Source organism: Pleuronectes platessa, chromosome 8, assembly GCF_947347685.1.
Source record: "Pleuronectes platessa chromosome 8, fPlePla1.1, whole genome shotgun sequence".
In the NCBI taxonomy this organism is placed as follows: domain Eukaryota; kingdom Metazoa; phylum Chordata; class Actinopteri; order Pleuronectiformes; family Pleuronectidae; genus Pleuronectes; species Pleuronectes platessa.
Window position 1 is genome coordinate 25,799,101 of NC_070633.1, and position 129,123 is coordinate 25,928,223.

The window sequence follows — 129,123 nt, forward strand, 5'->3', positions numbered from 1 at the left end:
AATTGTTTTTCCTGAAGAAAGAACCTCGCGGACTTGGAGGAAGTTGCCTCTGTTGTGGAAGAGGAGCTTTTTGGTCGTGGTTAACAAATTGATGTTACAATGACACAGTTGGAGAAAGTGAAAGAATATGAAATAAGTTGAAATATAATTGAACAGTGACAAAACCATTTATAGAATCTCCACACCGTTTCTTGTCTTCTGGCTCCAGCTCCACCTCATCGCTCGGGTGCTGCACGCTAACGAGTGGGTGGGGTTTATGGCGGGGGTGCTAAGAGTGGGAGGCGTTCTCCAGGTGTTTGGGAGACAACGTGTGAGCGTTGGCAGGTCGGCGAGGTGTTGACAAGGTGACACGGGGCGCCAATTTGACCGAGAGCCCGGCGCCTCCCGGCACTTCTGCTCGCTACCCAGCATGCCCTGCTTTCCCCTGACCGGTGTGTGTTGGCTCACAGGCCACGGCCCTCGTTACTGGTGCCCAGTCGGGGGCTGCCGCATGCTGGGAGGCGAGCGGGGAGCAAAAAGGCGAGGCAAGTTTGTGACACAGTGATCACAGCACAAGAGGATTTAATTCCCCGGGTGGATTTCTTTTCTTTTCCTTGAGACATTCACCAGTGGATGTGTTATCAGCGGTTCGGAGGGTTCTGGGATCTGCTCGGATTCCAGTTCCTCAAATCTCAGACACATTGGAAATGCAATTCTTATATTTCTATGATTATAGATATTAAATTATATCGATGTTAGCATTGCATTGAATTGCCTCTATTACTGAACACGTCAATCCTACTGCAAGGTGTGAAAGAATCCTATCTGTCTTAAGTGGTTTTATTACCAGTGGGACTTCTTGTGTTTATTTTGTGTTGTCTATGCCCTATTTGTCTTCACATAAGTGTTTGTATGGCGACAGATGTATCATGAGATGTGTGATTGCTCTATTTACTCATGCATTGATAACATGAGTCAGATTATTGACTGGATATCTACTCGTCTCAGGTGCTCCTCTAATTTAACCCCACTTGTTTGATTTGTGTGATTGCTTATGGCCGCCCGCGGTTATTGCTGCAGTGTCTGTTTAACGTGTAACCGGGGACTCTGAGGTCCCGGCTCGGTGCTGACAGCGTGTGGAGGCACCAGGCTCACAGGTGTGAGTCTCTTTATTTCCTGGCTCCGAAATACTTGAGGTAAATTATTAAATGAGTTTCTCGGCTGCGAGTTAATTGACAGTTTGACTGATGAGTGAGTTTCGGAGCATGAGACGTATATTAATGCTTGAGACAATAAAAAGAAATCTGTTAACGATTCATATAAACCGTATCAATAAGGACAGTAAGATACTAAGATACGTCTGTGGTCTTTAGTTTATTTTACTTTTTGTTTGACATATACACAATATTGATGTATATCTGCTGTAATAAGCCGATGTTTCAAGCCTGAGGTTCAATGTTTCAGTCGTCAACTGGACACATTTGCTGTAAACACCATATTTATTGCACCCTTCACTTATTTATGTTTGCAATAACCGTAAATAACAATTAATGCTGTGATCTAAATATGTCAGGCTCCTCTCTCTGTCCCTGCAGAGGGCGAGTTGAGTTACTGTGTCTATAAGACATGTCAGCACCTCCTCGCTATATAATTGAAGATATTTAGTCAACTTTGAACCTGTTTAAATGCACCGGAGGGCGGTCGTGAATGCTCATGATAATCGATCTAATGACCTTCGGCTCCCCGGCTGTTAATAGATTGTCATGTTAGAGTACAGTATTGAATAGTGTCTCAGCAGCGGGGCGATGTTATTCTTTCTTGCTCTTTTGAGCCGGAGATCCCCTGAACTCAGCCCCGACGGGTGGAAGATTTATGACCCCGCTCCCGAATCGATGAGGGACTCTCCGTGAGGGGCCGCACCGTTTAATGGACCACTTTTTAATTTGAGGGGTTAGTCCTCCTTTTAGTTTCCCCGGGGGAACACTATTTAGCTAAAGCAAAATATGGCCACAGCTATTCCAGTATTCCATTCGAACCAGTTGGAGGAATAAATGGCTTGGTGTGATGGAACGGACACTGGAAGCTGCCTCAGTCGCATCGGTGGTTAATATATCTCTGCAGCAGTTTGCCACAAAGACAAACTCCTGCACATTTGTTGCAATTAAAGAGATTCTTATTGCTGGTCGGATTCGGGCTGCGGGACAATTAATTCACCAGTTTCAGAGAGGCGGAGAGAACTAAGAGCTATAGCTGAGGCTAAGAGACACAGTCGGTACTATATGGAAAAACAGAATCAATAGAGCAGCGTGGTTTCACTGAAGTGCTCCAGCACCTGGAGAACATCAGGAAACGCTGGTTCACTGGTAAACACAAGTTATTTCACTGCTGCTGCTGGGTGAAACCGCAGAACCACTAAAAACACACATGTTGGAATTATGTGAAGGGTAATTTATTTCTTCATACATGCCAAAGTGTTTTGTCCTTTAATAGGTTTAAGTGGCTCAAGGGGGAAGAACCTCTAATGACCATGATTTCATTCCAAGGAGGAAAAGAAAAAGTAGAACATGGGCTGAAAACCAGGGGGTCCATGAAGATTATTTAACTCAACATATAGGGAATATATATAAAATGTTCCTGTAGGAATATGTAGCTTCATCATGTGGCTTAAATTGACTTTCTTTGGATTATAATCTACCTCTTTGCTTCTACAGTCTTTCAATAAACTCTGAATAATGTCGTTATTATCTTTTTTTTCTTACATAATCCAGTGGGTTTGAGATGGTTTATTTATCTTAAGAAGTGGAGTTTAAACACATAAAGGAGAATTTAATCCTTCTGTCCTGCTCATAAATCCAGAAATCTCCGTCAGTCTCCGTCTGTCCTTCAATTTTTCTCAACAACTGCTCATCTGCTAGTGTGACTGTGCATGTGTGTTTGGGATTAATAAATGTATCTTATCTTATCTCATCCAGTGAACGTCAAACTGGGCAGGGGTGTTACTGGGGACTTGAGAAAGTCTAGTTTCCACTGGGAAGTACTTTGTCGGACCCTAACCTCAAACCATTAATCCCATTTATCACCTGCGGCAGCGAGTTGAAGCTTTCACTCCTTTGAACGCATTTCAATGAAACTTGGTGGGATGAGTTACTAGTTTATCTAAAAAACTTAAAATCACCAAATGTTGAAATACAGATTCTGCACTGCACATCGTTGTGATTCAGATGTCGAGGTGTTACGAGTCTTTCCGTCACTTTCAGTCTGAACTCTGAGGTCAGCTGTCGGACAAACTGCTGCTGGAATTAGAGTAAATAAAAAAAAGATTTTCATTGTCCATTAAACACCAGGGATTATTTCTAAATATTGCTTTAGTCTAATCCACACTTATCAAGCTGAGACAAGCCGAACGTCCGAGCAGGCAACAGATCCCAGATGTGTTGGGATGTAAAACCACTGGATCAGCTCGGAGCTCAGTCACAGTGGAGAGAGGTGTGGACTTTTGTCTACTGGCAGAAAAAGTCAAATTACAATGTACATGTATTGACCTGAAGAATTATTTGATATATGGGAAGGAAAATATATTAAGAAGTTAAAAATAATATAAACATTGCAATATTTTATACTAAATAAGTGAAATGGGCAAATATTTCTGGGGAAGCTGTAGTGAAGCCGTGATGCATATAAGATATAGTTAGAATATAAGTATTAATTATATATAGAGAGGTGTTCTGTAGCTTATAGCCTCCAATGATGGGCGGCCAAAATTAGAGAGACACCTTCCACAATAATAAAACACAATTCAGCTTCACCACAAACTACAACATGGTTTTACATTTCAATCAACACTTCTATTAAAAGGCTGCAGAATAACAGAACATGATAAGATAAGATATTAAGTCCTTTATTAGACCCACAGTTTTACAGCAGTTAAAAAATAATGGTGAAATACACACTCACTAGAGGTATAAATAAGTACAAAATACTATGTACACACAAGGTACTACAAAGAATATAAATATCTACAATGTAAAGAAAATGTAACTTTCTCCTCTTTATAACTTTAAGCTCCCTAAGTTAAAACCAAATATAGACGTCCATGTAAAATAATGAAAGATGAACCAGTGTCTCTCAGAAGTTGCCGCTGTCTGTTTTAAGCCAATTTAACAATACCAGAAATAACTGGTGCCACCTTATTTCATGTGTTTTTTTTTTTTTTTACCGAGGAACCAAACTCTCCCTCCACACGTCCTCATTGTGAGCTCAGTTGAAAAACTCCGGAGACGCTCGGCTGCACAAAGACTGAGAACATTTTACATTTCCAGTCGAGGCAGCAGCTCCAGCCTCTATTTATTCTGCCTCTTTTTTTTTTTTTTTACTCAACGTGTTGGAGTTAACGGTGGAGCACGTGACCAGCAGGGGTGGGGGTGGGAGTGGGAAGGAGTCGGGGGGTGGAGTGGAGTGGGTGGGTTGTGGTTGTGGTTGGAGGGGGGTTGTGTGTGTGTGTGTGGGGGGGGGGGGGTTGCAGTATGGCCGCTAGCCTCTTTCTTGTTGATCCTCAGGAGACCATCTGCGCTGGGGGCATTGATTAGAGTCGGTCTGCTGGGATTACATCTTTGCCGTTGCCATGCCAACTAATCAGCTGATTTCCCCCCCCTCTCTCTCTCTCTCTCTCTCTCTCTCTGCCTGTCTCTCCATTTCTCTCTCTCTCTCTCTCTTTTCTCTCCTCTCGCTCCCTGGTTGTCACAGCAACGAAATACGGGAGAAGCGAAAGGGCCTCGGCGCCGAATTCAGCTAAAGGGGCGAAAAAATGTTTTCTCCTCTCTCTCTCTGTCTCCCTCTCTCTCTCTCTCTCCCTCTCTCTCCCTCTCTCTCTCTTCCTAATTGGCAACTCTCTCTGACCTGAAGTTCTTTTGTCTCTGGCGTAAACACACCCCTTCTCCAGATTACATTTATTTTCTCATTTTTAAAGAAATAGCGGGATGTGTTGAGAGGCCCAAGGACGGACGCTCTGAATGAGGGAAGCGAGCAGAGTAAATATCGGGCTCATAAAAGCTCACTCCCTGCAACAGAGTCCTCGAACAAATTCCAAGACGGACACAAAACGCTTCCAGGGTTTTTGTTTTTTATTGTTTTTTTGTATACTGTTTTATTAAAATCACGCCCTGGCCAATAAACGCTGATCCCCGGTCAGCTGACGGAGTGGCATTAAGAGCCAGTTATAAAGATCACTGGGAGGAAACGACGCTAACGACTTGTGTGTGTGATCTTTGTCCAGGTTTGCACGGAGGGCCGGATGATACTGGAGTTTGCCTTTGACGATCTGATGAGGATCAAGTCGTGGCACTTTACCATCCGGCAGTACCGGGAGCTCATCCCTCGCAGCATCCTGGCCATGCACGTGAGTGTGACATCACCAACACGCGACAAAACAAACACCCGGGTTCGGCCAGGACACGTCCTCTTTTTCTTTTTTCTCCACCTGTAGTTATTCATGAGGATATGAGGTTTTAAACGCCAACAAAGCAGTTTGGAGGGATTTTTGCAAACCAATTTATTTGCAGACATCAAAGGGCACCGAGGATAAAAAACAGGGCCCTTGTCTGAAAAAGGAGAGAGAGAGAGAGAGAGGGAGGGGAAAAAAAACAAGGTCGAATGAATAATCTGCTTAATTCCACTAAGTGTAACACACATTTAGTCGGTGGAGCTGTGGAGTGCAGCCGGGGCAGAAGGGGTTTCTGCTGTCTAATGATTCTGAACTGAGACGGCACCATATAGCTGTTTGGAAGAAAAACACATTAATGAAAGAATTAAAGACGCAACATATACTCACACTGGCCCCCCCCCCCTGCAGACACACACCTCTACAGGTAAATCTACTTAAATGTCCCCTCCACACACAGGTCTGATGTTAATGTGATGAGACATTAAATGTACGTATAGTTCAACAGATTACGATCAGGTTAACACATTCAAGTATCATGTCTTTTTATGCTTAAAGATATAATATGTAAGAATTCTGTGTTAAAATGTCTAAAATGATTTGACAGCTTCATGACACCATCAAACTACAGGTCTTTTGTTTTTGTTTGGATTGAGAGACACACGTTACACATTGTACATTTAAAAAAATAGGAAATTAAAACAACTTATTGCTGTTGGGAGATTGTCCACATGTCAGAAAACTCTGTATATTGTTCATGGTGTTACTTTCTTACTGCTTACTGTGCCCGTAAACAAAAATCTTCCACAAGTAAAGTAGTTAAAACCAACACTCTGCTCCTATTTTATCTAAAAAGCTCAGAAAATAAACACATTTAGATTCAACAAGATTTGCAACTTAACATCTTGTAGATCTCGACCTGTGCACTGGACTCCGATGGACTAATAAATGATGAAATTCATGAGAACATGTATTAGGAGATTAACTAACCAGAGAAGCATCTATTCCTCACTCACACGATGGCCGTTAATTAAAGCTTCAAATATTACAGAAGTCCTTCATCACATGTGCTGAAAACAGCCATAAGGAATCTATATATAATAAAGTTAAATGGTTTCTTTTAACAGAGAAGTCAAAAGGTTTTGGTAAGAATACAAAAATAGCGATGGTAGAATATGCTCTAGTCTAAGATGTGTGAGCGGCTGCTCTGCTCCATCGCCATGTTTTTCCTTTTTTGGCCAAGTCTTCATATGAATTTCACTCACCAATAAATTGGCCCCTGTGGGTATTCACACTAATTCCTAGAGAGTGGGATATTGGGGGGGGGGGGGGGGGGGGGGGGGGGGGTATCGTGGGTCCTGGCCAGATCTTCAGTGATCTCTGTGTGTGTGTGAGTTCACTCTTTTGATCGCTGCCTGGACTAATGAAAGCAGAGACACACTCGGGAGCCAGAGTAGGGAAGTAGAAAAAAATGCAGATATCAGAACACACCTTCTGATTCTGGCTGAACTACGGCTCTTTCTCTATATCTAACATAATTATTTTGGTTTTGAAGAGTTTATAAAGAAGGGACCTGTAGATTTTATTTACCAGCACTGACCCATGACACTACTTCCATGGTTTGGACTGGACAAAAACATCAAAATTAATTAACTGAATAAAAGTACAGGACTTTAAATGTGTAAGTTTCATATTCAACAACAACATGAAATCTGAAAATCTGTTGGACCTACTAGAATCCTAATGGCAAGAAGAATGTAGTAGGTTCCTGTATTCAGGATGTACAAGCAGTTTGCAGCATTTAAAGGTTTATTCCATAATAAATGTTATTTTAATAGACAATATTTATCAGTAAGTAAAGATTCTCCTATTGTTACATATTTCCTTTTACAATATCTGTTACACTCTGTCTTGTCCACAGTAGATGATGATCAATACACAGCTAAACCGCACATTACTGCCTTATTAACCATTTACATATTGTATGTATGTTTTCTATAAAGGCTAAATATGGGAACCGTTTGCTTTATACTCAAGTCAGTGCTGTGAGCTAGATGTCTGCAGTTCTTGTAATGGCCACTAGAGGCTGACTTTATAAATGTATCTGTATTGAAGTCTTTACTTATATTAAGTTATAATCAAATTAATTTCTTCGATAAAACAATCTGGTCTGAGTCGTTTTCAGTCGTCACAAAGTGTTGTGATGATTTTCCACTAAGCAGAAATATGTTTGAGGGCGTGACTGCTTTGATTGACAGGTGTCTCAGGTGTTATTACTCCATGAAGTTTGAAAGTGGTGAAAGTTAAACTTTAATACGTCCCTTCAGAAAACTCCTGATAACTTTGTTTACAGGTACTCCAAGTTAAAGTCCAACCAAAAGTACTACTGGCAAAATGTTATTAAATTATTAAAAATGCTCTCAATATTGAGAATAGCCTCCAGAGTCACTGCTGTGAACAGCATTTTAAAGTTGTAGGATCTTTTTTCACTGTACTTTTCCATCAAATGGGTTTTTATTTTTTATCAACTAATATGCAAATTAGCTAGTACTGTAAAGTAAGTAAAAAAGTTGAAGAACCTATTTCCCTCTGTAACGAGGAGTAGGAGTACAAAGTAGATTTGAAAAAAAATATAAGAAATGCACAAACACAAACACCCTGCAGGAGCTGCACATCATTTCAAGTGACACTACGTCTCCCTCCCTAACATCTGCTTCACCCCCTCCCCTCCTCCCTTCCACCCACACACACACACACAGACACACAAATACAAATCCCCTGTACAAACACGGCGTGTCGAGCAGTTGTGTGCAACTCAAACCCTGATGTAGATATACATTAACATTTATGGCAGCAAAACACAAAACAAACAAATAATGCATCACGGTACCGATGTAGCAGCTGTTACAGTAAACACAGTGATATTAGCTTAACAGACGCATATACACTGTGATACATCATATTAGTGTTTATATAATGAATCCATAGGGGGGTAAGAAATAATAATCTCTTTACTTTAGGTAGTTTAACTTGTAAAGTCTCATCTCATCACAGAAAGTAAAGTATAACCCTGATTGAATAAGTTGTATTTAAAGTTCTTCTTGACTCCTCTTACATTAGGCCGTTGTGCATCTTGAATTTCTCCGAGTGTGTTTCCCTGCAGCTCTCACTCTGTTGTTTGTCTCCCTCCGGCCCCTTGAACCGAGCGTCTCTGTTGTCCCCGCGCCATATGTGCCAGTGTTTACTCGCACACACTCTACAAATTGTTGACACGTCTCTTGCACCGGCGCTGCCAAGACAAATTTCTGTACAGTGCGTTTAGCCTAATTCCACTTGATGAGCAAAGTGACTCAGATTCCGATCGGCCCGGGCTGCCAATACCGCTCGCTGGCCCGAGTCCTCCCGTCACTCACGTGGCGCCTGCTGACGCCACAGAAGGGCTCCCTCGCTCTTCGCTCTTGACTCCCCACCACACAGAGATGCCAGTGGAGATAGAATTATGCATTTTTCATGAGGCGCTGAATGCCAGCGAGCTCCGGCTCCGGCTCGGTCTGGGCTGTGCTTTGCTCCGTCAACACCTACAGATTTTTCTTCTTCAATTTGACTGCGTATTCCTGGAGCGCCAAAACAAGCTCAGTGAATAATTATGTGTCTTCATGGGATTTTTGTTTTCTTTTTTCAATCAGATGTCTTCCTGTAATTGGTGCCTTTGCTTTTTCTCCCCACTGCCTAGTTCTAATTTAACATTTGTTCTTCACTCCTACACCTTCTCTACCAACACATGGTTTCAATGCATCTTATATTTCACGATTTATTAATTGTCTCCAGTGCTTTTTTTTAACGAATTTGACGTGTGAATAATGCAGCTCATATATATTAATGATTTCCATACATTAAGCATCAAACTAAAGGGCGGATCACATGGGGAGATTTTTGTATTTGCTGGTTTTTCCACAAACTGAACGTGATTCAATTATATTTCCCCCCGTTCACCGACATCATCGAATTCGGTCGAGATAAGAAAATTGTAAACGTGCTGAATTTTAAATGGGATGACAAACTAATATTGATTAATTAGCCCACAGTTGGACGACAGCGTGAAATGAAGGCCAGAAAATACTTCCATTCAGAATAATAGAAACTGCAATAACCGTTAAACAGTTGCATTCGTGACTCGAGGGTGTGAATGTGTCGATTGTGCATATCCGATGGAATTACCCAATTAGCCTTAATTGCCTGTAGATAATTCCTTTAGTCGTAGTCTAGTTGAATGCAAACATAACAATATATAGACGTGTTATGACTCACTTGTGTTTGTATGTGTTGTGTACATGTGTAATACTTTTATTTTATTTTTCATTTCTCTGCTGCTGACTTTACAGGCACAAGACCCTCAGGTGCTGGAACAACTGTCCAAAAACATCACTCGCATGGGTTTGACCAACTTCACCCTCAACTACCTCAGGGTAAAGACTCTGTGTGTGTGTGTGTGTGTGTGTGTGTGTGTGTGTGTGTGTGTGTGTGTGCGTGTGTGTGTGTGTGTGTGCGTGCGATGTCTATGACTGTCATTCTGCCTTTGTTTTGTTCTCGTCTCCTCACACTTACACACACGGAGCAACAATTCCTGTCCATTTTTAAAACCTATTGATTCATGTCACTGATGTTTTCAAACTAAATCTCTGATTCTAAAGCGTCTGGATTTCATGAAGCTGTGTTAAGAGTGAAGAATATTACATTTCTTTGTCTTGGCTAATATGGTTCTTAAAGCCAATCGGTAATTCTTTTGTCAAAGTTTTTTAAATAACCAGGTATTTTTCAGTGTTTGAATATTCAAATTCCGTTTTCCCCTCCTCCTCTCTCCTTCTCTCTCTTCAGTGAGTCTGAGGTCGTATCCTGACTGTGAATGTGACTCTTTGTCTCTGTCGTACAGGAGCTGAGAGCTTATGGGCAGAATGCGTTTTTATATCACTGTTGGCTGTTTGAAAACTTGAGTGTATAATTTCAAAAAGTGCACGGCATCAAAAACAAACAAATAAGCACTTATTTATTTTTTCTCTGCTCCTCTGCATATACATGTTTTTCTACCTGACCGCAGCAATATGATTTACGGAAATGGGAAGTATAAGCCGGCTGAATACATTAGTGATTATTTCACAGGCTTTTATTTGTGTGTGCGTGTGTGTGTGAGTGTGTGTGTGTGTGTGTTTTCCGACGCCACAGTTGACTGACAGCTACGCTTTCCAAATGGGAGAACAAGAGCGAGCGCGAGAGAGACGGGGAGAGAGAAGAATTAATTGGATACAGAAAATTAGCATAACATTAATGAACGCTCCCTGTTGAGACTCATAATTGTGAAATGGCGCGCGAGTCGGGGAACGGCACCTCCGCTGCTTATAATAACTGAGCGAAGAAAGACACACAGAGAGAGAGAGGGAGAGAGGGAGAGAGGGAGAGAGGGGGAGAGGGAGAGAGGGATAGAGGGAGAGAGAGAGAGAGAGGGAGAGAGGGAGCAGGCTTTTTTTTGTTTTCTTCCAACAATGATTTTTCTATATGCAGAAAGCCACTGAAAAAACACCGACACGAGAACAGGAAGACACGTAATTCATGTATCTGTAATTACACAGTGAAGATTTAGTGTTTGTCCTCTATTCTAGGGATTCAGATGGTCAGTACTAATAAAACAACGACACGGGGATCAAGCCTTGTTTGTTTTCTGTTCACTGACAACATGCGTTTTTTTAAAAGAGGTTAAGTTGTTTGTGTCTTTATAGAAAATTACTCGCTCGGGACTCAGTGGCCCCTGAACCAGAGATATTCCATAGGAGTTACCGTGTGTTTGGTAAAATTGGTAAATTGGTCGATTTTCCCAGAGAACAAATCCGGTTTAATTTTGACTTGTACAGAAATTTTTTCTCTTAATGACGATTTAACCTCGTTTCTGTTTTTTTCATTTCTCACCTTCAACTAGAATCTACATTTGAAACAAGACTTTGCCAGAAAAGACACAGAATTTAAAGATTTTATGATTTTTTGATCGAATTTGATTTAACGACTAACACTTCAATTAACAAGTCAAATTCTTTAAGAATCATTTAAGCAGTCTTTTGAAACTCTTCACAAGAAAGTCTGAAATTATATATTTTGATTCTAAGCAGAATGTAGATTTTCTTATTTCTGAGCCCAGAGATCCCAGTTCCCCTCAGTGGGAGCTGCTGGTGGTTAGTCGCTGTTATTCAACATGTCAAACATGTTGCAAATGATACTTCCCCCGACTGTTATCATGGCTGTCAAGGTAAAACACACCCTTTCCTCACATTAAACTGGCAGCGACGTGTCTCTGGAAAAGGCCTTTCCCAGTGTTTATCAGTCCTTCCAAAGGAGACTGACAGTTTCCTGGCTGTGGGGTTACAACCGACCTTTCTCACACACACACACACAACCACAACACACACACGCACACACAAACACTTTCGTTTTTTTTTCATTTGGAGTATTTAAGCCTTTCCATGTATCGGAGCTGCCGGCTTCCTACTATTCAGCCTGAAAATAGCCCTTGTTTTCAGGCTGAGAGCCAGAGCTTGTTGGCTGCGCTGTGGAGGGATATTACTGTGTCAGGAGGGAACTATCAGAGGAGAACACGGGATTAGTCTGTTGCAGGGATGTTCACTTTACCTCGAGCTGCGTGGCATCAAAACACAGCCGTCCTAACGGGAGGAGCAGACATTGTGTTTGTGTGTAGGGTAATTTGACGTAAGCAGGCCGGCCCACGCTTGTTAGCAGGACTGGTTTAAAAAGCCCCTGACGGCACGCCGGGGCGTTTTGAACATGGGATTCCAGGTGTAGTGAGGTGATGAGCGTGCTGATTAGACCTGACATCAGTAATGTGGAGGTGGCGGTGTGATGCTGAAGGTCGGACGGGATCATTTGAGCATGCAGAGAATGATTAACAGTGTCCTCTCTCGCAGTAATGACTATCAAAGTGCCCTTGGGCAAGTTACAGCTTTGACCTCGCAGTTACACTCACTTTGGGAAACAGTAACAGTAACTTTCAACGACTGCTCTCCTGGTTACACACTCCCCAGAGACTCCCACCTGTCAATCATGATGTTTCTATATATCGTCGAACTCTGGATTCAGATCAGATTCTGGATTTGTTTCTTTAAAATTAAGTTTTTTGACACTATCACCGATTCCCTAGGGAATAATTCATAAATCTAAAATAAATAAGGTGTACATAGGGGACTGATCTCTATAAGTTTGTGCAATTTGGTGCAGCTTGATTGAATTAAAGGTAAACTGTTTATTATATTATATCATCATTATATTTGTTCATTTGGAAGTAGTTGAATCTGACTGAAAGACAGAATCCCCCATGTGTGATATTGATATTAAATCACCAGGAGGCACATTCTTAACATTCTCAAATTTGTTCTGTGGATATTACTTATAGGTCGTTACCTCTGCTTGGGAAGTTCTGTATTTTTTTGTTGTTAAATTTTGGAGCAGATCCAGAATCACTTTCTTAAACGTGCAGAGATCGGGGGTGTTGGCCGAGTTATGAACTCTCCAGGTTCCTTTAGTTGTCGACATAGTTTCGTTACATAGGCTGGAAAAACCATGTATTGATCAGTGGTCGTCCAATCAGTGTCCTCTGACTGCATCGACCTGGATGATTCCTGCTGTTGAAGAAGTCGGGCTGACCCGCTCCTAACGTGATCCAGATGTTATCTGGATAAGCTGAGCCTGACGTATTAGAGATGACAGGCTGACCCCGGGTTCCTCTCGCCGCAGATCACCACAGATTTACAGTTTCTCTCCTGACTGAATATTGTACTTAAGGTCTTTTAGGTGGAGAATATTGTTGGAGCGCCGTGTGGGAATGAGGGAGCGCGCTCTGTGTGTTCGCTGTGTTTAAGGAGAGAGAAGCCAGACAAATGTGTGTGTGTGTGTGTGTGTGTCAGTGTGTGTGTCTGCACTGAGTGTGTGTCTCTCACATTTTTACTGTGAGTTGTAAACAGCTCAACAAAGACAGCTCATATTAAAAGGTATCGTCCTTCCCATCTTTCTCCTTCTATCTGTCTCCTTGTCCTTCTTTCCGAAGCACTTGACAATAAAACTGTTTTTTAAAGCTTCTTTATTAATAGTGGCTATAAAAAAAAGATTTACTACAAAGCTGATCACTCAAAGTCAGTGTGCTGTGATTAATTAAGCATCAAACTCTTTACGGCCCATGTTTCTTTTCTCTCATCAGATGTTCAGAGGAATCCGGCTTTACACTGACATGTGTGTGGTTTGTCCTGTTGTGTCCGCAGTTGTGTGTCATCCTGGAGCCCATGCAGGAGCTCATGTCACGGCACAAGACCTACAACCTCAGCCCCCGGGACTGTCTCAAGACCTGCTTATTCCAAAAATGGCAGAGAATGGTCGCCCCACCAGGTAAATACCTCAAATCGTTACTGTCTAATGAAAGAACAGGTTCACGTGGATCAGCTTCGCATTAGCGATCGCAGGACCGGGCCACATTATCGAGATCCCCCGATACACTCAATCCTGGGTCAGTCTCAGCTGTCAATCATGATTTTTCACATCTTTTTTTATAGCATCAAAAAACAGAATTAAAACCAAACCTATTTGGAACATGAACACAATAATCAATCACTGTGATAAGAACTACACAATATGACAGACATCATATTTGAGAAAAATTTATTTGACCTCTTAGTTTGGTCCGTGTCCAACGCAGTGCCATGGAGGAGGCAGGGTTTATGACCTATACCGCAGGCGGCCACCAGATGGCAGTCAAGATACTCTGGCTTCACTTTTCATGTACAGTCTATGATATAAACAGAAATATTAAAATTTTCTAAAATGCTGTGAATTCAGTATTTAGTGTAAATCATTTCCTCGACCATGATTGATTTAAAAAAACTGTATTTATTTCTCAGACTGTTTTTATTGCTGTTTCCAAATTAGCCATTATATGATTTAACCCCTGGAATGTGTTTTGTTCGTCAGGCCTGTGAAATAAATCTGAATTCCGGGGTCTCCTCTCGAATCTCGCCGATCTGAACGGGCCTCTCAGTTTTTTTCTATGATTGATGTTTTTAAGGGCGGTTTCTGAAAAGTACCAGGTTTAAATTGGCTGTGAGGTTTCAGGCCGGGAGAGAAAAGAGTAGGCTGAGGTGTTTTTTCTTTTTTGGTGGACACATTGGAGTGGCTGCAAATTACTGCAATGCTTAGCGAGCCGTGACGAGATGTCTTTAAAAACCAACACCAGTCAAAAAGCCTTTGACTCAGACCTGTGTAACTTTTAATTAAGAGTGCCGGGTGTAATCAAACCAGTAGATCCAGCTCCCCGGCCAGTGGCTCCCCAGTGTCACTGACGTCCTTCAAAGAAAAGGAAAATCATGGAAAGCATTTTATGAATATAAAGTCAAAAGGAAGAAAAAAAACTTCTCCTGTACTGAAGGTTAATTGTTCAAATGGAAAGAGAAAACATTAAATGGCTGATGCAGGTTTATATCATGCACAGCTTTCAGTGTTATTCTTGTATCTTCAGTGCTTGTTACACTCTGTATATACACTGTATATTAGTATTTTTACTTTACATTAAATATCTCTCAGGTTCCCTTAAACCAGATCTCCTCAGTTTGTTCGATGGTTTTAAGACGAGTGTTTTTTCAGGGTCGTCTCATGTCATCCGTCTTTATTTTGACTTTTGCAGTTTAGCTGGAATTGCAGTTTTCTTAATCGCGAGCTTGTTATTCCCCTTTTTCCTGCAATTCTTCTCCAGCCTGGAAGCTGGTTGGGATCTGGCCAGGAAGGAAGCCACAGGCGCATTTGTGCTCCGATAAGTCCTTTTGGTGGAAATGGAAGTGATTTTAGTGCGTCACCGGTTCAGCATTGAAGGAAACCGGTTGGATAACAGAAATGATTGTCTCTGACAATAGGCCCACTTTTATTTTTGCACACACGTCCGTCAAAGTCAGGAATCGAAAGAAGAAAGATGCTGATAAAAAAAAAAAATCCCCTTATTGTTTTGGCTCTGATTTATGGTTCCAGTTTTGTTTGTCTCACCAGTCGCTGGTTGTTCTAACTGAATATGAAAGCATCCCCCTCGGTGTGATTAGTAAGAAAAATGTATTTCATTTTCAGACATCTGTTTGAAGATCACAGCAGTGTTCTCTTGTCTCACTTGAGATTAAAAGGAATAATGCTTTCTAACAAATGTTGGCAGAATTCTCAAAAAATCATGTACTCATAAATTATGCACTACATAAAACTCCTTTATAAATACTAGAATCTCCAAGATCTCTATTAACCTGTGTCATCACTTTATAATCTTTTTTTTAATAAAAATGACTTCACTCGCGGTGTAATTGCACCTTTAGGAATTACATATAGCTCATAATTGGAAAAGCATAAGTTTCCCCTGGTGTTAAATTGCATCTGTATCCCACTGAATGCTCAATTATGTCTTTGCCTTTTTTCTCTGTTGTCATCCATGGGTCTCATTCTGTGTTCCATTGTTTTAAAATGATAATTTTTCTACAACTTGGATTGAATTGAACTGATTCTAGCTCCGGTTTCAGCTGGACACCCACAGAACTTCAAAACGGAAATATTCCCCACAAATCACAAAAAAGGTATTTTCCCTCTCACAGTGTTGATTGTGCACGATTATCATGGATGCCCGTTGGAAAGATATGACTAATGAATGAATGAATAACAACAAAAAAACATGTTGCATATGCTGGTGTAATGCATGCGAGGACAGATTCTCTCCAGCGCAGGCTACAACTAGAAAATGATTAAACCAATAACATGGTCATGCTCAGGAAATCCCAGCTATAGAAATGCAAGAAATGTGCAAGAATGGAGGCGGTGGTGAAAAAGGGGAAAAAGCACATTCAGTAACACAGACGTGCCTCCTGCCACAGCAGAGCAGTTTTAATCTGGCCCGTGCTATCGAGGAACGTGGCAATCGGTGCAGCACTGAAATCATTAACAAATTTGCATTACGTCGAGCGTCAGGGTCCATTGTTGAGCATTTATGCAAATGAGACCGGGGGTTATTTCTTACTAGTGCATGTCTGGGAAGATGCTAACGCTCCTGCGGTTTCACCTCTGCAAGAGAACAAAGCACGGATCGTTGTAGTTCTTTGTTTGTGCGTTTGCTTTCTCTTATGACTACTTCAAATAAGTTTGTCTGCATGTTTAATTAGGATGGTGCATGTCCAAGCCTCTACTGCATGACCTCACACACACAGCCCTACACCTTGTCCCTGTATGTATCAATACATTCTCTGTTTCTCTCTGCAGGTCGCGCCAAGGCTGAGCCGGCCCGACAGACGACCACGAAGAGGAGGAAACGGAAGAACTCGGCCAGCAGCGCCAACAGCAGCGTGGGCACCACCGCCAGCAAGAAGCGCAGCCCGGCCACCAACTTCAGCCTCTCCAGTCAGGTACCTGTAAGCATCAGCTCCACTCGGGTTTGCCTCCTCTTCTACTCTATATGTCCTCGCAACACGCCTGTTTGCCGGGTTACACAAAGGCAGGAGAAAATTCCTAATGGTGTTGCAGCTCTAAGGTTCGATTTATTTGCAGGAATGAGAGAGAGAGAGAGGGAAAGCAGCAGGAGGAAAGGGAAAGAGAGAAAGTCGAACCCGGTGCAGTGAGACAAAGAAACCCCGAGGGACGTGTATGACAACATGTCGCCCCACAAGACAAAGAGAGAAAACATCAAATATCATAAAAAGTGACACAACTGACATTAAAATCATCAAAGCGGGAAAAGTAGTACAAGAAGAGCTAAATTTATAAATAACAAGAGAAGAGGGTGAATTAAAAGTGCTCCTCTCGCTGCTTTGTGTCAAATCACTAATCGGTTGCTGCTCACTTCATTTTCTCCAGCAGTTTTTCTCGGAGTGAAACTCTCAGAATGTGATCGTGAGAAAGACCGAGCTGACCCCCCGCTGCTCGAGCAAGTTTATCAGATAAATAAATTAATAAAGGGTTTGAATCTCAGGTCCGAGTGGGAAAATGTGGGCGGGGGAGAGGAGTGACATGTTGCCCTCTCTCTACAGCCACCAAGCTTGAAACGCCCCTGAGCAAGGCACTGCACTCACAGCAGCCCACAGGGGATGGCAGCTTGTATTCAGCAGCTATAGAGCTGTATGGATGTTAAGGAGCATGCTGCTGCAGATATAAATACACAAATCAATTAAAAATAACTACATATACAATCTGAAAATGTCCTGTTGGGTTTTATTGAGATTTTTACTTCCCTAATGAATATCTATGATTTAACCAACCAATAATAAATACATTCAAATGCATGAAACCACATTTAAATTCAATTGATCTGGATTTTTATTTTGGATCCACACCAAATTTCTCAGACACCAAATATGCCTGATATTTTTCATCAAGACACATTTATATATTTCCTAAATGCTGCTCCTTGCACCCTCTTGTAAGTTTAAAGAATGAGAAATTAAGAAACCCTGGATCGGCTCCCTGATCCAGATGTGCACCAAAATTGAATTGGTTCTTATTCAGCCCATAATGCATCCTTCCACCAAGTTTCATGGAGATCTGTCCTGTAGGTTTTGCATAAACAGACATAACCTCCTCATGTCCATTAGATTCAATCAAGCTGCACCAAATTGCAAACACAATCTTATCAGTATCGTAAAAGCAGATTTCTTTCCTAAAGATCTTTGAAATATTCCCTTGGAAATTGGTGAAACTGAAGAATAAATGCCTCTCACAATGTTAAAGAAAAGAATAAAACATTCCTGGATTCGACCCTTTTGTCCAGATCAGCACTAAGGGGTTCTAGGTTTTATCTCATGGGCAAAACTCAAACTCAAATTTCATGAAAATCAGCTCAGTAGTTTTTGCCTCACCCTGCTGACAGACAGACCAACAGACACAACAAACCAATATCGATCAGTTATATTCTATCTAGTCATTTTCCCTCTGCTCAAGAAACTTAAAGACATCTGTCCTTAAAAGTCTCTGTGTCTTGTGTTTCTGAATATGAATGTGTGATTTTCCTCCATGACTCCATAACAGGCCACTTGACACAGTCTGAGGTTAAACAGCCTCTTAAACAGCCGAGTGTTGCACCACGTTTCCCCCCCGAGGATTCGTCCGCAGCTGCTGAGTTTATTCCAAACGCTGCCGTTCATTATACACATACTGTATTATATTTACACTACTGCATCCAATTGACTTATGTCTCCTGCGCCCACTCGCTGCACGTCGCTCCATCTGCGTTAGAAAGTGTGTTGAATCCAAACATGACGTTAAAGGGTCGCTGCTCGGCGTTAATGTGACTAATTCTGCTTAATGGGATATTTAAGGGTGCTAATGCTTTTCTACACTCACACTCCGGGTTGAGTAAAGCAAGCCTGTCTCCCAGAAATGAAGTGTGTGATTACGGTTTGAAGCACTTTGGGATCGGGGAAAAGGTGCGTGAGTGTGCGTGAGTGCGTGAATAATACAAAACACTTTATCCTTTAAGGTTTATGACGTTTGTGTGAAGTAAAACAAAAAACAACACAAGTACAGTAAATGAAACGTCAGTATATGTTTTGACTTAAGACGTCAAGTTCTTCGTGAGCCTAAACTTAACAATAGAAACCACATGTTGTCGTCTGATTTTCTAATATTTCTATGAGTTTTCCAGTCGTAGGCTATGGGGACACCATTAGGATCTGTCCCTTTATAATTGGATTGGACTTCTTCCTCTGGTACAGGTTGTTCTTCTCCACTTTTGCACTCTCACGGCTAGAAAACATAATTTACCTCACGTTTTCGAGCAGTATAAAGAACACACGCCTATGCAAACACACACACACACACACACACAAACACACACACACAAACACACATATATTGTCCTGTCCCTCTATATTCTGTCCCGCAGTTAACTGTCCTGTCATCTTTTGAGATTTGCTGCCCTCACTCTCTTCATGTATCTGCTTCTCTCCATCTAACACATAATGTAGATTCTACCACACACACACTCACACATACACACAAACACACAAACACACACACACTCACTCGCGGCATGTGCAATTGTGTTCTCTCTAGAAGGCAGTCTGGCTCTGATCCAGCTCTCATTATCACTGATATCTGTATATACCCTCCACCCCCGGCCCTCCTTCACATGCACAAAGTATACTCCATCAACGCTCCTCCCTCCCTCCACCCCCACCCACCCATCCACCCCAACATGCACACACACAGACAGACACACACACACATTCATGCTACTTGCATTCACACGCCTCTTAAAGACTGGCAGCCGTGTGGCTGCTAACATGCTGGTTACATATGTTGCATGCCTGCTGTCTTTGTCTGAGAAGTTGTTCGTTTGTGGCTCAGCACAAGCCTACGTGAGCCCAATGACAATAAGGAGTGGACCCTCACAAGGGGAAAGGGGTGGGGGGGGTGGTGGTAGGAGGATGGGGGGTGGGGGGGCTACCAGTGGCTGGAGGAGAGGAGGTGTGGGTGAGGGAGGCGCGGGGCGTTTATAAAATGATCAACAGTGACCTCCAGTGGCTCAGATTGAGTGTTTTAACGTGTGTTGATTCTCATTTGAATGTTGTGAGTTAACTGAGGTTGAAGAAGTACTCTGATTGTGTACTTGAGTGCAAGTAGCAATACCACAGTGTAAGAAGTAATCCATTACAAGTAAAAAGACTTGCATTGAATATTCTGTTTAGTTCTTTCTGTTCCTCAACTTTTTTGACAACTCTTCTTTTGCTCAAGTTCAAACTTTGGTGTATTTTGTCTGAGGAGCTCAACATTAAAACTTTTGTGTTCATGTAGTTCTTCTACAGCGATCACATGACACCGGTGTAAAATAGTTACACAACCCAAAGTTTCGGATTTTACTATTAATTGGCAAAGATATAAGTCCTATTCATGTTTAATATGTTTCTGTGAACTTTAGAACTGTGCCATGTTTCTAAGTGATTTCATTTCCAAGGTGACAGAATTTCTCTTTTAAGCGAGCACAGCTTGCATTTGAAGCTTTAATGTATTGAGTATCATAGACCTTAAAGAATATGGCTTATTCTTGATGAAAACAATAAAAAAGACTAAATCTGACAACTGAATAATTCACAAAGAAATATTGTGTAAGCCTCCAAAACTTAATATATATTATTAACGATCTCAATTTCCATCTAAAAACTATTAAAAAACACATCAGCGAACAAGCTGTTGTATGAGTTGATTCCTTCTTTACCAAACAAACACACTAGTGGATCGACACATTGTTGAATGTTGTCTTCTCAAAGGTTTTGATGTATGTTCACAAAAAAAAAACATGAGATTATTCCAAATCTTTTTTTGGGGGGCATTTTCCTCTTTTTTGTTTTTATTGGTGAAATTGAGTGACAAGAAACAAACAGATCAACAGAAAGAAGAATGACTTAGGAGACAGACGTACAAACAGACAGCAGGAGCATGAAGAAGATGTTAGCATGAAGTCAGAAAACAAAATAACACAACTAACTAGAAGAGGAATTAATTATTTATTTAAATAAGGAATAGATGAAGGGATGTTGAAAACGTTGATGTGCATCAGGCTAGTTGGCAAAAATATACTTTTTTATCACCTAAATTCTAATCCAGTCATTTTTGTCTGTGCTGCACAAGCTGCTCTGTCTCCTTTCCCGCCACATTGTGTTAATATTCCCACTTGTTGCCTCAGAGGCCCCCGAGGAGCAGATATGTCCTCCAGGCTAACGCTAATGACACAGCAGTGAATGGAGGCGTTCATCATCGCCGCGTTGGCCCATTCATAGCCGCGCCGCTTAGCTAGCGCAGAGGCTAACTCTTAACGAGATGAGTAGACGAGTAGACAGTGTTAATTAGCTGACAATTAGCGCACCCCGGTCCCGGGCTAACCGCCAGCTGTGATTGTCAGAGAGACGTTTTTTTTTTTTGTGGACTCAAAATTGGCCAGAGGTGGGTTGACAGGCCTCCTCACAGGAACAGATGGCGAATGCAAGGCTTGTTGGCAATCAGTACGTTTTTAGCTAATGACTTAATTAGCTATGCAAATTGACAAATCAGTGTGGATATTGTCATTTAGTTGAAAAGCTCACCTAAATTAATTAGCCTGATTAAGGCATAGTGGGGTGGAGAAGTGGTCGCTAGGGGGGCTTCGGGGACGGCTCGAATAAATAAACCGCTTCTCCCCATTGGTGGTCTTCTTCAAAGTGTGTGTGTTTGTGTGCTGCAGCGTGGGGGTGGGGGGGCGTGTGTGTTTGTGTGTGAAGTTGTCTTGTTTGTATGTTTACATCAACGCCTGCTGGATGTGATCATGCGTGTTTGTTCTGTGTGATTTTTGTGTACAGATCTTGGGTTTCGCGTGTGAGACTCAGCGTCTTGAGGCTTGTGATCGTTGTGTTGAGTCTTAATCCCTGTGTGCATTCGAGTGCTTTTGCCTGCGTTTGTGTGCAAGTGCGTGTTTGTGTGCTAAGGTGCGATTGTACAGTAAACTTATCTGGGTTTGTGTGCCTGCCTGTCAGTGCATGTTTGTGTGTGTGTGTCTATGTGTGTGTGTTGTAGAGGAGATGGTATAGGCGAGCGAGATCTCCCGAGCCAGGCAGCGTTGACACACATGACCAGTGAAGCATGCGCTCCATTTAACTGTACAGCTTCTTCCCGGGGCTGCGGTGGGTGGCGCCGGGGGCTCGCCAGCAGGGAGATGCTTAGTCAGTCACAGGAAGATGAGATTGATGTAAACACAGAAATCCGGCCATGATTCAGAGCCGATTGACAAATACTAGAATTCACAGATTACTCTCCGGTGTGTGTTTATCAACAGAATCGCTTTGTGAATGAAATGTGAAGGAATTTATCTCCACGAGCTTCTTGTCTTGTTTCTGCGTCTCGGAGGAATTGTCGGGGAATCCTTCATGCCACAGATATCAGTGGATAATGGATAAATCTCTCTCCTCTCCTTCCTTGACCCGCTGTGAGACGACCATCTCTGTGAAATATGTCTTACATGATGAGTATCGATTGGGGGTTGGGGGGGGGGGGGGGGGGGGGGGTACTGGGTGCCGGGGGAATCCACTGTATTCAGGAAGGTTTCATTTGCACACAGCGCTTCCAGAGGGGTCGACCCACCACACGGTCGGGTTCAACGGATTCACCTATAAATACACAAACACGCCGAGATGTGCACACACACACACACACACACACACACACACACACACTCCTAGTGTTGTTTCACCATGAGCAGGGGGTCCGTGTCGATGCAGGGAAATGTCCTGCCCCCCTCTTTGTGGGGGTTTTGGACCGTCCCTCATACAGCTGGGAAACGGAATGGTAAACACACATAGATCTGAGTCAGGAGGCGAGAATTGTTAAATATCTTTAGTATTACTTGTTATGTCTCTATTTTAAAAGCTGATTGATTAAATTCACGACACAAATGTAATGACAAATCTTCCTTTTTGTACTTGTTGCTAAATACGTAAAAAGTGTAGATATTTATAAATGGGTATACATTATACTTATAAAAGTCAAATCAGGTTTATTTACCACTTATAAAAGTCACTTTTACAATAAAGTAATACAAAAAGTTAATCAAGTAAATACAGTTTCCCACTCACGAATGGGCCATCACTGATTTCACTTGTGAGAAGCCCTTTGTTTTGTTGAGAATTCCATTAAAAACTCCACTGGACAAACTACAGATTTTAGGTAACTCAGCTTCTTTCCACTGCAAAGGTGATTCACACCATGTAAAAGCCAACATTCAAATATCACGAGAACGTAATTCATTAGTACAATGTGAGCTTTTAAGTAGCTCAACTACATTTGTAAAGAAAGGAAGCAGCTTTAAACGACATAATACGTTCTCCTGTTTTCCCTCTTGTTCAACTTGTTGTCGGCCTCTCTCTCTCTCTGCAGGACGTGATGGTGGTGGGCGAGCCGACCCTGATGGGCGGGGAGTTCGGGGACGAGGATGAGCGTCTGATCACCCGTCTGGAGAACACGCAGTACGATGCCACCAACGGCCTGGACGACGAGGACGACTTCAACGGCTCCCCGGCTCTCGGCAACAACGGCCCCTGGGGCAGCAAACCCCCCGCCTCCCAGGACAGCAAGCCCGAGAGCACGGCGCCGCAGCCCTCCCAGTAAAACCACAGAAGAAGAAAGCAACAGATGGACTTTTTAAACCTCCTCCCCCTTTCCCCTTTGGGCAGTGCTTCTACACGCCTCACAACGTTTTACAGAATCAAACCCCCAACCCTCCCCGCCCTGTCTGGGAACTCAAAAATCTGTCCATCCCGGATATTTTCTTCTTCTATGAATCACAGAAACATCTGTGAGCGCACGGAGAACTGGCAGCGTTTCACAGCAGAGTCCACAGACAATGAAATGCATACAGAGAAACTCAAAAATATCAAAAAATACATTTTGTTTCTCGAGAATGCAGTGGAAAATTCCAGATCAAATCCCCCCCCACCCTCCCGCTCCAAGCCTCTCGTCTAGTGGAATACCCCGGCTGTGATTGGTTGACCCGCAGGTCGCAAGTCATCACGCCGTCAATAGACAGTGAAAAGAAAAGAAGAGGAGTAAAGAACAACAAACAAAATGTCTCAACAATAAAAAAAAAAAAGAAGAAGACATAGAGAGCTCAACGTGAAGAAGGTGTTTTTTAACCAGAGCCGATGGAGGCGTCTCTCACCACGAGCCAAACACTGTCTGAGGCAAATGAGCTTTTTATCATTGAGAAATCCACGCGGCTGTTTGGTTTGTTTCGGCTGCTGCTGTTTATTTCCATTTCCAATTAAGAGGAAATAAAAAAAAGTTCTCACGTCCCGGGATTGTTTCGTCTCCACTCTGCTGCGGTCGTCACAGATTGTGATTTCATGCAAACCAGTTTGATTGTGTTCGTAGTCTATTGGTATTTTTTGCTTCTCTCAGAATCCTTTGCAATCACGTTGTAATTTTTGCCGATCAGTATGTGAACTTTGCCGACACGCGTTGATGCATTAATGTTGATTTTTTTTATTTTTGTCTCTCTCTCTCTCTCTCTCTCTCTCTCCCCCCCCCCCCCCCCCCCTCCTCCAAAATTGGACTTGGTTCCCTTTAACGACCAACTCCCAAACTGATACTAAAGCCTTTTTCCTGCATGATTTTATAGTATTTTTATTTTGTTTATATATATATGTACTTTCAAAAGAATGCATCAGTCTGATTTTCCTTTTTTTGGGTTCATCAGTTTGGGAACACTGTTACAATGGTTTGTAGCTCTGTAAATAGAAGTGGAGTCTCTCTCGTCCACTGTAAATCAGCCCCCTGAAACCAGTTTGGATATGGCAGCTGTTTTTGTTTTTGTACAGGAGGATTCAGATTTCTGTTGGGTGGTTTGGATGGACGCTGGTTTGCCTCTGTCCAAAAAAAAGAAGGAAAACTCTTAAATGTCCCCCCCCTCCCCCTCCCCCCCTGTTCCTCTTTAGCTAGTGCAGAACCAAAGCCACAAATTTACTAAACGACCACACAGTCACACATTCATGTTTTCTTGTTTATTCTGTGACATAAGTGAAGAATTTTACATTTTAAAAACAGCGCCCAGGTCAAGTCCCATCCACCCCACAGAACTGCCCCCCCCCCGTGTTTTGTGTCCACGATTTGTTCTTTAATCTTTGAATTGAATTGATACTATATCCCTGATCTCTTTTGTTGGACTTTTCTTTGAAAAATGGGCAAGAAGGGCAACAGCGGACGTCTTTATACAATTGGATCTTATGGGTATTTATTTGTGCATTTGTAAGGAAGCTAACACATTTCTAAATATGTTTGAGCCTAGTATTATTAGACACCATTTGTACATTATATAGCAGAGGTGTTCAGTGTCATATCTGATGTCTGGTATGTATGCTTTACCATTATGTGTGCCAATAAACCGTGCTTACAAAAGGAGCTACACGATTTGGCCACGTGCACCGAGTCTGCATGTGGTCGACTCTTTTTCTGTCTCTTCTTGATATTCCCTGTCATCGATTCACTGTGATTGTGTGAAGAGTCAATGGAAAGTTCGTTCTTAACCTTGGAAACACAGGTTCGACAGACAAAGGGTCTACTTAGAGGCTTTTCAGAGCTTTCAATCAAAACCCACCGACCTTCCTCCGCAGATGAAGTTGCCCTGTTGTCGTGAAAAACTGTCTTCTTCTTTTTTTTGTCTCGTCCAACCTGCGTGAAAAGTCCTTGAGGTGTTCAGGAAAATCTTCAATCTATATTTCCATGGCAACTGGATGTCTACAGCACGACTGAAAGCTCCAGAAAAAAAACGAAGAAGTGGACTCGTGGAAAGTGATGAGATGTTTTTCTGTCAGATGTCAGGGAGATGTCATGCTGGTTGGTTTCACAGTTTCATCCCCAGAATGACATCTATCTAGAAAACCACACGTCTGGACTAACGCTGTTTTCTCCTCTGGTTACTGTTTATGCAGGTGGAAGAAAACTATTGGAAATCACATCTTTATTATGTTAATAAGCGAAAAACGATTCTGCAAAAATCAAAGGTAGATTCTGACGTTGCTCAGAACAAAGACGCAAAACATATTTTTTCCCAAAGTTTGTGGTTCTTTACAACCAAAGAAGCCTCAAAATACCAGAATGCATTGCAGCCAGTTTTCAAACTGATCATGTAAAGTATTCAAATACTGACTTACTCCCTGTTTCCATTTATATGCACTCACATTCATCTTTGATTGAATAATGCTTCTTCCTCTCGACACCTCACAACGTATGAAAAGCATTCTGGGAAATGTTAGTAACATCACAATACAAAGCATCTCAGTGTGGATTTTAATCTTTAATATGTCGCCCTTATTCAGAACACAGCATCTGTTCACCGGCTAATTAAGCAGGTTAATGTCAATGTTGGTTTAACAATGCTGATTTTGAAAATGAAATGTTGACACTAGATGTGATAAAACTCTTGTCTCTGTGTTTTTCCCTCGACATGTCGGAGTCTGCTTCAACCAGAAAGTTAGATGAGTGATTATTTAAAGCTGGAACATGAACTTACGTATGGATTCAGTCCTCCTCTGCAAAGTTCTGCACATACTCCTCATCTTCATCCTCTGTGCTGTTGTTGGGTAGAATTTAGATCCAGGGCGGTTTGATGGAACTTTGGCGATACCCAGTGGAAACGATGGTACTGCAACAACATTCAAACTTTTCACTGACTGTACATCATCGTGTTACAGAGAAAAATTCAAACAAAAAAAAAAACTTTGAAAATCAAATAATTTTTTGAAAAGCTTAATTTATTTGTGACCGGTTCAGTTTCACTGCAAAGCAAACAACAATGTTTATTATTATTAATATTGTTATAATTATGGCTTGAAATTAGGCCTTTCTGCCGAAATATAGATTTGGCTGTATACATAATAATAATAAAGAAATTATAATTTGTATGCAAGTATTTGAAAGTAACTTTAGATTTATAATTAAACCCCTGAAGATCGTGATTTTTTTATTTTCAGTTATTAAACAAATATTTTAAATATATATCACAAACTCTTGCTGATTTGTCAACACCAATAAAAATTCATATTTATGTTTTAAACAATTTTCCAATCTTTATTTAAAAAATGTATATATTTCCTTCAACACAGTCGAGTATTTATTTGTTTGAAATAATAATTGGTGATTATTATTTATTATTTTATAAACGATTACATTTTGATATATCTTCAAAAAAAATCCTTTTGAACATTAACTATTTTCTCAATTTGAATAAACCAGTGACTCTTTATTCATTTTTTCTATTTCTGTTGATTAACATCTGTGAGTGATTATTTTAGTTTTATCTTTATGAAACTGTTAAATGTATTTAAGCTGTTTATTATTAAACCAAATTATATTTAGATTTTTATTTTTACTTTTTTATCTATTAATCATTTTCTAATGATCATTTTAAACCCAACGCGCTGACACGTGACGCTATTTACGCTGTTGACGTTGTTTACCTGTGACTGACGCCGCGATGACGTAACACGAAGCGACGCGGCGGGCCGGAAGTAAAGATGGCGGACGTGTCGGGCAGCGAAGTGTCAGAGGAGAAAGAAGCCGAAATGGAGGCGAGGAGGAGGCCGAGGAGGCCGTGGGAGGACGCGCACAGGTCGGGCAAAGCGGGCCTGACCCCCGGGCTGCCGGAGACTCTGGGGGTTTACGACATTAGCGCTGTCAGGAGGGAGCAACGCGACATGTCTGCAGGTAACCGACGTGACTCCGCGGCCACGGCTGCTGATAAACACCGAGAAACAGCGCGGTTTATCACGTTAACTCTGCGCGAACTTCCGGGTTTTTAACGCAGAGATGAATCCTCCTGCGTTAAAAACACTGGAAGTAAACAGCTGCTGTTGTTTAGAGGCAGACATGTTGTTCAAAACTCACTCAGAATGAAGAAACACATGTTAAAACCCACGTCCAGGTCCGACGCCTCACTTCAGCTCCTTCAGCTCTGTGTCTTTTGTTGATCTTCTGTGACACTGACGAAGTTCGGATCATTTAAAAGTTGTGTTATTAAGTTAAAATATCATTTTCTGCCAAGTTCTGTGTATAAATGATGATCAGAGACGTCAAGTTTGTAGCAGGAAGAGAAACGTGGGTTTTATTTTCTAATCTAAGTTATTTGTTTGCACTAAAATGTAAAAAGTCATGTTTTTTATAATCCATGACAGATTGCATGTGATTGGACATTTGTTTGTGACACACATATGTAGGTAGACAACTCTCTCCCCTGTATTTATACACGCTTATACTCTTAATTTACTGTAAAGGAAAAGTACAATCAACTGTTTTGTGTCCTTCACTCTCCCGTGATTCTCATCTGACCGTAAACTTTGTGGTTTTATCTAATCAAGAAGAACAAGGGCACAACTCATGTCAGAGCAAACTCTACTAAACTACATGTTCCACAGTTGAAAGTACAAATAGTAGTAAACGTACAGTTGCTGAGATAAGATGCACAGTATGTCGATATGTCTTTGTGCGGTTTATTTATTTTAAACTGTTAGATTGGACCAAACAATCCATACGTCGATATTAATAATTTCTTGATGAATTCCACGTGATTTATTTCTTTTAAAGTTTTAAAGCCTGTTTAAAAGCCCAGTGAGTTCATCCTGGTGTTCGGGTTTATGAAGCACGACAGGTTCTCACAGGATGAAGTCAAGTGGAAAGGATTAAAAGTCTGTGTGGGGCCATTTGATGTAAAACTCACACTGAGACGATTCAACAAAACCAGCAACTGTTCTACAGGTTTCCCACAACTCATTCTGTTTATGACTGTAATTAATGAACTGCGTGTTTGCATTACAGGTGATTATATCCTTAAATTTGAGCCCAAGGTGATGTCTTCAAATAATAATATTTACTCCCACATATGCATTTTACTACACTCTACAATTGTTGTAAATCAATATAGTCATTTTATCTTTAAATAATTGAACCTGTTCTGTTTTAATCCTCATTAATCCAATGATCCCTATGATCTGAATTTAATGATAGAGGGCAACAGACAATAGGGCTTTGTGTTATATGTTTTCAGCCATAGCAGCATAACAGAATATTAATATTACGTGACAAAGATCTTGATTTTATCATAGTCATGTTTGACAAGGTGTTTTCTTGATGCACTGAATCCCACTGAGCTACAAACAACCGTCAAACCCTCAGGTTCCATCATCCAGAGAAGTTTCCCCCTCGTTCACGTCTCTCCGACGGCTGGCGCCCTCATTGTGTTGATGGCGGCGGTTGTAATTGTTGCACACAATGGCCCTTGTGCTAACGCCGTTGCTCTTGTGTTGTTCCAGATCCGTCGTTGACACGTTTCATCAGCACAGAGCTCACCAGAGGATACTTCCTGGAGCACAATGAGGCAAAGTACACGGAGCGCAGAGAGAGAGTTTACACATGCATGCGTATTCCCAAGGAACTGGAGAAGGTAGCGTACATTACACACCCCGACCTCAGCTGACCCCTTCTATCTTCAGCTCTCTGCATCTGTGCAATGTCCGTCAGCACAGACTAGATGTTTACAGACCACAACAATCTAACAAAGATACAATATAGATATTATTTTCCTAGTTTGTTTATTAATTGGTGATTTAATGAGGACCATATAGATTAGTAAATATTGTTTAATATGTGTGTTTGCATGCAGACACAAAAATATGGCAATAATTGTATTGTGTAAGACAGTGTTATACTAAAATCAAAAGTATCTTATCACTGGTGTCAGGAAATATGAAGTACTGACAGCAGTTTATTTTTGTTGTTCTTCTCATCAGTCAACAGGGGGCAGTGTTGACTCATAAGACGTGTGTATGTCATACTTCAGTGTGATGTCTCTGAATAACTGATCTATACTTCAAACCACTTTTATTAGATGCATCTTCCTAAAACTAATGCATTTAAATCAACTATCCTGTATTAATTATAAACTGTTTTGATCAATTTAACAAAAGTACATTACTTGTCTGAGTCTGCGACTAGGGATTATTGTCATTATTATTCTGTCAACAGTTAGAAAAAATATAATAATGCCGTATTAGTTTCCTGCAGTCTGAGATAATGTCTTTAAATACCTTGTTTTGTTTGATCAGCAATAAAAAATCACAATACCTGAAGTTTACTATAAGGTACCAAACAGATAATCCTCACTTTTGAGAAGCTGTGAACAAATTATAGTTAAAATAGTATAAAGAAAATTGATAAATTTCAAACAACTGATTATACTATTGACCTAATAAACTTAATATATATGTTTCCAATTATGAAGACTGACACAGTTCTATATGATATGTTGAAGATATGGTGGTAATGCTTTACGTTTACATTTAGTATAAAGGTCATATTTTTTAAGAGGCGAGTTTCTCTCTGCAGAAAAACCTCTAAATAGACAAAGCCCTCTCTGACACAGCTCCCAGTGGTTTGGGTTTTCTTTTGGGGCAGCAGAGGAATGTGTGTAAACAAAACAGACCTCAATGATTTCCCTGCGTTCAGCGAGCTTACCGTCTTCTAGGTACCTGACGAGGCCCCGAGACAAGTCAAACAGAATCCACCAATGAGAAACAAACCCTCCCTCCAGCTCCCACCAATACTCAGTCCCCTCAGGTTTTCCCAGTGAGAAGCAATAGGACATTGGATAGATTAAATGCACGGCTTGTGGAATATTCCCTTTTAAAGATGTCGAGGCAATGACTCTTAGACTTTGGGAGATAGTGAAGGTATGTGTGTGAAGTTACTGGGTTTAGATCTGTTTGTTTATTTAGTGTCACGTGGTGCTCGGTAGATTTGAGCTGTTTTTACTATTAATGAGAAGGATGATGAAAACAAGGGGACTATTTCCCCTCCTATAGATTAAATGTGTAAAATGTTTTTGGAGGTGATGAAACTTTTAAACATCACTCCAGCTGATGCTCTTGCAGTTTTCTTATTACAGGTTTTGTCCTTGTTAAATACTGAAAGACTTGTTTGTCCTTCAAGACGAGTGATGTCCCATTTTCTACCGATGACCGTTGTGTAACTTGGAGGCTGGAGACCTTGTTTGACTCTGAGTTGTTGCTGTGCGACTTTTTCCAGTTGATGACCTTTGGCTTCTTCCTGTGTGTCGACGCCTTCCTGTATGTGTTCACGCTGCTGCCCATCAGGGTGCTGCTCGCCCTGCTTCGCCTCCTCACCCTGCCATGCTGCGGCTTCAGGTCAGAGCCTCTTCACGTACTTCTCACACTCTCACCTGCATTCACACACATAAGAATCAAACATGCACGAAAAAAAATGTCTGCATAATCACCTTTTTAAAATGCTGCCTTATGCAAATGAATTTCTGTTTGACAAGTAGGAGATGTTGTGGTCAGGGCACAATGTCGAGACCAGAGAAATGATGAATGTGACCTTGTTTGTATGGAACAGAATTCAGTGGCTCAACCTTGACCTGTAAAGGGGGAAAGGATCATGTGTCAATTTGAGAGGAAGTGGGAATATTCATTTGGTATATAACTAACTTGTAACACAACCTCCACAAAGAGTTGTGCACGTTAGCAAAAACATTACAGCCTGAATTCACTTGCTCAAGTACATGCGTGCTTTCCTTTGGCAGTTGTGGTCAGATCATTTTGTATTGTTTGACTTTTGTTAGTAATGCATCACTTCTTTCTCTTCTCATACTTTTTAAATGACATTGAGATTCTTTTATTGAGCTAAACCATGAAAAGGTTATTCTTGGTGTGGGCACATATCCAGTTAAAAGATAACACCCATTAGTAAAGTTTGCAGTTCTACTTAGTCTCTGAATGTCAATATCCAGTCTTATTATACCAGTTTTACACGTTTTTTTCTATATTATTTGTACAGCCCCAAATTATATTACTCTTCCATTCAGGGGAAAAATAGCCCTAAGACATTGTGTGTGTGTCTTCGTGAATTTTTTGCGTAGTGAATATTCAGGCTTGGCTTATTGATGACAGTTTCTTACAAGGAGTATATTGTTGTCTACGTGAAAGCAAACTTGTTGTTCAGGTCCTTGTATGTTTAACTGTACAATTTTAGCAGGTTTTACTTTAAACGCACAAAGAAAAAACCAACATAATATTGAACTTAGATATTAATGGTCCCTGCCTCTCCCCCCTGCCCGCCTCACCCTCTCTGACTCTCTGTCTGGTTGTCCCCTTGCCTTCCTCCCCCCACTGCAGGGCACGTACATGCCCCTACTGCAGAAGAAGCAGGTACGCTCCCACCAGCCTGTCATGGCTTCAAGATTATCAGAACTGTCCTTCACATGTATTCACCGGCCTCTCTTCATCTCCATTGTGTCTGTTCATGTACAGCTTGGCATCGCACATCATGTCCCATTCTCCCAAGGCAAAGGCCCCATGTTGGTTCCTCAAAAGATCTTTTTTTTTTTTTTTTTTGGAAGTCAGCAAGGGAGGTTTTGCTGAGAGTGCATGCTGGTTCCCATCACTGTGCTGCTTGTCACTGGTACGGCTGCTGACTCTCAAACTGGAAGTTCACCTGCTGAATCCGATCTTCCACTTCTGGTCAACGAGCAGCTTCTCTGGAGCAGTTTGGAGTTTGCTTTGATTAAGCGCATCCCTCTGCAGCAGTTTTTAAGAGAGAACTTAAATCCGCAGCTTCTCGACAGAAGCAAATTGGCTGTTTGCTGCTCACCAGTCGGCTTCTCTAACACGGTTTTGTATCAGAAATGAAGCTTTCTCTTCTTTCTCTGGTCCTGAGCTTTAATCCCAAGTTCCAGGCTAATACAGTATAAAAGACACATGGTTAAAGCTACTTGAAATGCAGCACATAGCTGACTGCACTGGCATAATGTTCATGTGTGTTATGGAGATAACGTGAGCAGAATAGAGATAGTGAGGTCTGCCCTGTGCAGGATGCGGTGGCAGCTGGCTGCAGCAGCTTTGCCTCAGCGGAGGACCGTGTTCTGAATCAGATGCGACGTGATGAGGTTTCTCACTTTTGGCCCCTTTAACATCTGAATACCAATCCTAACTGTGATATAGTCCATTAAAGCTATTCATTTTATTTCATTCGAAAATGAATAACTTAATATTTTAGGCCAAATATAAGAAGAAATAAAAGATATTAACCTAGTATTTTTGTCCTGAGATGCCTTGAACAAGTAGAATCGCTTTCAAGATACAGAACAACACTAATATATATCTTAAAATCACATGGAGAAAGATTAAGAAGTAGATGATATATAGGACTGAGGTTTTATTGGACCCCCACCTCTTTACATGATTAACGGACCACTAGATGGAGCTGTAGCCTCAGGAAATCAAACCATAAAAAACCCTAATATCACTGAAGCATCTTCCTTAAATAGCTTTTCAGTCTATTCTTGTTTTTTATCTGTATCTTTTCTTTTGTCATATGTATCTTAGAAATGAGAGAGGCCATTAAGGACTATGACATGAGTCCTTAATGAATCAAGTGTGTAATTCTGTATTCAAGGGAACATATATCTCTGGTGCAATCATTGTCTTTTCTTCTTGAGACAAAGCCCCAGATGTTCAGCCCCTCCTGTTCTCACTGCTCGGCTGATTCAGAAGACACTGAGATTGATTCAGCTAATTTACACATTTTTCTTAACTCTGCTTGAAGTCGCCTCTTAAAGTAGTTCACATATCTTCAACTACCACTTCCCCCCCCTCCTCCTCCTCCTCCTCACATGTGGAGCATGGTCTCTTTCTACCTGTCTCATGTTAAGGCTGAGGAGGAGCTCCATTGTTAATCAACAGCAGCTAAAAGTAACAAAGGTAATGATGGCTTTTAGATCAGCTCATTGTTGTGCTGCCACGTCTTGTGTACCACTTAGTCGTGATGTAGTAGAAAATTGTGGAGTCGTGCTAGAGAAATTGTGTTAAACTTTGGTAATTAATGACGTAGACATCTGTAATGGATGGCAATTAAAGTATTTGTTGTCTTTTAGTAGAATAAAACCTTTGTAATTAGGCTTTATCGTGGTGTTTCATTCACATCAGCAGGTAAGAATCCGAGGGAACCTTTTCTTTATTATAATATTAAAACAGCTCGTGTGGTGAGTAGTAGAAACATGTTTTTACTGCCGCGCTTCGTGGTGTTTGCAGTCACACAGACACGCAGCTGACATGGAGAATATGCAGGATGTGTTGGAATTAAGCTCTCCGGCTCTTCCCGGTTATCCCTGTCACAAATTTTAAATAACCGGTCCTATGGATTTGTCAGCCCTGCGCTTAACATGCTCCCAAGCTGCCGCTGCCATTAATTGCAAAAGCTGCACATGTTTTGAAGCACGTTACATCCTGTGTGATTCCTTCCAAGTAGTATCATCCAGCACCATTTTAAACGTTTCTATTTTATTTTGATTAAAATATATATTCTCCCATGAAGACAGCCCCTCGAACAGATATGCAATGTTGTTGCGGTCTGTTGTGTTGATAAGAACGACAACATCTTATCTGAGCAGGAGCTTTGACCAAAGACAGAAACTTATTAAAAAGAGATCAATCTCTGGAATGAGATGAATAACTGAGGCTCTAGCTTTAATATTTCATATCTTGTTTTCTTTTGGGTGTGTTATCTCTACTCGTTGCCTTTCTCTTCATGTCGGTCGTCTCATTTTGAACAGAAATGAATTATTCACCTCTGTATGTGTTGTACTCCTGTTTCCTCATGTGGGATAATTTACAGAGATCATTCAGAGACTTTATAATGAGCAGTAAACAGTGGCACTGGTCTGGTAGTGCGTTATTAAACCAGAGGTCCACTCCGTCTTCATTTGGCTTCTTTGGTAAATTTACTAGAGGTGTCATGGAACTACATTACAAAATATGTGTGTATATGCAATAAATCCACACTGCTGCTCTGTCAAAATGTGTGTGTTTCTGAGCATATACACACATTATACCAGACAGTGCATGTTACTTGTGGACATACTGCACTGTGAATGTTGGCATGTGAGTCGTAAGTCAAATACCACAAATGTATTAAAACTCTACGTGTTTCTACACAATTTGACGGTTTGTGTGTTTGTGTGTTTGTGTGCGTGGTCAGTGGGTCACGGCTGCTGCAGCCAGCGCAGGTGTGCGACGTGCTGAAGGGCCTGATCATGGTGCTGTGCTTCTCCATGATGCACTACGTGGACTACTCCATGATGTACCACCTGATCCGAGGACAGTCGGTCATCAAACTCTACATCATCTACAACATGTTGGAGGTACTTCACAATTTATACATTTAATTCCTCACAGTGAAAAAGATACTTATTTATACATTTCCATGTTATGTATCTGTTGTTTACACGATGGTTGTGTCTGTGCCTTCGTCTGTCAGGTGGCAGATCGACTCTTCTCCTCTTTCGGCCAAGATATCCTGGACGCTCTCTACTGGACGGCCACGGAACCCAAAGAACGGAAAAGAGACAGTATAGGAGTCATCCCTCACTTCCTCATGGCCGTCTTCTACGTCTGTATCCTTCTGGCTCAAATCAACAGCAGGTTTTAAATCCTTATATTGAAATATTTGAAGGTGTCTAGTAGAGTGGGTTCTGCTTTTAACAGATGATGTACAAGTGCAGCCTCGTGTTATGCTCATATTTCTTTGTGAGCTCTTTATGACCAGTAGAGAAGATAAATAAGAGTCTTTTATAGGAAGTGCAACATAACTTGGCGGACAGACACGAGAATCCGCTTTGCTTTGATTTTCCTTCGGCTAAACACTGGAGCCAAAAGGGAGGAGATGGATTCTTTTTTGCTCAGGTCTGGAACTAGGATGATGAACTGCAGAGCCTTAGTCAGGTTCGGTGCACTGGATATCTATCTTCCTGTCTCATCCCACAATTAGGACGATTAAAGACTTTGAGATTAGGTTTTCATACTGTACTTTATAAAGATTTAGGTGAGTGAATGAGCAGGACACAGGGTCGTGTTTTCAGTGTGCTTTTAGTTTGGGTTAGGAGGTTGTCAGTCAAACTGTTAGGTTCCATCCCTCGTGATAGGTTGTAATGGAGTTGTATTCAGTGTTAAATTGCCTTTTTAAATGAGTTGCTTTCCTGAGTGCCGGCCTCTCAGTCCTCCATTCCATCCTCATCATGGTCCAAGCCTCCACCCTCAACGTCGCCTTCAACTCCCACAACAAGTCCCTGCTCACCATCATGATGTCAAACAACGTCAGTGCACAATTATACACACATAAGTTATTTGTCAGCATATGTGTTCCAGAATAATTCAACTTGCCACGTTGGTGATGAAATGTAGCTGCAACATTATTTTCCATTTGGTGAATTCTTCCATTTACAATCCTTTCTTTGTGTTTCTGTTCCCTCTCGTGCACAGTTCGTGGAGATCAAAGGAAGCGTGTTCAAAAAATTTGAAAAGAACAACTTATTCCAAATGTCCAACAGTGGTAAGACACAGAAAAATATCATTCTTAAAATGTAATTGGACAACATTTGTCTTGTTTTATTTCCCCCCCATGTTGCTGTGATGTTCTCAGCCTCTATAGAATTAGATATTCACAGAGACTTGAGAGTCTCACTCCGGGATAAAAGGGAACAATTCCTCTGAAAAATGTGTCCTACAAACAAATGCATTGGTTCAGTACATTCTGATCCTCTTCTTCTTAAGATCCGTCGGCCGCTGTGCTTACATATGAAACGGTTTCAGTCTTAATTCCTCATCCTTACAGAGGAAGCTGTTCTGAATCCGTTCTGGAGAAGCAGATGTATTGTGTGTTTCCTCTTCCATCCCCACAGGCAGCATCGTTTTATCTCAGTCACACTAATTGTATTCTAATGACAGCAGAAGACAATGAGCTTAATCATCTGCCATTTTCTCAGTTCTTCTCTGATCGTTGCCTGTTTATGGAGATAAGTCATAACTGGCATTTTATTACTAATGCGGATAATGCTTTGCTAAACCTATACAGCTGTGCCTTTTTATATTTATATAGATTACTGCTTATATTGTGCAGCGCTGACTAGTGACAGACTATAATTTCCACTTATTTCATTGCATGTTTTTTTAACCTGACACATCTGACAAATTTAAAACGTTCTATCACCTGTTTTAACACCTACAGCTTTAGAGTGTTATTTTTATAGCTCTTTTTATAGACAAGGTAAATGAAAGATCTTCACACAATGTATTTAAATAAAAACAGCACAAAAAGCAGCAGTACCATAGAACTAATAAAATGCTACTTAAAACAGTAGAAAACATCTAGACAATATTAAACGTAAGTTCAAGTAATTCAAGTCATCTGCAGCTACAGAAATAAAAAGTCAAGTGATCGGTTGCATCAATTTATTTAATTATATTGCTAAAAATTGTTGTTGTACACATTCAGAAAGTACTGAAAAATCAGATGTGGAAATATAATTCTAAGATGTACTGTGTCTGTTGGTTTTTCCATAATACTTAAATGCTGTCTCACTTTCTGTGTGGCATTAAAGCGGTTTTTAAAAGACTTAAAGTGAATCCTGCAGAAACCCTGATGAGAATGGAAAGTGTCTTAAATGAAGATGCAGTTGGCACCAATAACGTTTTTGTTTCCGGATTGTTTTACAGTTGAAAGATTTTAATTTTAAATTTGATTTATTTAATCCTGCAGATATCAAAGAGCGGTTCACCAGCTACGTTCTCCTGCTCATCGTCTGTCTCAGGAACATGGAGCAGTTCTCATGGAACCCAGGTAATTAGGTGTTTTCCTTCAAACTAGAGTTGCATAGATCTTTTTATAATAGTTATTACAGTAAGTTACCTCAGGTGTATTGGGCATAGTTTTAAATCCCAGCACAAGGGTTGGTGCTCGAAAAAAATAGTATGTTAAGCAGCTACTTTCCTGAAGTTTCCGACGACCCTGTGCAGCACTGAGGGACGTGGAGCCTCCCACACACCTCAGGGAGTGAGACAGAGTGGAGCGAGGGACGAGAGCTCAGCGTTTGTGTTTGACAGCTCTCTGGAAACAATCAGCTCCTCCTGACAGGCTCAAAGCCAGAAACACAGTAGATGACAGACGTGGCCTGTCGGCTGAAATCACAACACTGATGTACAAGCACCAGTTGAGCTACAGCTCTGTGTTGCTAACGAGAGATTAAGTCCCCAGTTGTTCACTCTTGTTCCATGGTAACTTAATTTCCACCTGCTCTCCGATCATTTCTATTAATGAGCTCACCCTTTCACACTTTCAAATTAGTTGCTTTGTCATCTGATAAATTACTATAAACACATCAATTATTGTCATTTTAAAGCTCCAAAGTTTGAATTATCAATTGATCACAGGGCTGAAATGATGATGGTTGCTCATACTGATGAAAGAGTTGTTATTAAAGCAGTTCTCCTTGAGGTTTAAAAAGCATATTAGCCACCAGATGATGAGAACATTGAAATTGAATTTAAAAATGTCGTCTTGTTTGCTTCCTTTCCTCAGAGCACCTGTGGGTGTTGTTCCCCGACGTCTTCATGGTCGTCACCTCTGAAGTCGCTGTCGACATTATTAAACACGCTTTCATCACAAAGTTCAACGACATCACTGCAGACGTAAGGACAGAATCATATTTAAGCGTGTAAAACTGTTATATATATATATGGTTCCCTGCTTTCTTTCATTTCTCACAGTCCTGTATTTGTCTCGCCTCCCCTGCAGGTGTACAGTGAATACAGAGCCAGTCTGGCCTTCGAGCTCGTCAGCAGTCGACAGAAAAATGTAAGCAGCCCTCTCTTCTTCATATCACCATCCTTATATTTGCATAAAAAGTGCTGGGCCTACGCAGCTAATCAATGAAGTTTTGTTGAGTGCTGCAATCTGTGCTCGTGTGTCACTGTGTAGGCTTGTACTGACTACAGTGACTCAGTGGCTCGGAGGATGGGATTCATCCCTCTGCCTTTGGCTGTTCTGGTAAGACAGGCGGCCGTCTGTTGCTATTCAGGAATTAATACCAGAAGAATTAGTCACTAGCACATAAATATTAGCCAGAAAAACTTTAAATCTTGATATTCATTCTGCTTTGTAATGTTTTAACAGCTTATCCGAGTGGTGATGACTTCAGTCAAGGTGCAGGGAGCCCTGTCATATACGTGTGTTTTCCTCTTTTATCTTGGGTAAGTCTTAGGTTTCGTTTCACTAATGATGCAGCAGGATTTTTATTCTTCATTACTCTGCCCCAGCATCCAGAACACAGCGAACCTTTGAGCCTAATATTACTGCTCTTGATGTAACCGTACATGACATTTTCATTTTGCATATGCTGCATATATTTTAATAATGTACCAAAGGAGAAGCTCAAGAGGAGATTTAAACGCTATAACCGATTTGACTAAGTTGTTCATGCAGATTAATATGATGATAAGATATGTAGTAGTTCACTCCCTTTCCTTATTGAACTACAGACCATTGCAATTGAACTCAAAGTCTAATTTCCATTTATCTTAATCTGAACATTGTATTCATTTAGACATAAACAAGTGAATATTTAAATGTTAAGATTTTCTATTTATTTATGGAGTCTCAAATATGCACAGACACTCTTTCTATAACACAAACCACTACACACAGACATGCTTGCAGTCTCTTGGATGCACACTAACACACACACACACACAGACACACACACACTGTCATAACCCACAGTCAGATTCAGACACACGCTGTTACATAAGCATCAACGCTGTGGCCTCACGTTCTCCCGCGCTGAGCCGCTGACGGCCTCGCTCACTCTCATTTGCCACATCCCATTGGGCTCGTACCATTGAAGAGTTTCCCTCGGGGTGAAGAATACAATGTTGTCATCTCTAGTGCCATCACTGGCCTTCCCCACCCCCAAGTTAAAAATAGCTTGACCAGAATGCTGCGCCGTGGCAAAGATTCAGCTGTGCAGACACACTCGCTGTTCGAAACATCCTACTGCAGCGAGCGGTGGTCTACATACCCCGATGTGTCCGTCTCTCTCTCATCACCGTGTCAAGGTCTGGGTCTTATAGCTAAACACAGAGGGATGGTGCACATCAACACACTGGTGTCAGTGGTGGGATATGGACAGTGACGACTTAAACCAGATGGTTGAGGAGATTAATTATAGCTGTTGCCCAGATCAAGTTGTGACTTAATGACATTTCTTATTATGTTTTGATTTAGATGCATAAATTCATCATATTTATCACTCCAGTAAAAATATATTCAACTATAACAATAATTGTTGCAGAGAAAGAAACAGTTTGATTCTTTCAGTCAGTGATGCAACCCTGTTAACCTCTGCCTTCTCCCTTTGTAGGTTGGTTACACTTAAAGTGTTGAACAGTATCGTGCTCCTGGGGAAGTCGTGTGTTTACGTCAAGAGAGCCAACATGGAGGACAAACTGTTTGAGAAGCCCTCCACCCCCACTGCCTCTTCCTCTGCAAAGACCCCCAGTAAAGCTGAGCCGGCCAGATGTCCCACACCTTCAGGTAAAACACAGACACCTCTCGGACTGGTTTTGAAAAACAAATGCACTTGTCCCCATTTGCATTTTGCTCTTAAAAGGTCAAGTGTGTTTTTTGCAAATTGGCTTCCTGAGGCAGCGGAAAGCAGTTGCACTTATGACCAACACACTGTTGGACTGAAGTCAGTGGTGCATTATGTTACTGTTGCACTGAGAATCATCACCTGAATTCACAGCCCTCTAAACTGAGAGTTTCAGCTCATTGTGCAGTCGCTACTTAAGTGTTTTGGTTCAATCCCACCGCACTCGTTTAGGTCATAAATATTTCTGCTTTCTCCAAGTTGCCAAAAACAGATACAAGAAAGTTATTGCCTGTTGAAGTTGACGTGGACATGTCCAGTATGCCATCATATTTTAAATCTGTTCATCAATACAATGGGAGCAAAATATCACCATGTCAGGTTTTTTAGGAAAGAGAAGCACAGAGGTTGACCCAGTTAATGCGGGGAGTGTGTCCAATCACTTTACCTAATTATTCATCAACATCTCAGCTCGATAACATTCTGTTCCTCTCACTAATTCCACTGTGTGGAGCACTCACGGATCCCATGACTGAGCAAAACCAAGACTTACTTCATGGAATTGTGTAACTATCATGTGTTGTGATTGGTTCTAAATACATAATATGTGTATATATATTGCAGTTTTATCTTAATTTTGGTAGCTATTGTGCAACCAATTACGGAGAATATACAAATCAAGCATATTCATTTTCAATTGCAAACAAGTTATGTAGTCATAGACCATCGGCATAAAACATTAAACATATGTATAAGAAGAGACCTTAAAGAGCCTCCTTCTTCAGTAACGTCATGGGATTTGATCCTGCTTATTAATAATGTTGCATGTTGCTCTCATGCCTCCTGCTTGAACAGCTGATGAATTATGAAACATTGAATAGATACGAGGTCTATGGTCTAATAGTCTACAAGGTTGTAGCACTTCAGCTTTATAGTGTGGTTGTTAAAGCTTGTATAAATAATTGTTTAATCAATTAGTCAATAAACAGAACAATTATTGGAAAGTAAATCAAATCATTTTGAAAGGACAAAAGTGAAAAAGAATCTGGATCTTAAATGATCAGCTGATAGTGAAAACAGATGTTAGCTGCCATCCTGCACTTTCTGCTGTGTTTCAGTTGCATGAAAGGAAAGGAAAAAATATATATATTTTTCCTACATTCATATTTTTGATAAAGACTCGTGTTAATATCTTGACAAACTGTTTAACGGGCCTCGAATGTAAAGTCACAGACAAACACAATCAGACACAGATTCGGAGGCGGCTGTATCTCCCTGACGTCTGTAACCAAATCCCTGCTGATTGTTTTTCTCCCACGTGCCACAGAGCTGCCGGCTGCGCTGAGCCAGGAGCTTTAACATAACAAAGATCCTGATGGTGAATCGTGTCACATCAAACATCAAAGCTCCTGCCACTGGAAGCTTAAGGCACCATGCTCCAACATATAGATTTCTGAGATGGCACTCAACAGAGGGCCTAGACCTCTCTTAAATTGCTTGACCCGCCCCCTTGTCGAGATCCGCGCCAAAATTTCTAGTTTCTTGTTCATTTCCAAAATCCTGAAGGCAATTTTTGTGGAAATCTGCTTTTGTGTAACACAAACAAATGTAGCTAATAATAACAGTACTAATAGCATTTACATTTGGAGAGAAATTGATGCGAGTCTCTTCTTCTGCCTCCCAAACGCTCAGCGGCTGGGATTTGAACCAGCGACCTCAGATACCGTGCTCACTTTTCTTACATTGATCTACTCTGGTCGGCGGTTCCTGCTTCACCTGCTGCTCCATTGGATTCATTACACAAATCTGTTCATCTGCACGTCTTTGTCTTTAAAATAATCTGGACACACATAACACATGAGATCCTCCATCTGTGTTGACTGCATGATTTCAGCCGGAGGGCAGAAACGGTCACTGAGCAGTTTCTGCCATATGGTGGATAAGTTTTATCAAGGCTCACGGAACGTCCAGAGGAGAAGTGACTAGTTTGTGTGTATTCAGTGTAAACACCTATACAGGTGTTTATTAACACATGTAAACAAGAAAAACATATTTGTTAAAAAAGTCTGACGAATGAATGGCTAAAGCTTGAATGAATCGATTTATTTTTACCCCTTGGGGAATGTCAGGAAAATATTTGATTTAATAATTGTTTCTTAGATTGTAGAATTCTTTCTTAGATTCATATTTGACATTTATAATGTATTTCTCAAACACACGTATTGTATATACACACTTTCTATATGCTCAGTGTGTTGCACTGTAAAGTGTTGGTTCAGCTCTGTCTACAGCAAGAACTGGAAGTTTGTTGTAGCCAGTCGCCTGCAGCCTGGTGCTCGTCTCTGTGGACAGGCTTGTTAATATCCAACGCTGCTTTGCTCGATTCTCTCTCAAACGATGAATTATTCTGTTTGGTTGATTCTGCAAATGTGAGACGCGGCTCACAGTTACAAGGCTCTGCAGTGTTTTCTCTTAACATAATGCAGTGGATTGTGAAGGAAGCCGACTGTGCTGCAGCAGCAGGCTCAGACTCAGCCTCCTGCTCTGCACACGTTTCACTGCCTGGGTTGTGTTGGATGTGAGCAGTGAGGCGGGTGTGGGTTGTGTTGGATGTGAGCAGTGAGGCGGGTGTAGGTTGTGTTGGATGTGAGGCGGGTGTGGGTTGTGTTGGATGTGAGCAGTGAGGCGGGTGTGGGTTGTGTGAGTCGTTGACCTGGCAGGTTGATTCACTCCCTGTCAATCAACCTAAAACAACTCTTTAGAAGAAGAACACCACTTCGCACTTCGCCCTCGAACATAAAACATTGTTTTATGTTCGATGATGATTCAGGATTTACAAGCTGTTTGTTGTTCTTGGACACAGACCCTGCTTCTCTATTTAAAGTTTATAATGTAAGAGCCCAAAATGTCCGGTGAATATGTCTTTACATTTTCACCATCTGCTCTCTACAGGTGAATCTAAGGTGGATGAGGTCCCTGCCACACCCTGCAGTCCACCATCCTCTTCCTCCACCTCCTCCTCTTCCTCTGTGACCACTCAGCCGGCTCCCAGGACTGACTTGTTTCCTCCCCCGCCCACTGACTCCTCTCCTGCTGCACCAGCAAGTCGTCCTCCATCTCCATCTCCACCACCTGAACCAGAACAACCCGCAGCCTCACTCTCCAAAGAAGAACAGGAGGAGGATGAGGAGGAGGCACAAGCAGCCGCTGAGCTGAAGCACAGGACTCCCAAAAATGACCTGCTGGAGGTCGACCGGTTCACAATTGTCGGTAACCGCATCGACTGAGCAGCAGCAGCAGCCGCGGATGTAGTGATGAACCACTCAGGAAGGACAGACAGCGGAGGCCTCTCAGCCCGGCTCTTCTGGCCAACAGCAGCAACAAGCTGAGTATTTATTCAAGTCAGTGGCGACACAGTGCGTTATGTGAACAGAGACACAGCCTGAGACCATCCCGCTGTGCTGGAAGCCTGAAGTCGAGAAGAATGACGAGGAAAACTTGAGCAGGATTTTAACAGCAGGAGAGAGAGAGAGGGAGGGAGGCGTCAGGATGAACTGGTGTGTGTGTGTGTGTGTGTGGGTGTTAGGATGGTTCAGTGTTGAGAGTGTGTGATCCAGCGTATGTGTGAGCACACAAGCACTTCCAGTGTGAGCAGCACTGGGACCAGGAAGAGAGACGTTTTCTCAGTTTGCTCAGCAGCTTGAAAAGAACCCAGAATAACTTCTAAACTAAAACCTGGCGCCATTTATATCTGCATCAAGTGTTCCCTCTTCCCTCTAGTTAAAACAAATGTCAGGGTATTTTAGTCTGAATGTTAGTTGTAGGTCTCTCATTCAATCAGTGTACAAGACAAACTTATTATTCTTTAAGGAGCCGCACCATCAGATTTACTGAGGTTATATTCACACTGTTCAATAAAGAGGAACTAGAGGTGGTCAAAGTCGAGTTTCCTCCAAACTGAGGGTCAGGTCCCTGTAGTGATGAAAGATACATTTAAGTGGTCTTGAGATGATTAACGAGACATGAAAGCGGAATAAAAAATATATTTTGCTGCACATATAATACAGTTTAATTAGATCCCTCTACTATTTCTATACATTTTACCTTTTAGGCAAGAGGAAAAGAGAAAGAATGATCTTTTAGAATTGGTCTCAACTGTTTCACACACAGCTGGTGATCTGAGGTCGCTCAGAGTTCAGAACAAACTAGTAAACACTGCAATTAACCGTCACACACTGTTGATATTAGAGTCTCTGCTTCTCTGCTCGCTTCATCTGCCGCTGTGTTCAAACGAAAGTGAAAGTTTATACCTCGCTGGGGCTTGTTTGGGTTTTTAAAGAGCAGCTTAAAGTGGAGCAGCCACGTTCCGTCATTAGCAGCCGACACAGAAACCTTTTATTCAAAGGCCCAGTCAGCGCAGGGCATTACCCGAAGCCGCAGCTCTAATGTTGAAAGGCTCCGACACTAAATCTGTTGCTTCTCCAGCCACTTACACCCAGAAAAAGAGCTTTTGCTGAAGATAATCTCAGTTTCCTTCCTGCTAAGGTTACGTTTGTCATCACTTTGCCCCGAGGGACTCATTCTTTTACATCTCACATCCTTCAAGGTTTAACGAGGGTGATTGTCGTTGGATAGAAATTGTATTTACTTCTTCGTTACTTTCGGTCTGGAGAATGTTTGCACTGATGGACCACGTTGTCTTAAATGGGACGGGTCCAGTTTCTCATCGGCCTCTCAAGTGATGTTCTAATGTTTACATCCTCAGAAAAAAAAAAAGAAGCAATATTTCCACAACAAAATGCCTTGTTTGAATGCATGCTTCTTTTTCTGTTGACTGATCTTGTGAATTTTTTAATTTAAACTGATTTTAACTTTTTCTTTAATTGCAATGAAAAACCTATAAAGGCAATATATGTATTAATATATATATATTATCGTATTTGCTATCATTTGTTACACATGTTTGTGATTTAAGCGTGAACAAGATATTATCTATTATTCCAAACATATAATATCAAAGTGCATAAGTTTCCTGCAGCCAGACCCAAAGTTTCAGCTGCAGAATCTCATCTCAATAAGTTGAAATCCATCAATCAATCAATAAGGGAAAGTTCTGTAGTACTTCCTGGTTCCTGCCGTCGGTACTTTGCATCAACAGCTTTGTGCATCAAGCTTTTTCTTTTAGCTGAATCATAAAGACAAATACATTCGAGTGCTGACAGTGATTTCAACAGTCTGAAAATAAAAGTGGGTAAATTGAATAATATTTAGAATGATTCAATTTCGTCTTTTTGGTCCCCTCAATTCATTATGGAATTCAAAAGGTACTTATCAAACATGAAGGTTTTATTTTAATGTTTTGCTTTGAAAAGAATGAAGATGTATATGATATAGAATATAGATGTATATAAAGTTTACACATATCAGCCTTGATTTAATTCTGTTTTGAAGAGAGAGATTGTAATATAAGATACTTCTATTTTTGGAGCTGCCAGTTGTTGTTCTTTTTCTTTTCTGTGCATGAACTCTGACTCAGAACTTCATGTGTTTGTTGTCAAAAGTCTTGTCTCCTCTGGTCTGAGCTCGGCCTCGTGGTGATTGGTCTGAAGCCGACCCCCAGCAGAGCTCAGGGCCAGGATGGAGACGAGGCTGAAGTGTTCTTATGAAAGCTGCGATGGTCCAATACACTGCCTGCTCTGTTCATCAGTTTGGTTCCTTATTTAATTGTATGTAAATTCTCTTTTTTTTTTTGGTTAATAAAAAGTTGTTTTTTAAGTGTGTTGTTTTGATCCAAATAATGCAGTAGAATGATTATGAAATATTGTGTTTCTGATCAGCTTTGTGAAGATATTCATGTGTTTCTTTGCTGTTGGAGCCACTTCATTTATTTGGAAACAGGTTTTTTATAAGGATGTCCAAACGTGAAGTCATGAGGATGTGATGCTGCACCTCAAGTTTCCCTCTGCCTCAGTGTCAGTCAGTGTCTTTTACTTCCCCTCACACAGTTTCTGGGTTGAGTAACTCATGACCTGTCTGGATCTTCTACCTACAGATGCTTTAACTCACAAGTCTGGAAAACCAGGATAGAATAAAAAAACCTGCTAAAGACGTGAACAACTCATAAAACTGCAGAATTTAAAAACTGCTAATTGTTTCATTCAGGTGCACAAGGAAATGTTTGTTCTCAGAAGTCAGTTTGTTTCCCACTCAACAAAAACAACTGACATTTCCTGTAGCTACAAAATGCAGATGTGAAACACTCAGTCCCGGTTGAACCGCTTCACTCTGCAAAATCTAATTCAGTCTAATGCAAACAGTGCTGCAGTAAATACTAAACCTGTGAGAAGAGGTGCTTATTCAAGCTCATGGTCATTTTGAAGGATGAACGTTGTGCTGCTGTTTAACCGTCTCACATTAGACAGAAGTGTTTTGTGGCATAACTCACTGATGATGGTGTGGGAGGACAAAACAACAAAGCACTTGTTAAACTGAACAGTATAGTCGGGATGAAATGAAGATTTACTGTCGTTGTAGTTCTTATGTAGATTAAACTAAACACAAAATATAAAGCATATGTCTGAAATATCTGGGAATGCACGTGATCAACATGAAATGTGCATGTCTTATATCTACAGGCCTGTTATGGTTTAGACAGATCTGCAGTGAAGTAATCGTAATCTGTATCACGTGCTGTCATTCGGACAAAAGCTCTGGACAAAGCTTGTGAGTGCACCTTGAGTTGTGTATTGTTAAACTACATGAATGTGTATTTGAAATACAGGATTACAGCTCCTCGCCGCCTGTAAGCCGACGTGTTCAGCCCCCGGATGTCTCCACCTGTCCTGAGGCCGAGCTGCAGCTCCTGTGTCTGTGGAGGAGCTCAGGTCAGGTAGAGTAAATCTGCTGCAGACATTCTTAGAGAGTTAATCTCCTTAAAGTGCAGAGGACGAGCTTCAGATGTGCCACAGTGACCGGGAAGTCGACTCCAGACAGGACCACAGTCGTAGTGGAACTTGGAGAGACTCTGATAAGTCACAGGGTTGAGATGATGTGATGCTACTTCTGATGAAGGTGTAATAACAAAATGAGTTCAAGTACAAAAGATGAATTAAAGGCTTTAAACTCAAACTTAGAATCTGTTTAAATGCCTTAACTTTAATCAGGTTTCCTTTAAGCTGAACCTAATCTCTAAAAATCGTTTTCTTTTGGCTCAACCATCAAAGTCAGTCCTCAGCAGTGACATTACTTCTTCCTCCGGTGCATGAAAAGCTTCTCCTCAGCTGAAGGTCCCATCTGCCCCTGTGCAGGTCTAATGAGTGTGATCAGTGAGGGTCGGTGCTCAGAGCCACTGACCAAAGTTTCTCCAAACAGGAGGGCCCCTTGTATCCAAGAGTCCGGGGCCCCATCTGCACCGGGGGAGAGGACAAGGATGTTATTGTGCCGAGAGACAGAAGCAAAAGTCCACCTGACGCTGCTCCACCAATCAGGATGCACCTCTGGGCTGGACTCAGGTATCCTGTGTCTGCCCTCTGGGAGGGGGGAGAGGTCAAAGGTCGGGGAGACAGAGAGCACCTGTTTGAAAGGAGACTTGGAAAGTTTGTTTGAGGGGAAATGGTTCTGAAAAGCTTGATTCACCACAGAATACTGTAGATAAAACTACCAAACAGCTTGAATAAACTTTATTTAAATGGTATCAGCTACACTTATCAAATAATCATTGCTGGGGTGTAATATAGTACATTTATTATCTATCTTTACTGAAGTACGTTTATTTTCAAGTACTTTTCACTTTTACTATACTACAGGTATCAGCAATTACCTGTAGTGTTAGTGTTTTCACTCACATTATGTGCTGCATTCTTCGTTAATATGAGTCTGTGTTATGGTTGTAAAATATTCAGTATAAACATTTAATGGTTTAATAAATAGACTATTGAATTAGGCAGTAGGCTTCACTCAGCAAGTATACGTTTACTTTTAATACTCAATGTATATTTAAAAGTTAGTATCTGTTACTAAATTAGGTTAAAGTGGAACTTTTACATCAGTACATGTTGTGTATTTGACTTCATACATCGCTGTCATTATTATTACACTTATAATCCAATGGAAGTACAGAGTTTTAATTTGTATGTTTAAGTATCTTTCCCATCACACTTTCCTCTTGAGTAAATCCCTAATCATGAACTAATACTTGTAGATTATTTTTAAAGCAGTTGGGACTCTGCACCATTTCAATACTTCATTAATAACCAGGTTCCTTTAAATTGAAGCCTAATGAAGTACATCAGATGAGGAGATGTACTTCTACTTCAATTCCACCGCTGCCTATTCCCTTCATAGAGATTCCTCTCAGTCTGAACATGTTTCAGCTGATAAATGTTTGTGTTCATCCATTTAAAACATAGAAATAGAAGCAGTTCTCATCCACTGGTCCCAGTCCTCCTCTCCCAGCAGGAGGAGCGCTTCCCTCTGGACCGGTCCTCCCTGTGCAGACGCCGGAGCAGCGGCGGCGCGCACCCCCGCCCTCTCCCGTGACGCACGGATGCCGGAGCGGCAGCGACAGGCGCGCTCATCTCGGAGGGACTGGAGACCGGAGACTAGGGGGGGGAGAAGATCGCCCGGTTCGCGTCCATCGGTGGAGCCTCAGATCTGCGGGGGAACGATGCGCAGACGGAGCCTCTCCGCGGGCAGCGCCACTTGAGAAGCTGCGGTCCTTCCTCCGCCGGGACACTTTTCTACTCTCGCCCCTTTCCTCCTCTTCTTGACAGGGAACCAGACGAGAAGCTTCCAGCGCTCACTCGGCTTCGTTTGACCCCAGTTTGAAGACAGATCACTCGGGTTGGTTATCTGTCGCTTGGACACAATGTGGAGGAGCGGGATCCTCCTCCTCCTGCTGCCGGGGCTGCTGCTCCTGGCGGCCGCTGAACTCCAGCAGGAGACGGAGCCGCGGAGACTGCCACCCCCGGGAAAGTTGGATTTCGGTTATGTGCCCGCGGGACTCTACGAGACTCTGGCCCATTACGAGCCGGGGCCGATCGGGATCCTGTTCCAAATGGTGCACACGTTCCTGTACGCGGTGCAGCCCAACGCTTTCCCACAAGGTAAGACTCCTCATCCAGGTACACGGAGTCCCCGAGGGTTGTGGGGGTGTGGGAGAGATGGGATGCAACTGGGAATAAACACCTGTGATTGTGTTGGTACAAAACACTGTGTGCGCATCATCCACATTCACTGGGTTCCGTTTAAATCCAGACGGTTCCCCGTCAGATTATATGAAAACCCAGATGACTCTACACGCTTTCACACAAACACACACAGACACACACACACGAGTCTAATTTGCTTTTCATGAATGATTCTCAAACATCGGAGGAGCAGTGTCTTCTCACGGACGTGTGGTCCAATCCGTGCGTCACGCAGCAGTTCCACGCAGCGCGCGGTTTGATTTGCGCGCATCCGAGCTGACATGAGTGTGGTGCCTGTGCCCGGGGCGCACTTTGTGTCAGGTTAATTACACTTAATGAACCTCTTGCTGCCTGCACCGTGTTCTCGTTGACACACACACACACACAAGCCACAGTTGGTGTTGTTGTTGTTGTGTGTTTTTGGCCCGAATGAGGGAGCGAAACGTTCGTTGGAGACGCACCGAGCGCGTCAGGACGCACGGTTCCACATTTAACACAATTAGACCTGACGGCTTAAACCAAACACACAAGTGGTGTCTGCGTTTAATCGGGTCGTGGACGTTCAAAACATACGTGTCTCCCCCCCCCTTCCATGCGTCCCAGTCCCAGGGTCCATATACTCCCCTCGGGGACATTTTGCAGATTAACAGCTCCCTGAGTCACCTTGGTAATTGCGTAATCCCATAAACCCCTGTGCCATATGTTGTTGGCCTTTTAGTTTCCAGTTTGTCTCCAGCACTTAGGGGCTCACGGCCTAATCCTATGGTACACAGACCCCTGCTCGGCTGTTAGTTCATTCAAGGGTGCATCTTCCAAATGATGCAACAGCCAGAATGGAAATCATGCGGAAACGGTCGTACACAGTAATCCAGCATCTTGTAAACAGTTGTGCATATTTAGTCATTGGAAAAGGCCCCGGGGGATTTGTTGTTATTGTGTTTAGGTTTCAGGATAATGGCACAAACGAGGTGCATGTGAGGATATTTAGCATCCAGTGATCTGTCAGGTCTGGTTTGGAGGTTTGCAGCAAACCACTGGGATTTGCCCAGCATGTTATTCCTGTACCAGAGCGTTACAGGAAATCCCTTGTGCACCGTGCCGTTTGTTGGGAAACATCATTTGTGAGTTACATTAAAATCTACAAGACACGGGAGGAAAAACATCAGTGAATGGTTTCCACTCCAGTGGTTCTGTGACTGGAGGTGGTGCAGATCTCAGAGTGGAGCTCTGTTGAGACTGGGTGGATGTTCAGCCTGTGGTTAGCCACGGAGTTAACCTCCGTCCAGCAGACATTTCAAGAATGAATCACAGAGTCCTCGAGCAAAGAAACGGCAAAACAAATCTACTACTAATATCTTGTGGTCGCGCTTTAGAGAGACAGTTCATCCAAGAACACAAGACAAATGGCAGATGGACTTTCGAGGTATAGTGAGAAGATCAGTTTGTCTTTCTTATGCAAAGACCACTACAATTCAACTTGTTATTTTTACAATCGATTAGTTGTGCATCATTACAACTGTGAAATCTTTGAATTCAGCCTCTAAAATACGATGAAGAAATCTACATTTATATTGTTTTCAATCCATAAACCAAAGATATTGAATTTGCAATAGTATCAAATAAAACAGCAGCAAATCATCACATCTGAGAAACTAGAACCAGAAAACCAGCCACAACCTCAATAAATGAGCGGTTCATCAATTATATAAATTTAATTTATTATTTAAACCTCAAAAACACATTAAAAAGTTTCCAACATCTCTCTGTGTTGCTCTTTGTTGAACGTTTGCTCCCTTGGAGTGATTTCAGTTTTGGATAAAACTCTTTTTTTATAGCTTTCTAAACTTTGCTCACTTCACCCGATGGTCAATGTTGTGAGATATTTTCAAACTCCTTGACATCATTAACAATATTGGCCTTAAAATAAATGCAGCATCAGTTGGATTCCATCCATCCTTTCATTAGCTATATGACTTATCTTTTGAGGGTTGCAGGGGAGGGCGGGGGGGGTGTGGAGTCAGTCACACTGGGTGGAAGATGAGGTATAACATGGACAGTTAAACCCCCGGGATGGATGACATATGGAGACATGTCCCGCCTACGGCCAGTTTATTGTCTCAGATTAAGAAAACCTGGATGTGTTTGGACTCTGAGGGGAAACTGGAGCAACCAAAGGACAAACCCCAGAGAGAACATGCCAACTACACATATCTTTTCATATAATTTCATTAATAATAATTGTGTTGATGTGCTCAGTTACACTCAACATCTACTGCACATCTGTCGATTCAGGGATCCCTCACTCAGGACTCTCTCTTAGGTTCCTGCATGTTTCCCCCTGTTAAAAGGTTTATTTTTGGTTTCTCCTCGCTCCTGTCGGGGGGGTTAAGGACAGAGGATGTCGCACCACGTTACGCCCCATGAAGCCAAATTTTCAATGTGTGAATGTGGCCTTTGAAAATAAAAATGTAATTGATTTGAAACGCACCTGGCAGGGTGGTGCCTCCACCTCCCGCTGGATCGTGAAAGTTACTAAAAAAGCCTCTAAGTGAACCTGAAGTTGCCAAAAACAGATGTCGCTGGCATTGAAGAGCATCTCTAAACATCACCTGCAGGAATGGCTCATGACAACTCATCCAGATCTCAGCCCCTATCTGCTGTTTAAGTGTCTCGAACCCTGAACGGCTCTGCTGGGTGCCGTTATGTCGCTGTACGATTCAAACCAACGCCCCATCACGTCTCCCTCTGTGCAGTAACTGTTTTAAAAACGTCCATTGATCTCACGTGTGTGTTCAATGCCTTCGACCGACAACTTCCTCCTCTGTATCAAAGTGTGTGAGCCACTCGTTGGAGGTGTTAGTAGCGATGAGAGTAACGAATGTATATCACGATCACCCACACAGAGCAAATGAACACTGACATATTCTCTCCAACATTTTCTAACGGCTTTTCACTGCAGCGTGGAAGCCCGCAGGAGCAGTTGACGCCCCCCCCACCCCCCCCCACCCCTCCATCTCCCTCCCTCCCTCACACCCACGCACACACTCTCTCTCTCTCAGCAACACACAACTGTAACATGCCGACACACACACACACACATGCCCCCGTGTCCAAGATCATAACCCTTTTTATACGGAATATGAAACACTGCTGTTTTAATGGAGCTGTTAGAGGAGCGGCCTCGTGTCACTCAGACTGAGGTGACGGTTACGTAAACGTTCACATTCTCCTGGTGCTGATTCGACGGGACGTTAATGGCGAGCGCGACATTAGGCGCCTGATGTGCCAGAGGAGGCTGCTGGGAAACAGCTGCGAGTTGAGAAGTTTAATGACATTGAAAGAAGGGAAAGGAAAAAGTTATTTTTCTGTTTCCTCACAACCTGCATCGCCCGACGGAGGCTGAGACTTAATTTGTATTTGAGGCCTTAATTTGACAGGATATTAATTTATTCATCCGGCACGTGGCAGAGAGGACAGTTTAAAACGAGGAGGGAGTTGGCTGCTCTGGTTGTTTTGGCTGAACAAGGTTTTTATATAATCCTCATTGTACGTGTGGACTGAATTTTCTCAACACATACTGAATCAAATGTTGTGTAGACATTCATGCTCTTGTGCCAAGAGATCAAAGTTTTCCTTTATTTTGTGAAATAGTCATTCGTTGTATATAAAAATGGACGTAGACTGGAAAGTGAAGCCGATAGGGAAGTGCCCAAAACCTGTATTCTCTCAGACGATCAGCAGAGGGCGACACCATTGGTCAGATATATTCAAATAGACCATAAAGCACTGTATGCATTGGGGCGTGTATACCGTGTGATTGGCAGCTAGTACTGTCCAATGGGTGCAGTGTCCTTGAGCTCTGACTCCACCCCCCGCTCCTCAAAATATGGTTACTTCTGGTTTTAAAAAACCAAGATGGCCACCGAACAAAATGCCAACACGTTGGGTTGACACTTGGATCGGGGTTGACATTGAATTTCCTATTTGCATTCATGGTTTCCAGATGATGTATCTTAAATCTATAATGAAGCCGGGTCTGTGGAATCTGGAGGTTTTTCTCTGATGCTTGTTTCCAGCTCGACTCACAGGGGCCGAGTTGAAAAGTGTCGGTGTGTTTTGCTCAAGGACACTTCGGTGGAGAACGTGCCCGTGGGAGGACGCACGTCAGGAGCCTGTGACCTTCAGCTTCAAGGGAAAACCTCCCTCACTCCGTTCAAGCTCATTAACACAAACAGTAAATCTAACATATTTACGGGCCTCCCGGATTCCTTTTAGTTTTTTCCGTGTCGTGTAATTACTCTCGGTGTAAGTCGGCATAGAATAGAATAGAGGACTTCCTCCCCCCCCCCTCCGGATGAGCGCGGCTGGGGAGACGATGCCAGCCGCTGTCGTGCATCAGAAACCCCGTTGGAAGCTGTTTCCTCATTAGTGTCTGTGCTCCCTCCTCTCAAGAAACCTCGCCGAGGTGCAGCCCAGGCTCCGGAGGACTGGTGGGAATCTGGCTTTAATTCAAGGACAATAACAGTTGCCAGGGAAACCCATCGGCCGGCGTGATGTTGCTTTATGAATCTTGTGTTTCACTGCACCGCTGTGATCCGAGGCGAAATATCACTGCACAATCTGCGAGATGGAAACATGCAGGTCCGGTGATAGGATCCCACCTGATGTTGGTTATTTAACACCCATCAAAAGATGTTTTTTCCTTTTTCTGAGGCCGCGTCACAAAGGACACGGAGACATGAAAGAAACCCGAGGAGAACGTATCAAAAGATTTCTAACCAGGGACGAGGCAGAGATCCAAGCGCTTTGTGAAGTGCATCAGAGATTTAATGGAATTATAAAGCAGCAGACATTTTGTGTTTTTGTCACTTTCATCCTGTGAAGAGGAAACGGTGACAGTACAGATCCTCTGAAGGTTCAATTCTGATGAAGCTCAACTACACTCAGGAATAAGGGTCCAACTTTTCTTTGTTCTGCTGCTTTGGTTTTTAATTTTGATGTTTGAGGTCGATAACTATACAAAATATAACATTTTAAATGTTGGGAAGTTTGAAAGAGACATAATAGAATAGGAGGTTAGAAGTAAGGTTACAGAGACATAATGGAATAGGAGGTTAGAATGGATTTACAGGAGTAAGGGAAGCAGGACTGTGTGATGGGGAAGTGAAGCAGCTCCAGTGACCTTCTGTGACCCAAAGGTCAGACGGGGGTTGTTCTGTGTGGCTTCCAGGTGTGAGTCTGTAACTGCCTCCACTGAGGAGATTGTGTTTGTTTGTTTGCAGAATTACATGAAAACCACTGGAGCCATTAGCATGAAGCTCGCTGGGATGGTTCAGGAAAGAATATATTAAATTTGGAGGAACTTTTTTTTCTCTTTTTCTAACTTTGTAAGATTTAGTGTTTTCCTACATATTCGTTGATTTGTCAGAGAATAATTCATGGATCCTGAAACCTATATCTAGGATAACCTGGTGTTGATCCAACTAAAAATCCAGATCTAGTGAATTTAAATGTGTGTTTCAATAGAAAACCGAGGCTGACAACAGCAAACCTGGAGTTAAAAAATTGCCTAAAAAGCATTTATATTAATATAATATAAACAGTCGATCGCTTTCATGCTGCAGCTTTGCTTTAAAATCATAAAAGTAAACATTCTCTAACCGGAAGGTCGCCGCTCGACTACGAGCACCTGCTCTGCTGAAGTGCCCTTGAGCAACGACCTGAGCGTCCGTCTGTCTCCGCTGACCCATTGTTTAACAGGAAGTCAGGGAGAAACACTTTAGCTCTGAGTCTGGGAAGAAAAAACAGGGGAATTAAGTCATGAGTCATTATGTTTTTATTATTCAGCATTTTTCGAGGCCAGTTGCAAACATTCTCCTAATGAGGGATTTCTTCAGCAGTCTGCAGAGATCAGAGGCTCGGCCTTAAAATCTGCAATCATCATGTCTCAAAAAAAACATGTGGATACACCAACGACTTGAAGAAATGAAGGTTCCATGTCCTATTTAGATATTTTTGTCAAACACCCATGTTCTACATCACAGCACAGATCAGTGCAGATGTGTTTTAATCGGACTCTGACTCCTGGATCCAGCTCATTTTATTTTGAAATCCTAGACTTTGTGTAAAGATGGACAACTCATCCTCAGTTGTACAAAGTATGTGATGTCATTTGAATACACACATTCATTTGACGTGTACTTTAGAGACCAGCAGTGAATATCAGCTCAGTCTCAATCCCAAAACACTGGTGATCCACAGCTCGTATCCAATCCCAGTACCTCCCTGTGCATGTGGCTGTGTGGCTGTGTGGGAGTTTCCCTGCTGGTGCACTGGGAGCTCAGATGCTCGGGGTGTGTGGAGGTTAAAGGGTCACACTGACTTCAGCTGCACATACAGAGCCACGCACTTCGATGGCAGTGGCAGCTCAGTGGCACATTCAGACAGACAAAGGCCACACGGCGCAAAAACACACGGGACAGAAATGACACTGAAACTGTGTCAGCTTTTTATTTAGACAATTCGGAAAAGTTATCTGACTGCGGCTGACTCTGGGTAAGCAGCAGTAGAATAGATGGAAGACTGAATAGACGGATGATGGAGGTAACATCGAGCTCACAAGCCTCTGGTTCCACAAGTTACTTACTATCTGCTCTCATTCAGCTTTTCATTCTTTAGTCTTTTTGAAAAAGCAAAACATGCTCCGGGGGTTTATTGTCCGTGACCAGCTACTCCAGCAACTCAGCACTTTTACAAGAATTGAAACTATGATGATTTCTAGGTTTAAAAAATAATTCACTTGTTGTTACTCAAGCTACAGCTCCTCTATCAGATTTAGTAAGGACCAGAATAAAATCAACACTTTAAGACTTTTTAATGAACACTTCTTCATTATAAAGTCTTCTGTTTCCCGCTGTCGTTATAGACAAGTCAGATGTCCAGGTTTTGTTCCAGGACAGGATTCTTTGTAATTTGTGTAATGACTCTGGTTGTTCCTACTTTTTTCCTACGAAAACCAGAAGTTCTAGTTTCTCTTCCGCTCTCCGTCATCTCCTGTTATGACATCATTTTGCCTGAACGACCCTGAGACTCTCTGGATCTCTCTGATGCTTCTCGCCTGCTTTACCCACAGAGTCGTCCTGTTGACATGAAAGAGGAAGCAGCACTTTGTGTTAGTTGTGTGTTTAGTCTTTGTTCTGTCTGATTTCTAATTAGTGCTTCTCATTGTCATCCATCTGAACCACGCTGGTCCGAGCGCCACCTGCGCTGCTTAATAAATGAAGTGGCAGCTGTGCTTGGTAATATTAAAACACTGCCGATGCATATTTCATACTTGTGTTCCTGTCCTCAGGGCAGATTCAAATATGGCCAGAATTATGAGTAATATTCAGCCGCTTATTAATTATCAAATCCTGAGAAATGTTTGTTCCATTTTCATTTGTGCATCATATTTGTTAAAAAGCAGTTTAGAGAACACAAAGCTAATGTTACCTCGTTTCTTATACACACAGTAAAGTCAGGATCATGTTGTTGGTCAGTGGGATTAGAAATCTGCCCTGAGGCCCCCGGCACAAACCAGTCAGAGTGAGAGAGACACATTCATCCCCTCAATATTTTAAACTTCACCCAAACTTCCATCTGTTACAAACACCCTCGAACTAGAAGATTCATCGACTGGACTCCTACGATCATGTCATCTAATTATATAACCATGTAAACAAAGAGGTAAGGTGACGCTCTTTACTAGATCTCATGCTCTGTCCAAATAAATGAGCCTGATTCACTGAACAGGAAGCAGTTGTCAAACCAGAATTCTGCCTCTCTGCCATGTTCCCTGCCCCGGTGGTGCGGTGGCATCTGTACAGCAGAGAGTGATGTGCCCGGCTCCTCTGCAGTGCCGCTGTGCCTCTGTCCGGTTCAGTCATGTCACGGCTCTGACAGTTGACGGCCCTGGGATCTGGGACGCTTCAGGACCCTGGCTCAGCCTCAGTGGCCCCCGGCGAAATGCCAGCTGATCGCCAAGGGGGGGGGGGGGGGACGTGTCACCTCAGCAGAGTTTAGGTTTTCATCAGGTGTTGAAGACGCAATCGAGTGAATACGCACACATATGATATTATACAGCAGGTTTTTATCTTTCTGCTTGTTCCTACACTTTATCATGAGATGTATGTCGACATGGTAGATTGTATATACGGGAATGGAGGATGGTGAATCAGGCCAAAATACCACGTACACAGTAATGATCATGGTGTGGTAACGAGGTCCCGGCAATTGTGAGCCAGTCTCAAGTGTCAATAATGACGTCCATCCTGTTTTTACAGCATCAAATATCTAATTACCATCAATGTATTTTATAAATTCTTTCTGTAACCTTTATTTAACAACATAAAACAAGTATTAAGGTGCAACTTGCAGCATCGGTCAAAAACATTGTCATCCCAGCGATTCCAGTTCCTTGTCTTTTAAAATGGATTTAAAAGCATTCAATGATTCAAATCTCGTAGTTTTAAAACGTGTTTGCGAAATATTGATGGAGCTGAGTATCCAAACGCCCTTTTAACAAATCTCGGGAAGCATGTTTGGCACAGAGAGAAATATGAACACAGAGAAACTATCTTGGATGAAAGATTGGATGTGTTTTCTTGTCCCATCTGCTAACATGGAGGAGGTGGGGCGCATAACCTTTCCTGCAGCCAGCCACCTGGGGGCGCTGGTCGTTGTTTTTTTCACTATAAGGGTCTTTCATGTCGTCAATCTTTATAAACAGTTAAGGTGACACACACTTATATATCTTCTATATATCTTTATCCTTATCACCTGAGGACACTTTATACTGCACACAGCTGATAAATTGATGTGGAAAATTGGAAACCGTGATAATTGACCAACCCAAATTTTTCAATTTGTTTACTTTGTGTCACCGAGGAACATAAATCCTCCAATTATCGTCTGAATTATTTAGACCTGATGTTCTCAATCTTCTCGACACTGCGTTGGATCTTGTTCTCGCTCGTGAAAGACGAGAAAAACACTTTTAATTTCTGCCCATTCGGGTCAAAGATACAAACGTGGTTCCGCTCTCATCACTCACGACTCGTTTTACATTTAAGCCGCCGCCGCCGCCCCGGCTTTGTGAGAGAAGATTAGGCTCCATAATAAGAACACAAAAAGTCATATTGTACTGCACTTTAATTCCTCGCCTGCAGCTCCTGTCCCGTGAATAGATAATCAAAATAGCCTCCAGCTACGTGTTGTTACTCTTGAAATGGATCCACAAATCTGGGATTAGTCTTTGTGGCGGCTCAGGCAGACAAGACGAGGGGCTGGAAATGAAAACCGCTTCAACCTGAAGTAATTATTATGCCATTTAGAAAATGTGACAAACGGTTACAACATGAAAAAACCAGCTGAAGGTTAATGGGACGACAGCGTGAAGCTAGGAGAGCGAGTTCAGGACCGGTCGTGTGAGAGGAGCGGGTTTCCAAGCTGAAAGAAATCGATACGATGAAGGAGCTTAACTTCACACAAGCTAATTAGAAAGTAAAGACGTAAAACTCAAGCTGTTTATTATTGTCTTCAGCTCGGCTCCAAACTATACAACTTTAACCTTTAACCCAGGCAAATGTATTTATTATTTAATTATACTATTAAATTCCAGCGCTGGTTTATCTTTTTACAAACTAAGAAAACATAAATAATGACTATTATTTGTCCATGTACATATTTGACCACAAATGAGACATTGATTCTTCATGTGATCAATAAACTTTTGTCTATGAAGAATGTGAATGTGCAGAATCTGTTTGATTTTGGGTTTGACCAATCACGTTTGATTTAGTTGCCCACAGGTTAACAGATCCACATGGAGATCAAGATGTTGACCTGAATTCATCAGCTTTTCATTAGAATTCATTAATCTGGATGAAATCTGGCACATGTTGGAGACTGATATCTTTCAGTGTGTAATTTAGTGCAGCTGCAAAGAAGATCTTATAGATTTAAACCCAGATAAAAGGTTTATTTAGGGATTTATCTTTATCAGACAACACTAGAGGAGGACACAAGAGAGAACAACATTCTGAAACCAGGACGTTGCAGTTCCTGGTCAGGTGACCGTGTTCCCAAAACATAATGTCTAACACGTAAAGTGCACTCAAGCACTAAAAGCTACTGCATCCATCTGGAATCTCATTGACTCAATTACTTCAAGGTTTTCCAAAAACATTGTTCACTTCCTCCTGATTGTGTCAACACGTCCACTGTTCTCTTCTCTGTACTCGGTACGTGAGAGAGAAAAAAGCCTTTTGCCTTCAAACGGAGAATCCCCGGGGCCGGTTGTCATCCAGACTCACAGCCCCCCCGCTGCTGCCACTGCATCTGCACTTAAATAACTTTAACAAAAAAGCTCTTTGTGTTTCAATTCTGTCAGAACAGTAGTTATGAGGTGTTTGGTTACTTTGGCAAAGTCCCTGGAAGTACTTGTGCTTCAAAGGAAAAGCTTTTATAATCAGAGTTTCACCTTTTGTTTTGAGTTCTTCTAAGACGATTCAAACTGTTGAATTCATGACTCGCTGCATCGCAATGAGCTGCCTGACTCCCTTTGAAAAGAGGAAAGCCATCGAGTCTCTTTGTTGAAACGTGTTTGTACAGTATGAAGGGGAAGAAGTAGATCAATCGACCGAACTGACAGCTCCTCGATTCCGGGGAGGGAAGAGATGCATCTCATTTGGAACGCCGTGCGCTTCAACCAGGGGCTGGCACATTAGCAGAGCAAGTGAGGGGTGATAAGAGCTGTGGCATTAAGATAAGTTTGAGACATTTCAAGGTAATATTATAATGCCACCATCAGCTTAAGCTCCCGGCTATCTGACAGAGAGCAGTCGAGAAATACGGCAGAGGCGGACGCGGAGAAGAAAATCGAAAGATCACGGGAGCAAGAAAGGCTGAGAAGATATCGGCTTATTTAAAGAAAGGGGAGAACTGGGAGAAGCAATAAATGGAGGGAGTGTGTTTTGGAGAAAGAGCTGTCACTTCCCCGGGTGCTGCTAAAGTCTCATCCAGGGACGTCATATTTGGGTCAGGCCTGGGTAGCCAAGCAGGAAGAGGCCGAGGCGAGCGGCTCAGCCCTGCTGAATGGATGGCAACTCATGCATCCTCTGTCTCTTTGTTCCGCTTCACTGGCGACAGCAGTGGTGCCCGCTGCAAGTGGACTCTGGGGGCATGGTGGGTTTGTAACTGCAGATGTGTGGCATGGAGGGGTCGACCTGCCAACACCGGAGAGGAGGACTCTGAACGGCCGTCCCTCGCCACCGTGGCGTTTGGCCTGGCTGCCGCTCATCACACAGCTTGACAAGGTCCTTGTAGCTGTCGCTCAGCAGCGCGCTGACAGCTCCCTTGAATGGGATGTGTCACGGGTCGGGAATGTGGCCGTGTCACAACTCGGAGAGGAGTTTCAGGATGTGTAATGAAGCCTGCAATGACTGGCAGTGGGTCAACTGTGTACAACAAAGGGAAGTAGCGTTGACCCTATGTGGTTTAGGTGGTGGGTGGGTGTTTTGCGGATGTTTTTCTTTTCCTCCTGGTGAAGTAATACATGAATAGAAATATCTCCGGTTGAAAAATAATTATTATATTCATGTAGAAGACAGACAAAGAGGTCAGGTTGGAAGGAAGGAGAGATTCAAGAGTTTTTGATGATAGAAAAACACAAAAACACTTTTACATCTCTTGCACACTCCACCCAGACTCCACCCCTCATCTGAATGTTCCTGACATTGTCCTGCTGTTGTGAATGTGAACACACCTGACCTCCACAGGCTCCTGCAAGTTCTTCAAATGACAAAGTCCAAAAAGTGTCTTCTCCCAGTTTTTGGGATTTTGTTTGGCAGTTAATGAGTGAAAACAGCTTTCCAGAGGAAGTTCTTCTCCACAAACAATCAATCAATCAATCAAATTTTATTCCTATAGCCCATATTCAGAAATCACAATCCGTCTCATAAGGCTGAACAAGGTACGCCTCTGTCCTACAAGAGTAAAACTACCAAAATACCCGATAACAGCTCTGTGTAAATCAACACAGCAATATTTACAACATTGACTAGTAGAAACTAACATAAATGAAAAGTGTGTCAATGTTTAAAGTATATAAACATAAGAACATTTTAGATTTGTCAGTAACGGTGGAGTATCTGAGGAGACATATTGTATATCAAGTAGTCTTGTTGTCATAGTCCACGATCAGGATCCACCTTCCCACTCTGTAGTGTCCTTTCCTTTCTCTCATCGTCACCTGTGCAGCTCGGCCTCAGCCTTGATTAGCCGACAGTAATCTGGGATGTTGTTGGCCTGGGTCAGACTGCAGAGACAATCCGCTTGGTTGTCTAGTGGTCAGCTTGCCAAACAGACTCCACAGCAGACCGACTGTCCTTTTGTCCCTGGACCGTCAATTACCTACTTAGCCTGTAAGGTCAGAATAAAGAGGCCTGTGGACAGAAGATCCCAAAACCTGCTATTATGAAACCAGCTCTCTTCAAACTTCTGGACAAATGTTGGTCTGTAGCTTTCTGAAGTTGAAGATGTCTTATTATTTTCCTCTTGGTACAACCTCAAATGGGGTTTGCTGACGTGTAATTGTCATTCTGTCTTGTAGCTCTCACCATGTTTTGAGAAAATACACGGTTTAGAGCATTAGAAATGACTACGTTGGTCAACCTCATCTAAAGATAGTCTGGATATGAGGCCGGACCCAAAGCAATACTCTCTCCATCATATCCTCCTACGCTGCTCCGCTCTGCATCCCTGATCCCAGAGAGCGTCACTTTGTTGTCTCGTCGAAATAAATCATACAAATGAGGATAAGATGAACATTTTCAAACATCCGCCTCGAAGGTGTTTGTGATTTTTCCACCCATAAAAAGAGACGGAAGCTTTTTTCACCTCCAGGCAGCTCGCAAAACGAGGGTGTGAGTGTCAGATTGGCCGCTTGGGAAAGTCACAGGAATGTTGGTGCAAGATGCCAACGTGTTCATTTAAATGTTGTTTATAACTCAACTAGAGCAAGTTACACACTTTGCATATAGAGGCGGGTGTCAGCATGTGATTGGAATAACTTCCATGGGACACATTTTTTATATTTAACACAAAACTTCTCCTTGAAATACGTCGGCACAGTTTTGCCCTGAAGCCTCAAACAAATATAAAGTAGAATGGCAATCAATGCTCCTCAGTCCCCTTAAATTCAATCAAGTGTCATAGCAAAGCCAACAGAGCAACACCCTGTGTGGTCTTTATGGATCTGCACCAAATCCCTCATGTTCCTTTGGACGACTCTGTAAAACTATTTTATTAAAACTGTTGATTCCCAACTGATGTCACATGATCTCAGCAACACGCTGGTGGCAGTTACAGGTTTGTAGCTGTATAGTGGCTCAAACCTTATTTGCCTTTGCACCAGGAGCTAACTCATAGAAATCAATTCCCCCAAATGAGCCTGATTCTCTCTCCCAAGATTTGTTATTCTCTTGGAAATCTGTGAAAATACAAATTAAAAAAAGTTCACCTTAAAGGAAGTCATTTAAAAAGTCCTGCATATGTCAAATTGTCAGTGTAGATGCATTTAATACAAGATCAGAGCATCACTTTCTGGTTTTAATGCGCCGCCATCTTGAAGAATACTACTACACTGCACTAATATTGTGCATATCTCTGTAGTCACATCCCTTGAGTTCATGTTTATTATTCAGAGACCGGCAGGATTCATATCCTCATTTCTCTGAACCTGTGGATGAGATTGAAGCAAGTCCCTTTGCAATATAACATTCTTTATTACTGTCTGCTGCCATGTCGCCTGGATTTATCTGTGTGAGTGTGTGAGAGTGTGTGTGTGTTAGTGTGTGTTTGTGCATCTACTGTCGTGCATCTCTAACCATCGGTGTGATTTCCACTGGAGGGGCGGCTGTCAACTTTATTAAAATAGTAGATGTGCATTGCTCTGGATGGTATTCACAGTCGGATGTATCGGTGCGTGTGAGCCGATCCGAGCAGATTCAGAGATGTGTGGACGCTTCTTCCCTGTATGAGCACGTCTCACCCATGGATTCATCCGGCCGCTGTGTGAAAACAGAATTAAGTGGAGTGTGCAGAGACTCCAGCTGTTTACATGCAAGGCCACAGTGAAGTGCTCTCCCCCCCCCCCACACACACACACCCACACACCCACACGGAACATCTCTTAACATGAGGAGGAATCAGCAGAAATATTCTTTTTTGAATTGAAATGGGAGGGATAACTTTGTCGCGGCTTGCTAAGTCGTTTCTAGGTGAACTAACACCGTGTGTATTAGTTACACCAGCACTGACGACAAAGAAGGAGGCCCCCCCCCCCCCCCCCCCACACACACACACACTCTAAACCGCTCAGTTCCTGCATGTGTCAGTGGTGAGAGCGTTGTTACACAGAGATCACGGTGAGAAAGATTAACAGTTTTAAATTAAATGTCTGTCCATGCGCCTTGTAGGTTTGAGAGAGAGAGAGAGATAGATAGAGAGAATGTGTGTGTCTGTGTGTCTGTGTGTGTTCTCCTCCCTTCCCTCGGTTGTGTTAAAAGCCCACTCTGCCTACATAGTTTCCGATTCTATGGTAACAGTGTGTTTACATTGTGCGGAGGTGTTTTTACACCGAGCTCATGGGAAGTCGGCTTTGATACAATCAGCCCCCGACAGACACACACACACACATACACCTACACACACAAGCATTTCAGTTAAATGTCAAGTCAGTGGTGTGCTGACATTCACTGGATGACAGCTGCCAAGTTAGGATTTGATGTAACTAGAATAATTAGCATAGTGTTGCAGGCATAACCATAATTTCTGTTAAGATAATATATAATAGTTACATTTTAGAGATAAGCAATAGAGATTTGTGGAAACTATAACTCTTGCTAAAGACACTGGAAGCGGACAAGTGTGAAAATACCTCTTGGACATGACAGATCCAGCTCGAACACACATGTTGACTTAACACAGGAGCGGCTAAAACTGATGCTCACTGTGAAAATGATATATAATCAGATTTCCTGGTTTATCTTCATCTTTGTCAAGCAAAGCAAATACCAACCAGCCACTGACCCAATAGTCTCTCTCCCTATACTCAGCTCTGGCCATTTGTCCACTTTCACCCTCTGTCAATCAAATACCAGAGCTGTCTTCTCTCAGAATTCAATGTAAAAACCTGACTGTGATTGGAATCACTATTTATTGTGTATGTGGACGGAATATGCAGAATCCTACTTCAATGTAAATATTCAGCACAGCAACAAGGATTAAACAGCCCTCAGATGTGTTTAGCTCCTTGTGTTACTGGACATTCACAGCGTGTGATCACTAGAGCTGAGGCCCAGTGACGCCTCCTGGAGGTGTCCTGGAGGCACCTGGAGGTGTCCTGGAGGTGTCCTGGAGGCACCTGGAGGTGTCCTGGGTACCAACACGACTTGACTGCGATCAATTCAAATGTACTTGATTGTCCCCTTGGGTAAATAACACAAAAAACAGTACACAAGGAGATACATGCAGAATAAAAGTGAATTGAATATTGCACCTGCCCTGAAAACACGTAGAAAGACAAAACACTTAATGGATTAAAAGATCTAAAACCTGCCCAGAGTATAAAATGTGCCAGACACAGTGTAAAGGTTGTTGAGATACACAACATGTTTTCCTTATTGAGTAGAGTGATAGACTTTTGGATGAATGAAAGCTTGACATTTATCGTAACATCTAACAGGTCAGAATGCAGGTCAGAATATGTGACGGGTCTTTAAGGATCCTGTGAGCTATGGTTTTAAATGACACGTCTGAAAATGACTTGTCTGTAGTTCTGCTAAAATCAACAGTTTGTCCATTATATGCGGAGCAGCAACACTTTTGTGAGGCACATGGATTCATTGCTCTTTCACCTGAGGGGACCTGCAGAGCTGGGTGGTAACTAGAGACAATAACAATCCATTACAGCTGCTTTAAACTGACAAAAAGCATTTATATGTAAATCCTACGGGTTATTACACAGGAGTGTGAAGGATGAGGGCAGGAGCAAACATCCTGTTTATGTCACCTCAGCGATGGAAAACGCCATGGAGACTTTCCAGTCTGCATTAGTGGTACAACCCCCTTGGTGAATTTAATTCTCTACACAAAGCTCTCCCCGCTTCTGTGCGAGTGTCCTCAGATAACTTTGTCAGGGAGAATCCACTGCTACACCGCCCCTGTGTTCCGAGAAAAAAGAGAAAGCATCCCTGACTGGTTCTGTTTGGTTTGCGCTGTGGTCGTGGTGTGGAAGCGGATCTCGTTGCCGGGCCTATTTATTTATATATGTTTTAATAAGCCTGTGAGCAGCGGGTGTTGTCGCAGGGGTCTGCCGGGGGTTAGGAAGGGCAGAACCAGAGTTGTGTTGATTTGGCTGTTGGTGCAAGTTGATTAGATTTGAATTCTCCGTGCTGCAGTTCACACAGGTTCGGCCACGCTGCTGTTAGTAAACCACGACATCAACTTTGTCCCTCACCTGTCCATCCCTCCTCCACATTCATCCTTCACTTTATCAATCTTCTCTGTATTCATTCCTCCCACGAGTCCTGTTTTTATTCATCCATCTGTCTCCGCCTGTTCCACATCTTTGTTTTTTCCTGCTTCAGCGATCCTTCCTTCTCTCTTTAGCTCTTCTACAACCCCTGATTTTCAATTTCTCGTTTAGTTGCTTAAAATAAATGACAATTGGCTCCTGTTCCAGCAGCAGGAACGTGTCTCTAGTAGCAGACGGTGCACGTCTGTGACGATCTGCTCCAATCACAGTCCAGTTCCTGCAGTGCACCTGCTCCATGTTGTAACTCTGCTTACTATAAAGCATAAACCACTCTAATCTGCATTCAACAGCAATAAAGAGTTTTGTGTCCAGAGCTGTGTCAGCTGTTAGTAGGTGCATGTCAATTAATGATGTAATGAGGTTATTTAGGAAAAAGTTGAATAGTTTGTCAAACTGAGAACCAAACATCTCTGACTGTTTGATTTATAGATAGATAGATAGATAGATAGATAGATGGATAGATAGATAGATGGATAGATAGATGGATAGATAGATAGATAGATAGATGGATAGATGGATGGATAGATGGATGGATAGATAGATAGATAGATGGATAGATGGATGGATGGATGGATGGATGGATGGACATGGTTGCAGCAGCAGGTCAAGGGCGTTGCACAAGTAGCAATAAAACAGATGGGAAGAATAAAAACAGCTCAAAATAGGATGTCATAAACATAAAATGTAATAAAAGCTGTATGTACGACCTTTACCCTTAGTAAATTATACACAATAAAGGATAATAGAACAACGAATCAGCCTATAAACAAGAGAAAAAACACAAGAGAACTGAAGTTGTTTGCATTTAAAGATAATGTAATGAGGTTAGGTAAGAATGGGACATATTAAAATACAATATGAGTATAAGATGTGAAAAACATGTTTATGTTGCACTTAAGATTTAAATATAACTTTTAAAACTGTCAAATATTAAAACCAAGCAAAAAAATCCTCACTTATACATTAAACATCTACAGTATGAAATCATATTGTGTGTGTTGTGTGTTGTGTTGTCAACATTAGAGAGGCAATGACACAGTTTTTCTAATTATCTTTTTCAATTCTGCAGGTTTGTTCATTCAAACCGATCTTTCAAGTGCAGCAGTAGACAAAGTTTTTCATTTTCTGGTTCCCAACTTTACAAGCGTGAATAATAAGAGCCTGAGTGTCAAAGTCAAACCGTGTTCAATAGAAGGTGAAGACAAGACACGAGTTTTTGTAAAAGATTAAACCAGAGATTCAATACAATGATATTTTCAGGACGTCAACACTCCGCTGCTCGTCTCGTCCCACCAGGAGCTTCGTTGTTAACAAGACCTGTGTTTTTTTTTTTCATGACATTTATTTGAGAAGAAGAACCTGAGTCTCCCACAGGGACGAGGTTATTGGCTTTTCATACAGCGTATGTTACATGATATTCCTGAATGGGTGGAAGCTGTTAGAGGCTCGGCTCGGCGTTTACAAAGGTCAGACATCTCAACAGCTCTGCCTCGATAACAACCGCAGGACGTCCTCTGGGTCACACTGACCGCCTCATTATAGAACCATCACTGTAAGAACCATTGTCAGGGGGTGTGGGGGGGGGGGGGGGGGGGGTACTGACTGAGCTGAGCTGGGGAGGATTCAATCCAATAATAAAAAGATTCAGAAACACAAGTACCACTGAAGAGGAGCAGGAACCCTCACATCCTCTTGACCTGATTCAACCTCTCTTCTCTATCTACCTTAGATTATAAAGTGTGAAATCCATAGATCCACACAACTGGGAACTTAACCGAACCTCCTCCTCAAAGCCAATTGTGCTACTGTAATAAACACCACATGCTTCATTAAGTGTTCCATCCTGGTGAGAAAGAAAGTTCTGAAAGTGTTCAGCACCGTGACAAGTTAGTTCTCCCCTGTTGTTCTGATGCTGAGCAGCAGAACCAACAAAGAGCTGCAGGATTCCTCAGGCGAGAGAATCCTCTCCTGTGAACCTGAAGAAACACTCATCTGGCTGCTTTATCCTGAGCTCCCTGCAAAGGGAGCAAAGTCTGCTGCTGTATTCAAGTTTACATAGATATCTCCACGTGTACATTTACATTTAGATATATTGAGTTTGCATTTTGCTGAAAGCGACGTTCCTAATCCACACACCTACACACATTGAGTGCAGGCTTCTGAAAGGTGGACAAACAGACCACAGGTCAGTTTCCAGGTGTCAGAGGCCGCAGTGTCCTGATGGAATCATTCATGTTGAAGCAGCAGGCGGAAGCAGAGGAGACGGACAGGAGAGAGTTAACGTGGGTGGAAACTCTCACATCAAGTGAGCTTTTCACTCATGCAGAGGGATTAAATGCCTCTCACTGGAAAACGGAGGTTGGATTCATTCCAGCCCTCCCTCCTCTCCGCTTTTCTCTCTTTCACCTCTCGTATTTTTTCCCCCTCACTCATCCTCTCTTTGTTCTTCCTCTCTCCTCCGTCTCTCTTTCATCCCTCCGTCCTCTCACAGCTTCCTTTATTTCCTGATGCTCCTCTCTTGGCTGATGTCCCAAACATCTATTCATTTATTAGCCTGAGCTTTCAGCGCTGCCGCCCCAGGCGACGTGGTTAATGTAAAACTCATTTTCTCTGACTTACAGGTTCCAGAGAAATCGTTCATGCCGCTGGGATTTCTCTGAATTCTGTCAACCAGACCTTAGCTGGGTTTTTAGAAATGTCAGGTCTTGATGATTGAAGCTGGAGATGACATGTGAACCCCAGAATCCAGTCTTTACTCAAACCTGCTTCCTGTAACTTTTCACTGCTCTGTGAACATCACTCTGGTTTCTACCAGGTGAAGATAAATCATTTTTCGATCTCTCTATTGATCATAAAAAGAGATTTTCCCTTCTTTTAAATCACCACATTTGATTCTTTCATTATCAAAACAGGTGCTAATTGATTTTCTATCGATTGACTAATTGCTGCAGTAGTAATCTTCTTTAATCCTCTGTCTCTCAGTGAGAGCAGCACAGAACTGAACCATCTCTTCTCATGTTTTTAAAATATTCCCCCACCCCCGAGGCCTGGTGCATGATAGTGCACTTCTTGTTTACCTCGGTTACAGTTTGCATCCTGTGGGGAAAAGGGGAATTCGAACACACCTTCACCACAAGGTCAGGAGCGTCTTACAAACACACAAAGCTTCACCACAACAAGAGAAGATGATAGCCGAGCTCGGTGCTTTTACTTTTCTCCCTGGAGAGCGGATTGTTTTACAACACAACCAGCGACACACAATAGTTGCTGCCGTCAGCCGTGTGAGGGCGGAGGAACTGATGGAAACAAACAGCATGTTTACAGGCTGACCTACAACAGACCTGTTTCTACTGAACATGGTGGGAACAGTGGATCACAGACTTCAGCTCCGACACAGTCCCATTAAATATCACATCAAATATGTCATGTTCATTGAGACACAGTTCTAAAGGTCTAAACTGTTTATTTCCAATGCCTCCAATATAAATCTATACAAGCCCTGTTGTTTTTATCTAGATCCATGAATTATTCCAGAGGAAATTGGTGAAAATGTCAAGAACACCCTGTCTCACAATGTTAAAGAAACTTCCTGGATCTGTTTCCATATTCAGTTGTTTCTGCGAAATCCTGCTGACAAACAAACAAACAAACAAACAAACAAACCAACAAACGTAAACTCCTTTGCAGAGCCGACTCCCAGACTTATCTTTAGCGAGCCCAGTATGAAACTCCAGTTCAAGTTGTGCTTCCAGTACAAACCTGTGGTTTTACTAAAGTGCATAGCAGGCCTGACTGAGGAATACAATAAATGATCCTGAGTCAATAAATGTTTCAATAAAAAGACAATTAGACGTGATGGCTGCTAACGAGGAGCTCCTGTTTCCTCACATCGGCTGAACTCTGACCCTGGATCTGCCTCATGTTAACACACATCTCATGCTTTGGATTATAGGCAACAATCATTAGTGTGTTTTGTGATTAATCATAACAATTCTTCTTTGTGGATATATTCTTCCCTCAGTGAAGAAACGCTGCTGCTGCAGAAGAAATGAAACAGAAACCCAGAGTGTGTTTTCACGTCTTATTTTTGGAATCCTCTCGCCTGTGAGAAGACTTCCTGCCTCTGTCATCTTCATGATGAGTCACAGCCTGAACTGCAGCAGGTGGAGACGTGGGAGGGAGCCGTGTCAGGCTGGGTCGGATTGGTTCTGTTTCAGGGAATTCATCTCTTTTGTTGATCGAACCGGATCAAAGTTCTAAAATAGTTTCAAAACCAACAGAAAACCAAAGACTTCAGGAACTAGGTTTTATTTATATAAACTTTTATCTGAGTTTTATTGGTTCCTGTATTGGCCACAATATGTAGTTTGGGCAAACCTTGATTTTCAGCTCAGACACATGCAGGTGTCAAGACGTGGACTAGAGCGTCAATACAGTTATTCTTCTTTATTTTTTAATTCCACATCTGCAGCTATAAGGATCCAAGTGAAGCACAGACTCTGTTAATCAGAGAACAATTGATTTGGACAAATGCAGATATCGATGTTAGGGGGGCAAACATTTCTGATTCCAATATATTGGCTGATGTCAAAAAACAGTTGGCAATGATTCCCTAGATTTAGTTATGAAACACTTATTACAAAGAAATCATGTATTTTCATGTAAATAAACCGTAAACTTGAATATAAATACCAATTATTAAAAGAAAATCCAAATATATATAACTTGTATTATTAATATACATTTTGGCAGATCTTTTCGGCATTGTTGTTAAAAGTTTTCATATCAGGAAGCTTATAAACTCTGATATTTGATATGATATCGATGTCTGTGGAAGGCTCATATTTTTTTAGAGATTTAGATTTTTACCAACCGATGCATCATCAGGCCCAACAGCTGTTTTCATACAGTTATTTCCAGACATTACCGATGCTGATAGGAATTTGTTTTTGACATTTCGTCATTCTAACAATAACGACAGTGACCATTCTCGTCATGTGGGACTTAATTAGGGTTCCTCCGGGACTCAGAGGGAACCAGGCTATCGACAGCCTCCTAACACGATGTCAGTCCACTGATAAATAATGAAGGAGTTGCTCACACTGTCAGACTCGGCCCGGCCTGAAGCCCGGAGGGAAGAGCAGTGGATGAAGGGCCACTGCAGTGTCAGTGTGCGTCTGCATCTCCTGACACCATCTTGTCAAAAAGTGTCAACTTGCTGCTTCAGCTTGACAGAAATTACTTCCCATAAAAAACTATATTCTGCTCCTGATGGCTCAGGGAAGTTTCCACACCGCCGGACCGGATATACCAAAAAGTTCAGTTATTAGGAAATAGAATTCAAATGTCTCAGAAGCAGATTGTTATTTTCTGCTTTCAAACTAATACACTGTAAAGATTCATCTTGATTTTGGTGCGATTATTTTTCTATTAAAATTTCAGTGTCGGCTTTGGGCTGTTGATATACTTTACATGTTACCTGGTAGATTTGGTTTTTAAGGTGTAAATTAATGGTTTGAGCACAACAACACAACTGACATTAGGAGCACATCTGATTTCTGTTGTGCTAGAAATACCAACACTGAAATCACACTATGACACAGGGAATTGATGGAGAAACAGGGTTTTTATCCATCAAATGTCAATTTCAGGCCGAAAAAAACATAAAATGCATTAAACTATTACGTAGTCTTAATAGGCATTAATTGCCTTAATGTTCCTTTCACAATTCTTTGTAATTCATTGTATGTTTTAGAAGAGTTGTCAGAATAGATCTCAGTTCACTCGACTCTGGATCACGACTCTCTCTAGTCTGTAGTTTCCAAGATCTCTGGGACATTTCCAGAATTATTCGCTTCTTCTGAGACTCTGGTATTCCTTCATATCTGTCATTCTCGTCATTGGTCTTGAATTTCCTTCATTATGGTCTGAAAAAGTCTTATATTCAACTTGTTGTGTAGAAACTCTCCAGCATGTGTGTTGTATTGTCATTACAGAAAAACACCAACAGTTTGCTTCATGTGTCTTTTCTTGTTTCTGTGTTGCTGCAGAACTGATCGTCAAACTGGCAAAGGACAAATTTGGAGCCATTCAGACGGAATATCAAAAGGTAAGAGTGTGTGTGTGAGGGTGTGTGTGTGTGTGCGGTTGTGTGTGTTTTACAACCATTGCTCTGCTTCATCTATTTGTCTGCTTTAGTGCCTCATGTTTTTCTAATCACTTCTAGCACTATATGATATGAATTACACGAGAAGTGCACCTCAGGGAGACGCTCTGCAGTCTGTGACTGTTCTGGTCTTAATAGCTTTTGTAAACCGAGTCGATCTTATCACCGGAACCCCAGAAAGGAAACGCTAATTGCTTCTGGAAAAATGTATGAAATTAGAGAACGATAAAACATCTGAGTTTCTTTTAAACAACAACTTTAATAACAACCTCCAGCTCTCTGTTTGTGGCTGAGGCCTAAAGGAAATACTTTTTTCCTAATTATGGAGGATTCTACCATCTGTTTGTGAGCAGTATTTACAAAATGCAACGATGTGGATATGCATGCTGGGTTTGTGAATACTTTGACTTCTTTTATTTGTGTTGCTTTTGTTCTGTTTCATCCACATGGTTTCTGTTTTGTGGCTTCGCTCTTTCTTTGACGCTGAGTTGCCTTTGTCTTCTGCATGCCCTCTCCATCTGATCTGGCCTCCCTCAGCCAGAGAACATAGTGCTGACCCTTCAGGTAAAGTCTGCACTTCACTGGATTTACAGTCAAACCCCCGTCCCCCTGTGTCGTCCTGCTCCATCCTGTCCCTGTGCGAGTCAGTGGGGCTGCACAGCTGAAGCAGAAATCCTTTGTGTCTCTATGCATTGGCTACTTTTTCCATTCTTGTAGTAGAGGAGGTTAGTTGTGCAGCTCTACGACCTCCACCCATCCCTCACCATCCACCTCACCACCACCCTTGGCATCCACCCTTTGGCTTGCTCGGACTTTCATCAGCGACACTGATGAAAACCTCCTTCGTCTTTCATTCATCAAACGGTTCCTCGTCACTGACTGTGATCCTCCTGCATCATCTCAATCAGGGATAATGCAACGGTTCATCTGAGAGTAGTGGAAACTCATCGTATAGAGAGATAATAGCCTGTTTTCCTTCTTTCTCTGTCGAGCACTCGTGGTCCTGTCGGGGCAGAGGAGGACAGCGTGCAGCACAAACCACCACATTCCTCTCAGCGTCCTATCAAACCACATATAATGGAAGAAATACCAACTTGGGTTTGGCTTGGTGAATTTAAGTTGGTCTCGTTTTACTGCTGAATCTGTGAATTCAATACTTTGAGTGTTCTTTCAGCCGCACGCTCCAAACTCTGTCCTGCTCGTTGAGTTTTTCCTGATTGTAATGACCGACAGTTTGTAAAAGTATAGCACAACATTAAAACTCTTCAGTGGTCGTATAGTGAATTCCTTTTTTCGAAACTTCTGGTCGGTCGGCTAATTTGCGTCTCAGCAGTATTTCCCTCCCTGATGACCACACTAACCACAGCAAGTTTATAAGCCACATGTTAACACACACACACACACACACACACACACACACACACACACACTTGATCTTTAGCGTGCTGATGTTGGCAGAATTCTTTCTTCGACTGTAAATCTTCACATACTGACCTGCTCCACCGACACAGCTTAAAAAACATCTGTTCAATTAAGTGCTTCAAACAGATCATTCAGGAAAACATCAATTAGAATCTCTTCCAAGTGCAGAAAGTCCTGTTGTCTCCTCAGCATCATATTTCTTTAGTTTTACTTTTAAATAAAGAAGTTAGGTACAGTCACGGGTCAATAAAGTTTGACTGGATTGAATTTATGACTGTGGCTTGTTTATCAGAAGAAGGACTTACATGAAACTAAAGGACTGAGCCTGTCCGATGTGCCACTAGATGAAATGTAGTCGAGTCTCATTCTGGTCCGAGCTGCTACTGTTTTGTTCTGGTCACTTTTAAAAAGGTTTGCTAGTCGGTGAAAGCCCCGGTGTAATCTTAGTCCGGATTAAAACTATATTTAGCCCGTGGACAAAAGCTTTAGGCTTAATAATTCACACACACAGAACAACAAAGTAAACAATGAAGTTCTTAGTTTTCTTTATGTTTGTTTTATTCCCTGATTTACATTATCGAATTGCTAAAGCACAGGTTAGAAAATCTACAAAAAACTATATATACATTAAAATAAAGATGTAAACTAATAAGTGCAAAAAATATTTGTTTTTGCTAGTGTGGAAATCACGTCACTGGGAATATCATGTGTCTCTTGCAGCTCCCAGTCCCAGTTTAATAGCAACATGATCCCAGTCAAGATAATGAATCCAAATGGGACACACACACACACAAAAAACAACAAAAAGGAATCGCATCATTAATTCGTTCACAGCGGCTCGTGTATCTCGGACATTTAGCTGACACTCAGTGACGGCGTCTTGCTCGAGGACACTTCAGCAGAGCTTGTGGCCGCCGCTTTGATGAAATCGGATTTCTGAAGAAACGCCTCGACATCCAGTTCGCTCTCGTTAGAAGGTCATCCTCCTCTTTTGGGCCCTTGTTAAGATAAAGCATCGCTCCAAAAATAGTCAGAGCCGCGGGCGCTTGGAGAGCGGTGGTGGGAAAATAAAACATTTTGTCCTTCTTTTGTGAAGATTCGACCCAATAACAAGCGAGAGCCCAGAGGCGGGACGACAACGCGAGGGCTCAGATTTGCACAATGCCCTCAACGCATCGGCTGAGGTCGGTGCTCTGAAGGCTCATTCATAATGCCTTTATAAAAATGGAAATGTCCGTTTTAAACGATGTAACGGCCACTGCCCCACATACCTCCATTATGTTAGCATGGTGGTGAAGACGACTTCCACTAGAGGGAAGCACAGAGTCGAGAGTTGTTTACGACAAAGAACATGTCGATGGTGGGAGAGGTTTTGATAACGCATCTCTTAAGAAAGAGGCAAAACAGGAATGTTAAGTTCCACCATTGTTGAACTTATCCACTTGAGTTCTAAGGTCAACTGTTCAACTATTGGCAACACTGCCCCCTCAGGATTTCCAGTGGTACTGCTCCGTTTGGTTTGTTACGTCCGTGTCCTGAAGCTTTTTATAAGACGAAGATAAATATGGATGAAGTTAATGCAGAGTAAGGACAGAGGACTCCGTCTGTTTCATATCTAAAATATGCTCAATGTCTCTTCTTTGACTTTTCCTGCATCTCGACGGAGCTGTTCGTTCTGTCCTCTCCGTTCTCTGACCCCAAAATTGGATTCGGTCCGAGAGGGTGCGAGTGTCAGCTTGTAAACTCCTGTGAATCCCTGACACAGCCCGAATCCTCCCTCATCCAAACGCCGGCTTTAGGAGTTTGGATTATTCTCACAGCGGGGGACCTCCCCAGTTTTCATAAAGATTTTCCAAATCAAGTGGAGACAAGTTTTTTCTCTCTGACATGTTCACTTCTTTTCTCTCTCTCTCTGCTTGTTCAGAGGTAGAAGCTGCAGGTCTCCTGGTGAACGCAGGGTCACCGGCCTACGCGGGCGATTAAGATTAGAGCGAATCAGCCGGGAGAGCAGTTCGTCCATTCAGGAGCACGGGTAGCAGCGCCGCTTTGATCCTTTTATAATGAGACGCTATTGAGCTTCATTGTGACAAGTTACATACGGTGTGGGGGAATTACCAACCCCCTATTCAATTTTGCCAATTTCCAAAGCTGGTGCTGAGTGCGGTGCAGATAGGAGCAGATTAAGCAGCGCAGTGTCGTACATGACAGGAAGAGGTAGAGGAGCCGAGGCTGCCGCAATTTAACTCTCTCATCGCATTCGGGAGAAATTTGTAAGAAATCGTGTCAAGTCACCTTGAATATTTCGAATATTCAATCAAAGTCGCGGCTTATTGAGACGTCGGGTTGAGGAACGAGCGGATTTCATCGTTGACGAAGAGGAATCCTGAGTCAGAGGATGGAGCCGAGTTCATCCCTCCACTAACTCCTCCCTCACATCTAGTCCTGGTGTTTTAATCTTACTGCCCTTCACCAACTTGTATTAACTCTCCGACCTCTATTCAATCATTAAAGGAGACATAAGATGCTTTGTTCAGATTGTCCATTTCCTCAAGTGTCTTTTAGGATCTTTGTGTAAAAGTTTGCAAACTGAAAATGTCCAACATTTTAATTTTACCGCCCGAGGCAGCTAGCCTGACACGCCCCTTAACGAAGCTACTGTACCATTAACAGCTTCTTAAATGGTCCCAGTTCCTTCGAGGTGTGAAGTCGTTGGAATATGGTAAATAAAAACATTGACACTGCAAACAAGATATCTTTAATGTATGTGTTTAGACAGTTTAAACAACACCTGGACACCTTTGTCCAATATTTGCATAGTGACAAAGAGTAAAGAAAAAGAAACAGGTTTGACAAGCACATAGATCATTTGGCATGTTAATTATAAAAACGTCTGTATTGGCTAGAAAACTGGATCTTTGTTAAAGATTGACAAACAATTTAATTTATATTATTTGGTATTTAATGACGTCAGCAACTCGACATCTCATACACCAAAGTTTTTACTGCCTGCTCCAACTTGGAGATGCTTTGAACGTGGATTTTCCCAGTCGCTGCTTATGAAAGATCATACATTGGTTAGCCAATCACAACAGAGAGGACCAGCTGGCCAATCAGAGCATACACTGGTTAGGTGGGGGGGGGCCTTAAAGAGACAGGAGCCAAAACCAGACAGACAGAGACAGAGGCTGAAAAGAGGAGCTGCAGCTGTGGACAGTCTGAGGAAAGTGAACATTAGAGCTTTTAAACCTTCCCAAGTGATAACATCATGAATATGAGCAGAATATGTCTCCTTTAACTGTTTATTAACCATCAAATCTTCCCTGTCTGTGAACTTGTTTGACGTTCTTTTACAGGTGAAATGAAAATATTGAAGAATCAAGCTTCGATGCATTTTCTCCGAGCACGTTTTCCAGGTTATTGGCTCCACCTGCTCAGTGCAGTATATTCTCACCTGAAGGTTTAACGGTTACTTATAGTTTAAAGTGTCGTTGAGAGCTATTGATTCACCTTAGTGTTAGTGTTTCTAAAACATTGATTTAAATGAGATGAAAGCAGCATACAGGTAGAATGTAAGGCTCTCATATCAATTTAATCTGGGTGTACTGGCTGTTTATTTGTCAGTTCATGCAACTCTTTAATATCAGCCATAAAGATGGAGATGATTATACTGCCGAGAGATAATCGTACCTGTTTCACGAATGCCTCAATTTCCCATGAATCCTCAAACTTCCTCCACTTCATCATGAGCTGAGCACATCTCCTTATTTCCCTTTAAAAAACCGACACTGCAGAGCACTCACTGCTGTGTGGTCCATTCCTATTGAAGCAGGGTTTTCATCAGATATGCTTTTCCCCTTCATTAGAGTGAGAAAGAAGCCGCTCCACAGGGCTACCTAGACGGCTCCGACTCCTATAATCCTTGAGATGTTGTTATCCTCTCAGTGCATGAGGCACTTTACTGGAAAATGCATGTAAAAACCACCTTTAAGATTCGCTCCCTGTTCGTTCCGGGCAGATCTCAGTGCAGTGACAGCGTTTTCATCTCACAGCTTTTAGGAGTCTTGGCATCTGTCTTGAATAATATTGTATCTAAAGAGTTGATTATTGAATTTGCTTGAGGTATTTAAGAACCGGAGAGAAAGGGATTCTCCGGTAGCGATTAGTGTTATGCAATGTGTATTTTCTTTATCCACAAATCCTCCTTTGGACAAAGAGTAGAGGGAGAATTTCCAGCAGTGGGATCCTGGAAGATATTTTTAGATTTGTTGCTCGTTTTATCCTCAGCATCCTCGTGTGTGTCCTCCCTTCTTCTCCTTTATGTCGCTGTTAATCTATCCTTTCTTCTCTCCCTCACTCCCCGACTCACCCACTCCCTCCTCCTGATACAATCCCACCACCACTTAAATCTCACCTCTTTTTATTTAATCTCTTTTCCTCCCTTTTTTCCACCTCTGATGCCCTTTTCTCACCTCATCTCATTCCCGTGCTCGCCACTGTTATGTTTCCTTATTCCTCATCTCCTTATTTTTTTCCCCTTTTCATTCCCTAACCCCCCCACGCTGACCCCAGGCCATCTACTACGAGATAGGCTTCCTGGTGTGTGCGGCGGTGGGCCTGCTGTTCGCCGTCCTGATCCCGTTAGCCGGCCTCTTCTTCTGCATGTGCCGCTGCTGCGACAACTGCGGCGGCGAGATGCACCAGCGCCAGAGGAAGAACGCCGACTGCCAGCGAGGCCTGCTGGGAACACTGCTCTTCTCCACCTCACTGGTCATCACGTGAGTAGAACACACACACACACACTGGAGCGAAGATGCAAGCAGGCATGTTTTATGCACTGGTATATGAATGCATACATATGCCGAAATATATTCAAGCTACATGCACGAATGCAGGCTACACACATCGAGGGACAAACACACTGTACACACATCCCTTGTCATCTTGTGTGTCCTTTCCTCACAAACACACACGCACACACAAGCGAAGATGCAAGCAGGCATGTTTTATGCACTGGTATATGAATGCATACATATGCTGCAATATAAATTATATGCACAAATGCAGACTACACACATCCCTTTCATCTTGTGTGTCCTTTACACACACACACACACACACAGATGCTGGTCATCAGCCTGCCTTCCCCCTCCCCCCCGCTGTTGGCTATATATAGTAGAGACCCCATATAGATGTTATGTGACAGCATCCTTCATATTTGTGTTTGGTCTAATCTGCAGGGAATTCACACTTGAACTTATTGTAGTGATTTCACAATTATCCTCATCATTTATACACATATATAAAACAAGAACAAACCATCATCATCATCTCAGTTTTCTACTATTCTCCTTATTTTCTATAATACTTCCTGCTCCTGGATTCAGGTTCTAGTATATCACAGCTCCAGGGAAGTGCAGTGAGCGTAGCAGCAGAGTCAACTCGTAGATTGCTCCTGGTGTAACTCAGAAATACTAATTGTAATTAACTGTTGCAGTGTCGTGGTTGTGAATTGCGCTGCCGTGCTGTGCTCCTCTGTTTTCCATCACTGGAGACAAACATCTCTGACACTTTCTGACACTCGCTCTCCCCGGGAACCAGAGAGCGGCGGCTGCAGCCGAGCGGAAAACACTTTAGATTGAGTTGTTTTAAAAATCATCACGTATGGACGATGTGTCTCCAGCTCCTCCCGCTGTCCAGACATGAAGACAGAATGTCCTGCGTACAAACACGTCCATCTTGCACATTTGGAGACAGAAAGCAGAACTGAGGTCCCACAGATACACAAGTCGGGCAAATTGCAAGTCTGTGTCAGCTGTCAATCACGTTTCATAACAAAAAGTAACTGATTAAAACCAAATTTACCTGAAAACTAAACGCTAGTGTGATAAGAACTACCTGATATGACAGAAACCATCTTTGGAAACAAATGACTGATGTACTTACTTTTGTAGAAGGTAGGGTTTATGGCCTATACTGAAGCCCACCACTAGGGGGCGATCAGGATGTTTTGGCTTCACTTTCAGGGAGTTTTAATGTCTTCCATCTTTAGTTACAGTCCAAATTTCTCAGTTTTGAAAGTTTGATTGATTCTTTGACTGTTTGAATCTCAGAATGTATTAGTTAGAACCTGATTAATCTGATCTCATCAGAGCTAGTTCTATAATGGTGAATATGATTTTAAAGACGAGTACATCATCAACCCAAACTAAAAAGTTTTGGAGCGCCACCTTCTTGGAAATGTAAGAGATGGGTTCGTCTCAGATTAAACAAGATAATGGAAAATGATGGAAAAAGGCTTCACATGCTCGGGTCTGAAGCTTCAGTGTGTTTATTCTATATATCAGCACATCACATCTCTGTTTGTCCAGTTTATCTCACTGAGATCGTCTCTGAGAAGCCTGAGGAACTCGATCTGTTGTGCCGTCTCCTCGGAGGGAGCAGCAGTCGCCGCCGGGGATGTAGCCGCGGCACAAAAGGCTTAGGAGGGCGTTCTCGTCTTGTGCTCGACTGAAGGGATCCAGGAATGTGTTTAGTTTGATGTTCTTTGACTTTCGGTCCTCGTTGGAATGAAGCCCGGATATTAGAAATTCCACAGCAATATCCTAGCAGCCCAGACGCAGGAGTCTGAGAGCATCGCCTGAGCTCTTATTAAATCTCCCGAGCTACCAGGCGGAGATGCTGCCGAGGCTCTAATGAAGCAACTACATGAAGGACAGGGATGAGAACCGAGCCCCGGACCAGGCTGCTCTTTACTGCCACTAAAAAGCACCGGGCCGGCCACAGAGGAGCGGCAGGGGGGATATTTATTTTCAGAGAAATGTTAAAATTGGATTAAGGGAGTAGAAAAGACACTCAGGTACAGGTGAGGACAATAGGATTGTGGAGGAGGAGAGAGAGAACAACAAAAACTAAATAAAAAACAAATAAACTACATATATGACTCCGCTTGTGTAAACCCACAGGTTCATTTTGACGTCTTGTTAACAAAGCTGTGGGAATTCTGATTTAATATAAAATGCTATCAGAACATTTTGAAACTTTATCTTTAACTTCCAATTTAATGTCCAGGAGGTCAATTGTCTTTCAAACTGCTCTTTAGATAATATTTTAGAGTGCAGTTCAATTCTGCAATATGGATTCATCTGCTTTACTAGAAATGTCACGTTACCTAAAATATAAGCATAATGTATGAATGACTAGGATGAATCCCCCCCCCCCCCATTAATTCAATTTACTACAATGCACATGGGCAGCAAAGTCAGAGGCTGCAAATGTAAATGCACAGGATCAATCGGCCCCCTGGTTTGATATCGCTTGTTCTTAATAACCCTCTTATCTAAATTTCTCAAATCCATGAGCACCACTGACAAACGCCGACTGGTTTTTTAACCTCCAACTGGGACGAGCCCTCGAGACGGTGTTCCCAACCAGCTAGTTGCCTTGGTAACCTGGAGTCAATGAGTTTAGCTGCAGCTTTTTTAACTGTTTCATTTTTCCCACTTTATGAACAATGAAAACAAGACAAGTCTGAGAATATTATCTTTGGTCCTTCAGGTGCAAAACAGCTGCAGTAATATAAAAAATAAGCAGGAGATGAGAAGTGAATTGTGTGTCTTGCGTCACCCTCTGGGGTGAAGGTTGCTGGGTCAAATCCCAGAGGAGCTGTGGTTGTAAACATGAATGAGTAATGTTTACTGGGTTAGAGTCGAGCTGCTGGGAGCCGGGGGGGTTAGATTCACACCGGTGACATAGTCATGCTCGTTGTCGTGGTGTGTGTGTGTGTGTGTGTGTGTGTGTGTGTGTGATCAAGTTCAGCACATGAGTTCATCCTGTGTCACTGTTTGTCTTTATGCTACAAGAAGCAGGAAATCAGACCCAATCAGTATTTTTACATAAACACTAATTAATTAACCAGATCCAGATTAAGGTGAAGAACTCATTAGTGCAGCTGTATCATTAACTCTCTCACCAGGTTCAATCAGGTGAACGAAGATCGGAATCTAAATTAAGATTAACGTGAATAATTAATGAGCCTTTGTTATTTGTGAACATTGTTTCATAATCACACATAAATAAATGAGACTGATTTCTCTTGGACTCGTGAATCTGAGCACGAAGTCGGATCAGGTTGATGATGAAAGTGTTTGTTTGCACAAACACAAACATGTGAGCAGAGAAGAGCAGCAGCCAATTAGAAGCAGATTCATAACAAGATGAACCCGAGTTTGTGTTATCAGATTTGTTGTGGTTTGTGTTTGTCAGATAAAGCCGGCGCGAGAAAGTGGAGACACACGTCCTCCATCTTTGTTTAGAGCCGATGACGTGGACGTTTCTTCTAGAGATATGTCAATGATAATTTTTTCGTTTTCAATAATTACAGGGATCATTTGATCAGATATTAAAAACGCTCAGATCCACACTGACAGATTTGTTTGATTGAATAAAAAGAGAAGATCCATTTCAATATCCCTTCTCGTGAATCTGCAGCACAAACATCTTCTCATCCCTCTGCTGTGTTTGGTTGTTATTAGCGTATCAAGGCTTGTGTGTAGTAGAAGCTGCATTCTGCATTAAGCCAGTCTGCACCTTATCAAAAAGAACAGCAGCAGCTATTTCCGTCTCGGCTAATCAGCTCTGACTCCACGTAACTCCTGCGTGGATTTACAGCGACGGTGAGATGACAGACACGAGATCCGTCCCTCTGTTCCAGCCGAGTGGAAGACCCCCGCCCGGCGCTGTTACCCAACATGCACCTCAGCGGCCTATTTCAGTCGCCGGGTGTCCAACACTATTAACCTAAAAGTTCTCGACACGGCGACCTCAGACACTCACAGTAATCACACAGGGTCTAATTAATGATGAAGCAGGCGACAGTGAAGTGAGCGTTCAGCGCCATGTGCTTCAGTCTCAGTCACTTTAGATTTCAGGAGTTTGTTCTCATATACGATTTCAGATATGAAGGATTTCTTCAGGTTCTTTACCAAACTGATCTGACTAAGCTCTGGGTGGTGACTATTTGCATGTTTCTATCAAAGTGTTGTGTCATTCTTCCTTATTTAACCATCAATTTAAGCCATAATTCTTCTTAAGACACTGATGCTTATTCCAGTGATGATGTTTCTGATCATTTTGGTTTGAGTTAGTTATAAAAAACAGTTTTAAACATCATGATTGACAGCAGATTTCCTGTAGGACCTCGATAGCCCAGCTCCACTTCACTTGCAGTATTTTCCCCCTTATTTAGAAGAGATATTATTAAATTGTTAATGAAGTGACCCAAATAAAGCATAAAAACAAACCCACGGAATCTTTTACTTCTTCATTCCCAGAACAATAACTGAGAATAAACCTCTCAAGTGACATTTAATACTTGGCTGAACTTTGCATTTGATTGCAGCTCTGAGGAAACGACTCCTAATTGTAGTGAAACGCCTCACGGTCACTTAATTGCACAATTACAGCACCACAATCTCTCAGACTAACACACAAAAATGAGCCCAAACTATTAGTCACTTAGGGAGACGCACAAACACACACTCCTACACATCCTCCTGCCGCCTGTAACCCACTCACCGCTCGGTTAACAGCCTCCTCGGGGGGGCGTCACACACGCTGCTATTTTTAGAGGATTCATTAATAGTGCGAAGATCATTAACTCTGCTCCGTCCTGAAGGAAGCATTCTTATGCTACTACACACATCAATAATAAATCATTAAAGGCCCAAAAATGTAATATTTACTTTGAAACATTTCATTAAGTTTAGTTTTCTGTAATATTTGATGCAGAAGGTACAGGAGGAGGATTTTTAAAATATCAAATACATTCGTAAAGTTGTATTTGTTTTACAGTTAGATCCTTAGAAGCTGCATCTGTAGGTGTGAATTATTTAGAAATGTTTTTGTCGATCTTCGATCTCTGACTTTTTCAAAGAGTCAGTAATACGTTTCTCTCACTTCCTGAATAATTCATATTTTGGAGATGCAAAGTTTTTATAACGCGATGAGCAGATGTAGTGTGGTTTCTCTTTGTGCTTTTTAAAGCTGTGTTGTAAGCTGTCACATTTTGAGCTTTACTGATTTTGTCGTCCTTTAGTTCGGTAAATTCATTAAGAGAGTTTTTTTTAGATAATTGGTAAGTTTAGTTTTTTTTAAGACATTTTTTATGTGTTACTAAAATGAAAGTTGAAAGAATGACAAGCAGAGCAACTTGCCATTTGGATTTTATTTGTTTTTTCTCATAAAAAATCCACAGTGAGAAACGTAAGTAGAGATTTTGAGATAGAGACGATTATTCATTTCTAGAAACTGGCCCATAAACATCTGTAAAAATATATATTGTCAAAGTGTACTCACACATTCGGTCCATAACTCTTTCTGTGCTTCATTACTTCATTACTTCATTTCCTCGCTTCTGATCTCGATGATTTTCTTTCCTCGGCACAATCTTCTTTTTTTTGTGATTAAATTGAGAAACATAAGAAAAGAACGTACAGAAACACAGAAGAGTTTTCATTTCTGTATTTTCTAGCTATTCCCTCTGTCATTGCTTTTTCACACAGGAGGTTGACATCCCCACTTTTACAACCAGGATGAACACAACAGTTATTAAACCAGTGAAAATGTGAAACCATTGAAACATATGCCTGAATCCACTCTATAGTTAAAAATATGTTACAACCCCATATTCAGTTTAGAGTGAACAGGGCAATATCCTCCCTGTCACACATCACATGGCCAATATAGTTTAATGGCCACGCGTATAAATGTCTCCATCAGTTGCTGGTCACAGTGGTGCAGACACGACTTCGCCACTGGTGCAGTAACATGAGAACAGAGCTGACACAGCAAACACAGACTGAGCAAACAGCACGAGCCCCAGTCACAAGGACACAGAGACACAGGAGCTGCTCTAGATCCAGCTGCTCTATACTGAGCTTTTATTTTTTGAAAGTTGTTAAAATACATAGAGCAGGAAACTACTTTGTCCTTTCAAACTATCATTTGTGCCTGAAGTCATATTTCTGATTAGAAATGATTTTTATTTGTCTGCAGGGTACATGCCATCGTGTCTGTACTGTATTTTATTATATTCGAGTATATCCTTCTGTCCCCTCTGTCCCTGTGGAGGAGACACGATGTCCCTGCAGTTGCCTGATCGCTGCCCAGCACGTAGACAACCACACAACGGCAGCTTCACACAAACCGGTGCCAAGCTAATTAACCAGAGAGGCTTGTTGTCAGATTTGCTTTACATCCCATCATTTTTCACATCTCCCGGGGTAACCTCACTTTTACTGGATTCAAGCCAAAATCCACTTTAATTTTTTTTTCCAGATTACATTTTGTCTCCTCGTCCCAGCTCATTTACGGTCTGCGACTTCTTGTAATGAGTGAAATATAAATCAACCCACAAAGTGCTCCAGCAGGGAACTCCACACAGTGAGGCTTATCGATGTGAGCAGCTCGGTCAGGACGTTCTTTTGGATTTATCGGTGCACAAACGTGTTACAATAGTGATGATGTGGCACCGGAGAGCAGTGGCGGACTCAGGGGGGGGGCAGGGGGGGCGACCGCCCCCCCTCGTGCCTCCTTGGTTGAAAAAGCGCGCTAAAGTGCCGTAAAGAGTGGCGAATTACGAGAGAAAATCCGATAACGTGCTCAATGAATGCCCTTCTAATGCCCTTACAGTGCCTACATGGTTGAAAAATTGCTCTCTAGAGTGGTGAATATGAGAGAAAGTGCCTTATTGGCTGCCCTTTACATAGGAAAACAATTATTGAGTGCCCTCTATGGTAACCCTTCATACAATGAATTATGACGATGTGCCCTCTAGAGCAAGAAAATCCGATCTAGAACAAGAAACTCCGATAACGTGCTCAATGAGTGCCCTTCTAATGTCCTTATAGTGCCTACATGGTTGTAAAAATGCCCTCTAGAGTGGTGAATACGAGAGAAAGTGCCTTATTGGCTGCCCTTTACATAGGACAAAAAGTATTGGGTGCCCTCTATGGTGCCCCTTCATACAATTAATTATGATGATGTGCCCTCTAGAGCAAGAATATGGCAAAACGAAAAAACATGTTGTGGTAAGATAATGAGGTGCAGACGTTCCACTCTTTGGTAGCTGACGAAAGGGGAATGAGAAAGAGGCGTTGCTTTCATGTGGCGTGCGTCGCTATAACGAACTGTAACATCGAGTGGTCCTGAAATCTGCATTGGATAACAAGTTTGCGATGTGACGGGAACAACAGGAAAGGAATTGGAGAATGTTGTAATGACACTCCTTGAGGAGAATGGACTGAAGTTGGAAGATGTCAGGGGCCAAGGCTACGATGGAGCTGCAAATATGAGTGGAAGCTACAAGGGTCTGCAGTCGCGAATTCAGAGCCATAATGACAAAGCTTTATACGTGCACTGCCATGCCCACTGTCTGAACCTGGTCTTGGTTGAGAGTGCCAAATCAAACCAGCATTTTGTTAGGTTTTTCAACTTAGTGGAAAGTCTTTACACATTTTTTGCCGGATCTACAAAACGCCATGCTGCGCTTGTTAAAATGCAACAGTCCATGTACCCTGACCAAAGGGTCTGTGAATTGAAAAGGCTGTCTGACACAAGGTGGGCATGCAGAGAAGACGCTCTGAGGTCCCTGAAGAAGGTTCTTTCTGCCGTCGTTAAGCTGCTTCGGAACATGGCTGACAGTGATCCACCAGACGCTGCAGCAGGTGATGCCCGGATGCTCCTGCGTAGCATAGATTTTGAGTTCATTCTAGGCATGGAGATTACCACACCCATTTTCAATGAGACTGCCATCGCATCTGCTTCACTGCAGAAGAAAGACCTTGACTTGACAACATCATACACCATTGTGGAGGGAGTTATACAGAGAGCAAAAGCAATGAGGAAGGATGAGGAGTTCAAGGTCCTTTTTTCAAAGGCAAAAGGGAACTCAGAGGCAGCAGGAATTGAGGTTCCAGATGAAATTCCTGGACAAGCGAGACGCAGAAAGGTACCCCAAAAGTACAAATACAGCACCAAATCTGCTACGGAGGACTACCAAGCCCATGACCTGGAGGAGCACTACCGGGGAAAGGTTTTCTTTACCTTCCTTGATACACTCTCCCAGGAGCTACACCGGAGGTTCAAGGGGAAGGATGAGACACCAACTGGGTTAATTCTTTCAGGCCTTCACTGCCTTACCATCCCAAGTCACTGGAAAGGCATGACAAATGACAGAGTTGCTCGATCTGTCAAAGATGTATGCAGATTTTATGATGTGGAGGAAGAAAATGTTGTCACCGAGCTCAAGGTGTTCCACTCATCATATGCTCTTCCCCCCAGCAACGTGAAAGCTGTGTTAAAGTGCCTGAAAGACAATGATGTGCAATCAGTTTTCCCTGGTCTGACTTTGCTACTAAAAACATATGCAACAATCCCGGTGACAACTGCTTCAGTAGAGCGATCATTCTCTAAACTGAAGCTAATAAAAACCCAGCTCAGAAACCGATGTGGGGAAAGTAGGCTCTCGGATCTTCTGCTGCTTTCCATCGAAAGGGATATTCCAATTGACTATAACGAGGTCATTGACATCTACAAACACATGGCCAAAAGAAGAATTCTCCTATGACTCCACCACCCACCATCTCCGTCCCCTGACAACTAAGCTCCCAAATCATAGCTTTCATTGTCATTATCACATCTGTTTGTGAAATACATGTTTATAGTTCCCTCTGTGTTTTGCTGTGTTTGTTGAATAAATATTGTAAATGTTTTATAGTTTCCTGTGTGGTTTTATCATAGAGGTGTAGTTATAATTGTAATTGTCAGTACCACATCATTAATTACTTTTATCTAGATCTCCTTATAATTTAATGCTTATCTTAATCAAGGATGAGGACTATTTCATCATACATGATGCATCATAGCTTTTGCACGCTGGTGGGGGCCCGTGTTGGGCAGAATGTGCCCTTTTAATTTTTTCGCCCCTGCCCTTCAAACAGTCTGAGTCCGCCACTGCCGGAGAGAGAGATGCTGGTTCCCAGCTGATAGCTGGTTTCTATCTCAGGGGCGTCGGCTCCGCAAATATCTAACGCACACAGAATCGTATTTCATCTCTTTGTCACTGTTTTTAACTTTATGTGCGACAGGGGTGAAGCGACCCCATTTTAAAAAGGCTGGCGTCAGATAACAACTCGAACTGTTCGAGTAAATCACCTGCGATGGAAAAGCAAAGGTTCACGATTTGCTCTCACTCTACCTGTCGGACAGTGGACGTGTGTCTGCTCTCACAACACTGAGGGTTAGGACTTGTATGTCCCATTCTGTGCAATGAAAATCTAAAAAGAAGGAGGAGGTGGAATAGGAGGAGGAGGTGGAAACATCGAACAGGCAAATATACTGATGCCACAGCGCCACCAACCTGGCAGCCATGTTTTCTGTCCATTGGATGTGCAAACTACTGCAAACTACTGAAGGGATTTGAAAATTGTTTGCTGGTTGGAACGTGAGCCAAGAAATAATCTGTTAAATATTGGCGAGGATACAGACAAGGTTTTGGATCCAGGATTTTTTTTTAAAATTGCTCTTTATTTGTCTACGTTTCTTTTTGACATTTTCTCTGATTTCCCAGGAAATAGTCCTAAAACTTGAAGAAGCAAATCAAGCGTATTTAAGGTTGTTGCCTATGAGTGAGTAATTAGATTGGTTTATATTTATCAGCACCGTTAGACGCAGGTATGCATTCTACTGATAGTTATTCTGGTTGTTTGCCATTTCCTACAGACACAGTGAGAAGATGCAGAATCCAGGTAATAGACTCCTGTACTCTCCACTACACTGCACGACAAATGACACAATCTGAAAGTCGTGATATTAGATTTTGTCTCCCTCCTCGTCCATGCGATCCCCGACTCAGCCATTGCCAGAGTGTGAGATTCAGAAGTACGACTTCACTTCTCTGGCCGAGTCTTCACTTGTGTTTTCTCTTCACTCCTCTGCAGAATCTGTAGGAATTATCTTTCTATCTCGCACAAGCCCACACACACACACACACACAATGAACCTCACTCCTCTCGGCTGAGGTCTCCACAGGCCGACTCCGGCAGCTGAGATCTTGTTTTACTGCTGCGGCTCCGTGCATCGATATGTTCAATACCCAGCGTGGGCGGCGGCAGCTCTGATCATGTGGAACATCACAACCACCTCAGGGAAAAAGTGTGTTTGAGGCGAGAGGGAGAACGGCGATCTTCACACTCCATTTGTTGGTTTTCATTCTGGTTATTTTATACTTAAATGTGCGTTTGAAATGTTTTTAGTTGTTAACGGAGGCTGCAGAATAGTCGTACTAATGTTCAACACATTATAAATAAATAAAGATCAGGGTTTGTTTGATCCTTAAGGGCTCACGCTGCTAGAACCAATTCTTGCAGTCCAGAGCTAAATAATTAAATGCAAATCTTAGATGATGGAAAATTAAATCCGAGCTCACGTTTGATTGGTCAAGGATTAATGGAATATGTACTTTGTTATGGAGACATTATTTACAGAGTTAATACACCAGCACTTGGAATATCACATCGTTAATATCTGTTTGAAAGGTTAATAATTGTTTATTTTTCTTTTTATATCCTCTTCTGCCTCTCGGCCAAATGTCTTAACGAGTAGGTCACCACAACTTCTAAACTACTAACTGTAAATGAAGGTATTGCATCATGCACTATACCCAGAATGCCTTGCAAATTGCAGTAACTAACTGTGAAGAGTTTTATGGTATTTTTTTAGATAAAAAAAACATGTTATACGTCTTTATCTACTTGGAGATTAACCACAAAACTAAAACTTCAGGGCCATGTTTTTTTTTATCTCTTGGCTCCACTGACCTTCTGTGGATGAACCCTTCTGGCTGTTTGGCTCAGAGTTTGTACTCATATAATTTCTGGTGTGTTTACTGTCAATTGTCTTCTTGTGTCCCACCCACTAAACACATCATCCTTATGAGGCGGGGGTTGGGGGGGTAAATAACACTGTCTTTTCTGGGTTGTGTTGCCCGGAGCTGCGTCCCCGGAGTCACAACACTTAGATATTCATTGTGTGGATAAATTCTTGTCTGGACACGAAGCTGCTCTGGGAGGCCGGACTCAGGCTGTGTCCTGGCAAAGCTCCAAGAAAACAAAATCAAACTGTGGTAAGAGGAACAACGGCTACTTGAGGGGGGAAAGCTGTTTAATGGAATGAAAGCACACTAACCAGAGGCCTGACTGAGTAGAATGGAGGATTAATTGCGTTCAGAGGGGCCTTAATTGAAAAAAGTAATTAATAAGACTCTATGGAATCCAACTGTGGCTAAAAGGGATAAAATGGAGGCTATAGAGCTTCCTCTTTGCCCTCTTAACATTAAAGTATGTGCATGATGTGTCAAAACTATGGATTTAAAGATTTGTCTCTATATAGAAATAAATTAATACGAAGAAAGAAGAGCCTGACCGATATGGATTTTTGGTTCTGATTCTTTCATACTGATCTATTGGCCGATAAACAACTTTAAATATAAAGAAAACACAAATACTGTCCAATTTATAGAACTTGAATTATGAATAAACATAATTACATAACGATAGATGACAAAATAAATAAATAAATGCACATCTTTTCCACATTGTTTATTTTGTAAGCATAGGCGATGACATGGATTTATCTGTGAAAGCCTCAAATTTGCTGATATTATCGATTAACAGATATATCGGGTTTGGCTCTAAAATGAAACGCTGGTTTGATGCCAGCCTTTCCATGCATGTGCAACAGGTCAGCTGCTTTATTCTCCTATAAATAAACCATATGGTTTCTGTTCTGAGCCTTTGATTACAGGTCACTGAGTTCACTGAGGCACCAAAACGACTGAAATGCTTTTAATAACACAGATTATTCCTTCATTCACTTCACATTCCCTGTTTGACTCTGTTTCTCTGATTTCTTTTGCAAACATTGCAAATTAAGAGCAAGCGTCTAAATCGTTAGTTTGTTGTTCGGGGGGAATTTACAATGACAACAGTTTTTCTTAGTGAGAGGCAGGATAATAGAGGCCCAGTTCCACCAGTGTGGAAGCAGGGACGGGGCTGGGAAAGACGACTGTCCCAGCCCTCGCAACTGCAATCACACTGAATGCAGCCCATTGTTGGAGTTTGTGAAAGCTATGGAGCCACCAGACCATGTAACACTCACTGTCCAGCCCCCCCCCCCCAGTATAGTGGCCTAGATTCTGAGGCACTGCACCAGTTTGATGCTCCTGTTTATCTGCAGTTGTGGGGCTTCCACCCCTGAGGGACGGTTTCATGTGTCGTTTGGCTTCGGCTCAAACAGGAACCGCAGCCGTTTTTTTCAGAGTGGCTGGAGGTAAATGGTCCTCCCACTGTGTGTGAATGGTCCCCTCTGGTCAGTCAGAGGCACACCAACACAAAGCAGCCCCGCAGACATCCAGTCATTAGCCACAGTTTGAGGTAGGACTCAGTTAAAGTGTCGCTGATACCGAGACAGTTGAGTCCGTCTCGATCATGTCGTCTCAGCCTCCCTCTGGGAAAAGCTTTGAGATGTTGGGATCTGACAGATCAAATAAAGTTGAATTCAAAGGAAACACATTCAGGTTTTTTAATTTTAAATTGGGTTGTTATTGAAAAGGTTTAAGATAAGATAAGACATGATAAGATAAGATAATCCTTTATGAGTCCCATCCTGGGGAATTTTGCAATATTACAGCAAGAAGAGTCAAAAATAGGCATCAGTTAGTCCTAATAAGTAACATGCAATACTTAAGTGTGAGGAAATATAAAAAAATATAAATGAAATAGTGTGAGAATACTGAAAGTGAATGAAATGCACATGAACCAATGTATTGCAGAAATGGAATTTGGACATTTGACACTAAAGAACAATCAATAAATCACAAAAGTGCACAAATCATCTGATTATTCAACAACAATCATACAAACTAATGTTGAGTTGAAGCTCAAGGTTCAGTGGAAGTTAAAACATTGATATTCCAGAAGAAAACGTGTCTATTTGTGAGCGTGTGAAAACTGGTGAAAAGTTATGTTTTATGTATTTCGTGCCGAACCTTCACATTCTAACTTAAATCCTCTCTTCGCTACCGTCATGCAAAATTCATGAGTCTTTTCTCTACTTGCTTAACTCCAGTCTGTGTTTACAGCTGAATGGAAAGGAATATATTTATCTATTATATGTGATATTTCAGACACCATTAAATCTTAGAATAACACTTTGGTAATGATTGACCCTCGGGATGGGGGGGGGGGGGGGGGGGGGGGGATCCACAGCGTCTTTGTTTCCTGTTGCCTGGATTCAAACGCTGAGAGCAGCAGTGAGAAAAATAATCTTCTTCAGATGAATTCACTCCACAGCGTCTCTCTTCTCTTTTCTGTTATCCAGCTCAGGAATGTGAGTTTGTTTGATCCCTTTAGCATGGCAACACAAATTTGTATTTTCTCTTCTTTACAACTAGAAGTGAACAAAACTACCAAGCTGAGCCCAAACTTGATTTGTGCTGAAGGTGCACGGCCGTGTGCTATGCAGGTCGTTTGGAAAAAAACACTCTGGCGTTTCTCTCAAAGAGTCTTTGTTTGGCTGCAGATTCCAACGACCTCGCTGGACGCCGAGCGCTGAGAGAGGCAGCGAGCGAGAGACAAAGAGAAAGAGAGGGAGGTGGAGGAGAGAGGGAACCGAGGGCAAAAGAGGAGAGAGGGTGCGGTCGGCAAAACCGAGAGTGAAGAGTGAGAGAGAGGGGGAAACAATGAAGAAGTGAGATTGAGGAATAAAGGTGTTCGAGTCGGAGCGAAAGAAAGAGAGAGAGAGAGATAAAAACATGGGCTTTGGTGATAAAAGGAGCACAGAGGGACAGAAAGAGAGGAAGGTGTGTGTCGTTGTGAATATGTGGATATGAAAATGAAAGAGACAGCGTGTTTGAAAACATGTGTGTGAGAGAGAGAGAGAGAGAGAGAGAGAGAGAGAGAGAGAGAGAGCGCTTGGCAGAGAAAGTGTTGGACAAAAGGCTTTTGTTGTGAAAGTGGCCATTTTGAATCTTCCCCTGGTTCCGGATGGCTCCCCTTCACCGGGTCTCAGCCTAGTTCTTTGGCCTAGTTTCTCATCGAGCCTCCACGAACAGGGCGACAGCTCCGCTCGCTATTTATGGAAAACGTCACGCCGCACGATTCCTCCAGACACGGGCGGCGAGAACAGTGTTTCTCTCTGGAGGGCAACACGTGACCCCGGAAACTGTTTGTCCTTTAAGGCTTTTTTTCTGATCATTCCACATGTTTAATGTGCTTCTACATATAAAGATGCTCCAACATCCAGGGTTTGAATGTTTTATATCAATTCTATAATATCACAGTGTTTGTATTATTATTTTTTAAATTGTCTATTCAGTGCTTTTCAGACGCTTCTCCTCCAAACTTCAAGTCTGATGAGTTGTTCCCGGGCTGCAACTAATTATGATGTCCTTGATTTAATCGATTAGTTGTTTGGTCCATAAATTGAAAACCAGAAATAGTCATTGTTTGACTATGGAGATAGTTGGTGACTAATTAAGTAATTCATATTTTGTCTTTTTATTTATATGTGATTGATTGTTTTGCAGTTTCTTCTCAGGCTTTACTTGTATGAAGTAAAACATGAAGGGAGCGTTTTAAAGATGCCGTGTTGGAACCCTCTAACCTGTGAGGAGTATTGTTATTTTAATGATCAAACAATATATCAAATAATCATATGCACATTACTCTGCACACGTTGTACCCCTGGTTAGACACCAACCTGCATTTCATGTCTCACTACTTTGAACTGTGCAGTGACAAAGTTTCTATCTAATCCAAAGTAAGAGCGCCACTCGGATTATAGAGGAGACTCTTCTTGAATTCAGAGATTCTCTGAAGAGACACATTGTGATGAATCAAATCTCCTTCACTCCACACACGAGGAAGAGCCTGGAGCGTGGCTGTGAAATGAAAACTCTCTCACGTCGATTCCCCTTCATGAACCAGCAGGCAGACAACAGGTGTTGACCCCATGAGCAGGTAGATTCATATCAGCCAGACTGAAGAATCCCCTGAGACGATTCACCTGCCTGTGCTGTGAGTCTAGAACAGAGAAGGTGACTTTTCTCTACTTCTAGGTCAGAAACAAACTGTGAAATTCCTAATGAGACAAAACGTGTGCTGCATAATTCAGGTTAGATTAGAAGAGATTAACTGGATTATAACCACAAAGTGAGACAGTGACTTCAGCGACTGCACATCACAGGACTGAAGAGAAGACTTCAGTCACACACACACACACACAAAACACACACGCCACCTTCTCCTTGCCTCCACAATAAGACGGTGAACGGAGCGTAAACCTCACTTTGCATGCAGTGCACTCACACACTTACTGTACACACACACACACACACACACACACACACTGCTGCTGCTGCTGCTGCTGCTGCACACACCTACACGGATGCACAGGCCCACATGCAGATTATGCAGTGAGTCACAACAACAGCCTGATTCATGTGCATTGATCTCCACCTTCCTGGTGTCAGGCGCTGACTCAGCCCTTCTGTTAGTCCTCTGTCGTAAAGCTGCTCCTCCTCGAGCCTGTCAGGGGTTTTCAGATAATAAACAATATGTTGCAGAGACGTTTTTTGTTTTATTAGATCAATCAAACTATAACATCTTGGCACATTCATCTTGGAGAGCGTGAGGATCTGTTGTCAACACGTTTATGATATGTAAAGATAATTTACTCTCAGGGACGTGAGAATTTAAAGGGTGTAATAAAAAGCTGCATGCTGTTTTTCAGGCAGAGATACTTTGCTGCTACTTTGTCTGTTCAGGGTGATTTGTGTGTGATTCCTGGATCAATAAGACAAAATGTGAGATGATGAGACTGTGGATCCTTTGGTTTAATGCGTCTGGAAACAGGCTCAGTGAGAACATTCACTTCACATAATTCTCTGTGGGCTTATGGGCCAGGGAGCTTCAAACGTGCAGCTTGAACACAATTAGAGGAAAGTTATTTAAGCTATTTAAAGAGAAACGGTTCAAATATGTCTCGTTAGAACCAGAATTATGAACGTATATTAAAATCAAGCACACTTAAATCTAATGCTACATCCTGGAGGGCAACAGGTTTTCTACATTGTGTGAATTAAGGTGACTCACATGTTCTTCTTTCTTGTCCTCATTAAGATGAATGAAGAATATCGAATGAAATGTTTAATGCTCATGAGTTTGATAATAGTTCTTGGAAAACACATCAGGCTTCTGTATTTGTTAAATACTGTTATTGATGCTGCAGCTCTGGTTTATAGACAATCTTCCTAAATAAGGTATTTGAAGCCGGTTTTAGACGTAATGTGCACGACACAATAATACATCCATAAAAACATACATGCAACACACGTGATGTTTGCCAGTGAGGTGCAGACAAAACACAGCTGTGTCTAGAGTGAGTCTTGGAAACAGCTTAATATTATGGTCTGTCTCTCCCTTGATGTTGCTCCAGCTAATTAAGCCTCGTACCAGGTCTGTTTGAAGTATGAGAGAGACTCACTTTAATGATTCTGTGTTTTTGCATTTCATTTGAATATGTTTACAAGCCCGGGACCTTCGATAGTGCAGATGGAGCCTCGGAGCTCCGAGTGGACTCACCTGCTTTTCCATGTTGTTATCTCAAAAAAAGCAATTCATAATGTTTTATTATAGATGTGTTAGTAATGCGTCGCTGCTTATAATCCAGTTTTAGAACTCATTCTGCATAGTGAGTACTTTTACTTTTGGTTCTGTAAGTTTATTTTGATTCTAATACTTGTACTTCTTGTAATTTTACTTGTTTTTCAACACTTTTCGAGTTGTTTTTCCACCTCTGCTCATTCTCTGGATGCTGTTAAGAAAATGTCATGGTGAATTAGGTGGTGCACACTGACCCCTACTGTTGATGACGCGTTATCTCCTGTTTCCCCCGGGGGTGGGGGTGCTGCTGCTGCTGTGACAGATGTTGGAGCAGAAAGGTCATTCAGCAGCAGAAAGGTCACGGTGATTGTGTTTGTGGTTTCTCTGCAGGATCGGAGTGCTGTGTGCGTACGCTGCCAATCAGAACCTGAGCTCTCAGGTGAAGAACATCCGCAGACTGGTCAACAGCAACATGAGGGACCTGCACACGTTCGCCAACGACACGCCCATGGTACGACAACAGAGATTAATACCACGTCAGCTTCACGTTCCTTCATCCTAACACGATTTCATGACACTCCCACATTCAGAGCGTGTGTTGTAGAAAAGGAATGAGATCATAACAGTTTGTGAAACGGTCCTCGAAATTAAATTATGTAACAAATGCATGCTCTAGAAATTCAACCGTCAAATTATAAGAAAAGGATTGAAGTTCAGGCGACTGGGGAATAATGTGGGGGAAGCATGAGCCGAGGTTCAGTCTTCGTTGAAATTTTAAATTCATCCATCCAGAGGGTCGTGGGGTGGGGGGGGATCTGGAGCCTGGACTTGATCCCCAGCGTATCACAATATATTTGTCTGAGTGTGTTACAGTTACAAGCGAAGGTATAAAACACCATGTCTGTCAAAAACGTTCTGTTTCAGTCATACCTCCTTCATTTAATCCCTTTAACCCGAGAAAAGATCATTTTCTCACCTTTTGGCAGCAGCAACATTTCCTCCTGAGCCAAAACATTTCACTCTCACTCTCCGGTTGTTATTTGAACACAGAAACCCGACCTGATTCCCATTGTAGAGAACGTTACACACAACACTGTGCCACGCGTTTTCTCATTGTCTGCATTTCAACACAACTGTTTGTCATTCGCAGCAAATTGATTACCTGATATCGCAGTACGCCACGGCCAAGAAGAAAGTCATCTACGACCTGAATCGTGAGTAGAAGCTCTCCCCGCGTGTGCGAGTGAATGAAGTGGAAGAGAAACTGTGACTTGTTTTCCCAACACTTTTGTGACAGAACTAGGTCTGAATATCTCCAGTGGCGACTGTTACACAGGATCCCTGTTATCATCCTACTTCTCTCCTGTGTTACAACTGCAGGCAGTTATTTCCTGAAAGTTTAAAACTGAAAGAAGCTATGATGCTATTAATATGAATCACATACTTCTCCTCCTCACGCTCTGATGTTGTCTTCTCTGCAGATATAGGTCCTCTACTGGGTGGAAGGATACACGATCAGCTGGATAAGGAGGTCCACCCGGCCCTGGACAGAGTGCTCAACATGGCTGGAGGTAAATCCGCTGCTTTTTTAATTTCCTCTTTCGGTCTCAATACAATCAGACGACCGAGGTCTGGCAGCTGCTGAGTGGAAGCTGTGGCTGCAGCTGCTTCACCTTGAGTGACACAGCATCATAGTGTACTTTATGTCTCTAGGGTTCAGTGAGATTATGTAAATTCTAAATGTTTAAACTTTGTTATAATCATTCAGCACCTTTTCCCCTCAAATCTTCCTTTTTATGCTTTTTTTATGAAGTGAAAATCGAGAGAGCCATCAAAGGTAACAGTGACCAAACAGTGACCCACAATCCTTTGACCCCCCCCGTCCCCCTGACCCTGTGAACTTTGACCATGGTGTTGCCCCTGTGGTTTGTTCCCCTGTGACCTTCCTCAAGCTCCTGGAGCTGTCAGAGCCCCGAGTCACAACCAATTCATTTATTAAAACTGCACAACGCAACATCTCACCCTGGTGCAAGGGTACAAAGTTTTAAACTCAGAGAGGGAAGGAGGTGGTGAACAAAAAGCAACTTCGTCTGTGGTTTCTGAGAGAGACATATGATGCTTTTTTAATTGTTCTTCCCTCTGGTGGGTTAAATAGATGTTTTTGTGAAATTAAGACATCTGCAAAGTGAAAAAGCCCAAAGTGGTTGACCAATTACAACACACTAGAGCAGGGAGGGTGTTGCAGACAGAGGCTGAAAAGAGGAGCTGCAGTCTGAGGAAAGTGATTCTGAACGTTAGAGCATGTAAACATACAACCTACTGAACCTGAAGCTGAGTACACTGTCTCCTTTAAGTCTGGATTCAGTATTAATAGATTGTGAAGGTTCACCACCTCCACCAAACAGTCAATTCCTCCCATTTTCAGACTTAAACATGTTTTTTCCCGTTGATAACATCTTGCACGGTGCAGTTTTAAGTTAATGGCGTCACCAGATCTCCCTGCACCTGGAAATCCACCGTTTAACCCCCCCCCCCCCCCTCATTGTTAAGTGAGCATAACAAAGATTATGCGTCTTTGTAACCAGTCCTGCTTTATTTTTATTCTAAGCGTTTTGTTTTTTTAACCAGAAACATGTCGAGAGTTGAGTTGTCAGAAAACCTGACGACAGATATGTCTGTGGTTACAGTGTGTGTCCCTAATGTTTGTGTGTATCGTTGTGTTACTGGGTCTGAGACGAGTCTTCAAACAACCTTTAATCAGCTGCAGAAGTTTAACTTGATAGAACAACACACTTTACTTGTGTTGCTGAGCATTTAACTGTGTGAGAGTAGATTCACTGTTTCCTCTGTTACCCTCCTGCATCTTTTATACCCGTGTTCAAGGATGCCCCGTGTTTTTTATCCTGTGTGATTTGAAGGAGTCTGCTGCAGGAAAGAGTCACATCATTCATTCATTATTCATAGTGTTCGTGTTGGATTATTGTTTCCCCTCTAACAATGATGCTCGGCAGTCGAAAGTCTAAATTTGGATGTTACAGATATGAACCACACGCTGGAAATTAAGATGGACGACATGACAGCTCCACTTACGTGTCTTGACCGCCTCCTCAATGTTTTTCTCAAAGATGGTTATTGTCATTTTCGGTATTTCGTGGAGATGTGTCGTCCATCTTTAAAAAGCAGTCCTCACACCAGGACACAGACACATCATTTGACCTAGATTGCAATTTTTAGGGCTTGGACCTGAAACTCAGTGTGTTGAACTCGGCTCAGGTCCACCGGTGCATCCAGTATGAATGTGTAACTTTATATGAACTGTCCCTTTCGACACACTTAATGAATCTGATTAATTAATTACATTCATAACTGTACCAGCTCCTAAGATTTGAAGTTTGTCTTTGCCCCAGAAAATTTGGCTTCATATTCAAAAAAGGTTTTTGAATATAAGTCTTCATTTGTGCTTTTCCCTGCTACAACAGTTTGCCTGAATGTCCCAGAACAGAACTAAAGGATTCTCAATAAAACATTCATAACTCCTCCCGTCTCTCTGCTCACAGCCATGCGAGAGACCAAGGAGGCCCTGGAGAACGTCAGCGTGTCTCTGGAGGTCCTGCAGGAGGGGACGGGGAAGCTCAACTTCAACCTGAGCCTGGTCCGCACCAGCATCAACCGCACGCTCAACGACCCCGGCTGCCACGACGAGCGCTCCGACGCCACCACCGCCCAGCTGTGCCGCAACATCCGCCAGTCGCTGTCCCAGCTGCAGATCAGCGCCAACTTCACACGGGTAAATAGAAACTACACACTTTAGATTAACAGAAGACATGTTCTTAGTCTGTTTGGCATGTGTTTTAAATTATTAAATGAATGAATTAAACTACAATGGTTTATGTCAGAACCAGAGATTAGGGAGCTGGAGTCGTTTGGTTATGTAAGATAATGTTAAACTGTGCATGTTTATTAGTGTCTCTTTGTCTTTTTTCATATTTCAGCTGCCCCGTGTGAACACTCAGCTGGAAAAGATGAACGAGGTATTGAGGACGGACCTCAGCACCATCGTGCAGAGGGTGAGTCTGGAGCATTAATACTGTTATATGTGGATTCTCTTACTCTGCAGCTTGATTTATCACAAGACACCGGCCTTCACCTAGTGTCCATGTCGACCCTGTTTGAGTTCTCTGTCCCTTCTCCTCCCACAGGGCTTCTCCTCTCTGAACGACACGCCTCACATGGTGATAGAACAGACCAGAAGTGTTGTGGAGAGTAAGTTTCCTGAAAGCAAACACAAAAAATCCTTCGGTTTTTATTTAATACCTCCTGCCATCTGTGGTACTAAACTTACTCCTTATGACTCACTGACATCCTCAATGTCTCGTTTCTGGTCCTTGCACAAAGTTCTAAGAGTTGAATTTGAAGCTTTGCCTGTTTTTCCAGTATCTTTACACGAATCATGCCATTGAAAACAAAATGGAGTAATTGCCTGATGTGTCTCTCAGGTGTACAGAGCCTGGTGGACGGCATCGGTCACAACATCAGCAGCTTCTCCAAGGCGTTCCCAGTGCAGAACTTCCTGTCCAACTTCACCATCTTCATCAGCCACACCCATGCTAAGATCGAGGACCAATACCCTGAGATTGACAAAATGGACTTCTACAGGTGCACTGAGCCACACGTCCACAAACGTGTCCTGACATGAAGTTTTATATTTCAAGAAACAATGTTTTCAATCCAGAAACTACACAGGAAACAATGTTGATAAACACTTCATGATATCTGTCTTGACCAGACTCGTTTCCAAAGCTCCTGTATAATTAATGTGAACCTTATTACCCTGAATTGATATTTTGCATTTATATGAAATATTCATATCACTTCTGCATTATTCAGTTTAAAATGGAGAGAAAGCCAAGATGACATATCAGCTGTATTACATTTTCATTTTTAGCGCCTTCAGCTGCTGAGACGTCAGCTGAGGAACACGTTGTTCCAGTTGTGTTGTTCTAACACCAGCTCTTCCTGCTGTTTGCAGGTGGATCGGCTGCATTGGTCTGTGCTGCATGGTGGTCCTGGTCCTGGCCTTCAACTACCTGGGCCTGCTGTGCGGCACGCTGGGATACGACAAGCACGCCTCGCCCACGACCCGGGGCTGCATCTCCAACACGGGAGGGACCATGCTCATGGCGTAGGTCGACACATGCACATGACAACTTGAGCTACAGCAACTGTCACAGCTACTTCTACTTCACCATTTACTTTACAAACCACAGTACTAAGAAAGTAATGTAGAGTAGAGGGTGTAGGAGGATGAGGATTACAGAAAAGACCAGCCCTGTTCTTCCACTCTTCCTCCTATCGACCATTTCTATGTGACATTCTCCACGTCCTGGTACCTGAGGCTCCGTCTGCTCTTCTCCACAGCGGCGTGGGATTCAGCTTCATCTTCTCCTGGGTGCTGATGGGCCTGGTGACCACCATGTTCCTGGCCGGAGGGAACCTTGAGAAGCTTGTTTGTGACCCTTTCCACAGCAAGGAGCTCTTCAAGGCAAGTCACAAGCCGGGAAACATTACACATGAACACCAGAACAAAATGTACAGTAGCAGATTTGATGTTTATGATTATAATATCCAGCTTAAATTACATGTATTCATCTTATGAATCACTGACTACTCTTTTTAATATATCAGCAGATATAACAGTATCAGAATTGTTACAACACAGTATTAAATTGAATATACACAATGAAAGCTGCTTTCTTTGTGTCCGTGGGTTTGTCTCCTATTAAATTCTGCTTTGCATAATGCCAGTCAGGCACTTATTGAATTTACTGATCGATCCCCTGAAGGTTATTGATCACGTGTCCTGTGTTCCTGTCCCTGCAGGTCGTGGACACCCCGTACCTGGTCAACCCCGAGTGGAGGAACTTCATCCCGGGCTACATGTACAACGACTCCGAGCTGGAGCTGACAGCAGAGACGTTATACAGGCAAAGAAAAACTTATTCTTCTACAGTATCTGGGTGACGAGTGTCTCTGCCACTTCCTAAAAGCAAAGCACGTTTACATTTGTCTACAAAACCTGAAAGGATGTCGCGGCAACACAAGATCATTTTCAATTAGAGCCGATAATGTTCCTTGATGAGGCCAATTTTTCCCATTTCAGTCTTGTTGTGGTGCAGGCGCTGGATCTTCAGCGTGCAACTGAATATTTAACTTCCATTGATGGGAATGCAAATGGGAAAAGGAGAGTTGCTATTAACATTAAGGAGCCAATTAGCATAGTTTATTTTTTCTTCTGCCTCTTTCTTTCTCAGCGATTACATCAGCTTTCATCATTTCCCTCCAGTGACTCGCTGCACATCCCCGGTAAACGGGGGGGGGGGGGGGGGGGGGAACCCGCAGTCATTAAGTTTCCAAACAGAGCAGATCACATGCATTAACAAGCACTCAGCGCTGAAGCTGTGGACACTATGAGAGTCTATATGGTTGTTTATCATGGGAGACATTTATCTTTCATATCCACGTCTCTGTTTTCTATCAGGGCTCATGTCAGCTTGTCCTGTACTTCCAGTCAATTTCACTTGGTGGCAGCAAATGTTTCCACTGTGCTCTCTCTTCTCTCTCTCTCTCTCTCTCTCTCTCTCTCTCTCTCTCTCTCTCTCTCTCTCTCTCTCGCTCTCTCTCTATTGCTCTAATTGTGCGTTTGTCTTGTTGTCGTTTCTCAGCACGTGCAAAGAGAACAAAGGCATCTACTTGGCCATGCGTCTGGACAAAGTCTTCAACATCTCAACTTTCCTGAACACTACAGTGGTCAGTAGAGAACTCAGGATACACTGTACACATAAAAATCACTTTCAAGTTAATTATAAGGATCCATTATAATTATCTGTGTCCTTGGGCAAGATTCTGAACCCTGTATTTTAAAGTGAAGCACATATTTGCACTGCATGAAATATGTATTATTAGTAATTAGTTAATAGTATATTCAGAGTATAGCTGATACACACTAAATCCTTGCACTATACAGAATTCTCAGGGTGAGAATTTAAGCCATATGCACGTTTGACAAGTCGCTGTAAACGTTACCAGTGATGGAGACTCCAGACTGGTTCAGCACACGTCGGTCCGTTCCTCAGGGTGCGCCTGAGACCTTCTACTGATTCTATTTCCTCCTGACCCTGAGCCAGACACACTTCTGCCTTCCTGACACATCGGGTACTTTCCTCGCCAGTTGGCACGAGCTGTCCTTGGCTCGTCTTTGAGACCACAGCTGATACGAGGCCCGGCTGTGTCTGTACATTGGTCATTTTGTCCTGATTAAATTCCTGTGATTAATGCAAGTCGCCAAGAGTCTGTCTCTCTCTATCTGACAGTTTATCTGTGGTACAAACTGTGGCTCGGTCTTTATATCATCATGTATATGAATATGATACGGCTCTGCTGAAACATTATGGAAAACACACTGTCTCACCGCCAGAACATTTTAAAATCATATCTACATACCAGCTTCTCTTTAGTTGGAGTAAGTGCATGACTTTATACCCACAATGCAACATGAATCTCTACGGGGTCATTGTGAAAATAAAGACATTGGCCCGACATCACTCTTCCTTTACTTTGTTCATACTCGTAATCAGCATTATTATCTGAGCTCAATGTTCAGGGAATTTTGATTTGAATGTGCTGTCATACATAAATAACTAAATAACTAAATAAACAAAAGATCAGACAGGGAATTTAAAATATGATAATCTGAATTATTACATCCATAGACTGTATGTACAGTCCTTCATGTATAATTCTGTGGGTCTTAATGTTTCTAGACCAGTGTTCATATAAATACTGCACTATGCTACATTGCAATTTGTTGTTTTCAACGAAGACGAGTCTTAATTTTTCCATGAACTATTTGAACATAAAGCATGATTTTTAAAAAGAAAAGAAAATCTTCATTGAGCGACCAATAAAGCATTTGGCTTGAACACACTGGAACTGAGCTCTTGTAGTTAATTCCGTCCTTCTGACAATAACTTCATATGCTGGACATTTCTCTGGTTTTATGGGAAATGCTCCCGTGTGAACGTACAGTCGGCCGGTGCCACGTCGTCTGAGGAACAAACAACTTGAAAGCCAACTTTTCTTTTACTGCGTTTCTCTTTGTGGAGCCACAGAAAAAGCTTCTGTTCTTCTGTTTTGATGGTTAAAATGAAAATTTGTATTAAATACCTTCTCTGTGGAAATCATGTTTAACTTGGCTGTTGGTTGGAACATGAAAAGTGAAGAACGAGTAATTTTCACAGTGACACCTTGTTGTTTTGCTCCCAGTGAGAACAGTTGGAAATTTACTAATTGTGTAATCGTTTGTTAATAGAGACGTGTTTTGCACGGTTTTGCATCACAATCTTTTTCCTATTTCTCTTAAAGACGAGGATTAATCGCACAAATGTATTAATAGAAGCTGGAGATGACGATAGAAACAAGAAGCAAACAGAGAAAAAAACATTTTAGTGAGATTTGTAAACCTCTTTCCAAACCACATCTTCCAAATGTTCGGTCGCCCCAGAGTGCCAAATTCTGTTTTGAATATTTGAAGCTTTTCATTACGTTAACCATGTTTATGTAAACTTATGGTAATTCCACGTTTCTACTGGACACAGGTTTGAGCTTTTTTAACAAGAAGTTTGAGGCTGAGCTTTATAAATCCTTCAAATGGCCACACGACTGCATTTTCAGAAAATGCCAAAAACTGAAAATATAACAGTAAAGAGTCTGCTTGTGTTAAACGGCTCCAAAGCTCATACTGGTCGAAGCTAATGCTGCACCTTCCTTTGTCGGCAGTTCACTAAGGATGTGGTGAGTCAGCTGGAGAGCGTCAAGATCGACCTGAGAGGAATAATCCTGTTAGAGGCGGAGGGGAAGCAGAACCTGCTGGATTTCTCTGAAGCAGGACTGTCAGAGATCAACTACGCCGACTATCTGGAAGAGGTCACACACGCACACGCACACGCACACACACACACACACACACACACACACACACACACACACACACACACACACACACACACACATGTGTGAATGAGCAGGACAACACACAAACATCATGGAAGAAGCAAGAACACACATTAATGCACCGGTCAGATTAGAAGTGGCTGCATTTCGTCAGTTTATTATCTTTATAAATACCTAAATGGAAAGATAAATATTGCTTCTAGATTGTTCTATACGTACACTAATATTATGGTATTGCAGCTGTGCTTTAATGGTGTGTTACCAGAAATAGCTCAGCCTCCTCCCCGGCTGTCGGCTGATGTAGCGCAGGCAGCCGAGCTTCACCTGATACGAGCTGTGACGTGACACAGCACAACGGGTTGTGTTGAGGGCCGCTGCAGCTCGATTATCCAGAAGTACAGGGAACCAGCCGGGACCTGGCCTTTCCCCCGTCTCCTCCAACACCAGCTGTCAGGTTCACTTAGATTTATATCCACAGGGAGACAGAGAAACAGGGAGGAAGAGGAAGAGGAAGAAGAGGTTTAAGGATTTCGAGTGTACCACCTGTCCTCATGCACAACTCACTCACTCGCTGGGCCACAGATTTGTGTTTGGTTTGATTCTGCTCTGGGAGAAAATACAGAAATGTCACAGATTAGAAAACGTAAGATACATACATGACATAACATAAGTCATAGAAAGCTTCTCTAACCCTGCTCATGTGTCAGTGCCATGTTAGTTTTATTTGTCTATATCATAAAGCTCCTCATTCCTGCTGTGACCAGAGTCTTTTTCACCTTATCCCTGTGTGATTGTCTCCTTCAGGTGAATAAAGGAGTGACTGTGGTCGACCTGCTGTCGTTCGCCCGGGATCTGGAGGCTCAGACCGACCTCATGGTGAGAACACTTCAGATCCCCGATTGATACAAACCTCCGCTTCACTCAGGCGCCTGATTAGATTTACAAATGTAATTTTCCCGATGTTGCCAGAGCACCTGGTGGAGGGTTCGACCTTTCTGCTCCACGAGCTCTCGCTCCAGCTCATCTTATAAACACATGACAGACTCTCTCCCAGAGGTCAGACTGCTCTGCCCTCAGCTGGTTCATGAAACTCATTTATTACAAATGAGGGATCCAGGAGGATCCTCCAGAGGGACGGAAATTAGAAAAACATTAAATCCAGAGGAAGAGTCTTTGGAGACAATATTTCCTGTTGTTGTTCAAATTCTATGAACCAGTGCGTTTAAAGCATAAAGTCTGAAATCTCCTAATGCCACTGAGGAGGTAGGAAATTCAGACAATAATTAACTAGATTAATATTCACTGTAACACGTGAGCTTGGATTTCCTCCAGTGCTCTGATGGTATATAATAAACCTGTGTGTTTGTCTGTTCCAGCCCCGAGGCCCTCTGCAGACGGCTCTGAAGGGCCACAGCGGCACACTGCGACAGATCCACACTCAGCAGATCACCCCCATGGAGCAGGCCATGGTAAAGCACACTGTGTTTTTCTGTTTAAGTTCATGCTCCAATGGAATCCTGTTTAAATTAGTTGGTGGAGACCAAAACAGAGCTAAAAGAAGTGGGAATGTTGGACTTATAATCGTCTTGGGACCACAAACACAATCCTAAATCAATTAACTGAGTAAATATTAGGTACAGAGAAGTTCTATAAGGTGGTAACATGTGCTTACAGCATTTTCTACTCCCCTTTATAAATATTAAAAAGAAAATCTGCCTCAAAATGTATTTCCAAGTCATTGATGCTCAGATTAAAAGTTCTGGAGGTGGACAGCTGTACTGGATTTGATATACCTACTTAATATGTGCTATCACCGTGCTAATGTCTTATTGGAGAGAAAGGTATCGTGCTTGCTGGAGAGAAACACTGTTTATTACAGCATCTGATTTAATATCGTCAAAAGCAGCGTGTTGTTGATCCTCAAACATGTCAGTGGGAAACAAAAGGAATATTCAGTTTTACTTTTCTCCATCCAAGCCGATGTGGTTCTCTTGAATAACTCCGGGGATCTGCTCCAGGAGCCTCGAGCACTTCAGTGACGCAGCTTTTTACAGCCGCTCTTTGTGTTTCTCTTTGTTTTGTTTCTTATTCCTTCAACTTCAAGAAATATGTTAGAGCGAGGGTAAGCTGACCTGTGTTCATCCCGTGTGCTTAGTGTCCCCATCCATTGTTAGTAACACTTAGAGAGATGCAGAGATACTGTGACCTGAAAGAATATATATCTCACTGTGAATGGTGTTGTAGGATTAATGTGCGTGTTCTTGTGTTTACATTTATGTAAAAATCATACATGGTGTTTAACATGAAGGGTTTTGTACCAAAATATTAGAGCCGGACCGATGTGGACTTTTAAAACACAGATATATCCAGATAAATATATAATTATTTTTGAATTGGCAATGATGTTGTTATCAATCCCCTGTTACAATCAAAGAAATAATTGAGTTATGATATTTTACAGTTTAATCATAACTTATTTACCTTAATGAATCATTGTAAATAAAACAATAACACAAATACAACCAAATATAGAAATTTGGAGTTAAGAAAATATGTCTGTAAAAGGCCAACCATGAAATCTGTCTGGCTCTACAAAACATTACAAAATATCCACATTAAGAAAATGAATATTGTTTTAATTGTTGTTCATTTGTTAACGACTCTGTTCCATCTTGGTTGGGTAAAAAAACTATTGTGTTCGATTGTGACGTACAGTGTGCGGCAAAGTATGTGAGCAATTATTTTATTTTCATTGTGGATATTTAATTTTGGAGCAAAGTTCTTCAGCATGTCTGAACTTAAAGAAAAATGTTGTTCATCAAGTGAGGGTTTGGTTTTGTTCACGTTTAATCCAGAATCTTTGTCATCGCTGGTTTCACTTTGTGTTTTTTTAATATTTCTCCTGAAGGGAGCATTGAACCAGAGTATGAGGTTCCTGGAGAGAACAGCCTCAGATCTATCAGTGAGTGAACCAGTCCTCCCAACTCAGCCTGACGTTTAGATTCAAACTTCCAGCTTCACACCAACATCATTGTTTTCTTTCCTGCAGAACAAAATCTTGGAGGTCCTCGACGCCATCGAAGCCGCCCAGCAACTCATCTCCCAGAATGCAACACACTTAATCAGTCGGGTAATGAGAGAAATGACTTCACTTAATTATCTTCTCGATTTGTAAATGATGCGTGACTCACATTACGTCCTTATCTTCCTCAGGAAACAGGGAGATACACAATGACCATTGTTGGCTACTTCCATCAATACATAGAATGGGTCAAGACGTCCGTAAGTGTGTGTGTGTGTGTGAATTTGTGAACTTGTTGGAGCTTGTGCGTTTCTCGCTTTCGCTTCGTGTTGACTGGGATTTTCTCGCCGCTGCTGCCCGTCAGGGACTTACTGGCATTTGCGTGTGGGGAGTAAATATAGCAGAGACATATATAACACTAACAACCTCTGTAAAGTTGAGGAATTCGCTTTGTGGCCTGTTGGTTTTTCTCCTGGAGTTAAAACTGAGGAATTCACAACAACGTGGAAGAAAATACACAAAATGTCGGAGCTGTTTGGTCGATCACAGTCGGTAGAAATATATTTTTATTGTAATGTTGTTATCCCTGAACACGTGAAGTTAAAGTACGTGGTTCTGTCGTGCAGTGTGATTTGCATAATAACACAACACAGCTTGTTGCTTGTTGACCTTCTCTCTGTGTGTGTGTCTTGTTTTCCAAAGCTGGCCCTGGAGGTCGCGCCCTGCAAACCCTTCAGCAACATGGTGGACACGGCCGAAATCATAACCTGTAGTTTCTTGGTGGACTCTATGGTAATAATGGAGTTAAAAGGGAAACTTACTGTTTATAGATGTGTATGTTGTTTACAGGAGCAAACAAACAGCTTTAGTTTAATTTATGAAACCGAAAATTTGCAATATTTGGACAGACTGCTGCTAATTGGTTCTCTTATTATCTTTAAATCTGCACATTATTTTCTCAGTTAATCTATTTATAATTGTATCTTATAGATTAAACTATTAGATCAAATTAAAAGCCCCAACTGACATATTTCAAATTGATTGTTTTCTTTTCACCAAAGTCAAAAGTGCAAATATGTTCACGACTGATAAAGAAAAGCAGCAAATCTTCATAATTGAAAGAGTTGGAAGAGGAATTTTTGTGATTTCAGCGATTAAGTGAAGCAGATGAATATTCTACCAGTTGATCAATGGATTCATAATTCCAGGTTTTAATGGTTTGTCTCTGTGGTCAGAACACCTTCTGGATGGGCCTGGGCTGCAGCACCCTCTTCCTGCTGCCGAGCATCATCCTGGCTGTGAAACTGGCCAAGTTCTATCGCAGGATGGAAACAGAGGATGTTTACGACGAGTGAGTGATTCCTGTTGTTAAAGAAAAATGATTCGATTTCAGTTTGTAGAATATCAGATAATAAGTAAATATACAAGAAAGTGTGTATAAGTAGAAAATCCTCCATTTTGTCTCCTCTCTCTTTGAATTGTATTAATACAGTCACTTAAATAATATTATTTGACAAAATTTTGGTTTCTTTTCTGATGTTTTTAGATTCAGTAGAAGATGAATTTTCTTTTCTCCCTGTAGCTGTTTTTGATTTGTGTTTTCTTCCCCTTTTCTCTTCCTCGTAGTTCCTCTGTTTCTGGGACTTGGCATTTTACTTTGTGATAACCATTTCTACTATTTCCATCTTCCCACATCTTGTATTTTTATTTTTCACTTTTGGTTTCCTTTTCTCTCCGTCAAGCACTCGGCACTTTACAACAAAAGACGTTTGGTCGTGGCTTAACTCAAACTCAGCAGTTGTTATGTCGCCATGTGATCTGTTGCTGGATTACACGGACGTTTCTGCTGCTTTTCTATTGCTGAACACGTCAATAACATTTTTATTTTGTTGTTTTTTGTGTGTGTGTGTGTGTATCTTTATAGCATTGAGACAATTCCCATGAAAACGTAAGACCACCATCCCTCTCTCTCTCTCCTCCTCGACCTCTATCACTCTGTGCTTTTTCCCTCTGGATCCTGTAAATAGAACTGTTTACTAAATTCTCGGTGCTGGTTGGTGTTTCTAAGCTCTTCTGGGTGGATGCTGTGGCTTCTTGTCGTGTGCTACCTTTTGAAAAGTGACCCTTACCTTACACGAAGGGCTCGTGCAATCGTTACCTTACAAGTCCACCTGCTTTTCTTTTTTTGTAAGATGTAGTGTAAAATAAAAACATTCCGGTTTATACTCAACGAAAAAAAATAAGGAATTGTGTATCCGCCAACATTCTTGCAAAGCGTTTCTACAGCATGCCATGTCTCTCACAGTTTTTTTCATTCCCCCCTTTGTTTTTTTTTTGTACACGATATTTTGTTTTCAGTATGGAAATTGGTAATAATGGTTATCATAGTGAGCGTTCACAAGGTATCCCAAACCCTATGATGACAAGGTAAATGTTATATCGATCCTGTCGCCTGCATGTGGTGGGGAGCGGAGGCATGACCGGGGGGGGGGGGGGGGGGAATGGGAAAAATCAGGTGGCTGCACACGATGCATGGCTTTAAGGGAGTGGATTTTATTGCAAACACACATTTATACACACACAGACACGCCTAGAGGTCAAGAAAATGAATATTAATTGAAAGCTGATAAGTAATGGTAGCTTTTATTTACTAAATATCCCATGATAAGCTGCAATTTTCAAGGTGTTTATCATAAAAGTCAAATTTAAAGTTAACTTTCAAGACTTTTTTAAGAATTTGTCATAGATTCATAGTCTGTCCCATCCTCACGTTTTTGCTACCATTACTTCTGTCACTGCCAGATCTTCTTCTATGTATTTTTTTCGGGGGGGGGGGACTCACTGCACGCTGAACGTACTCACTGGGATGATCGCTTGAAATGAAAACAAACCCACTCCTGTCTCCTCTCGTTTAGAGTCAGCCAAAGTCCGGTGAATGTGCACCTGGTCATTTTGTTCAGAGAGAGGCAAGCATGCAGAGCTCTGGTGTGATGCTGGGAATGCTGCTCCTATTTGATTTTTCCTCCTCACTTTAACACGTCTAACTGCATGGGGCCCGTTTCTGTTTAAGTTGCGTTTGGACGGGGGCGGGGGGGTGGTGGGGGGTGCATTTGGTGCCAAAGAACCTGCTGTAACTGAGGCTGCAGGCAGAGAGCGGAACAGCCGAGTCACCGGTAAAAACCAGGCACCAGCTGAAAGTTGCTTTGACAATATAATCACAGTTTATTTTTTATCAAAACTGTCACAATTTTGGAATGAAATTTTAAGTCACAGTAGAAGAATATGGATTTTAAAGGGGCACTAAGTTATCGATTGTTTGACCTCTATTGACCTTTCATTTTCCTAAAACACTATTATTAATTCATATATAATAATTAAGTCATATTTTGATCACAGAGGAAAGTAAATTAGATTCTTGGCTCTGTAACATCCAGCAGAATATAAAGTATATCTATTAAAACTCACCGGTATCGATGAACAACATATTAAACTCTCATATGTATTAATATTCTCACTTATTGCTCCTTTACCTTCTGCAGTTACACAGTTTGAATCCCTCAGAGGATGCTGACTCAGCTGTTCTGCTCTCTGTCCCCTCGCCCGCTCATCCTGCTTCTCTTTGCCAAAGAAGCAAGTAGCGGTTTCACATAAAGGTGACGGTTGAATTCCCTGTCTGTGTCGTTAATGCTGTGCCCTGTGTGTGTGTGTGTGTGTGTGTGTTTCTGTGCCGGTAGCATCCCAACCTATGACACTATGAACAGGTTCCCGCGGGCCTCGGCTCCTCCGAGGCACATCGACTGGTGACGAAGAGACGACTCCTCTTCAGGTACCGGACAAAAAACAAAACAATCCGAGCTCTGCCTCTCAGCCGGCGTTTGTTAACTAAACTCCTTCCTCACACTTTTCCTTCACACAGCTGTCACCTGCCGTCATCTTCGTCTTCATCACCCGTCTCGCTCCTCTGTTCGTCTGCCTTCGTGTTTCTTATTCTCCAAACTAACCCGATTCTCTCTTTACACTTCTTCACAGCGTGTTTTAGTTCTGCTCACAGTGACTTTGCAGGAGAACCAGCATGGTGAGGTTTCACTAACGACCCACACGTGTCTTCAGGATGTTCATGTCTCGTGTTTAGTTGTGATTGTTTAAGTCAGTGTTGTAGAAGAGAGATGTTGCGTGTGCGTGTTCATCTTTACTCCTGTTTGTTTTTTTAAACATTGCTTGATTGTTATTGAGAATAACATCACTTAGTTTTAAAGTACTTTTCCTCAGTTGCCCTTTTATGTATCTAAAGATGTCAAGACGGAGAAAGTGTACTTTCATCTTTCTGTCAATAATAAGCCGTCATTATTCTTGACAGATATGGCGTTCTATGGTAATGTGAAATTATGAGATCATCTTATTTCCCTAAAAAGTCCAATTTTAGGTTATTATTATTCTGAAAGTCACATAACGTCACATTTCCTCCCAGATGATTTATATCTGCAGGGAAAAATATAATTCCCAGGGGGTTTAATGGGAATATTGTGAGAACAGGGCATTGTTTTAAAACAGGAAAAAGCAAAGTATAGTCTTAGAAAAGTTGGTTTTCTTGAAAACTTCATTTCACAACTCTGCCTGAGCTCCTTTATTCCCCTGAGTCATTCAAACAGAAACAATAACCACACTATAGGTCTTGAATTATTTACTTAAGTTTTAAGAAATACATTATTCATCTCTCTCTAACATTTTTCTTCCCAGTGCCCTCGAAAACTGGAACTAGAAATGTGAGTTTGGCCTCAGTTTTCCTTCTTACGTGTTTACAACCTATATTTTCTCATTTCAGTTAAATCTGCTGCAGTGAAACACAGAATGAGTTTCGATCCCCGGATCAATCCTGAGCCCTTTTTGTTAAGATGTCAATTTAACTCCAACTTTCTAATATCAAGTCTCTAAATCTAATTTTCCCTTAAACAAGTGGAAAAAGTTCGCAAAATTAGTTTCTCAAAAGTTTTGGGGGATTTTTATCAGAGCAAATTACAATATTGGACAGAAAAGGCAGAAGAGGATAATGAAAGGTTTTGTTTTTTGTATATATAGTAAATAGTAAGAGTCTCTATGAGGGTTAGTGCAGATTAATGCTGTAGTTTTACAATTTAAAAAATCACCATGTAACAGATCGTTAAAAACAAGCAGAAGTTGTACTTAAACTTTTCCAAAATTGTTTTATCTGCAATACATTTTTAAAGTAGACGTTCACATGCATTGTGTTGTGTTTATTGTGTTGCTCTTGTGTTGTTCAGCCACGTTTCACGATCCCTCGGACCAGACGAAGCTCACTGAAAGCTGGTTTCCTTACGGACGGAGGAACAAAACAAAGCCGTCTCTACAGCGATCACCTCAACCGGACTGATCACAGCCTTCAGTACGTTTACTGTACCTGCTCTCCAACGCCCCCCCCCCCCCCCCCCCACACCCCCCCACCCCCCCAGCCCCCCAGCCCCCACTTTAAGAGATTCTAACTGCCGGACCTGAATCAATCTGAGCCAGGCTTGCTCTGCATTTTTTTTTTTTAAAAGGAACACTGTGTCTGCGTTTACATTTGTTCGGACACAAAACCAAGCTGTTGACACACTGGGCGAGTGGACATGACAATAGAGGTGATGCCTGTTGGTTTTTATGTACTTGTTTGTGCTCAGTGGCTCCTGAAGGTCACTGAAGTCCTGAAGGTCACGAAAACGGATGAATCACGTTCGATAGAAATGTGAAAGGGAGGAGAAAAGGTGCAAATAGTCATGATATTCAATGAAAAACTAGTTTTAATGAAAATGAAAGATCTTTTTTTTAACCGCAGGCTGTATGAGTGGTGACATATATAAAGACAGGATGTTGACTGGTGAATTGTGGGGGAAAACTATGGATGGAATTTTAGCATGACTTATAAAAATGTTTACAATATTACGAAACATGTAGAGTTTGACTTGTATGCTGGTTTGGGAGCGATTTGCAAATGACTGGTTGCCTTTCAGAAGTTTGTTTCACCCTTTTGAAATATGCTCCGTTAGTGAAGTGGGAAAATCCAACTTCTTACACTGTTAAAAAATGACCCACCTATGGTTTAGTGTTTAAAATGAATTATACATCTACCTCTGTACCAGGTGTTGATTTCCTACATTTCCAAGAATGCCTCTAAACATCCCAGTAATTCTGGCCCACTAAGGCTCATATGTCTACTTCTTCGCTCATTTCTTAAATATTATAACATATCAAACAGTCGTTCCCGATTAAATTTAGATTCAAAATTTAGAAATGTGTATTTGCAGCCCGTCTTCACAGGTTGGACAGTAAATTTATTTTTTAAGTAGTTTAACCAAAGAATCCTTTTTCCTTGAACAGTTAAGAAAAATCACAAACATGAGGGAAATCAGATGACAGAATTTTATGATATTGTAATCTTCTTAAATGTTTTCCCGTTTTATTCCAATTCATTTTGTGACTAGGCCCAGGGCTTGACAGATAAAGATTATAGATTTCATATTTGCTTCTTATTTTATTGTTAAGTTTTCAAAAATACACCACAAAACAACACAATTATTCAGTAAATTGAACCTACATCAACATTTAGTGATTTTTTTTAACAGTGTAAGTACTTTGGGTGGATTTTCCCTTTAAATCCCACAATAGACTCAGAGCATCCCATAATGACAGTGTGAGGTTTTTAGATTGTTCCCTAGTTGATGGATTGATTAACTAAACAAACCATCGCACTGTATTTCGCTAACAGGACATTTGTACCGAGATCTTTTCTTGCTTTCTTAGCGGTGATACTTTTACTGTCAAGCCAAATCCTCCTTTTTTTTTTACTGTAGGTCTCAGGTCAGTAGTGAACTATCAGTCACATGCTAGGTTTGTTTTTCCTGCTTTTTAAAACTCCCACAGTAGCTATGGATACATTTAAAAAAAATCTACGGAAGAACGTTGAATGTATTCAAGAGCTATTTTCTATTTTCTATCGCTGTTTGCTGAAACCTGTCTTTAACCTATCGGGCCAGTTTATCTCCTCCGCCTCGCCTCCATGTTTACAACCTAGAGTTGCAGAAGCTGTCGTCGTAGAAAAAGTAGACAATCCGCTCGTGGAACAGAGTCCGCACTGCCAATCAAACTTTAGAAGAACGCTTTACGGTTCAAACGATCGAAGGTATCGATGCACACAGTGACAAAAATAATGTCCATCTTAACGTCGACATTCACGATTTTAGATGCGTTGCCATTATTTGCAACAGCAGAATTGAACTTAACTAACCCACAATACCAAATGTAAAATACAGTAATATGACTTAATTGTTTTATTAACTTCTTAATAAACTAAAGAGTGTTTGCATGTTGAGTAAGATTCAGTCTAATCTCCGTATTTGAGAAAGTGTTAACATCAAATATATATATGATCTAAATCACTGATTAGTTGATTAACACTGAAAACTAGTTGATAATGTCACCTCTTGTACCTTATGACTATATAATAACTTACATTTTAATGACTCCCAGAACTCAGCTGTAGCCACACTAACATGATCCAGGCTGGTTTGCTTAAATAGGTCGATTGTTATTAATCCAACCAAATTTAATAATCGTAATCATGCTTGACCATTTTTAGTTTGACATTACAAATTAATCTTGTGTATTTAGAAATGAACGTACATCGTGGAAACTTTGTCATTAATGATCGTACAGAGTTATTATCGTACATCTGGCAACTCTGCGAAGCTCCAACAAGAAATTCTGTCTCGTCTGTTTGTTGGAGGCAAATTACGAAAGACTCTGTTGCCTTTCAAAATCATCATAACATGAATAACACTTTACGATTCAATAGAATAATTGAATTTTACATTATATTTGCTACGAGCATACAACAGCAGAATAGTAGAAATTCTGATTTTAAGTTGATTAAAAGTTACCAGATTTATTCACATTTTCTGATGGTTCCCATTAAAATAAACTATGATCTCATGAATCCCATAGTGAAGGTTAATAACATTCTGGTCATGCTAACTTGCTGCTCACTGTTGTACATAAGCCTAGTTGTTAAAAGCCCATATATTACAAACAGTATTATATTGAACTACCCACTGTCCGGATAAAGTTCCTCAACCTAAGTGCCGCGTGATTAAAACATCGGCATCAGACATTTTTAATCCCAATAACCAATTGAACTGTTAAGATGGATATTCTTAGAAGCATCTGTGTGCAAACTTTGACTGTTTCTTGTCTGCTGGCGTCTGGATGTGACCCAACCACGAGAGAAAAGGGTTTATGAATTTACTAAGTGCTTAAAGTAGATTTAGTGCGTCCCAGCCCTGGATGTATGCTGGCAGGACAGATGCACAGTGGTCACTGGTCTGAGCTGTGGTGCTCCCACAGCCCGGGCCCAGACGGAGCCACTGAAGAGGAACTTCTTATGTGGTGATGAAGAAAAGTGTATAAAATGTGAATAAACTTCGGATTTCACTTTCTTGTCATTTGTCTGGATTTCTTTTTGTTTACGTGTACTCATGTACTTTATAGGTTGTGTCATCGTGAAAACAACAGTGTTCTGAAAAGTGTGGCTTTGCTTTTTAGTTTATTCCAAAAGAATTTAAGGGTTTTATTATTTGTGGAGAAGCAAAAGAAAAAAGCAGCAATCATTTGGCAGAAGCTAGAATGAGAGATTGAATTCAAATGTGTATTTTTGGGCTCAAGAGACAAAATCAAATATATTAGCCATGGTACTGTAAAGTAAAAGTACATACATACATAACAAATGACGTATCTGACATCCTGCTCATGGTATATCTTGAGACACAGGACTGCACATTCTTATGTGGTGCTGCCACTTCTGGCCACAACCAGCTGGGTTGCGTTACTGGTCAGCTATTTTCAATGGGTGATGATTATCCAGTTCTATAGGCTTCGCTCTGAGGTTTTTACTCAGACACCAAACTGCGTGTGGATAAGCACCACCAGCAAAACCACAAGGCTTCTTCCAAATAGGCTCATATAAGTTACACATGAGACCCAATCTGGTCGAAAACAGAAGCAATGATTCAGAGGAAATGTTGTTTTTTGTTACTGTGTTGACTCTTACATCAGACATTGTGTCTTTCACAAATTGTCCCTGCACAAGTTGTACATTCCAGTATGGCCAGTCCAACCCTCTTATGGGCAGAGCCATGCAATAACAGCAACAGCAGACATTCCAGTTCTATAGAAGTATGCACTTGGTGTGTGGGAGTGTATAAGTTCTGTATATTATTTGTACTTCACATACACATATTATGTATTATAGAGTATTTATGTTACCCTGTGTGGCAAGCTGCTGCACCTAATTACCCCAATGGGAAATAAAGTTGTATAAGTTAGAATTTGCCTGCACAGCTGTGGACAACATGGAGTTTATGTAAGAACATACTCACATCACACAGAGTCGGCCGGTGAACATGCTGCAGTCTCAGGGGAAGGAAATCACTCAGGGGGGGAGAGGGGAGCCGGTTTTCAACATGAAACAGGGATAATTTGGGGCTTAGCAAAGGAAAGAACTGGAAAGAGACAGATTCCTTTCATCCTTCATCTAAAATCAGACTCGGAGTAATAGTGTCTATATCTTCAACCCTCAAAAATTGGAAAATCATCATTTTAAATGCAGATTCATTAACAATAGGTGATTAATGTTGTGTTTTGCAACCCTAATAATAAGAGATCAGATTTACAATGTTCACAGGACTATTTTGCAAACTGCTCGATTAAACACAGGTAATATATCCATTCTCTGATCCAGGAAAATCTCAAAAATCAACTATTCATGTTAAAGACACAAAGAAAAATACTGTATCCACATAGTTCTGCGTAAATCCTGTTTATAAACAAACAAACAAACCCACATGGAAACATAAACTCCTTAAATAACAATGTTAAAGATCCTGCTGTTTATTTTCAATGATTCTTTCCCGAATACATTGACTGGGCCTCACAACGGGACCTCTTTCTCCAGAGAGGCCCTGAAATAGAAAAACTACAGACCCGCCCTCGTCTCGTTGCTCCTTAATTGCCATAACAAACCATTACCAGGTTCCGCAGTGGACTGGGTCTGCAGTGTGTGAGTGTTTCCTACTCGTGTTTGTCTGTGGTCGTGCTCGATGTTGTTTGTGTTTGCCGGGAAATGATAGGTCTCTCTGCTCGGCTCCGAACTGCCTTTTAAAACAAGCATGAACTCGAGGGCTTCAGATTTAAAAACCCAATTGACATAACTGACTTCTGTAGAAAGTTGTGTGACAGAATGTTCCCTCTTTGCAGAACACTGAGGTAAACACTCAGCTGGTTTGACATGTGGCTCTGGCTTCCTCCACAGAGAACTAACCGATGTTGCTCTCCCCCCCTCTTTGAAATCTGGTTGCTTTCTTGGGGGGGGGGGGGAATCCTGAATTCCCGCTCTTCCCGCTTAGCAAATAAAAAGCAGGCGGGATCCTCAGCTCCAGCAGTTCCACTCTCCTCCTCCTGCACTCAGCATCGCTCTGACACCATGTGGACCCAGGCCAGCGCCTCTCTGCTGCTGCTCGCCTGCTGCCTCTGGCCGGCCGAGGCCCAGAGCGACAGCAGGAGGCAGAACATCGGGGACGAGCCCCTCAAATTCAAGACCAAGGCTCAGGACTCTTGCACCATGACCATCACCGGTCACGGGGATTACACCCGGCTGAGGCTGTCGTGCCGGAGCAGCGAGGGCTCCTACTGGTGCGAGTATGTGGGGAAGCCTTACAACTGCCGCAACTACAACAAAAACCCCCGACACTACTTTGTCCAGATGATGTGGGGCTTCAGAAAACTCAACAATGCCTGCCAGGCACCGAAGAAGATCAGACCTCAGATGTGCAGGAGGGCGACTGATGACTCTCAGATGATCTTTTCATCCGCTTCGTCGTCCCACTTATGGCAAGACCCTTCCTCAAGACCCAACCCGGGAGCCCAGGCTGCAAGACCTGAACCTCGACCTGCACCGACCAGGCCGGAGTCAGGGAGGAGACCCTCCTCGAAATCCATACCGGTCCAACCGAGAGAAAAGACCTCGCAGAAAACCACTCCGCCGGCACTGACACCTCCTGTGGAGAGCAACGCCAAGAGGATGGCTCGCCGGTACTGCTGGAGGTCACTTCACGGCGTCTGCTCCTTCGTCATTGGGTTCTTTTGAAATTAACATGAAAGGTAAAACAACCTCTCTGATAACTCACAGCATTTATCATGTTTTAATGCTATCCAGGAATTCTGTGTCGGATCGAGGCGGTTGGAATCATGATTAGCAAAGTTAAATGTTTTTGGTTGTATTCACAGATTTACAGTTCTGAGGAGGAGGTCTTCTAAACAACCCTCTGAAGGCAAACTGCCGCTGAGGAGCCGGAGCGCTTCCCTCAGGAGAAGGGACGCTACTGCAGTGACCCTCAGACAAACCTTCCTCGCTGAAACTTGCATGTATCATCATCATCATCATCATCAACATCATCATCATCCACTGAAAGACAGATTTCCATGGTTTCATGGTCACAGCTGTAGGAACTTCACTACCTGACTTATTTTAGTCAGAACAAACATTTTTGCAATAAACTGTGCAGGTACCTCACTTCACTTGGGAGAGTTGAGTTTCACGAATAAAGAGACGAACCTAAACATCAAAGCCAAACTTATTTATCTTTGTTTGTTTACTTGTATATAATATGCATCACTCTGTATAACTTTGAATATTACAGTATTTTCAAAACAGCAAAAATGTGTGTACTGATGTCTTTGACAATTGTAATCCATGTGAACTTTTATGATGGAATAAATACATTATTCTCAATATCTGTGTTTATCAGTTGCCATTTATGGATCGTTACTCCAGTGAACCTGTAGGTGTCCCTGTTGCTCAAGGTTCAGGAACTGTAAAAAGTCAGTCCTGGTGATTTTCTCCTTCAGGGACAACCGGCATGTTTCAAGATATTTCAAGTCATTTTGTGTCTGACTCACTGTAGCAGCAGATGGTCCAGTGAAACGTCTTTAAACACACAGATGCCTTCAATGTTATCATAAAGCTGTTGGGACTTCTTGCAGCGAGCGGCACAATCTGCCACCACAGATTAAGTCTGGGTCCTGATATTTCATCATATATCTGGTAAGTGTTCACAACTTTTGGACAAATATGGACGATGCATGAAGTAAACCTTTCCTAAATGTAAGTTAAGTTTGAGCAGGAGGTGAAAGTGAATGAATATACTGGAGGATTTTTAAGAGAAAGTATTTACTGCGCTGTTTGTTATGCAGATTACAGTTTAAATATGTTTAAAAACTGCATTACAAGCTTGTACTCAACTCACCAACTCAAGTGTGTGTGTGTGTGTGTGTGTGTGTGTGTGTGTGTGTGTGTGTGTGTGAGGGGGTGGGCTGATCCTGGAGCAGCAGAAGACTGTAGCTGCAGGTAAAGAGGACTCGTCCCTCAGTTGTCAGCAGCTGAAGTTTTCTCTGAGAAGTTCAGGTAGGTCGACTCTGATTTATCTCATGTCTGTTAGAATTACTCTGATTATAGAGTATAACGTTTTGTAGCGTGTGTGTGTGTGTGACTGCTTGGTTTGTTTTACATCGTTTATAATCCATAGATTTGCCATAACTCTGAGTCTTTGAGGTTCACTTTCAGTAATGTCCCTGCAATAACTCTCCAGTAGGTTTAAATGTCCTTTATGCTTTTACTTTATTACATTTAATAGAGAAATATTGTACTTTTCTATTGCACAAAGCGTTTGTAACTAATAACTTATACTCATTTTAAGATTTTCCATGTGGAGAACATGTTGTACTTCTTCTAAACTAACCAGCCGTGTATCATTAAGAAAAAATGTACACATTGACAGGTTTCAACATTAAGTAACTGTATCCGACAATACTTAATAATGCATTATGGTATTACAATGTAGTAGTTACATGAGTTTTTCTGTACATTCAGAACTTTAACAATTTAAAGGTTGAGTATATTTTGCTGATTGTACTTTAGTTTAAGTACAATTGTATAAATTGTTTTAATTCATCTTCGATCTTCTATTTAAGTCACATGTGAAGGACTCTTAATTCCCTTGAAACTAAATAAACTAAAAAGAAACCTTGCCATGTCTTTTAGCTTCAGATTCAGTCCCTGAACTGTGTGTGGGTAAAGTTTCTGTGAGAAGCCCGGCCCCGAACACACAGGTCCAAGGGGATTATAATGATTCTTTTTAAGAAGGAAATGAAAGGGATTAGAGGTCAGATATCTAAATCCGAAATATATCCTCTTGCAGGGTCGTTTCCACAGGTTCCATGGCTTTCCTCACCAATCTCACCATCCTGCTGGTGCTGGCTTGTATTTCCCACCAGCTGATGTTGGGCAGCTGTCAGAAGGGTCGAAGGGGGCGAGGGGGACGAGGGGTGGACAAAGGACAGAACAAGGACAAGTCAGGGGTGAAGGTCGGCCGCCAACCCAAATCTGTCTCCGCGCAGCCCATCAAGGGGAAGCTGGTCACCAAGGACAAGTCTGAGTGCACCTGGGCGGCCACGGGTGAGGATGTCTTCGTCCTCGGGGTCACTTGCAGGAAGGGGGACAGAAGCTTCAGCTGTGAATACGTCTCCCAACCGTCCCTCTGTCAGCGGTACACCTCCAACCCCAAACTCTACTGGAAGCAAATAGCGAGGGCACTGAAGAAGCAGAGGAACCTGTGCCAGGACGGCAGCGCGCCGGTCAGGGCAGGTATGTGCCGACAAGCCGCCAGAGACGCTCATTTCAGACTCCGAGGTGTTCAGAGGGAAACCGTCCAGCCCCCCCCGCCTCCCCCCGCGGCCAGAGCTGTCAAATCCTGTCAGCCTGGAAACAAGCGGCTGGCGGAGGAGCAATGCAATGACTCCTGGTCGAGTCTGTGCACGTTCTTTTTTACTATGGTGCAGGCTGATGATTGCTGAGACGGAGAAAAGTGAAGAATTAGACAGAAAATCTACTTTTTATGATCTTTATATATACTTGCTGCTTCACAAAAAGTCAAACTAGTGATGAAAAAGTTTGCATTTCTGTGCACATACCTTTGAGACAGATCTTCCCAATGTTAACACTCAATAAATAGTTTTGCATCTCTAACTACTTTAATTGTGGTTTTATAGTTTTTTTATTTGTTCGAGACACACACACGCTTTCTATCTATGTTCATTAACGTAATTTGAGTCAAGGTCATCTATTTTTCCATCATCTTCATACAGAATGAGATTTCTTGCTCCATTCAAACCAGAGCACTTTGTCCTTGTTCTTTTAAAACAATCGAACTTACTGTAAATCCCCAGTTTTCTGTTTTGTTCTCTGTTGTGTGTGCTCACTCCCGCTGGAGGTATTTGCCGGGAGATTAGACACTGGGCATGTTGGGTATTGACACAGTAATTTAACCAGAGGGAGTGTGATTGTTGAAAAGCATTAGCCTGCATACTTTGGCAGGAAGCCTCTGACTCCGCGTTCTCAGTGTGAAAGTGTAAAAACCTCACATGGTCAACTTGCAAAATCAGAGTCAGCGGGGATTAGGACATCATGTTGGCCTCTAAACCTCGATCGGTGGAGCTTTCAACACTTCAACGGGTTTTGCCAAGTCGCTACGGCATTGAAATGAAAATGTTAACCATTTTTAAAGAAGTTAAATGCAGCATTGAAGCAAAACACTGCCTTGTAGCTTCTATTTTCTCATAGTTAAGCATTTTCCTTTCTCACTAAACTTTACCACCGTCAGATCAACTGGAAACCTGTTCATTTAAGAGCTGGTATTTCAAAATCCTGTGTTTGGGGCAAGAAACAACAACATTTGAATTTACTTGTCCTGAAGCACTTGCTCTCGATAAGGGATTTTTCCGCAAATGCTAAAATGTCGGGGGCAACATTATAAAGAAACATATCTTTCCTGAGGCGCTTTTAAAACAAACTCCTTGTGGTTTCTTGGATGATATCTTTGCCTTGTTCTCTTGGAAGTTGTCTGCAAAACTAAACTAAACAAATAATCATGCAGCAGCACTCAGATCTGTTCCCAATCGGCCTCGAGGGAACGACCTCCCTGCCCTCGATGCTTCAAACTGGGACTCCCGCTGCAAACTAATGCATCACCCACAGCTGAAATCCATCACGCTCAGACTCAGCAGGTTGCATTGTGGGCCATGTAGGAAAAGCCCTCGTTGGTAGATAACGCAGAATGAAGCAATGTGGCTGCAACTCAAAGTAAATTAGAGGGCTGTCGCACAGAACAGCAGCAGGAGCGCAGCGAGCCAGCGGAGGCAGGGAGGAGAACTCCTTCAAGGGAAACTTTACAACGCCAGCTGCCGACAAACACAAGACTTTGATTCTGCCTGTAAAATGCGATGCAAGGGACTAATTCAAGAGAAAGTGTTCACACAGTCCCCGTAAAGCCTGAAAATACCATGAAACACCTGTTCTCTCCTAATTTAAATACATTGTAAAGATTATAACAAGGCCAAATGACCCTGAGACCATCTGTCTTTTCAAATGTGAGAAAACCATGAAAACTCATATTAAAGAGAATAAAAACATCATTATTAAAGATGTTTTAAAAGTGCACTTTTGTATTCTGATGTATAATAATCTGCCTGACCCGTCTGTTTTAAGCCAGGTACATTTCACTGAGCTCCTGCCATGCTCTCCTCCCATCAGATGAGCTGCTGTTGTGAACAGTCTCACTCAGTGGACAACAGGGGTCGCCCACGCACCGTGACACAAGCACACATTTTAGATAAAAGCAACACGCAAACTGTGTCTGGTTTGTTCTGTTTGCTGCTCAGTGATTCGTCCCATGATTCTCTGTTGTTCCCTGTTTCTGCAGCTCAGGTAAAAATCCACTAAATCATCAGCCGGTGCAGCAGCTGAAGGTTCTGAAGATGAACGACTCCACAAAGACTCACGACAGAAGAAATTAGTTTGTAGTCTGGTTCAACATCTCTATTGTCCACCGCTCAGCATCTCCTTGACATGTTGCATTTTGGTGCGAGAGTTAAGAAGAATTATTCGTGTGTGTTTCCTCCTGTTGTGACAGTGAGGTCAGAAAAGTTCACTAAGAGCTGAGAACCACCAACGTGAGACAGAGAGTTTCAAGTGTCAGGTTAACACAGGGTCGACAGAACAATGAAAGGTGTCTGACTAAAGGAACAGGACTGCAATTAGTGCAGTGATTCAATTAGAATAAAAGCAAAAGTCAAATACGATACAAGAACTATATATATCAGCTACACAGGAATATGTATGTATGCTTCTTGCACATTCTCCAATGGTGAGTGAGGAGAAGAAACAGACAGGTAAAGAGATATGCAGACGGTTGATGGACATGAAGTTCAGAAACCTGACAGCCTGGTGATAGACACTGTTCTCAGGTCTGTTGGTGCGTGCAGCGCTGCTCCTGGAACATCTGCCCGACAGTAACACAGAGAACAGTCTGCTTCCAAAGTCTGATTCACACTTTCTATGTGCACTGATGAATTTTTATCAGATTAGATGAAAAGTGTATCTTAGCTGCAGGTTTGTGCTGAGGAAAAACTCTGCATTGAATCTCTGATGTGTGATATTTATGTGTTTGGACAAACCCAGGAGGACAAAAGCAACACCAGGGCCCAAAATTCCCCTTAACATCAATCAAGCTGCATCAGATTGAAACGCTCATAGATTGCAGTCCCTAAATTTAACCAACATTCATGAATTATTCTTGGAAAATGTCAAAGATGCACACAATGCTAACTAAAGTAAACCAGCACCAGAATATAATGGATTCTTCCCCTTCCACCAAGTTTCCTCATGATCCGTCCAGTAGTTTTTTACATAACTCTGCAATTCTGACCTCTTTAAATTGACCCTTATTGGTCCAATTGCAGCATAAGAACTGGATTCCTTCAACTCAGCAGGTTTAAATGATTTAAAGTAGAAGACTGCTATCAGCAGCCAAACAAACTCAATGCTACACTGGATTATATAAATGGATAAATGCTAAAAAAAACGTCCTCAGACGACTGCATACACAGAGGTGGCCTGACTGCCGGCGGCTCCTGATTGGCTGAGACATGTGGGCCTTGGTCAAAGTGAGAGTACGGAGAACACGCCCACTGCTCCACTGACTCTAAGGAGATTTGGCTCCGAGTTTGTCAGTCCAGATTACACACACTCGCATGAATGAGCGTTTAGTTCATAAAGAGCTTTCCCTAGATTACAAAGACCTGACGGGGAGGGGGACAACACACATATTGCATTGTTAGCGTGAAATGAGAATTGATAACCTCAGTTCTCTGAGTGCAGCGTAGAGAATGACATTGTAAAGTCACTCCTTCAAATACAGAGATAAAGGTAAAGGATGAAATCAGAGCTGAGACAGAATAACAGAGCAGGAAGAAGACACTTTCTCCATCTTGTGTTGTTTGAGGATGAAATGTGACACTGGAGGCTTGATCACAGCGTCTTCCTGTGGAGGAAATGAGCACATCCTGTGCAGCGAGTGATTTATGACGTGCTGAGCTCACCGCCACCGGCCACGTGAAGTGCACGGTCATGATGATCAACAAGCAGCCGACCGACCCAAAGATGGAGATTTGTGTACGTTAGCACGGATGAGATCCTTGAAATTGCATCTGCAAGTTGCAAGAATCACGAATAAATAATTGAATATCAAAGATCACACTGTGTTTATTGTTTGTTTGGCGGTAGTGTTAACTTTCTAAATGATTCACTGTACAGCAATACCTTACAGTGTGAGTATCATATCTCCTCTTCCTCCCTGCCATTCCATCCATCCATCATCTCACTGTCGGGGCTAGTCAGTTGGGTTGAGGCTAGGTTCATTTAGAAGAATAGAGAACATTTTATTTCTCTAAACATTTTATAACCTGTAACCCTAACAATTTATTTACAGTGTACCAGCACAATATCCTTCAGTGTGTCTACCTGAAAACATTTGTTTTTCCATTTCTTAATGGATCAAATCATTTTACATTTTGATCAAACTGCAGCATTTTGATTTTTCGGTGGCTTAATTTCACGGTTCTGTGATTTTAATTGGTTCATTAAACGCAAACTTTTTTACGGACATTGGTTCAAACCTCAGCAACTTCTACAGCCAACATCACTCAATGCTTAATGATTAAAAATGTGAAAATCAATCACCAATTTCCTCTTATATTGAGGTTTTGTTTTTCAATATTTTAATGTATTTCTCTTTCTTTTTCCTGTAGATTTGGTTAAAGACATGCTTTACTTGTTTCTCTTTTCTGGTCCGATAACAACATTCCCATTTCTTCTTCTCTTTGCTTGGTGTCTTTTGCTGCTCAACACAGATCTGCCTGATCAGACTGTCCCCAGAGTTATTCTGTATAGAAAGTACATTAAGTGTAATAATAACAACCTTGTGCAGTGAAATGCAATTTAAACAAATGACTGTAACTACAGAGTGAAGGTGAGATAATTGTGTAATTTGTCGCTCTGAGGTGAGTTAGTGTCTGCAGACGGAGGAACAACATGCCAACACATGAAAACTCTCTGATCCTCATGTGGTTTCTGAACAGAACGTCTGGCAGACAGTTTATTAAACATATATGATGTATATATAAATCATATTTGTTTGTCTCAGTGATCGTTAGGATGAATGTAGGAATCTGATCTTTAGATTTCCATGTAGAAAACAGTGAGAGAGTAGAAGGTAAACAAGTTGTTCTAACTCCTCAAAGCTCGTCCTGCCTTGAGAGTAGTAATACAAATATTTCTACATCTTTAACCACAGAGAAACTTTGAAGGGTTCATCATGTTATCGCAAATTTATTTGTAGTTCAAGTTCTAATGTAAAGTTTCCATTAATCAGTTCTTTATTTTCATGCCTTTATTTACACAACCTTTAAAGGAAGGTGAATGTAGTTTAGAGACTAAGAAATTGAAACTATGAAATATTTAATGACTCATAGTTAATTGATAAGTTTTCAGTTAATCAACACAGTTAATGACTCATAGTTTAAATTCACATTTTATATATTGTTGTCAATAAAAAGGCAAATCAGACTATAAATATATAGTTTACTTGTTTTATGTGATTCTTAATATGTAAAAATTAATGAATGTTGTACAGTTAAAACATTTCTCTCTGAAATACACAGTGTAAATACTCAAGTAAACAACAAGTACCTCAAAACTACATCTGTAAATTAATTAATAGAGTAAATGCACTTCCATCTTGTGCAGAGTTAAAGAGACGAGTGCACATTGTGCGTTAACCCTCTGATGATATAGAGAATCCACAAAAAAATCATCATTCAGTTCTGGAGCAACCAGATATTGAATATCACTTCTGTAAATGTGAAGTTTTTCTTCCCAGTTACAAGCTGAACGCTCATTTCATGGAGCATCTTCTCAGCTCTCACTGAAAAGCCTCGAGGAGCCACAGTGTGCTCGTTCTGAACTCTGCTGCCACCCTGTGGTACAACTTCAGCCCAGTCGAGTCGTTTCCCATGGATCTGAGCAGCCAGTGTGTTTGACACCAGGCTTCTTCATGCAGGGAGACGTGGACGCAGTAGATGTCTTCATATGACCAATGTCTCATTGCGTCCCATTACTTATTGATCCCCGACAGCCGCACTGCAATTTAGTCACGATAAGGGGTTCATTTGAAATTAATGAGAGCAGCAGCGTATATGGAGGTTTTAATAATTCAGCAGCAGGATTGTATTTTTTGTAAGTTGCATTTGACACATGCTGAGAGCAACGTGTAGGAATAAGGTAAACAACTGTGTGTAACAGGTCAAGTTAGGGAAGCACAAACATTTATTTCAAATGAATCAAGTCATTTCAAACATAACACACATTATTCTCTATACTAAAATACAACCTACACATCTATTAGTTTAGACAAAGTAATGGAAATAACACAAAAACCTTTAAGTCAATGTTCTCCAATGTAGATACTGTTATAAGTCAAAAAATACAGGTGAGTAATTCACAGTAATTCAATCAATAGCGAGCTGAAGTCAGAAAGAAGCTGAGGGTGAAACTTCCTGGTCTCACGTGTTGCTGTGTCTGGCAGCAGCTCATCATTCAGAGCTGCTCAGCTCCATAACAACACATTAATCATTCCCCCCACAGAGGTAGAGCAAAGCCCTCTGGTAGTCTCCACTCGTGTCCTCCTGCAAAACAACAACACATGTAAAAGAGAACTTTATTAGTTTCATATGATTCATTAGTTCTTTTTAAATTATTTATTTTCAAATAAAAACACAGTCATAAAACAATAAGCACCACCCATAATAATAACAACAACTAGCAATAGGTAAAATCAGGGAATACAAAGCGATAAAAGTAGGTTTAATAAGTAACTTAATAAAATTTTACCTCCACCACGGATTTGTTTATTCCCCTGTCCAATTGTTTGTTTGTTTGATTGGTCGTAAACAAGATTATGTAAATTTACAAGGGACAACAACAATCCCACAAAATGTCGGCATAGATCCGGGAAAATATTTTTGTCTTTCTTTGACATTTCCATTGACTTTATGGATCTATATGAAAATAAATCCTACATATTTAGAGTTATGTGGTTCCATAAGACTGTTGGCGGAGGTTAACACTCAAAACTACTGCAAACTACTCAAAATCTAAAATAATACATGTTGGTTCATTGGTACATTTTGCTGCATGTATTTATAGGATATTTCATATGTTCTTATGAAGCAATTCAATATCTGTCATCTGGGATTCTCCATTGGAGGCAATAAGACGTCTCCACAGGCACATCTGGTCCCAGGAGAAAAGATGAATTCTCTTCAGCCTGTGTGAGAAGCGGGGACGTGTCATCACGCCATTTAAAGTAAATCACTGAGCTTCACTCCATCACTGCTCCGACATGAACGGTGCCGACACTGCATAAACACCGGGCATCGATCTGACGGGGGGGGGGGGGGGGGGTTAGCAGCAGGAGGAAACATGTGGAGTCAATTACATCGCATCTTACTGCAAATCAGCTCTTCCTTCTTCTCCTGAAGACTATATTGAGTGTGTGTGTGTGTGTGTGTGTGTGTGTGTGTGTGTGTGTGTGTGTGTGTGTGTGTGTGTGTGAGAGAGAGAGCAGTACCTGGATGGTGGAGTACAGAGACGCTCCGTGCAGCTTTTTGAAACTGGCTCTGATGTCTAACATGTCCACCTCGCTCCTCGACACCATGATCCTCATCAGGGCGTCGTCGTCAGTCCCGGCACGCTGAAAAGAAGATTCCTCAATATATGTCAATCATAACAAAATTGTTTTTAAAAGAAATGATGGAACAAAAAATCGACTAAAACCAGGAAGGATCTTTCTTCACAGGAGCATGTTTAGTTTTGTCTCTGTAGTTACCTGCTCTCTCATTCTACAATTTCAACCTCCTAACAACAAAGAGACATGTTAAGATATGAAATACAAAGAAGGGACCAACAGGGGACACTCACCCTCATAG

General features: G+C 41.9%; 6 protein-coding genes across 7 annotated transcripts in view; 5 read left to right on the top strand and 1 right to left on the bottom strand.

Moving 5' to 3' along the window:
• ldb2a (LIM domain binding 2a) overlaps positions 1 to 25,390 on the top strand; it is a 74,988-nt gene extending 49,598 nt beyond the window's left edge. Inside the window, exons 4-8 of one of the 2 annotated variants that reach the window (XM_053429598.1) lie at positions 5,252 to 5,374; positions 9,799 to 9,882; positions 13,729 to 13,852; positions 16,739 to 16,887; positions 23,372 to 25,390. In XM_053429598.1, coding sequence (XP_053285573.1) covers positions 5,252 to 5,374; positions 9,799 to 9,882; positions 13,729 to 13,852; positions 16,739 to 16,887; positions 23,372 to 23,602 — 711 coding nt within the window. In that variant the 3' untranslated portion in view covers positions 23,603 to 25,390. The remainder of the gene's footprint in view (positions 1 to 5,251; positions 5,375 to 9,798; positions 9,883 to 13,728; positions 13,853 to 16,738; positions 16,888 to 23,371) is intronic. The other variant, XM_053429599.1, reaches the window with a different exon arrangement.
• A 2,101-nt stretch (positions 25,391 to 27,491) lies between these two features.
• On the top strand, positions 27,492 to 46,253 carry tapt1a (transmembrane anterior posterior transformation 1a). The gene is made up of 15 exons (XM_053429232.1): positions 27,492 to 27,694; positions 29,296 to 29,426; positions 31,067 to 31,185; positions 32,176 to 32,208; positions 35,036 to 35,198; positions 35,315 to 35,450; positions 36,052 to 36,149; positions 36,316 to 36,385; positions 37,592 to 37,672; positions 38,411 to 38,520; positions 38,627 to 38,686; positions 38,810 to 38,878; positions 39,005 to 39,081; positions 40,251 to 40,423; positions 43,431 to 46,253. The coding sequence occupies exons 1-15, from the start codon at positions 27,505 to 27,507 to the stop codon at positions 43,763 to 43,765; spliced, it is 1,845 nt and encodes a 614-aa protein (XP_053285207.1). The 5' UTR covers positions 27,492 to 27,504; the 3' UTR covers positions 43,766 to 46,253.
• A 3,091-nt stretch (positions 46,254 to 49,344) lies between these two features.
• On the top strand, positions 49,345 to 108,995 carry prom1a (prominin 1a). Its single transcript, XM_053428382.1, has 18 exons — positions 49,345 to 49,582; positions 72,353 to 72,411; positions 78,460 to 78,665; positions 96,000 to 96,120; positions 96,760 to 96,823; positions 99,167 to 99,261; positions 99,337 to 99,396; positions 99,602 to 99,676; positions 99,809 to 99,872; positions 100,106 to 100,265; positions 100,639 to 100,791; positions 101,028 to 101,146; positions 102,334 to 102,416; positions 104,445 to 104,591; positions 107,668 to 107,748; positions 107,832 to 107,900; positions 108,343 to 108,432; positions 108,876 to 108,995. Exons 1-18 carry the CDS (start codon positions 49,345 to 49,347, stop codon positions 108,993 to 108,995), a joined length of 2,004 nt encoding a protein of 667 aa, XP_053284357.1.
• Positions 108,996 to 117,751: 8,756 nt separating this feature from the next.
• fgfbp2a (fibroblast growth factor binding protein 2a) lies at positions 117,752 to 119,476 on the top strand. Its single transcript, XM_053429074.1, has 2 exons — positions 117,752 to 118,845; positions 118,972 to 119,476. Exon 1 carries the CDS (start codon positions 117,974 to 117,976, stop codon positions 118,829 to 118,831), a length of 858 nt encoding a protein of 285 aa, XP_053285049.1. The 5' UTR covers positions 117,752 to 117,973; the 3' UTR covers positions 118,832 to 118,845; positions 118,972 to 119,476.
• Positions 119,477 to 119,645: 169 nt separating this feature from the next.
• fgfbp1a (fibroblast growth factor binding protein 1a) lies at positions 119,646 to 121,596 on the top strand. Its single transcript, XM_053429075.1, has 3 exons — positions 119,646 to 119,788; positions 120,050 to 120,148; positions 120,942 to 121,596. The coding sequence occupies exon 3, from the start codon at positions 120,961 to 120,963 to the stop codon at positions 121,594 to 121,596; it is 636 nt and encodes a 211-aa protein (XP_053285050.1). The 5' UTR covers positions 119,646 to 119,788; positions 120,050 to 120,148; positions 120,942 to 120,960.
• Positions 121,597 to 127,761: 6,165 nt separating this feature from the next.
• Positions 127,762 to 129,123, bottom strand: part of anxa5a (annexin A5a) — an 18,261-nt gene continuing 16,899 nt past the window's right edge. The window contains exons 10-12 of the mRNA XM_053428383.1: positions 129,116 to 129,123; positions 128,766 to 128,888; positions 127,762 to 127,821 (exon numbers count right to left, since the gene is read on the bottom strand). The exon at positions 129,116 to 129,123 is cut by the window's right edge and continues 51 nt beyond it. Coding sequence (XP_053284358.1) covers positions 127,762 to 127,821; positions 128,766 to 128,888; positions 129,116 to 129,123 — 191 coding nt within the window. The remainder of the gene's footprint in view (positions 127,822 to 128,765; positions 128,889 to 129,115) is intronic.

What these genes read in the sequence shown, in the direction of transcription:
- tapt1a (XM_053429232.1), top strand. Translation starts at nt 27,505, where the DNA reads ATGGCGGACGTGTCGGGCAGCGAAGTGTCAGAGGAGAAAGAAGCCGAA. An exon ending in CTGCCATGCTGCGGCTTCAG is followed by an intron (nt 31,186 to 32,175) that starts GTCAGAGCCTCT and finishes CCCCCACTGCAG; the next exon opens with GGCACGTACATGCCCCTACT. An exon ending in TCAGCAGTCGACAGAAAAAT is followed by an intron (nt 38,687 to 38,809) that starts GTAAGCAGCCCT and finishes GTCACTGTGTAG; the next exon opens with GCTTGTACTGACTACAGTGA.
- prom1a (XM_053428382.1), top strand. Translation starts at nt 49,345, where the DNA reads ATGTGGAGGAGCGGGATCCTCCTCCTCCTGCTGCCGGGGCTGCTGCTC. An exon ending in CAACACACTTAATCAGTCGG is followed by an intron (nt 107,749 to 107,831) that starts GTAATGAGAGAA and finishes TATCTTCCTCAG; the next exon opens with GAAACAGGGAGATACACAAT. An exon ending in TAGAATGGGTCAAGACGTCC is followed by an intron (nt 107,901 to 108,342) that starts GTAAGTGTGTGT and finishes TGTTTTCCAAAG; the next exon opens with CTGGCCCTGGAGGTCGCGCC.
- fgfbp2a (XM_053429074.1), top strand. Translation starts at nt 117,974, where the DNA reads ATGTGGCTCTGGCTTCCTCCACAGAGAACTAACCGATGTTGCTCTCCC.
- fgfbp1a (XM_053429075.1), top strand. Translation starts at nt 120,961, where the DNA reads ATGGCTTTCCTCACCAATCTCACCATCCTGCTGGTGCTGGCTTGTATT.